General features: G+C 43.6%; 5 protein-coding genes across 6 annotated transcripts; 2 read left to right on the top strand and 3 right to left on the bottom strand.

The window, feature by feature from the left end:
- The first annotated feature begins 46559 nt into the window (after positions 1–46559).
- On the top strand, positions 46560–58506 carry NELFCD (negative elongation factor complex member C/D). 2 transcript variants are annotated; one of them, XM_012770428.2, is made up of 15 exons: positions 46560–46706; positions 50581–50699; positions 50939–51048; positions 51883–51992; positions 53099–53206; positions 53667–53819; positions 54034–54164; positions 54868–55033; positions 55284–55418; positions 55854–55993; positions 56698–56812; positions 57161–57256; positions 57331–57471; positions 57803–57932; positions 58026–58506. In XM_012770428.2, exons 1-15 carry the CDS (start codon positions 46593–46595, stop codon positions 58058–58060), a joined length of 1803 nt encoding a protein of 600 aa, XP_012625882.1. In that variant the 5' UTR covers positions 46560–46592; the 3' UTR covers positions 58061–58506. The 2 variants fall into 2 exon arrangements, with proteins under 2 accessions (XP_012625882.1, XP_012625883.1); XM_012770429.2 differs by having other exon boundaries at positions 46573–46706; positions 50584–50699.
- A 63-nt stretch (positions 58507–58569) lies between these two features.
- On the bottom strand, positions 58570–66960 carry CTSZ (cathepsin Z). The gene is made up of 6 exons (XM_012770432.2): positions 66684–66960; positions 66044–66207; positions 62496–62675; positions 60422–60572; positions 59842–60004; positions 58570–59125 (listed from the first exon to the last, which is right to left on the bottom strand). Exons 1-6 carry the CDS (start codon positions 66821–66823, stop codon positions 59015–59017), a joined length of 909 nt encoding a protein of 302 aa, XP_012625886.1. The 5' UTR covers positions 66824–66960; the 3' UTR covers positions 58570–59014.
- A 10614-nt stretch (positions 66961–77574) lies between these two features.
- TUBB1 (tubulin beta 1 class VI) lies at positions 77575–84236 on the top strand. Its single transcript, XM_012770423.3, has 4 exons — positions 77575–77755; positions 80031–80139; positions 80666–80776; positions 80878–84236. Exons 1-4 carry the CDS (start codon positions 77699–77701, stop codon positions 81954–81956), a joined length of 1356 nt encoding a protein of 451 aa, XP_012625877.1. The 5' UTR covers positions 77575–77698; the 3' UTR covers positions 81957–84236.
- Positions 84237–85707: 1471 nt separating this feature from the next.
- On the bottom strand, positions 85708–89396 carry ATP5F1E (ATP synthase F1 subunit epsilon). The gene is made up of 3 exons (XM_020282070.2): positions 89277–89396; positions 87335–87461; positions 85708–85855 (listed from the first exon to the last, which is right to left on the bottom strand). The coding sequence occupies exons 1-2, from the start codon at positions 89306–89308 to the stop codon at positions 87338–87340; spliced, it is 156 nt and encodes a 51-aa protein (XP_020137659.1). The 5' UTR covers positions 89309–89396; the 3' UTR covers positions 85708–85855; positions 87335–87337.
- Positions 89397–90089: 693 nt separating this feature from the next.
- Positions 90090–99977, bottom strand: PRELID3B (PRELI domain containing 3B). The gene is made up of 6 exons (XM_012770422.3): positions 99791–99977; positions 95342–95510; positions 94075–94164; positions 93645–93715; positions 93421–93523; positions 90090–92101 (listed from the first exon to the last, which is right to left on the bottom strand). The coding sequence occupies exons 1-6, from the start codon at positions 99820–99822 to the stop codon at positions 91982–91984; spliced, it is 585 nt and encodes a 194-aa protein (XP_012625876.1). The 5' UTR covers positions 99823–99977; the 3' UTR covers positions 90090–91981.
- Positions 99978–142939: the final 42962 nt, after the last annotated feature.

Below are 142939 nucleotides of genomic sequence, written 5' to 3'. Positions count from 1 at the left end.
AATCATATACCTGGCTTCTCTTAAACCGAGGAAGCCTGGCAGCACTGAGCCCACATTTCTACACGATGACCATCTATATACTGCTATGATTGTCTGCTACAGGCCCCGCCATTCTCTGATTTCTGGCCCACCAGCCTCACAAAAAAGAGTGGGAAACCAATACATGGCATCTGGCGGATGAAACGAGCTGTTTTATTACTTGAGGTCGCCTGTATCCAACTAGAAAGCAGCCCTGACCACGTAGCTGCTGCTATACATGAAGTGCTGGTAAATATTTTTAAAAATTGAGGTAGCATTCACATACTATACAACTCATGCTTTAAAAATATTCAGTCCAGTAATTTTTAGTAAATGCACACATTTGTGTGATGTCCATTGCTATCTAATGCCAGAACGTTGTTCTCGCCCTCCAAAAGAAATCTACGCCCATTGGCAGTCACTCCCTATTCCTTCCCCCCGCCCAGTCATCAGTAGTCACTGTTGATTTTGTCTGTACAAATTGGCCTATTCCAGCCAGGCACACGCCTGGTCCCAGCTACCTGGGAGGACCGTTGTGCCCAGGAGCTCGAGACCAGCCTGGGCAAGATAGCAAGACCCTGTCTCTACAAAATAAATACATGAATAAAAATAATTTGCCTGTTCTGGACATTTCATATAAATGGACTCATACAACTTGTGATGTTTTGTCACTGGCTTCTTTCACTTTGCATAATATTTTCAAAGTTCGTTACATGTGTGGCATTTGTCAGGACCTCACTCCTTTTTTTTTCTTAGCTGAATAATATTCTATTATATGGATATTTCCCACTTTATCCACATATTAGTTGTTAAACATTTGAGTTGTTTCCACTATGTGGCTATTATAAATACGGCTGGTATGAACATTTAGTTCAAGCTTTTGTGTGGATGTGTATTTTCATTTCCTCTGAATATATACTTAGGAATGGATTTGCTGGGTCATATGGTAACTTTGTATTTAACTTTTTGAGGAACTGTCAAACTATTTTCCAAACTGACTGCCCCAAATTACGTTCCCACTAGCAATGTGTGAAGGTCCCAACTTCTCTACAACCTGGTAACACTTTTTTTTTTTTTTTAATTTACAGCCATCTTCACTGGGGTGAAGTGGTATCTCACTGTGGTTTTTATTTGCATTTCTCTAATGACAAATGATGTTGAACACCTTTTCATGTGCCATTGCCCATTTATTTGGCTTTCAAGAAATGTCTTTCCAAGGCCTTTACCCATTTTTAAATTGGATTATGTGTCTTTTTATTGTTCAGTTGTAAGGGTAGTTACATAATCTAGATAATAAACCCTTGTAAGATGTATGATTTGTAGATGTTTTGTCCCTTTCTATAGGTCGTATTTTCACGTTCTTGATACTATCTTTTGAAGTGCTATTTTTGATTTTTTTATTCTACTTTTCATATCATTTATTCCAGGAAGTGAGACATTTCCCCATATCAGGGGTAGCTACGTCAGAAGGCTTGCCCCATCAACCACACTGGGCTTAGAGTACTGTTCTCAAGACAACATAGCGTTTGGTTTTCAGTCCAAAATGTCTGTCCAGGTCTATGAGTCCATAAAGGTAAGTTTTCCCTCAACAGCCCATATATCCATTCCTCACATTTCAGCCATTATTTTTTTCTAATGTTTTTTTCTGTTCCTTTCTGCCTCTTTTGTTCATTATTTTTACTTAAATGTATGCTGGTGTGCTTAATAGTGCCTCACATTTCTCTGAGACTCTGTTAAGTTTTTGTTTTTTTTTTTCATTATTTTTATCTGTGTTCTTCAGATTACATAACTTCTATGATCTATGTTCAAGTTAGCTGATTCTTTCCTCTGCCATCAACCACCAAGCCACTCTAATGAAGTTTTCATTTCTGTTATCGTACTAATCCACTTTAAAATTTCCATTTTTTTTTTTTAAAGTTCTCTTTATTGATATTCTCTGTTCGATGAGACATGGTCACCATATCTTCCTTTACATGTCTAAGTATGGCTTCCCTTAGTTCTTTGACCCTTTTTATAATGGCTACTTTGAAGTGTTTGTCTGTAAACTCCAATATCTGAGCCTTCTCACAGGCAGTTTCTGTTATTTGCCTTTTTTCCTGTGTATGGGCATTTTAGGTAGTATAGTATAGCAGATCTGGGTACTGATTCCCCCAGACTTCTTATTGCTGTTGTTTGCTAATTTATTTGTTTATTAATGTGACTATGCTATTTCAGTGAAGTTTATTTCCCCCACAACATGAAGCCCCATACGTTGGTCCACAGAGGGCCCTGCCCTGGGCATGGCGCAGTCGTCCTGGGATGGCAGTGTCTTTGGCTGGGCTCCTTTTGACTATCTTTCCCTCTGATCTCTTCGTTAGGCTGTCTGCCTCGATGGGTATCATGTCCATTGGTTACGCTCCACTATTTGCTGACTGACCTCTCTGTTGTTTAGAATACGTGATAGGGAATAAGTTTCTCTATTGTCTGATCCAATTAAGTCAAGCCCCTTTGTAAACGTAGTTACTGAGGCCAGTCTTTGAGGTTTGTTCTCACCTCAGGAGAGTTCTTCTTATTTGTTTTTTTTTTTTTTTCTCCAGTCCTTTCTGATAAAGTAGCTAGCCTACAGTTTATTTTGTTGCTCTCATGGAGCTACCAGGATCCTCTTAATTGCTTACCGCCAAAATTTTCCCTGTTTTCAAAAGTGCCCGTAGACTTGAACTTCTTCATATTCAGTTATAAATAAATCAGTTCCTTTTGGGATATTGTCAGTGCTCCTTTGTCTTTTCTTTTTTTATTTAATTTAATTAATTAATTTATTTTTTATTTTTATTTTTATTTTTTTTATTTCGGCATATTATGGGGGAACAGATTTTAAGGTTTCAATAAATGCCCATTTTCCCCCCTCCCCCCACAAGTCTGAGTCTCCAGCATGACCATCCCCCAGATGGTGCACATCTCATTCATTATATATGTATATACCCGCCCCCTCCCCCTCCCACCTGCCCAATACCCTATTACTGTAGTACCTATGTGACCACTTAGGTGCTGTTCAGTTAATACAAATTTGCTGGTGAGTATATGTGGTGCTTGCTTTTCCATTCTTGGGAAACTTCACTTAATAGTATGGGTTCCAGCTATAACCAGGAAAATATAAGATGTGCTATGTCACCATTGTTTTTTAGAGCTGAATAGTACTCCATGGTATACATATACCACATTTTATTAATCCATTCTTGGATTGATGGGCACTTGGGCTGTTTCCACAGCCTTGCAATTATGAATTGTGCTGCTATAAACATTCAAGTGCAGGTGTCTTTTTTGTAGAGTGTCATTGGATCATTTGGGTAGATGCCCAGCAATGGGATTGCTGGATCAAATGGTAGATTGACTTGTATCACTTTAAGGTATCTACATATTGCTTTCCACAGAGGTTGAACTAGTTTGCAGTCCCACCAGCAGTGTAGGAGTGTTCCTCTCTCTCTGCATCCACGCCAGCATTTATTGTTTGGAGACTTTTTGATAAAGGCCATTCTCACTGGAGTTAAGTGATATCTCATTGTGGTTTTGATTTGCATTTCCCTGATGATTAGAGATGTTGAGCATTTTTTCATATGTTTGTTGGCCATTCTTCTGTCTTCTTTAGAAAAGTTTCTGTTCAAGTCCTTTGCCAACTTTTTAATAGGGTTATTTGATTTTTTCTTCCCGATTTTCGTGAGTTCTAAGTATATTCTAGTTATCAGTCCCTTCTCGGATGCATAGGATGCAAAAATTTTCTCCCATTCTGTAGGTTGTCTGTTTACTTTCATGACTATTTCTTTGGCTGTGCAGAAGCTTTGTAGTTTGATCATGTCCCATTTATTTACTTTTGTTGCTGCTGTGATTGCCTTTGGGGACTTCTTCATAAACTCTTTGCCCAGGCCGATGTCTAGGAGAGTGTTTCCAACTTTTTCCTCTAGAGTTCTAATAGTTTCATACCTTAGGTTTAAGTCTGTTATTCAGCGTGAGTTGATTTTTGTGAGAGGTGAAAGGTGTGGGTCCTGCTTTAGCCTTCTACAAGTGGCTATCCAGTTTTCCCAGCACCATTTATTGAAAAGGGATTCTTTTCCCCAGCGTATGTTTTTGTCTGCTTTGTCAAAGATTAGATGGCTATATGAGGATGGTTTTATATCAGGATTCTCACATCTGTTCCACTGGTCAATATTCCTATTTTTGTGCAAATACCATATTGATTTAATTACTACAGCTTTGTAGTATAGTTTGATATCTGGCATATTAATGCTTCCCATTTTGTTTTTGTTGCCTAGAATTGCTTTTGATATTTGGGGTCTTCTTTGGTTCCATACGAAGCGTAAAATTATTTTTTCTATATCTGTGAAGAATGCTGATGGGATTTTAATAGGTATTGCATTGAATCTGTAGATCAGTTTGGGTAGTATAGACATTTTGATGATGTTGAGTCTGCCGATCCACGAGCATGGTATGGATTTCCATCTGTTTACATCCTCTGCTATTTCTTTCCTCAGTGTTTCATAGTTCTCCCTGTAGAGGTCTTTTACCTCCTTGGTTAAGTATATTCCTAGGTACTTTAATTTCTTTGTTGCTATTGTGAAGGGAATTGAGTCTTTGATTTGGTTCTCAATTAGATTGTTGTTGGCATATATGAATGCCTCTGATTTCTGTGTATTGATTTTGTATCCTGAGACTTTACTAAATTCATTGATCAGTTCCAGGAGTTTCTTGGTAGAATCTTTGGGGTTTTCTAGATATAATATCATATCATCAGCAAACAGTTAAAGTTTGATCTCTTCTGCCCCTATTTGGATACCTTTAATTCCATTTTCCTGTCTGATTACTATAGCCAGGATTTCCAGCACTATGTTGAACAGAAGTGGAGATAGTGGGCAGCCTTGTCTGGTTCCAGTTCTAAGTGGGAATGATTTCAATTTTTCCCCATTCAGTATGATGTTGGCTATGGGTCTGTCATATATGGCTTGTATCATTTTTAGGTATGTCCCTTCTATGCCTATTTTCTTAAGTGTTTGTATCATGAAAGGGTGTTGAATTTTGTCAAAAGCTTTTTCTGCATCTATTGAAAGAATCATGTGGTCTTTGTTTTTGCTTCTGTTTATGTGGTGAATTGCATTTATAGATTTACATATGTTGAACCATCCCTGCATCCCTGGGATGAAGCCCACTTGGTCGTGATGGATTATTTTTTTGATAAGTGTCTGGATTCGGCTAGCTAAGATTTTGTTGAAAATTTTTACATCTATATTCATTAGGGATATTGGTCTGTAGTTTTCTTTTTTTGTTGCATCCTTTCTTGGTTTTGGTATCAGAGTAATATTCGTTTCATAAAAGGTGTCAGGGAGGTTTCCGTTCTTCTCGATGTTGTGGAATAGTTTTGCAAGATAGGTACTAGTTCTTCTTTGTAAGTGTGGTAAAATTCGGGTGTGAAACCATCTGGACCGGGACTTTTCTTTTTAGGGAGATTTTTAATTGCTGTTTCTATTTCAGCTCTTGAGATTGGTCTGTTCAGGGAATCTATTTCTTCCTGGTTGAGCCTAGGGAGGCTGTGTGTTTCTAGAAATTTGTCCATTTCCTCCACATTTTCCAGTTTGTGTGCATAAAGATTTTTGTAGTATTCATAAATTATATCTTGTATCTTTTTGGGATCAGTTGTGATATCTCCTTTTTTGTTCCTGATGGAGCTTATTAGAGATTTCTCTTTTCTGCTTTTTGCTAGCTTAGCCAATGGCATGTCAATTTTGTTTATTTTTTCAAAGAACCAACTTTTTGTTTTATTAATCTCCTGAATAGCTTCTCTGTTTTCAATTTCGTTTAGTTCTGATTTGATCTTGTTGATTTCACTTCTTCTGCTGGGTTTGGGGTTGGTCTGTTCTTCTTTTTCCAGCTCTTTGAGTTGTTTCATTAGGTTGTCTATTTGTGATCTTTTTGTCTTTTGGTTATAGACATTTATGGAGATAAACTTTCCTCTCAGAACTGCTTTAGCTGTGGCCCAGAGGATTTGATAACTTGTCTCTCCATTGTCGTTTTCTTCATAGAATATTTTTATTTCCATCTTGATTTCTTCATTTATGAAGTAATCATTTAGTAGGAGGTTGTTTAATTTCCACGTTTTTGTGTAGAAATGTGAGTTTCTGTTAGGGTTGATTTCTAGTTTTATTCCACTGTGATCTGAGAAGGTACATGGTATGATTTCTATTTTTTTTAATTTCTTGAGATTTACTTTGTGTCCTAGGATATGGTCAATCTTAGGGAAAGTCCCATGAGCTGATGAGAAGAACGTATATTCAGTGGATTTTGGGTAGAATGTCCTGTCAGTCAGACCCAATTGTTCCAGGGTTTTGTTTAAGTCCATTATTTCTTTATTAATTTTCTGTTTGGAGGATCTGTCTTGTGCCATTAGTGGGGTGTTGAAATCTCCAGTGATTATGGAGTTGCTATTAATCCATTTGCTTAGATCCAGTAAGGTTTGCTTTATGAATCTGGGTGCACCTAAGTTGGGTGCATATATATTGAAAATTGTTATCTCTTCTTGTTGAAGTGTGCCCTTCACCATTTTATAATGACCCTCTTTGTCTTTCACTACCTTTGTTGGTTTAAAAACTAAATCGTCTGAAATTAGAACTGCCATGCTAGCCTTCTTTTGGCTTTCACTTGCCTGGAATACTGATCTCCACCCTTTTACTTTTAGTCTATATGCATCTTTGCAGGTTAGATGTGTTTCCTGAAGACAGCATATACTTGGCCTGTATTTTCTTATCCATTCAGCCAGCCTATGTCTCTTGAGTGGAGAGTTTAAGCCATTCACATTTATTGAGAGAACTGATAGGTAAGGTAGATTACTGTTCATTCTGTTGGGTTGGATGTTGTTGCTTTGATTTCTCTCTTGAGCCATTGTATTATCTGGTCTTTAATCTTTGGGTTTGGGTTGTTTTTATATTTGTGAGTTTTTATTATGGTGTTCCGTGCGTAACACTGTTTTGAGTACTTCTTGTAGGGCGGGTCTTGTCTTGGTGAATTCTCTGAGCCTTTGCTTGTCTGAGAATGTCTTTATTTCTCCTTCATATATGAAGCTTAGTTTTGCAGGGAATAAGATTCTAGGCTGGGCATTGTTTTGTTTCAGAAGAGTGAGAATGGGGCCCCAGTCTCTCCTTGCTTGTAAGGTCTCATTAGAGAAGTCTGGTGTTATTCGAATTGGCTTTCCCTTGTATGTCACTTGCTTCTTTCGTCTTACAGCTCTTAGAAGGGCCTCTTTAGTTGATATTTTTGTCAGTCTGATGATTGCATGTTGTGACATCTTCCTGTTTGCATTGAATCTCCCAGGGGTCCTCTGAGCTTCTTGAACTTGTATATCGAGATTTTGAGCAAGGCCTGGGAAATTTTCCTCTATTATATCTTCAAATAGCTTGTCCAACCCTTGAGTGTTTTCTTCTTCCCCTTCTGGCAACCCTATGACCCTCACATTAGGATTCTTCACATAATCCCACATCTCTTGTAGGCTTTGCTCTTTTCTCTTGTTTCTCTGTTCTATTTCTGTGACGGTTTCATTTAGTTGGAGGATGTTATCTTCAATCTCTGAGATTCTTTCTTTTGTTTGATCTACCCTGTTCTTGAGACTTTCCACTGTATTTTATAGTTCCCTGAATTGATTCTTCATTTCCAGCAGTTCAGTTAAACTTTTCTTCATTATGTCTATTTCTTTAGTGAACTTTTGTTCTAGGTCCTGGAGGCTTTTTGTGGTTTCTTTATGGTGGTTATTGAGTTGTTGTTTCAGCTCGGTGAGTGTTCTTATGATCCACATACGAAATTCCTCTTCTGTCATATTGGTTTCCTGATTTGGGTTGGTGTCCGTTTCTAGGGGGCTGGTGCTCCTCTTTGGGGGTGTGTTTTCCGTTTGGTTCTTCATATTTCCTGAGTTCTTTCGCTGATTTCTTCCCATGTCAATTAGTTGTTGTTTCTTTCCTTTAGGTTGTTGTTTGGGTATTCACACACCTTGTTTAGTTTCTGAGCCGTTAGGTGGTGTCTATGGGTGAGATTCGACCACTCCCTGTATAATGAGTCAGTGGGTGCCCTGAAAAGGCTGTGCAGGATGCCGTCCCTGTCAGTAGGTGGCACTTGCTTAGAGGAATAGGCTATGCTATTGTTTTTGTGTCCTGTTATCAGCTCTTGTTCTGGGCGGAGCTGGGTTGGGTTAGGGTCTCTGCCAGCAGGCCAGACTACACGCCACCAGGCCTCCCCGGACTGTGATGCCAGTGGGGAGGTTCCCTTTGAAGGAACGCCACCTGGGCTGGGCGTAAGGCCTCCTTTTGGGAGAAGGGTTGCCCTCTAGGATGCTGATCTGCCCCTGAAGGCACACACACCTCAGTAGGCTGTTCATGTATATCCCTTCTGTGCCCCGGGCAATGCAAGACCTTGATGCACGGGATCTGGTCTGCAGGTCTGACCTCTGGGTCCCAGAGTTCAAACTGTATCCCCACCAGGGAGAGGAGTTCCGGTCCCAATTCACCCACAGGGAGCCCAAGCTGGCACCGTTCTCCTGGGAACACCGTGCCAGCAGCACCTGGGAGGGCTGGCAGGTAGGGAGCTCACAGTCTGAGTTCTCCTTAGTCAGCTGTAGGGTCCCAAAAGGGAAGGTCCCGTTCTCTGGAGGTGCCTCTGGCTGGTGGCTGTATTGTCTCTCTGGGCAGCCGTGGTAGGTTCGGTGGAGGGGAGAAGGAGGCAATATGGTGCCTGCCGCGCGGCTCGGGTCTGTGCACACGGAGGTGCCGGGAGGGAGTTGGGAGCCTGAAGCTGCGTCCGCTACAGGCTCACCGCTAGCTGGCGGCGGCCGTCTCTGGGCTGGTGTCCGTAGGTCTCTCCACCCGCTGGGGAGCCCACCAGCAGTCCCAAATGCAGGGGAGGGGAAACGGCAAATCCACCTACCCTTCCCGCTGGTCTCCAGGCTGCTCCAGCGGTCTCAGCTTCCAGTTCTCCTCCGTAGCCTCCTCCTGTGGAGTCTCCCGGGGTCTCAGGTACCCCTCCTTCCAGCCCTCATCTGCTGTATGCTTGTCTTCTTGCTTCTTTTTTCTAATTTCTGCTAGAATCTGTCTTTTCTGCAGAGACACTCTGTCTGGCGGTGTTTCTCGTCCGCCATCTTAGTGCCTCTTTTCTTTTTTTATTTCAGCATATTACGTGGGTACAAATGTTAAGGTTACGTATATTGCCCTTGCTTCCCCTCCCCCCTCGAGTCAGAGCTTCAAGCATGTCCATCCCCCAGATGGTGTGCATCACACTCATTATGTTTGTATGTACCCATCCCCTCCCCCCCACCTGTGTGACACCTGATAATTTTTTTTTTTAACATTTTGGTTACATTTTATATCTTTGCCTCTCCCTAGCAAGGGTTAGAGATATGCCCTTCCCCTCCACAATGCTCACCACATCCCTCAAATAAAGTTCTACCCCCCAACCCCTGAGTCCCTGGTGAACACCACCACCATTTGAGCACCATAGTGTTAATCAGTCAGCATCAATTTGATGGCGAATACATGTGGAGCCCATTTTTCTGATCTTGTGTCACCTCACTTTGGATAATGGGCTTAAGCTTAATCTAGGATAATATAAGTGGTAATCTAGGATAATATAAGCTCACTGTCATTTCTCACAATTGAGTAATATTCCATCGTAAACATATACCAACTTTTAATAATCCACTCATGAATTGATCGGCACTTGGGTTGTTTCTGCATCCTTGCCATAGTGAATTGTACTGTCATAAACATTCAGGTGCAGATGTCTTTACAATAGAATGTCTTATGCTCTTTTGGGTAGATGCCTAATAATGCTATTGCTGGGTCAAATGGTATTTCTATTTTTAGCTCTTTGAGGTATCTCCAAATTCTTTTCCAAAAAAGGTTGCACTAATTTGCAGTCCCACCAGCAGTGTAAGAGTGTTCCTGTCTCTCCACATCCTCACCAGCATTTGTTGTTTTGGGATTTCTTGATACAGGCCAATCTCACTGGGGTTAGGTGATATCTCATTGTGGTTTTGATTTGCATTTCTCTAATGATTAGAGACATTGAGCATTTTTTAATATGTTTGCAGGCCATTATTCTATCTTCTTTGGAAAAGTTTCTGTTCATTTCCATTGCCCATTACTTGATGCGGTTCTTTGACTTTTTCTTGCTAATTCTTTTGAGTTCTAGATACATTCTTGTTATCAGACCTTTATCGGAAGTGTAGAGAGCAAATATTTTCTCCCATTCTGTAGGTTATCTATTTGCTCTAATGATAGTTTCCTTGGCTGTGCAGAAGCTTTTTAATTTGATGAGATCCAATTTGTTTATTTTTGTTGCTGCAGTGATTGCTTTGGGGGTCTTCTTCAAGAATTCTTTCCCTAGGCCAATATCTGAAAGAATTTTCTCAACATCTTCTTTTAGGATTCTTAAGGTTTCATGCCTTAGGTTTAAGTCTGTTATCCATTTTGAGTAGATTTTTGTGAGAGGTGAGAGGTAGGGATCCTGATTCATTCTTCTGCATGTAGCTATCCAGTTTTCCCAGCACCATGTATTGAAGAGAGATTCTTTTCCCCAATGTATATTTTTGTCTCCTTTATCAAAGATTAGGTTACCATATGCAGATGGTTTCATCTCTGGCATCTCAGTCCTATTCCAAAGATTGATGCTTCTGTTCTTGTGCCTATACCAGGCTGATTTAATTATTATTGCTTTATAGTAGAGCTTGAAGTCAGGAAAACTGATGCCTCCCAGTTTGTTCTTTTTACTTAAGATTGTTTTGGCTATACGAGGTTTTTTCTGGTTCCATACAAAGTGAAGAATTATTTTTTCTAGATCTATAAAGAATGATGGTGGTACTTTGATGGGGATTGCACTTATTCTGTAGATCACTTTAGGTAATATTGACATTTTAACGATATTGATTCTACCAATCCATGAACAAGGTAGATTTTTCCATCTGTTTACATCTTCTACAGTTTCTTTTTATAGTGTTTTGTAGTTCTCCTTGTATAAGTCTTTTGTATCTTTCATTAAATATATTCCTAGATATTTAATTTCCTTTGAGGCTATAGTAAAAGTTATTGTGTTTTTGATTTGAGTTTTGGCTTGACGGTTCTTGGCATGTATGAATGCCTCTGATTTGTGTATATTGATTTTGTAACCTGAGACTTTACTGAATTCATTTATCAAATCTAGAAGTCTGTTGGACGAATCCATGAGGTTTTCTAGGCATAACATCATATCATTGGCGAAGAGCGAGAGTTTGATCTCATCTGCCGACACTTGGATGCCCTTAATACCCCTCTCATGCCTGATTGCTATAGGTAGGACTTTGAGTACTATGTTGAATAGAAGAGGAGATAGTGGGCATCCTTGTCTAGTTCCGGTTCGAAGTGGGAATGGTTTCAATTTTTCCCCATTCAGTTTGATATTGGCCGTGGGTTTGTCATAAATGGATTTGATGATTTTAAGGTATGAGCCACCTATGCCTATTTTGTTAAGAGTTTTTATCATAAAGGTGTGTTGGACTTTGTCAAATGCTTTTTCTGCATCTATTGAATCATATGGTCTTTGTTCTTGTTTTTATTTATGAGGTGAAATGCATTTTTAGACTTGCATATGTGGAACCACTCTTGCATCCCTGGAGTAAAGCCCACCTGGTCATGGTGAATTATTTTTTGATGTGTTGCTGAATTCTATTTGCTAAAATTTTGTTGAGGAATTTTGCATCTATATTCATGAGGGATATTGGTCTGTAATTTTCCTTTTTTGTTGCATCCTTTCTTGGCTTTGGTATCAAGGTGATATTGGCTTTGTAGAATGAGTTAGGAAGGATACCATCCTTCTGAATGTTGTGGAATAATTTCTGTAGTATAGGTATAAGTTCATCTTTGAATATCTGATAAAACTCTGAATTGTAGCCATCTGGTCTAGTACTTTTCCGTTTGGGGAGGTTATTAATTTCTGCTCCAATTTCTGAGCTTGAGATTGGTCTATTCAGGAATTCTGTTACCTCCTGGGTGAACTTAGGGAGGTTGTATAAATCCAGGAATTTGTCCATTTCCTCCTCATTATGTAGTTTATGGGCATATAGTTTTTTTTTCATAGTAGTCAAACATAATGTTTTGTATTTCTGTGATGTCTGTTGTGACCTCTCCTTTTTCATTTCTTATTGAATTTATTAAAGTTCTTTCCCTTTGAGTTCTTGTCAATCTAGCAAGAGGGATATCAATTTTGTTTATCTTTTTGAAAAACCAGCTTCTGGTTTTCTTGGATCTTCCATATATTTCTCTTGTTCTCCATTTCATTTAGTTTTGCTTTGATCTTGGTTATTTCTTTTCTTCTATTAGTATTGGAATTGGTTTGCTCTTCTTTTTCCAATTCCTGGAGTCTATTCATTAGGTTGTCAGTATCTAAGCTTTCTGATTTATGGATGTGAGTGTTTGCTATTAGTTTTCCTCTCAGGTATGCTTTTGCTGTATCCCACAGGTTTTGGTAACATGTGTCTCAATTATCATTTCATTCAAAGAAACTCTTGATTTCTCTCTGAATTTTCTCCTTGACCCAATAATTCTTCAATAATGGATTTTTTAGTTTCCATGACTTTGTGAAGCGTTGAGTGTTTCTATAGGAATTGAACTCTAATTTTACACCACTATGGTCAGAGAAGACACATGGTATAATTTCTATTTTCTTGAATTTTTTGAGATCCAATTTGCAGCCTAGTATGTTATCAATTTTGGAGAAGGATCCATGGCTGCTGAGAAGAATGTAAATTCAACTTTATTTGGGTGGAATGTTCTGTAGAGATCTGTCAGAACTTTTTGATCAAGAGCTCTGTTTAAGCCCATTATTTCTTGCTTATTTTCTGTTTGGAGGATCTATCCAGATCATTCAGTGGAGTGTTGAAGTCCTCTGCTACCATGGCAGTGTTGTGTAACATGGTGTTCAGATTAGACACTGTCTGCTTTATGTAATTGGGTGCTCCTGCATTGGGTGCATAAATATTAAGAATTGTTAAGTCTTCTTGTTGGATCTTCCCTTTCACCACTATAAAGTGGCCATCTTTATCCTTTTTAACTTTTGCTATTTTAAAGCTTATGTTATCTGCAAATAGTATAGCTACCCCGCTTTCTTTTGACTTCCATTTGTCTGGATGATAGTTTTCCTTCCCTTGAGCTTCGACGGGAAGGCATCTTTGTGAGTTAGAGTGTTTCCTATAGACAGCAGATACTAGGCTTATGGATTTTTATCCACTCTGCCAGTCTATGCCTCTTCAGAGGATAGTCTAAGCCATTTACATTTATTGAGAGGATTGAAATTGGAGGAAGATTTCCGTTCATATTGTTGGGTGAAGTCCTATTGCTTTGTCTTACTCCTTGAACCATCATGCAGTTCAAGTTCTAGCCTTTAATTCTTTGAAGATTTTACTTTGAGGAGTGTCTATTGCCCTGTTCAGTGTGAAAGGTAAGTCTAAGAACTGCCTATAGGGCTGGTCTGGTTTTTGAAAATTCCTTCAGTGATTGTTTGTCTGAGAAGGACTTTATTTCTCCCTCATAGATGAAACTTAATTTTGCCAGATAAAGAATTCTAGGTTGGGCTTTATTCTGTTTTAGAAGATTAAGGATAGGCACCCAATACCTCCTGGCTTGTAAAGTTTCAGATGAGAAGTCTGCTGTTAGTCTGATAGGCTTTCCTTTATAGGTTATTTGTTGTTTTTGTCTCGCTGCACGGAGAATTGCTTCTTTCACATTTACTTTGGTCAGCCTAATAACCACGTGACGAGGTGATTGCCTTTTCATGTTGAGTCTCCCAGGAGTTCTGTGTGCTTCTTGTATCTGGATATCAAGATTTCTGGGCAGGTCTGGCATATTTTCCTCCAGTATTCCGTGAAATAAGTTTTCCAGCCCTTGTGAATGTTACTCTTCCCTTTCCAGACTCCTGATCAATCTGAGATTCACCTTTTATACATAATTCCACACTTCTTGTAAGTTTTGGTCTTGTCTTTTGTTTCTGTGTTCCCTTTCTTCCTCTGATTTGTTTAGCACATAGGCATAATCTTCAAGCTCTAAAATTCTTTCCTCTGCATGATCCATCCTGTTCTTGAGGTTTTCCACTGTATTATGGAGTTCCTTGAATGTTTCCTTCATTGCCAGGATTTCTGTTTGGTTTTTATGTATCATTTCAATTTCTTTGGAGAATTTTTCATTCATTTCCTGAATTGTTCTTGTGGATTCTCTATGTTGGATTCTATTTTTTCTTCAATTCCATTGAGTTTTCTAACTATCCATATTTAGAATTCTTCTTCCGTCCGTTTAATCATATCATGTCAGTTGGTGTCAGTTGATGGAGATCGAGTATTTTTTTTTTTGGAGGTGACTTTTCTCTTTGCTCCTTCATGTTTCCTGTGATCTTTCACTGGTTCTTTCTCATCTGGGTGCTTTGTCAAGGACTGAAGGTGCTGGGACTGGATTATGAGCTAAATACTGGTATTCCAAAGGAATGATCTTTGGAAGAGCTGGGGATATGTGCTCTGGTCCTGTATCATCTTAGAGGAGCTTGAGCCTGTTGGGTTTTCTCTGACCTGATGTCTTCACCTTCTGTCGACAGAGTTTAGTGGGTTTGGGTCCCTTGGATCCCTTTAACCCTTTAGAGACCCAGGGGTTAGATCAATCTTGTGAGAATGAGTCCACTATCAACCACTAGCTTGAAGTGGGAGGCACTATGTTAGGCTCTGTGTTTATTCCTTCTTTTGTTACCTATGGCTTGTGAGAAGTAGTCAATTATCAAGGTATTCCAAGTCCTTTGTATTGTGCTGTAAGCTTCCAAATAGTATATACAGGTATCTCAGTCTTTAGGGAATGTTCTGCTACTCCCAAGGGTTCCTAGAGTCCTGGTACTACTTTAGGAGGGGTGAGAGAAGCTTCAGGTATCAGTGAGCCTAAGAGAGAATATCTCAGAGGTTGCTTGATCTTTAAATAGTGGGGAGCTGTTAATATGTTATTCAGAGATTTTCATCACACTTTCGGAGGAGCTCCTCGTGGGGAAGTCAATTGGTGCAAATGCTAAGTCCTATGGTCAAGATTTTCCTTCCTGAACCACAGGCCTGTAAGTTGACAATAATCTGGGTGCCAAAGGCAAGCCCTTGTGTTCTGAACTTATTAGATGATCAAAACCAATCAGCTGTATGTAGACATCACTCTGCCCCCTTTTGCTTAATTCCAATGACCCACATATTCCAGCTAGTCATACAGGGAAAGCGACTTTTCCCCTTTTCCCGACCTTCTAGGGCTGAGTCTGATTTGGTGGACTGAGCAGGGAGGGAGGCAATGGATGAGACTGCTGCAAGTCACAGACTGGAAAACTTCTTTTCTCATTTTTCCCCTCCCCTAAGGGCAGAGTCTGCCCTGTCAGAGGGGAAGATGATTCTACAGCCTAAGGAAAAGGCACTTCCCAGGGCTACCTAACCAAGACATGGATACTCTTGTTCCCCTACCCCTCCAAGGGTGGGGTTTATCAAGTTGGTATGTGGCCTAAATCTCAGGGCTGTTGGAGAAGTCCTGCCCAAGGCCACTGAGAGTCCCAGACCAGAAAGAGACCCACCACGCCGCTCAGCCCAAGCCAGGGTGAGGTCAGTCCCTTCCCCATAAAACCCCAGTGGCCTGGTTGTTGCCAAGGGTTTTCTTCAACCATGGCAGATCTCAGCCAAGACAGCAGATTCCCTCACCCCTCTGCAATTCCTGGGAATGGGGCTTCCCCTTTGGCTGGAGGCACCAGCTATCAGGCCACAGGAAACAAGTAAAGATGGGAATCAGTTTGATAGGGTGTCCTGACAAGCTGCTAGAACCACCTTTCAGTCACCAGCAGGGAGGTGGAAGCGAAGCAGAGGTAACAGTCTTGCAACACGAGTTTCAGGTTGAACACCCTGTTTTTAATTTTTTTTTTTTTTTTTTGAGACAGAGTCTCACTTTGTTGCCTAGGCTAGAGTGAGTGCCATGGCGTCAGTGTAGCTCACAGCAACCTCAAACTCCTGGCTCAACTGATCCTCCTGCCTTAGCCTCCCGAGTAGCTGGGACTACAGGCATGCACCACCATGCCCGGCTAATTTTTTCTATGTATATTAGTTGGCAAATTAATTTCTTTTTTATTTTTATAGTAGAGACGAGGTCTCGCTCTTGCTCAGGCTGGTTTCCAACTCCTGACCTTGAGCAATCCGTCTGCCTCGGCCTCCCAGAGTGCTAGGATTATAGGCGTGAGCCACCACGCCTGGCCAGTTTTTAATTTTTATGAAGTGAAATTTAACTATTTTTCTTTTCTTGTACTTTGTGTCATATCTAAAAAATTATCGTCTAATCTAAGGCCACAAGGATTTACACCTATGTTTTCTTCTAAGAGTTTTAGAGTTTTAGCTGTTTCATTACGGTCTTTGATCAATTTTTAGTTAATTCTTATATATGGTGTGAGGTAGGGATCCAACTACATTGTTCTAGGTATGGATATTCAGTTGTCCCATCACCATTTTTTGAAGAGACTATTCTTTTCCCACTGAATTGTCTTAGCATTCTTGTCAAGAATCAATTGACCATATATGTCTGGGTTTAGTTCTACTCCACTGATGTATCTACATGCCAGCACCACAGTCTTCATTAGTGCAATTTTGCAGTAAATTTTGAAATTAGAAAGTATGAGTCTCCCAACTTCCTTGTTCTTTTTCAAGAGTTCTTTCACTACTACCTTACATTTCCATATGAATTTTTGTATCAGCCTGTCAATTTCTGCCAAAAAAGTCTACTGGACATCCATAGGGAGTGTGTCAAGATGGATAGGGACTGTATGGGCTTCCTCAGGGCAGTTTCTATTGATTCCTTCCTTTTCCTGCGTATGGGCTGTATTTCTTGTTTCCTTGTATGTCTCATAATTTTTTTTTTTGACAACTAGCCATTTAGTATATTACACTGTGGCAACGCTGGAAATCAGATTCTCTCCCTTCCCCGGGATTTGTTGATGTTGCTGTTTGTAGTTGTTTGTGACTTTTTTGAAGTAATTCTGTGAAGTCTGCATTTCTTTTTGTTTCTTTTTATTTTTTTGGCTGTAACAACTTCTTGGTTTAAAGTCTACATTTCTTGTCATGATTGTGGCCACTGAAGTCTCTGCTCAGTTAGCTTAGTGGCCAGCTAATTATTAGAAAGAGACTTTCTTAAATTCTTGTAATCAATAAATCTCCCAGTCTTTGCTATCGGGTCTTGTGTGTTTGTTCGGGTATGCTTTCAGCACTTAACAAGCCAGTTGACAACTCTGCATTAGCTTTCACTTCCTTCTTGCACAGGGTCTCAAGGTGAGCCAGAGATAAGAATGTAGAACCTCATTGAGCATGTGCACAGCCCTGGGCATGTGCTTTTCAAAGCTCCTGTGGCTCTTCATGACACTTCATTCCTCAACTTTTCCTATTAAGCTTTTTGCTTAGCCTACTGTTTGCCCTAACTTGTCCACTGCCTCAAGCAGTCATAAAATTAAACAATTACCTTTGTTTTAACAAAATGCCTCCAAGGAAAAGGATTTTCATACTAGGCAAGTGTCCAGTCATGGCAAACAAAGTCAGTCTTACAAGTAAGTTCTCAAGATAAGTAAAATAATAATAATTCTCTGGGAATGAAGCTTTGAAGGAGTTTCAACCTCATTTTGTTCTCTCTGGTAACTGCTGGGCTTCTTATTTTCACTTTGATTGCAAGCTATTCATTTTCAAAGGTGTTACAAAGATGGAGAAAAGAAGAAGGAATAGGGCAAATTAAAATACCACAAAGTTCACAGTTCTTATCTAGATTCAGCTATTTTTCTTAAATAAATGCATTCCTGATTGCTGCAAGCTTTTGGTTAATTTCCAGGGTTCTAAAAATGTTTATTTTCACCATTTTTGCCAGTTTTCTCATTGCTTTTCTGGAGGAGAGAACTTTCAGTCTGTCATTTTCATTAACATTACTTCTATAAGCTTTTAAACAAAATGCCAAATAGTAAATGTTTCAGGCTTCGTGGGCATACTTAAGGATGTTATGTAGGTACTTATGTAACAAGAGGGAAAAAGCAAATTTCACAAAATTTTAATTGATGACATTCAAAATACAATAACAACTACTTTTTGTTCTATAGCTCCACAAATGAGAAGAATGGAATTTTGAGAGAGAGAAAACATTTTATTTAATTGGGGATCAAAGTTATCATCATAATCAGTTGCAAATTCCATCTATTAATGAATAGATTTGTAATGAAATTTTATGTATTTCATCTTTGAAAATGTCTTTTCACAAAGATAGTTACAGCCAGTCCTGATATCAGTCCACAGGCATGTTATTTTACTTGAACATATTCTTCACATACAAGTCATTCAGAGAATTCTATTTGATTCTTCTCTTGGTATTTGCCTTTTAGCATGCCATTTCATTATACATTCATCACTTCGAATGGAAGTCTATGTGGAAGTCTATGTGTCTATGTGTCTCCTCTATTGCAGTTAAATAAATCTTGAAGTATGTAGATTTTCTGTCAGCATGTATCCAGTCTTAAGAAACACTGCTTGAACTGTCATTTGAGCTCCAAAAACAACTCCACTGGAAATGTGTATGAGGATGGAGATCTTTTCTGTTTCAACTTTTGACAGGAGAAGAAGTGTGTAAAACAGCTCAACATTACATGTGACTCAAACAATATTAAAGACAAAATGAATCTACCACAACATAAGTTTTGCATATAAGCACTGTTTTGCCTTTTAATATTAGCTTGAACTCATTAAGAAACACTTTCAAGTCTATGGCAAATTCTAAATTCTAAAGCTATTCACTATTTTATAGTAGTGGTCAACAGAGGTTCTTCTTGTTTAAAAAAATTTAAATCCTGGCCCTGAGTTCAAAATAAAACTTCACTACCATTAAGCCTTCAAATCTCTGTGTTACAGGATAAGTCAGGGTATTTATTACCTATTTCTCACAAAAATTTCTGGAACTGATGATTAAGTCCCCAGGAGCAAATAAAGTTCACTGATAACTGATTCAATAACACATGACAGATTCGAATATTTTCCTCAAAATATCCTCTAATAATACAATAAATTATCATAGGCTTTAAATTCCTTGTATTTTTCACAAGCTTTATATATTTGTCCAGCTCTGTCTCTTGCTGCTCCACAAAAATTTTTACCATCGTTAGTTGTAACACATCTTAGTAGATTCCACTTCTGATTGTACTGATGTTTTTTTGACCTTCTTTGAAAATATTCCCACCTGCAGTTAGTACATGCTGACTATTCATAGAGGCTAATTCTTCAGCCACTTCAAATTCAGCATCAACTTCTCACACAAACAAAAATGCCTTGTTTTTCAATGGACTATTAATGTTGCTTGCAGTGTCCTAGACCTTTTTCAAGCAACTATTCTCAATGCAAGGCTAATATACTGAAACAAGTTTATTTTTTTCTGGAAACATTTGTTCAGCTGTTGCAATCAAACATCATTTCATTAACTCACCATGTATAAACAGATTTCTTTCTTGGCTAACAAACGAACTGCTTAATAACTTACTTTGGTAATGGATTCTTTGTCATTTTTAATTTCTGTGAAGAAATTCTGCCATGATATAATCTGCAATGTGGATGAATATTATGCTCTTTTGGTAAATCTATTGTATCATTGCACAATAAGCGCAATGTTTTGGAATGTAATTTGATAACAAAACAATTCACACTCTGTTATGCCTCACAAACATGACAATCAAAGTCCACTTTTGTTCTCTTTCCTTGTTTTGACATGAAGGATATGCACTTGTAATTTTTTTTTTTTTAAGTTATAGCATGGCAACATATGTGGCACTCAAAATGCTGTTGAGTTTTAAATGTGTGACTGCAGTTTTCATTGTGCCAAGTAGCAGTCTAAAGCAATGAGAATGCTACATTCAGCCCTGCCGTAATTATCACCTTTGCCAGTACAGCACAAAAGCATCCACAGAAAGTAAGTAAACAAACGAGTGTGGCTGTGTTCCCATCCAAGCCTATTTATGGATATTAAAATTTGAATTTCATATCATTTCCATGTGCTACAGAATATTCTCCTTTTGATTTTTTTTAACCACTTGGGAAATAAAAACCACTCCTGTCTCGCAGGCCACACGGAAACAGGCGGCAAGGCAGATTTGGTACACAGGCCGTGGTTAGCAGACAACTGCTACAAATCAACAACTGTAATTTTTATTTTAAGTTAAAATGAATTTGCATAGGTAATATTTTGTACATGGTCTATAATTTAATCACTTAGAGAAGGGTGGGCTGTATAAAACTTCCTTTCTACCTCGGCCACCAGCTAGCAATTCCTCTCCTTGGATGGAGGCAACCAGCATCGCCAGTTTCCCATACAGTCTTTCAGAGCAACTCTGCGTCCATGTAAGCAATCACATTCAGATACACTTCTCTTTCCTCTTCGCGTTTACATGCAAGGTCACACACTCTACTTCACACTCACTAACACGGCTATAATCAAAGACAGGCAATTAACAGGTGTCAGCAAGGACACGGAGAAACTGGAAACTCCACACATTGCTGGAGGGAGTGTGCCTAGAACACGATGGTGCAGACGCTGGGCGTGCCGGCTAGCGCCTCACTCCCAGGTGCATACTCAAGGGAAAGGAAAGCACATGTTCACCCAAAACGTGTACGCTAATGTCTCTATCATTCACAATAGCCCCAAAGTGGAAACAACCCAAATATCCATGAACTGGTCAACGGATAGACACAATGTGGCGTATACATGCAATAGAATACTGTTCAGTCACAAAAAAGGAAGTGCTGACACATGCCACGGGGCTGAACCTTGAGAACTCTATGCTAAGTGAAAGAAGCTAGACACAAAAGTTAACATATTGTATGATTTCACTTATGTGAAATACCCAGCACAGGCAAATCCATAGAAACAGAAAACATGTCAGCAGGGGGCAGGGGACAGTGAGAAGTGGCTGCCAATGGGAACAAGATTTCTTTTTGGAGTGTTGAGAACATTCTGCACCTAGATAAGGGTGGTGGTTGTACAACTTGTAAAAATACTAAAACCACTGAACTTTATGCTTTAAAAAATGGATTATCCCCATCTCTACAAAAATTAGAAAAAAATTAGTCAGGTGCAGTGGCGAGCGCCTGTAGTCCCACCTACTCAGGAGGCTCAGGCAGGAGGATCGCTTCAGCCCACGAGTTTGAGGCTGCAGTGAGCTATGATGAGGCTTCCGCACTCCAGCCCAGGCTTTTTTGAACTCTGTCTCAAAAAAGAAGAAAAAAATTATTATACAATATGTGAATTATGTCTCGATATAAAAGTAGCATACTATACATACACCTTGCCTTTTTTCCCTTAACATTATCCAGAGGCTTATTACATACAATCCAGCAATCTCATTACTGGGTATCTCCCCAAAGGAAAAGAAATCAATATATTAAAAAGTAACTGCATTGCTATGTTTATTGCAGCACTATTCACAGGAGTGAAGATATGGAATCAACCTAAGTGTCCATCGGCAAAGGATTGGATAAAGAAAATGTGGTGTATATACACAATGGAATGCTATTCATCTATAAAAATAATGAAATCATGTCCTGCAGCATCATGGATGGGACTGAGGGCCACTGTCTTAAGGGAAGCAAGTCAGACACAGGAAAACAAACCCCACGTTCTCGATTATGAGTGGGAGCTAAACAACGTGCACACATGGGAATAGAGCATGGGACGATGGACCATGGAGACTCAGAAGGGTGGCGGGGGCAGGAGGGGGTGGACGATGGCATGTTGCTTGGTGGGCACGATGGGCTGCTCCAACGGCATATGCCCTCTGGGCTCTGACTTCATCACAACGCAGTGTGTCAGTGTAGCAAAACTGCACTTGCACCCCATGAATATATACAAATAATAATAAACGCATGAAAAATAAATAAAAGGGTATGAAGAGTGCAGAAACAAGGAAATGGAGCGAGCTAGCATTAGCTAACTTCCAACTAAAGTACCAGTAGTACAAATCTCAAAATACTTGCTTCAAGGAAAGCACTAAAATCTCAAAGCCTTCCTGTAACTACATTAAAAAACAAACAAACAAATAAACAGACAAACTCTGTAACTGGCTATAAGTAAGCTTAAGATGACTGAAAAACAAACTCATCTGAGAATGACCCTACCGCTTGTGGATTAATCCAGCTGGATTCACTGTCTACGGTACTTTTAACTGAAAGGGCAAGGGTTGAGAAAGCAAGCCTGACAAGGTGAAACTGGAATAAAAACCCGGCCCCCACCACTCTGGAGCACTCCTCATTGTGCCTCTCCCTCCTAAAGGGGGCCCTTTTCCTTCAAGGAAAGATAACCATCCTTTCATGCCCTCCTCCTGCAAACTCTTGCTTGGCTGGTAACCGGGAATCCAAACTCAAAAAGGCCTGGGAGTGAAATGCATTATTATGGTAGGAAAATGAAGAATTACATCTTGAAGAAAGAACAGGAATTCATTAATGTGTACAGTCATCTATCTCGGGTATATTTGTGAGAATGGACGAAGGGTTCTTGGGCATAGTGGGTGGGGTTTGTTTCTCAGTTGGGCTGAAGTTATTGATTTGGGCTCATTCTTTCAGGAGGCGTGGGCAGCTGCTTTAGCAGTTTGCTGTTTTGGCTAATGTTCTGAATGTTCCTCTGTGCAAAATGACATGGCAAAGCCAGAAACACTTTGGCATAAGACAGAGGAAAGAATTCAAAGACTTCAGGAGACAGGAATGCCACATCGGAACTGCCCTGTGCTTCCCACTTACCCAACTCATCACTCTGGTGCGTCCCATCAGGCCCGGAAGGCTCCACCCACCTTTGCCGGGAGGAACGGATAGGGCAGGAAGATGGCAGCCTGTTAAATGGGCTCCTACTGGCTGTTCTCCCAGCCTGGGGATGCTGGTGGTGGAGGCTGGGGCTACCTCTCTGATCTCAGTAGGAATGAGGGGAGTTGAGTTGGCTTGGTCCAGGTGGCCACCATTACCTGCCAGAAGCCAAGTGGACCTAATTATTACAATAGGCAACAAAGCAGGTTTTAGGTTATTAGGTTTCACAAAATGATGTAATGTCCAGAGATCTTTAGCTGTGGCTGACCAATTAGAGGGTTCCCAGGAATTAAAGTGACTGGTAACCCATCCTTTTGTATATGACCATACAATAAAATAAAACAAGTCCAGATCTAATGAAAATAGGCCTAGCTTAAGAAAACCAAGACACAAGGAAGTCAAGGCCCGATATCTAATTCCCTGAGCTGAGTCATCTCATTGCTCCAGAGTCTCTGGTCTAGAATAAAATAGATGCCAAGTAGCCTTGAGCCCCACATAAGTACCAAGGCAGCGGGGAGGTCTTCTTCCTCACATTCCCCAAAGAGATGCCCTGGGATAAAGAACACCCCCAGACCTCTGGTCCACTGGGTACTAGATGCAAGTCAATGCTAATTACTGGGATCCTAAGAACCTTGAATGTCACCATGGTCTGCCATTTGAAGTGAGGTCTGTGTGGGTCCAGAGATGAGCAGAGTTGGGATCAAGTCCACCAATGGCAAGCCATCCTGAAGCTGTTTTCTGTTCAGGTTCAAACAGCTGGGATGGATCTTCTCAGTGTCTGGCATAATCCTCTCCCTGGATTAGCAGGCATGGAGTAAGTGCCACCATGGTGGTATTTGGCCAAAGTGGTGCCCTCTTGGTCACCATGGCCCAAGAGGAAGACACTAGAACAACTCCTTCCCTCCAAAATAGCAATCAGAAACAGTATTACCTCGCAGAGGAAAAGAGACTGTTGCGAACATCAAACGCTTGGAAGGGGTACGCTTGGTGACTCCAGGGACATCCCTGCAGCACAGCTCAGGACCCCCATGATTAGCACCAGCTCCATCAGGGGTTCCTCCAGTGTGATCCCACACCAACTCCCATTTTCTCCTTACTAGAGGAAACGAATACAATGCCTGGAAACTGGCATGCACTTTTGATTGAGCAAAAAAAGCGTTTTTCTCTACCAAAAAAGAGAAATTACCAGATGTTTTCTTTCATGCCTCTAAAGTTCTTCCTCAAAGTCTTCTCTCACTCTGGAACATAAATTAGCCCCAATGGACATGGAACACCTCATGTCATAGCTAATTGGTCTGCAACATGGAAAGCATCGTGTTGGTAGACCAGGAAGGCAAGAAGTAACAGCTGTTTTGAAGACTTTTTTAGATGACTTTCTGCACCAAAGTATCTTTGGATGGGCAGGAGTGTATTCATTCATCCCCTAGCACCTGGGTTATCGAAGCAGGAGGAGCAATGTTCAAATATAATCCAAAGGGGTATGTATCTCACCCAGAGAGCCTGGGCTTCATTAAATGTGGCTTAACGTTAATAACATTATCTGCATTTGTAAAAAGAGGGAGGTTTTTGAGTTATTTAGGAGATGCATATGGGGAAAGTTGCAACTTTGTATGCACTGGGGTTGTATGCCTCTGTGCATATGCATGTGTGTGCACAGACACTTGGAAGTCAGAGAGTGACGCAGTGAGCATTTATTGATCCCGCTGGGCCAGCAGTCCTGAGGCCTTTGGAGAAGAGTCATCCTCAGCTCCAGCCATATGACACGGCAGGGGGTGACAGTCAGCTCACCTTGTACTTGTGGCCACCTTGCACTGTGGCCACAGGATTGGGCAAATGACTGAGGTGATATAGTTCCTTATTGGTAGAAACATTTTAAATGGCAAGACATAGAAAATCTAACAAAAATGCCTTATGCATGAAGGAAACATAAGTGATATATCTAAAACACTCTACACACTGAGAACAGAAAACACATTTTTTTTTCAAGTGCATGTGGAACATATACCAAGTCAGATCACATTCTAGGAAATAAAGAAAACCTCAACAAACTTAAAAGAATTGCAGGCCCGGCACAGTGGCTCATGCCTGTAATCCTAGCACTCTGGGAGGCCAGGCAGGCGGATCGCTCAAGGTCAGGAGTTTGAAACCAGCCTGAGCAAGAGTGAGACCCCATCTCTACTAAAAATAGAAAGAAATTGATTGGCCAACTAAAAAATATATAGAAAGAATTAGCCAGGCATGGTGGCGCATGCCTGTAGTCCCAGCTACTCGGGGGGCTGAGGCAGGAGGATCATTTGAGCCCAGGAGTTTGAGGTTGCTGTGAGCGAGGCTGACACCACAGCACTCTAGCCCGGGCAACAGAGCGAGACTCTGTCTCAAAAAAATAAATAAATAAAAGAACTGGGATCGTATGAAGTATGCTCTCTGATCACAAAGGAGTTAAACTGGAATCTAGTAACAAAAATATATCTAGAATATCCTGAAATATTTGGAAATGGACATACTTCTAAATAACCCATGGGCCTAAGAAAAGTCACAAGGGCAACTATAAATATTTTTCATTAAATTAAAATGAACACACAATTTATCAAAAGTTGTAGGATGTAATTAAAGCGGTGCTTAGAGGAAAACTGATAGCATTAAATACATATGTTGGAAAGGTACCAAATCAATAATTTAATCTACCACCTTAAGAAACTATAAAAAGAGTAAACTGAACCCAAAGCAAGCAGAAAGAAGCAAATACTAAAGAGTAGAAATTAATGAAATTGAAAACAGCAAAATAATAAAGAAAACCAAACAAAAAACTGGCTCTTTGAAAAGATTAATAAAATTTATAAGCCCCTCACCTGATTGATCAAGAAAAAAGAGAAAACATGGATTATCAATACTAAGAATAAAAAATATTACAATGTAGATCTTAGACATTAAAAAGAGAAGGGAATATTCTAAACAACATTATGCCTATATATTTGAAAAATTAAAGGAAATGGACAAATTCCTTGGAAGATACAAACTTCCTAGGCTCACTGAAGAGAAAATAGATACTCTAAGCATTCCTACACAAATCGAAGAAATCAAATTTGTCATTTAAAACCTTGCAACAACAACAAAAACCAAAATAAAACTCCAGGCCTAGATGGCTTCAGTGATGAATTCCACCAAACATTTAGGGAAGAATTAATACGATTTCTAACAAATTCTTCCAGAAAATTGAAGAGAATTAAACACTTCCTAAGTCATTTTGTGAGTCCATTACACAGAATCCCAAACCAGAAGTAAACATTACAAGAAAAAAGAAAAATCCTTCAGGCTATTATCTCTCACAAATGTCAATACAAAAATCCTGAACAAAATATTAGCAAGCCATATTCGGCAATGTACAAAGGACAATGCATTCCAGCAAAGTGCGGGAGTTATCCTGGAACATTCAAGAATCAATTAAAGCAATTCAATGGACCAAAAATGAAAAATTATATGAACATTTCAATAGAAGACAAAAAGATAATTTAACAACATTCAACATCTATTCATTGTAAAAACTCTCCAAAACTAGGAACAGAAAGAAACATCCTCCACCCCACAAAGGGCAATTACAAAAAACCTACAACTAACATCATACTTTATGATGAAAGTCTGAAACTTTCTCCTAAAATCAAGAACAGTGCAAGGACATTCACTCTCACTTGTATTCAGCATCATACAGAAGGCCCTACCCACTGGAATAAAGCAAGTATGAGAAGTAAAAGTTATGCAGATTGGCGACAAAGAAATAAAACTCTTGATCATGGATGATATGATTGTCTGTGTAGAAAACACAAAAGATTCTATATATTAGAAAAGCTTCTAGAACTAGCAGATGCATTCAGCAAGGTCACAGTATGCGAAGTCAATTCATTGAATTGCTATACACCAGCAACGGAATAATTACAAAGTGAAAAATGTTTAAAGTACCATTTATAAGAACACTTAAAATAATGAAATAGGTAGGCTAAAATATGAAAAAAACATGTGCAAGGTCAGCATGTTGAGAACTATCAAACACTGATGAAAGAAATAAGATCTAAATAAATGAAGAGATACTCTGTATTTGTGAATCGGAAGATTCAATATTATTATGATGTAAATAGACCTGTTAAGTTCATTGCAACCCCAGTCAAAACCCAAAATCCTAGAATTTTGTAGAAATAGACAATTTGATGTTAAAGTTTATATGTAAAGGCAAGAGAACTACAAGTGCCAAAATAATTTTAAAATAGAAAAAAATTGGAGAACTCAAGCTACCTGATTTCAAGAGTCACTTTAAAGCCACAATAACCAACACAGTGTGCTACTGATGAAAGGGTCGACACAAAGGTCAATGAACCAGCAGAGAGAGTCCCAAGAAAGACCCTCACAGATATGGCAAATTGATTTTTGATAAAGACTCAAAGGCAATTCAGTGGAGAAATGATTGTCTTTTTGACAAATGATGCTGGAATAACTGGATGTCCAAATGAAGAAATATGAAACTTGACCCAGACTTTATACCATAATCAAAAATCAACTCAAAATGGATCATAGATGTAAGCAAAAGACCCAAAACTACAAAACTTCTGGAAGAAAATGTAGGAGAAAACGCGTGTAACCATGGATTAGGCAAAGACTTCTAAGATAACAACTCTAACAAACAATCCACAAAAGAAAATGTGATAAATTGGGCTTTGTCCAAATTTTAAACCTCTCTTTGAAAGTTACAGTTAAGGAAAATGAAAAATGAGGCCACAGATTTAGAGGAAATATTTACAAAGCATGTCTATGGTAAAAGACTTGCATCCAGAATATATAAAGAACTCTCAACATTCAATAATAAGAAAACAAACACTCCAATATAAAAATGGGCAAAATATTTGAACATTTTATGAAAAAAATATAAACAGCAAATATGCACATAAAGAGAAACTCAACAGCATTAGTCATTAGGGAATTGCAAATTAAAGCCACAATGTGATATGGCTATTATAAAAACAAAACAAAAAAACCCAAAATAACAAAAAAACTGACAATACAGAACAGCTGGAACTCTCCCACGCTGCTGTGGGAATGCAAAATGACACATCCACTTTACAAAGCAGTTTGGCAGTTCCTATAAAGTTAACATATATTTCCCATACAACCCAAGAAACCCAACCCTACTTATCCAAGCGGAATAGAAGCTCATGCTCACACATCAGTGTTTATGGTGGCTTTGTGCATAATCACAAAAACTAGAAACAACCTAAATGTCCTTCAACTTGTGAATGAATAAACAAACTGTGATACATCCATGCGAAGGAATTACACTCAACGATGACCAGAAATGAACTTCGGATGTGCTCAACGTCGTGGCTGAGTCTTAAATGAATTACACAGAGTAAAAGAAACCAGACTAAGAATTCTACATATTCTATAATTTCATTCATGTGGCTGGAAAAGGCAAAGTTAAAGGGACTGAGATAGAAGCTCTCACACATGGACCAATGTCTAACTGAAGCCGGAGTACTGAGGGATCAGTTGAGTACAGGGGGCTCTGAAGGAATTTTTTGGGTGATGAAAATGTTCTATATTTTGATTATGGTTGATGGCTACATGACTGTATACATTTGTCAAAACTCATAGAACTCACCCTAAAGAGGTTGAATTTTTTTTTTTTTTTTTTTTTTTTTTTTTTTTTGAGACAGAGTCTCACTCTGTTGCCCTGAGTAGAGTGCTGTGGCATCAGCCTTGCTCACAGCAACCTCAAACTCCTGGGCTCAAGCAATTTTTCTGTCTCAGCCTCCTGAGTAGCTGGGACTACAGGCATGCTCCACCATGCTTGGCTAATTTTTTCTATATATTTTTAGTTGTCCAGCTAATTTCTTTCTATTTTTAGTAGAGATGGAGGTCTCACTCTTGCTCGGGCTGGTCTTGAACTCCTGAGCTCAAACGATCTACCTGCCTCAGCCTCCCAGAGTGCTAGGATTACACTCTGAGCCACCGCGCCCGGCAGAGAGGTTGAATTTTACTGTATATCAATTATACCTCTATTTTTAAAAATACACAAAATAAAGGAAACTCAGGGTAACCAAATAGCTGATGAAGGTAACATGCCTTTATAGAATTATTCCAGTTAAAAAATGAAGAAAAAATTATACAGTTAGAACATCACCTTTTAGAAACCAAGGTCTGGTTACATACTGCTGTGTAACTAACTAGCACCCTCCCCCAAACTTAGTGGCTCAAAGCAACAAGTGTTTTGTTACATCTCACAATTTTGTGGGTCCTGAATTAGGGCCGCGGTCAGCTGGGCAATTCTTCTGCCCCACTGGCCATGACCGAGGTCACCCAGTGCTGTCTGGCTGACCGTGGGCTGGTCCATGGAGTGTAAGAAGCTCCACTCACACCTGGAATCCTGGCGGGGACCAGTGGCTGGGCTCCAGCGGGCCCCTCTGCCTCTCCAGGTAATACTAGGTCTTTCTACTCTTGTGGTCTCCTCAGCCTACTGTGTTTCCCTGAAAATAAGACCTACCTGTAAAATAAGCCCTAGCCGGATTCCTAAGCATTTGCGCAATAGAAGCCCTACCCCGAAAATAAGACCTAGTGACGGGCGTGGCCACACAGCGCATCTGCACAACCCATGCATGTCGTTGAGGAGCGGTAGAGAAGACGAGCAGCCCTTCTCATCTGCCCCATCGTGACAGCTGCTCTCCCAGAGGTGACCGGAAAGGTGCGGCAGCCCCACCAACAAGGTCGGCCCCCCTGTGGGGTCCCGGCCAGCCTGTGGGTGCCGCAAGCTGGGGCTGTGATGGGAAAGCCTCCTCAGTGAAGTGGGGGGGTCGCTCCGCTCTAGGTGTTGTGTGTCCCCAGGGGAGGAAGGAAAGCTGTGGCTGCCATTTTACTACGATGATGTTCCAGAAGAACACGACTTAACTCTATTTGACTAAATGTAGATGGTTGTACCGTACTTAAAAAAAATAACACATCCCCTGAACATAAGCCCAAGATTGTCTTCTTGAGGAAAAATAAATGTAAGACCCTGTCTTATTTTCGAGGAAACGCGGTAGTAGATTCACAGACAAGGGCCTGAGGCTCCAAGAGTGAGTGTTCCAAGAGGAAGCAGAGGAAGCCACTGGTATCTTAAAGCCTGGGCCCAGAAACCGACACAGTGTCGCTTCTAGCACATTCTACTGGCCAAAGCAGTCACAGAGTCGCCCGAGTTGAGAGAGGAGGACACAGTCCTCACCTCCAGGCGGGAAAGGTGTCAGAGTGTTTGTGGCCAGCTTTAATCTGCCAGGAGCCCCTAATGAATAAATGGACCGAAACAGTAATTATCAATGGCTGCTTACATCCGAAAAGGAGAAAAGAGGAAATTAGATGTCCCATAACTCCTGCTGGAACCATATGACACTACAAAGGAAATGATTCAGCTTAGGAAAATTGAATCTGAATCTGATCAAGTTCCTAGATTAACATACAAGGGACAAAGGAACATGTTAAAATATACCATGGGAGATAACATACACATACACATGTTCGTATGCCTGGAAATACACATATGTACACATTGTTTTGTGTAGTCACGCATCACTTGATGGGGATGTGGTCTGAGAAATGCATCAGGCAATTCTGTCACTGTGCAAACACCTTATATCAACATAGATGGTGCAGCTGCCTACACGCCTAGGCTGTCTGATATAACCTTTTGCTCCTAGGCTACAAACCTGTCCAGCATGTTGCTTTACTGAATACTGCAGGCAACCGTAACACAGTGGTAACTATTTGTGTACCTAAACATAGAAAGGGTGCAGTAAAAATACGGTATAAAAAATGGCACACCTGTGTAGGGGCCTTACCATGAATGGAGCTACATGGTCCTTACCATGCAGGACCGGAAGTTGCTCTGCATGAGTGAGTGAGTGGTGAGTGAGTGTGAAGGTCTAGGACACTACCATACACTACTGTAGGCTTTATAAACACTGTACTCTTAGGCTATACTATATTTATTGAAAATATTTTTCTTTTTTTCACTAACAAATTAACTTTAGCATAGGATACTGTAACTTTTTTAGACATAACCTTTTAAATTCTTAAAAACTTTTTTACCCTTTCATAATAACACTTAGCTGAAAACACAGATCATATAGCTATACAAAAATACTTTTTCTCAAATCTTTATTCTATAAGCCTTTTTTTTTTCTAGTTTTAAAATGTTTCCATTTTTATTTCCCTACTTTTTTTGGTTACAAACCAAGACCCAAACGCACTCGTTAGCTGGGCCTACATAAGGTCAGGATCTTCAATATCACTGTCTTCCAACCTCCACATCTGGTCCCACTGGGAAATCTTCAGGGGCGATAACTGGCATGGAGCTGTCACCTCCTGTGATAACGACGCCTTTGTCTGGAATTACCTTTTAAAGGGCCTGCCCGAGGCAGCTTCACAGTTAACCTTTTCTTGTGATTAGAAGGAGTATTCTATAAAATAACAACAAAAGTATACTATGGTAAACACATGAACCAGCAGCGCAGCTTGCCATCAAGCACTGCATGCCGTATGAGCTGCACTTTTACATGGCTGGCAGCGCAGTGGCTTTGCTCACGCCATCATCACCACAAACACGTGAGTCGTGCATTGTGCGAGGACTCTACGGTGTCACTAGGTGACGGGAATTTTTAGCTGCGTTATAATCTCATGGAACCACCATCCTGTATGTGGTCCATCATTGACCAACAGGCCATTATGCAGCACATGACTGTATTCCACATGCATGATTATTTTGTAATTACATGTGTGTGTATGTTCAGAGGCAGAATAGAGCCCAGCATCCATGAGCAAACCTAGAGATCATATCTTTGTATCCAAATGCTATTCACCTCCCAAAAGGAATCAGGACTCCTTGGAAAAAACGATACTGGGGCTGGTGCATGGAGCCTGGAGCACTTCATTGTACCAGAAAGGAAGGAAGTGTTCAAAGAAGATGGAAATTTATTTAAAAGATACAAAAACCAGCTTGAAAGATTCCCACTTGGGATAATATTAATATAAAAATTGAGAATAATCATCATAATGACTTCTCACTGGTATAAACAAATAAGGGGCCTGGGGGATCTTCCCGACAGTGGAGAGCCACTGAATACATATGACAGGTATGAAAAAATTAGGAAACTACCTTCTGGCCCCCCCGATAATCGCTGGAGGGACGAAGCAGCAATGCGTGCCACAACTAGGGAGCGTGTTGGGGCAGAGGAGCAGAGTGCAAAGGCAAACCCTCCCCTGTGTAGCAAATGTAAAAGCTGGATAAAATGGGGGGGGGAAAACCCCACTATTTAAAGACACTGACAGTGTCCAAAACCAGGCAGAAACTGGAGGAGAGTTTAATAGAAAGCACAACTGGAAACAGCAGAAATTGTGCATTTGTAGCTTTCTGGCATGGGCTTATGCCCCGACCCATCGCGGCCCGCTGTGGAGATCTGGGGCGAAACCACAGCCTGCCGTTTCGAGGTATTATTATCAATCAGAGTTCAAGCAGGGAAGAGCGGTTGGAAATTTTAACAGGAAATACTGCAGTGAGAGTTTCACAGAGGGAGCAAGACTTAAATTCTGGATATAAACTCTACCTGATTCCCCGGCTGACAAGTCACTCACGTATGTGCAGGGGAAACCTCAGGTGCTGGTGAAAAAAGAGACAGACCCAAGGAGAAATCTTCTCTTGAAAGGTTGAGCTATACAGGAGGTGAGGTCTGTGAATTTGCCTTTTCTTTCTTCTTCCTTCTGAGTGCATTTCCCAACCGCACACAGGTTGGGCAACAAAACGATGAAGACTCAGAGGCATGAAACACATCACAGGACAGACCCTAATGCCCACAAAGTAGCTGGAAATTTGGTAGAAACCCACAGAAACCAGAAGCCACGGGAGAGCTGATCACCATATTAAGCAGGCACAAGGAAGACCCCCAGGAGCCAGGCTTAAAAATGCAGCACTAAGAAACCTTAAGAACAAAACAGAGATGTTCTTAAGGGGCTGCATGCCACAGGGGGGAAGTCTTTATAGCTAGAATCCAGGCAGGTTACTTGCCTGGTTAGAACAACAGCAAGGCCGTGGTCCTCAGAAAAACGTACCAGGATTCCAGAGTCCACACTGCATCATCTACAATGTCCAATTTTCAACCAAAAATTATCAGACATGCCCCTGAAAGACGCCAAACCAAAACCAGAAAACAAGACGGTCGATAACAATTGAATATGATGGAACCCAGATGTTGGATTTAGCAGAAAAAGACTTCCAAGAAGATGTTATAAAGATGTTCAAAGAATTAAAGGAAAAACGTAATATAAATGAATAAACATATATGGAATCACAATAGAGAAATGAAAACTTTTGGGGGACATTCTAGAGCTCTAAAGTACAATAACTGAAGTGGAGATTTTATTAGATGGGTTCAATCACATATTTGAGATGGCAAAAGAAAGATCAATAGTAATTGCCAATCCAAAGAACACAGAGAAAAACATTGAAGAAAAATGTGAGAAATGTTAACACCAATTAGATATTTGCTATTAAGAAATTTTTTTAGGTATCATATTATGTTATTACATATTATGTATCATGGTTGATATTATGTAACATGTACCATGGTTGGTGTTTTAAAATATTTATTTGACATATTTTAAGATGAAAAGATTTGGTGATAGAAATTTGCTTCAAAATAATTATGTGAGGGGAGTTAGTAAATACTAAACAGAATATAGATGACATAAGGTTGGCTGAATTGATAAGTATTGAAGCTTTTTAAATTTTTTTTTTAGGCAGAGTCTCTCTCTGTTGCCCAGGCTAGAGTGCCATGGCCTCAGCCTCACAGCAACCTCAAACTCCTGGGCTCAAGCAATCCTCCTGCCTCAGCCCCGCTAGTAGCTGGGACTACAGGCAACACACCACAATGCCCAGATAATTTTTTGTTTCTATTTTTTAGATGCCCGGCTAATTATTTCTATTTTTAGTAGAGACTGGGGTCTTGCTCTTGCTCAGGCTGGTCTCGAACTCCTAAGCTCAAGCGATTCTCTTGCCTTGGCCTCCCAGAGTGTTAGGATGAAGGAAAAGAGTCACTGCACCTGGCCTTATTAAAACTTTATTGTTACTAGTTTTCTGTATGTTTAAAATACCCCACAATCAAAAAATTAAACAAAATTAGCTGAAAAGCAAAAATGCCCAGAAATGGACTTTAGTCAAGTTTGATACAACAGCTTAGTAACAGAACCAAGAACATGTCTACTTCACTCACCTCCTCCCCTCCCCCCTCTCTCTCCTGCTCTCCCCTCTGCCTTCCACAGTATTGATAACACCTTCATATAACATGCCCCCTACTGTTCACCAGAATCCCCTTTCAGTTTGGGAAAACGCCTATTCTAATTTACCAAGATAACAAACTTTACGTCACTCTGCCCTGGGGAAGACAGAATCTCTCTATTGGCTCTAACAAAAAGAAAAGAAAACTTCCTTTTCTCAGTAGGCCCCCCGCATAATTCTTCTCCTGTCAGGCCCCGATTTGGCTTCATACGCACTCTTGAACCAGTCACTCCATCCAGGTGGACGGAATACACCGATTGCCTTAATTCCACCCAATAACCCATGGCTGGAAATACCAGGGGCTGTATACCATAGGGGAGAGTGATTTTCTAAAGGAAATGTGAGGCTACGGGGTGGGGGATGTATTTTGGACAGCAAACCACAAATAACCCTAACAATTCCGCATTCCCATACCTGACAGATTGGTCCAGAAGAGGACATTCGACCTATGCTGCCACAATCAAATTCCTGCCTTACCAAGAAGGTGGGGTTGGACGGGAATCAGCCTCACCTTCGTGTCCGGACACAGGAGCATGTGAACTGCTCGAAGCTTTCTTCCCTGACGCACAGAGAAAGCTTGCTTGGAAGCATTGAAAAATGAGGCCAATGTAGCACAAGAAGCCAAGGTAATACATACAGGATGAGGCAGATTCCTAATTTCTCACTTGAGTTTCTGGCCCTAGTCATGCATGAAGTTGGATCAGCTCACAGATGTCCCAAATATATTAGCTAGCATTTCATTTTCTGCTTCTTATAGCTAAAAGAGCCCGAACCAATACACAGTGCCGTGAAGTGCGAGAGTGGCTATCGTGGTCGGGTTCTCTCTAAAGCAGACCCTGCGGTGGCAGTTCATGCGCCAATAATTAGGTATTTGCTCCCAGGAGAAACTAATAAGTGAAGCAAGGTGTAGCTTCTTGCAAAATCCCATTTCGTCATGACCTCTGGGTATCACTAGAGCATGAAATAAACGTCAGAACTGGTCTCACAGTGAGGCTGGCTTTCATGCTCCTGCACTCATCGGCCACCAGCTACGAACTGCCCCAAGGAGACATACACTTTCCAACATTTCTGCTCTAGGGGAGTCCCTAGGAGGGGCTCCAAGGAACCCAAGAGAGTCAAACGGAAGGTATCATGGGTGCAAGCAAGGACCTCAGAAGCAAGGACCTCAGATTCTGGGAGATGAATGTGCCAAGCTGGTCTATGGTTCTAAGAGAATCTGGCCGGAGCACCACAGTGTCACCATGTCCACCACAGAAAGAAAGGCAAGGAAAAGAGGCCACATAGAAGTACACCAGGGTATCTTATTCTGTTTCACAAGGTCTGCCCACAGGAGAAACTGTTTAACCAGAGCCCAACCTGATGGGCTTCTATCAGAGCGAACTGACCTGGGGAACGAGAAATGCTCAAGTCCAGCCAGCGGTAGCCTTGCACCTGGGCCAAGGGAAGTCCCCGACTCCAGCCTGCACAGCTGTTCCGTCCCACCCCAGTGAGGAGGGGCCCAAGGAACACCTACCTGTGAAGCTCCCAGGCCAGGGACACAGTCCTCCCCCCACCCAAAGACAGACCTAATCATGGGACTACGGAAGGCTTTCCCCTCCCACCCCTGCCTACTGCAGTACCACACGCCTGTTTACAGCGGGTCCTTTTACCGCATAAATCATGTCCAACTATCAAGAAAAAAAATCACCAGGCAAAAAATGCAGGGCGAGGAGACAGAGGAAACATCGAAATCAGACTCACCTACTGTGGGGATGCTGGATTATCAGACTTCGAATCTACTACTACCACAAGGATGATGGATATGCGAAAGGCCCTAGGCGTAGGCATGTAAAGACAGGCTGGCCATGAAAACAGAGAGTTGGGAATTCTAAGAAAGAACCAAAAACAAATGCTAGAGATAAAAACCACTGGCATAGAAAGGAAGAATGTTTTCGATGGGTGTATTTGCAGATTGGACTGAAGAAAGACTGAGCTTAAGGATATCTCAATAGAAACATCCCAAAATGAAAAGCAAATAGAAAAAAAAAAGGGAAGGGGGGAGAAAAAACAAAGCAGAACATTCAGGAAATGTGAGACAATTGCAAAATGTGTAAATAGGCATAGTGGGAATACCAGAAGAAGAAGAAACAGAGAAAGGAACAGAAGAAATATTTGAAGCAATAATGATTGAGAATTTCTCCAAATTAATGACCCAAACCACAGATCCAGGAAGCTCAGAGAACACCAAGCATGATAACACCAAAAGAAAGAAAAAAAAACCCAACAAGCTACAACTAGACATACATTTTCCAAACTACAGAAAACCAAAGATAAAGAAAAAAATCTGAAAGAAGCCAAAGGAAATAAAAATCTTACTCTGTAATTCTTACAAAGATAAGAATTATATCCGACTTCTCAGAAATCATGCGACTAAGAAGAGAGTGGAGTTAAGTACTTGCAGTGTGAAGAGAAAAAAGTCTCCAATCTAGAGATCTGTACCCTGTGAAATTATCCTTCAAAGTGAAGGAGGAATGAAGAGTTTCTCAGATAAACAAAAGTGGAGAGGGTTTGTGGCCAGTATGCCTGCCCCGCAGCAAATGTTAAAAGGTGTTCTTTAGAGAGAAGGAAATTGATATCGATCAAAATCTGCAGTGCCTTTTCACAGGTTCCTCTGTCTGATCCTGTCAACTGGCAGATTTAAGACCTAATCGTACCTGGCCAGGTATGTGGGCGAGCTTACCTGCCGCCGGGGCTCCCCACAGCAGCAAACCAGGGGCCAGGCTGCCCCACTCCCCTCTGTGAGGGTGGTGACCATCATTCTATGGTTTCCCATCAGGTTTCTGCCTAATGGCGTTTGCAGTCATTGATAGCCATCGCTGGGGTTCACGACTTCTTTAGGGGCTGCGAAGGAGCGATATGATAACCCACTTATCATACCGTCTTCATCTGTTAGTGAGAATTCCTTCTAAAGCAGGGGTTGGCTACATTTTTCTGAAAAGGGCCAGATAGTAAATATCTTAGGCTTGACGGGGCCACGTACAGACTGTTGAGAATTCTTTTCTGTTTTTTTTTTTTAACAGCCCCTTACAAACGTAAAAATCTTTGCAGAAAGTAAGCGGCACAGAAACAGGCTGCAAGCCGGATCTGGTCCATGGCCTTCATTTGCCAGGCCCTGTGCTAAAAAGAAAGGAACGTTTCCTCGTCCGCTATCTGGCTGCCCTGAAGTGCAGGATAACCTGGACAAAGGAAGTGGGATTCTTTCCGCTTCGTTCCCTGTGTTGAGAGTAACCGGTTGGTGCCCTCCTGTCCTCCGAAGGTGACGAGAATCCGACTCCTGGTGCCACCGCCTGCCTCTCGGCTCACCTTCCACTCCAGGAGTCCTGCAGCAGCCAGCTTTGCACAGGGCACGGCGGGGCTCCCGCTGCAGCCGCACCTCCGCCTTTCCGTTTTCTGTCCCAGAGCTCCAGGGACATGCGACAATGGCAGAAATCTGCAAGGTACACACACCTAGGCAACCTGGAAGTGTGGGAAAATAAAGCCCCAGGGGCAGCCCTTGACCAACGCAGAGCAAGCCAGGGGTGGGTCAATGCTTGCCCTTGTGTCCTAAGGGAGGCACCTTCTAGATGGTTCCTTCAACGGCCCCTGAGTATATTGCCAACAGTACCCATCTCAGTACGGCAGGCTTGTCTGCCCCCCCCCCTTTGCTGTTATTCCCTCCTGCTCCACGCTCCTGCCCGCTGGGATAGCGTCAATGTGGAGCCACCTGAAGTGCCGCCCAGCCTCGATGCCCCCAGCTAGCTGTGAAGTGTGAGCTTGGGTCCCCACCCTAGTCACGGCTTCACGGTCGAGGGACAGCTTCATTCAAATGTTCCCCAGGCTGTGCTGCAAATTTGTCTCCAAATAGGCTACGCTGCTCAAAATTGTGGTGCTTTTAGCTGGACACAGTGGCACATGCTCGAAGTCCCAGGAGGCCGCAGTGGGAGGATCGCAGTGGGAGGATCGCTTGAGCCCAGGAGTCAGAGGCTGCAGTGAGCTACGATCACACCTGTGAATAGCCACTGTGGCCCAGCCCGGGCAACATAGAGAGGCCCCATCTCTAAATAAATAGATAGGTAATTTTTTTTTTTTTTAATGTAGGGCTTTTCCACAGAAGGGCAGAAATACCAGGGGCCAGATTGCCTCCCCTTGATTGAGACGGGATTTTACTGATTCATGACGTGACTCTTGCACCACCTGGCAGCATGTCTCCAGGACCAGGCAACACAGGACTCCATGGCCATCAGCCGACCTGCCATGGCCCAGAGGCTGCGGCTGAACCCCCAGGTTGGCCAGGACCCCACCCGCCACAAGGCGTTTACAGAACTGTGTGAACATTCAGGCCAGTGCAGTGGGACACAGCCCCCAACTTCTTCACATCACGACACACATAGACAATGACAATACTGTGTGACCTGTGACGGGTTCAGGGGTCAGCGATTAGGAACCGCTGCAGTGGAGGGCTGGCGGCCCCGCCCCTGGCCCATCCTCCTCCTCAAGTTCTGGCGGGAGGCCTCGGTTCCTTTCCGGGGCCTCTGCAGGTTTTGCCCAGAGCCACATGATCCCAGAGAGCAAGGGGGAAGCCACCGTACCTTTCACGACCTCGTCTTCAAAGACACGTATTGTTATTTCTGCTTCGTTCTGTTCATTAGGATCCAGTTGCCAAGCCCAGTCCACACTCCACGGATTCCGCTTTCTCTCTGTAATTTCACCTTTTCAACGTCTGCCCGTTGCGTGTAAGCTGTGTAACAAAGGGATCGTGTACAGAGGTGTGTCTTCTACTTTATCAATCTATTGTATTCCATTAGTTTATTTTTGGATGTTAAACCAACTTGGCATTCCTGGGATAAATTCTACCTGCTCATGGTCTACAGTCTTTTCCATATGTTACTGGATTTGGGTAACTTTGGTCTTTTTCAAATTTCTCTAAGTGGAAGCCCAGGTGATCGATTTCAGACCTTTCTTCTTTTCTGTGATAGCATTTCCGGTCCTATCCTCCCTGTAAGCACTGATTCAGTTATGTCCCGTACGTTTTCTTATGTTGTATTTTTGCTTTAATTTTGTTCAAAATATTTTTTTACTTATGATTTTGTCTTTGACTTATAAGCTATTTGTAAGTATGTTGTTTAATTTTAAAATACTTTGGGTTTGCTCAGGTTTTTCCTGTTGTGAATCTCCATTTTAATTCTGTTGTGACCAGAGAATGAATATACTTTGTATGATTTCGGTCTGAAAATTTCTTGAGTCTTGTTTTGTGGTCCAGCTTATGATCTCTCCTGAAGAATGTTCCATGTGCTCTTGAAAAGAATCTACATACTTTAGCTTTGGGGTGGACTTTTCTATAAATGTCAGGTCTAGTTGGTAGATAGTGTTATTCAAGTCTTCTATATCTTTATTGATTTTTTTATTGTGATAAAAAACACATTATGTAAAATGTACCACTTCTAAGTGTTTAGTGATGTTTTGTATTAATATATTCACCTTGTTGTGATACAGAACTTTTTCATCTTGCAAAACTGAAGTTCTGTACCTATTAAACAACAACTCCTTCTCCCCCACGCCCCCCAGCCCCTGGTAACCACCATTCTATTTTCTGTTTCTATGAATTCAATTATTTTAGATACCTAATCTAGGTAGAATCATATGGTATTTGTCTTTTTGTGACTGGTTTATTTCATTTAGAATAATGTCCTCACGGTTCATCATGTTGTAGCATAGGTCAAAACTCCTTTTTAAGGCTGAGGAATATCCACTGCATGTATATTCCGGTTTTTATTTATCCATGCTTCTGTCAATGGACACTGGGTTGTTTTTACCTGTTGGCTATTGTGAATAGTGGGGCTATGAACATGAGCAGGTAAATATCTCTTACAGACCCTGCCTTAAATTCTTGTGGATATATACTCAGAAATGGATCATATGATAGTTCTCCTTTTAATGTTTTAAAGAACTGCCATACTATTTTCCATAGCTGTCGCACCATTTTACAAGCCCACCCTTGCTGATGTTTTGTCCAGCTGCTTATCAATTACTGAGAGTGAGGTTTTAAGAATCTCCAACTGTTATTATTGAATCGTCTATTTTTTTTCTTTCAATTCAGTCCATTTTTGTTTCATGTACTCTGGGTTAATCGACAGAGGTTGATAGATACATATACATTCATAACTATTATGTCTACCTCATGTATTGACCCGTTTATCATTATGATTTTTCTCTAAAGCCTTAAAATCTGTTTTGTCTGATGCTGACATAGAAACTCCAGCTCTCCCATGGTCACTGTTTGCATGGTATGTCTTTTTCCCATCCTTCTGCTTTCCGCCTATTTCTGTCTTAGAATGTCAGAATTTCCTCCTTAGACAGCACATTGTTAGGTCTTGCTTCTTCACCCAGCATGGCTCTCTCTGCCTTTTGAGGTGTTTAATCTGAATTAAATTAACATCCAATAAAATTCCTGATATGGTTGTGTTTCCACTGCCATTTTGCCCTTTGTTTTTTATTTGTCTCATGTCTCCATTGTTCTCTTATACCGCCTTATGTTAAAGGTGTTTTCATGAGCAACTTTACCTGTTGATTTTCATAGTTCACTCTTTTTAAAGTTTTTTCATGAATGATTGCTCTAGGGATTACAATGCACATCTTAGTTTAGCACAGTCTGCTTCAGAATAGTACCAACTCGATTTTAGTAAAATACAGAAACTTTGCTCCAATATATCTCATTTCTCCCCCATTCTTTTGCAACAAAACAGCATTACAATTATTGCTTTACCCAATGTTATATATCTTTAAAGGCAAGAGAAGAACTAGAGTCTATTTATGAACTTTTATATTTGCCATTTCTGGTATTATTCATTTTTTCTTGTGAATTGAACTTAATGTCTAGTGTTACTTTTAGCTTGAGGAATTGCCTTTATTAATTTTTGTAAGGCAGTTCTTCTAGCAACAAATTCTTTCAGTCTTTATCTGGAAATGTATTTATTTGACTTTTATTTTTGATATTTGGTACATATAAAATTCTTGGTTGGCGGTTGGCTTTATCCCAGCGTTTTGCATATGTCATTCCTCTACCTTGGGCCTCCATTTTTCTGATGAGAAGTCAGTCATCAGTCATATTTCCTTTGTTGCTCTCAAGAATAGGACCACACATAGGCAAACATGCCACAGATTCATACTGTTCTTACTTGATATTTAGTAATTTCCATTAATAAATGCTTCTCAGCTTGCTGTATGCATTTGGTCTATTTCCAGAGGCCTGCAATGGCTATTTTTGACAGTTTTGTCCTGCATCATTGCTGCTTTTGGGGGGCAGGATTTGCTGACCTCACTCTGTTGTCCTGCAAAGATAGGAGAAAATGATCCGTTATTTGCAGATGAAATGGGAAACCACTGAGATGCGTTTAGCAGAGGAGGGACATGATCAGATTTGCGTTTTAAAAGAGCACTTGGGATACCCATATTAAGTATTGTAGCATAAGAAATTATAACACATTTATTTGCTTAAAACAACACACATGTATCATGTTGTAGAAAATGTGGAAGCAGCTTAGCCGGGTGGTTCTGACTGGGGGTTTCTCGTGTCGTTGCAGACAAGATGTCAGCCGGGACTTGACTGGCAGTGGAGACTCTCCCCGAGGGCTCACTCACTTAGCTGTCGTGGGAGGCCTCGGTCCCCCACCGTGTGTTTCTCTGTAGGGGTGCTCACAACCTGGCACCTGGCTCCCTCTGGAGCGCGTGATCTGAGGGTGTGCGGCCAAGATGGAAGTCCCAGTGTCTTTTGTGACCTGGCCCATGAAGTCTCCCGCTGTCATTGCTTTATTCTATTCATTAGGAGTGAATCACTAAGTTCAGCCCACACTCAAGAGGAGGGAAATTAAGCTCTACATCTTGAAAAGAAGAGTATAAAAAAGCTTTGTAGATATATTTTGCAACCCATCCTGCTGCTGTTTGGAGCATGGATCATAATAGAGCAAGGACAGATGAGTCAGATCAATTTGAGGCTATTGTCACTGCCCAGTTGAGAGCTGGCAGACACCTGGACTAAAATGACAGCTTGAAGAGGGAGACGAGCAGATAGATTTGAAGTTAACTTTTCCAGTGGGTCTGATGCAGGGTTTGCCTTTGGACTGGATAGGAGTGGAGGGGAAGAGAAGTTAGGAGGACTCCCAGGTGTCTGGCGTTGGTATCTGTGGAGCTGGGAGCCCCGTGGCCTGAGAGGGGAAGACGGCTCAAAGATGGCATTCGGGGTGCTTGTGGAGATGCTGAGATCTCAGGGGAAATCTGGCGATGAGGCCAAGAGGCAGTTAGGTCCCTCAGATACACAAGCCTGCAGATGAGAGAAGACAGGAGGGCTGGAGACGCAAATCTGAGAGTTATCCCGCGACGGTCTCAAAGATGCGGGTGGATGGGATCCCCTAGGGCGAGAGTGGAAGTAGAGCAAGAGATAGAGAGCGAGTCCTGCGGAACTACGATGTCTGCAGAACAAGCAGAAGGACAAAAAGGAAAGGCATCTGAGAGGAAACAGCTGATGGGGTAGGAGGACAGCCAGGAGAGTGTGGTGCTTTGGATACAGAGGAAGGACAGCAGTGTATTTCAAGATGTTCGGAGCTATCATCTTTGTCAATAACTGTTGAGAGATTGAATAGAATTAGAGAAGGTTTTTTTTTTTTTTTTTTTGAAATGGAAAAAATGGTGGCAGTGACATGAAGGAGACAGAAGACAGATAGGAGTGGGTTGAGGCCGGGAGTGGCGGCTCACGCCTGTAATCCTAGCTCTCAGGGAGGCCGAGGCGGAAGGATCGCTCAAGGTCAGGAGTTTGAAACCAGCCTGAGCAAGAGTGAGACCCTGTCTCTACTAAAAATAGAAAGAAATTAATTGGCCAACTAATATATCTAGAAAAAATTAGCCGGGCATGGTGGCGCATGCCTGTAGTCCCAGCTACTTGGGAGGCGGAGGCAGGAGGATCGCTTGAGCCCAGGAGTTTGAGGTTGCTGTGAGCTAGGATGCCCCGGCACTCTAGCCCAGGCAACAGAGTGAGACCCTGTCCCAAAAAAAAAAAAAAGAAGAAGAAGAAGAAGAAAGAAAGAAAAGAAAAAAAAGAGTGGGTTGAAATATGATTAGAAGATGCAAATTTTAAGAATTGGGGTATTTATTATATACTCACTGGGTAAGACCTTTCAAATCGCAATCTATCTGGCCTCCTAAGTGCTCCCAATGGTGTTCACTTCACCCTCATGCCTGCCTTCATCTGGGTTACCGTCACCTGGATGTTCCATCAATGGCATCCTAACTGGTCTCCTAGCCTCTGTTTGCTCCTCTCAGAGTCTTTCTCCAAAGGGCAGCCAGAACAAGCCAAAAATATGTATCTGATCATATCACTCTTGTTGTTTAAAAGCCTTCCATGGCTACCCATTACCCAGGACATAAAGTCCCAACCCCTGGCAAGTTTCTAGGGCATCTGGCTCTTCCCTTCTTCTCAGGCATCTCTCTCTGGTCTCTCTCTCTTTCTTTCCTTTTTTTGTCTACACTCCAGTCATTTTCTTTTACGTCTTTTATTTTCTCTATGGTGCTTTATTCTCTTTGTCCTCCAGATTCAAGTCTTAAGTCTCGGCCAGGCATGGTGGCTCATGCCTGTAATCCTAGCACTCTGGGAGGCCGAGGCAGGAGGTTAGCTTGAGCTCAGAAGTTCAATACCAGCCTGAGCAAGAGTGAGACACCCGCATCTCTTAGCCAGCCTTCATGACGCATGCCGGTAGTCCTAGCTCTTCCAGATGATGGCTTGAACCCAAGAGTTTGAGGTTGCAGTGAGCTGTGATGACGCCACTACACTCTACCTGGGACAACAGAGTGAGACTCTGTCTCAAAAAAAAAAAAAAAAAAATGCGTAAGTCTCAGCTTAAACATCATTTCTCTGGAAAGACTTTCCTTGACCTCTCTTTGAGGTCCCTGCACTTCTCTTATCATCAAAGACAGCCTTTCTTTTCTTTATTTCTGCCATTGGCACTAGATAGATTGTGTCCTTGGTTCAGCTTTGTCTCAGTAATGACACCTAGTAGGCACTAGGTCACAATAGAAGGCACTGAGTAAATATTTCTTGACTGGATTAAGTGAAACCAATTTCTCATTTCCGTGGAAATTCTCCACCAGAATTTTTCTTAAACAGGAAAATACCTTAAACGACTTTAGGAGTATTTATTTTAAGTAATGCAAGCTAATTTGCACAATCAAGACATGGCTTTTCAAAATCAACAGGTCAACAATATCTCAGGAGGCAAGATACATAGACTCAATTATTCTAATCATTTCTACTTATAGACTGAAGGTAATACCTTCATTACTGGTTGTTTGTTAATCCATTTAATAATAAATGGATTAACCAACCTTTTGGTTGAGTGAGAGGTGAGTTAAATAATCCTTGATTCTATAGGCGCAATTAGTTATACATATATTAATTTGTCTGCTTTCAATTCAGGCACCATTAAAAAAAAATCCAAGAGGAGAGGTAGTAGGAGTTTAACAGCCATCTATTCTTTGCAACATTTGGAGAAAGCAAATGAAAATGAATCCTGAAACAAGCCAACAGCAGGGGCGTTCATTAACTTAATACACTTTAATCTTGGGACTAGAAGCTGGAGCTAGATCCATTGAACTGGAGCTGCAGACTTCCACCTCCAACCACCTGCAAGACATCGCCACATGGGTATTCTGTTGGCACCTCTAATTCAGCACGTCCCAGTCTGAACTCCTTATCCTTCCTTGCAGAAACCTGCCCCCTTCCTGGGTTCTGTCTCGCAGTGGGCCATCCCTTGGCACATGGACTGGAAGTCTCAGCAGCATTCTCCCTGCCCCTGCTCCTTGTCCCCTTGCCCCCTCCCCACAAGGCTGCTGGGTCCTCTGGACTCTACCCAATCTTATAGCAGCTGCCTGACCCATACTCAACCCTGTTAACTCTCACCTAAACCTCTTACCTTGCATCCTCACCTCCCTTCTGTAAGGCCTCCTCAGCTATGGGAAATGGCTTTGAAAACCCAGATATGTCCCGCCACTCCCTCAAAGCAAGCAAACCAAAAAAATCCAAATGTTTCATCTTCCTCACAATTACTAATACTTACTGAGCACCTAGCGTGTGCAAGCTCTGTGCTCAGTCAGTGCTTTGCATACATTATTGCATTAAATCCTTGAAAATAACCCTCTGTTAATAAAGACCTAACCCCCTACCAAGATCTGACCCAGCCTACCTTGCCCACCTCACCTCTTTCTCTTTGGCCTGCCAGGTGTCAGTCTCAGTGGCCTTTCTGACCCAAGGACACATGTCAAGCCTTTGCCTTGGTAGTTCCCGTTCTCTGAAAATGGTTCCCTCCTGGGTCTTAGCTTGCTCGACCTTTTCATCACATGACTCTCAGCTCAAACGTAAGTTTCTCAGGCCTCCTCTGATGACCCTAAGGTCTCAGCTATGATCACAGAATACTAGCCCTGGTCACTGTCATTTCATTTGCTTCCTCTTCAGTCCCTCAGTAGAATGCAGGCTCCATTGGGGCAAGGACCATGTCCAATTCCTTAACCACTGAGCTCTGGGGAGTGGCACAGTGCCAGGCACTTAGGGGACACTCCATAAACATCTGTTGAACGAATGAAAGGGGTGCATGAAAGTGCCCTCCATAAATGGTTGCTGTTATCAATTTCTAGAGCTTTGTTCTCTAATGCTCTTCTCTTACTGACATGGGCACTACCTTTCGAAGAACCCAGAGCTGACTGTGTTAACCGCCCTGCTCAAAACGTTTTGTGATTGTCACCAGGCTGTCATTTTCTATCCCCCTACTCCACCCCAGAAAGCATCGTCCGTTACCCTTAGCAACCACTTCAGGTAGGTCCCCTTTTTCAGTGTCGCATCATGATTTCCGTGGCTCTAGGCACTTTTGCTTTCGTGGGCCCTTCCTGCATTTAAAAAATTAAAAATTCTACTTTCCACTGCGTGTAGTACTTTTTACCGATAATAAAAGAAATTTAAACATTGTGGTGGGTCCCAGACACTGTGATGGGGCTGTTCTCAGTTGTCAGATGGGGAAACTGGCACCCGCAGGACCAGAGAAGTAGGGACGGAGTTGTGTGCCAGTTCAAAACTTCCATCCAGAGCTAGAGTCCCCGAGACCCACCCGGGCGGAGCTCCTGGATCCCCCGGGGGCGTTCCCTCCGCGCGGTCCCCTTTGTCCAAGGCCCGCCCTCAGGCCCGCCCCTTCTCCAGGCCCCGCCCCTCCCCAGACCCCGCCCCCCGGCAGGCCGAAGCGCGAGGCTACAGGGGGCGGGGCCACGGGCCGCGCGTGCGCCCGTCCTCCCTGCCACACCGCGCGCATGCGCCTTGCTCGCTCGCGGGAGAGAATGGCGGTTCCCGCGCCGGCCGCCATCATGGAGGAGGACTACTTCGGGAGCGCTGCCGAGTGGGGCGACGAGGCGGACGGCGGCCAGGTGAGGGAGGGCACCGGGCGCCCCCCGACGAGGGTCGTTCGTTTCCGCCGCCGGGGTGTGAGCGCGCGCCCGGCCCCGCGCGGCCACCGTATGGTTCAAGCACAGCCCGCCCCGCCTGGCCACCGGCTGGACCCCGCGACCCCCCCTGGGCCCGGCAGCGCGGCCCCCTGGGCCTCCGCCGTCTCACCTGTAGGATAACTGGGGCGGGGGCGAAGAGGAGGAAGTTCCCGTAGCCCTGAGGCCCCTGTTGGCCACCCACCCTGGGACAGCCTCAGTGCTCTGCACGGGTACTTCCTACCAAGTTTGTGTCCCAAGGCGGGTGGGACACAAACTCTTAAGGTGGAGGATGGGGCCAGGAGCCACACAGTGTTAAACAAAAAGTACAATTCAAAACCCCAGGCAGCATCATGGTGAGAAAGTAGAACTTTGGGCACACTCCTACATGTGTTTTACTCTATTCTAAACCACACTCTTTTCAGCACTTTGGGCTGATTTAATCTGCCTTTAGGCCAAATGACAGGATTTTCTGGCTTGACCTTCTAGGGTTTGGAGCGAGAGCCCAGGAGGGATCATTTTGTTCTCCCCTGAAGACAGGGGTTGGAAAGCCTCAGCAAGGAGCCCTAGTTTGGCCCCTGTATCCCAACCTTATTCTAATCTTAAAACCCACCTGAGGAGCATGATTGAAATACAGCTTCTCAGGTCCCTCCCCTGAGGTCTGGAGGGAAGCCTAGGAACTTACCCTTTTAACTTTATCAAAGTTAGAGTTGTTTGGTAAATCCTGAACTGATATTTTGAAGGAATAAAGAGGGGTTTAGTTCATTGAACAGGGGCGGTGATGCAGCAAAGGCATTGGAGCCCAAGTATAAAGATGCAAAGACAGGTGGTGTGTTTCAGGAACTGAAAGTTTCATGGCCCTGTGTGGTTAGTTGTCTGGTGGAAGCAGTGTCAGGAAGTCAGTAGGGAGCAGGTTCTTGAAGGGCCTTGGAAAGCTGCTAAATAGGATGGCCTGTTGAAGAGTTTGGGGCCAGGAGTGACATGTGCATGTTGGATTTGCATGTTGGATCATTCCACACTGTTGAAGGCTTACAGTGGAGTGGATAAAGAGTCAGATTTAGCTAATTGAGAGGGTAGGCCAGGTGCTTCATATATTATCACTTCACATACTCAAGATTTTGTGTTGGGTGTTACTTTGCTCAATTTTTGTAAATGAAGAAAGTGAGACAGAAGACTTAGCGACCTGCCCAAGGTTATGAAACTAACAAAGGAAGTAATAAGGATCCAAACCCACATCTTTTGTGTCCATTGCCACTTCACCAAACTGTTGACCATCTGAAGTGGTCCAGATGAGAGGGTCTGAATTAGCTTAGTTGTGGGCTGGTGTTTGGGCCATCTTGCACAAAATGTCATAGTGCTTCTCACATTGAGCCCTTGAGTCATAAAATGTTAGAACTCGGGCATCTCTAAGGGGGTCATCTAGTCCAGTGCCTTCATTTTAAAGACTGAGTACTCAAGTTACTCTCCTCAGCTCATGCAGTCAGGCCTAGACTCCACTGATGGGTTAGGGAGTCTCATGTTTGGAGAATTTTAATAATGATCCTAATATTGTCCATTGACCCAAGTGGGCTGTTATTGGTGAAAGGGGTAGACCAGATGTTTGTATCATGTTCATTCTGTGACTCTCCTTGGAAGAGGAATGGAAAATTAGGAAAGGTGATGGAAGGGTGGCATGAGCTGGATTTTTTTTTTTTTAATATATAAATTTTTTTTTACTTTAATTTCCTAATTTTTTTTTTTCAATTTTCCCAAAGACCTAGCTCCAATGAGCTGGATTTTGAAAGGTAGTTGGTGACCCTGATTTTGTTCTCTTGATGCCATGTTACATGGATTAGGGGAGGTGTGAAGATGTGAAAGGAAGCTTCTGTGACTTTAAGTCTGCATAGAAACTGAGAGCTCCTGAAATGCAAATCGATTAGTCTGGCTGCAGGTTGTAAATGGGGAGTGGTGGGAGGTGAGACCGGACAGGTGAGCATGTAGGAAGAGCAAAGTCAGCACAAGCTAAAGCTTAGATGCTTTTTCCTGAGTGAGACGGGAAACTTTAAGCAGAAGGATGCCAGATTTGTGGCTTAGGAAGATCACTGTAGCATCTGTGAAAGAAGACTGAAAGGAAGGAATGAGATCAAGACATTAGGGAATACTGCTACTGCAAACATGCAAAAAATAAGGAGGGGTAGAGATAAATATGGAAAGAAGGGCCACGTTGGACAGCTAGGTGGGAGTTAGAAGTGATGTGTCTTCGTGATAGGACGTGGGGGTAGGGTGAGGGAACAGAAAGTGAGGATGACTCCCAGGTTTCTCGGTAACAGGTGGATGATTGAATTCTTTCCTAAAATGTGGGTTGTAGGAAGAAAATCTGTTTTCAGGGAGATGAGGTCAGTTTTGGACCTACAGAGCTTGGAGTACTTGTGAGATGTCTGAGTGGAAATGAGAATAGACTGTTGAATAATTAAGTGTGGCATGTAAGGGTGGCTGGCAGGGGGAAATCGATCCAGGCTAAATACTAGATTTATGATCAGGTAGATGGCATGACCCAAATGACCCAAGATGTGTTGGTAGAAGAGGTGAGAGCCCAGGGTAGAATACATATAAAAATGAGTCTCAGGGTGAAGTCCAGCCTTCCTTCACACCTGTGCTCAAGGTTTTCCACACAAATATGGTCTGAGAGAAGACTCCCTCATCTTCACTATGAAGTCATAGGGCTCAATCTGTTCCCAAAGCACTGCTTTCAGAATGTTAGTCCAGATCAGGAGGGCAGACTTTTCTGAGGGCCAGATAGTAAGTTTTTAGGCTGTGCATATCTCTGTCACACTACGCAACTCTGCCCTTATAGGTGGAAATTTAGTCATAGACAGTACTTAAAAGAATGGACATGGCTGTGTTCCAATAAAACTTTATTTATAAAAACAGGAGAGGCCTGGATTTAGCCTTGGGCCAAATCCCAACTGATTTAACTCTTTGCTGATCTAACTTTTACTCTGTTATGTTAGGGTCAGTTGCATAAAGGTTGGTCTTTCCTACTAGCTTGTGAAATTCTTTGGTGGAAAAAGCCATGTCTTATATTTTCTCAGGTTCCCTAGGTGATGAGCACAGTGCTCAGTACAGAATAAGTGTTCAGAAAGTCTCTGCTCATGAGTTAGGATGACAGTGTTGCAGCTGGACAGACCTTGGGATAGTCCAGTCCATCGTGTAGATGTCAGCAGGTGAGGAAGCCTTCTTCACCATTAGGTCCAGAGACTCACCTGAGGTTGCTCCCACACAGAACTGAGACTAGGATCCAGGCAGGAGTGCGGATTTGAGGCAAATTAGTGATCTTTACTTTGTAATGGTAAATTGATGGCTCATGCCTTCGTGAATCACTTTGTTAGTCTTTGTTGGAAAGCACTAAATGGCACATATGAAATAATAGAACAATAATAATAGTTAACAGCTACTGAACTTTTACTAAATGCCAGGCATTATGCTAGGCTCTTCCCAAAATTGGCTCGTAGGATCCTCACAACAGCCACAGGGCATAGGCACTATTATTATCTTTGTTTAGCGGAGGAGGAAATGGACACCCAGAGAGGTTAGGTAACTCGTGTGACCACAGTCCACGGCTGCCAGGGTGGTGTTGCCATACAAGCCCACTCAGTGCCACTCTGGGTCCTATTTCCTCAGCTGCTCACTACTTGCCCATCCATGTCATAAGAGTGTCATGAAAGTCAAATGAAATAATGTGTGTAGAATATTTTTGAAATGGACAGCATCATACAGATTTAGGGTGAGATGACAGGATATTTATATTAATGAAAAAGTCATGGCTCTTGGCATTTACCAGCAGCAAGAGGATGATTCAGGAGAAGGCGAGGATGACGCCGAGGTCCAGCAAGAATGCCTGCATAAATTTTCTACCCGGGATTACATCATGGAACCCTCCATCTTTAACACTCTGAAGAGGTATGTGAGGAAGGCATTTGTACTGGCAGGCGAGTAGGGACTAATTCGGAGAAAGTTTTGTGGTGGACCCAGAAGGTGACATTGAAGTAAGAATAACATGATACAGGAACAAAAGGGTTCGAGGGTCCTACCTCTGCCACTTTACACATCTTAAAGCCTAATTATCTTCCTCCTTGTTGTCCATCCCAGGCTCACCTACGTTCCCTCTGGTGTAATTGCTGCTTTGTTACTTTTCCTAGGTATTTTCAGGCAGGAGGGTCTCCAGAGAATGTTATCCAGCTCTTATCCGAGAACTACACTGCTGTGGCCCAGACTGTGAACCTGCTGGCCGAGTGGCTCATTCAGACAGGTGCTCTGTTGGTAGCCCCTGTCCTGGCTAGTCACCACCCCCTCCTTTAAATAGGCCTTTGGACCATTGTAGTGTTGATGAATTGGAAATGCCTTCTTTATTGTCCTGGTTTTTAAGACTTTTATTAGTAAGAACTGAACTTCTTACCCAGTTTTATCTGCTTAACTCTTATCTTTGATTCAGTAATTGAGGTTTTCAGTTAGCCTGCAAACATGATTCTCATTGAGCTGTTTTCTCTACCATGCTGTAGAATTATAGGATTATACAGTGTATGTTCAGTGTGTTATTTTCAAGATGTCTGTTGTAGCAAGTAGTAAATGACGGATAATTTAGGATTGGTGATGATTATGGCTTTTAGCTAATATGATCAAAGTAGAACCTTGCTGCAGATCTGCTGAACTGGGTGCAGATGACATCACTGAAGTAAGTGCTGTCTAGAACGAGCCCATTCGGTGCTGTCAGGGTGATCAGGTGCAAGTGTGCCTCTCCTGGCTGGCATCTGCTCGCTCCTCCTGGGCGGGGCTGTGTTTCTCCACCTGCACCTGTCTGTCCTGGCCGCTTGTCTTATCCTCAGTGAGGTCTTCAGGGTGTTGCTCCGCTTTCCATGTGGACAGGCAGACCATCCTGTGTGTTCTGCTCTGTGCTCCTTTTTGGGTCTTACCATTAAATATAATTAACTGTTTTTAAGAGTTTCAAAATTTTTTATAAGTGGTCAAAAACAATTCTGTGACATTTGATTCACATAGAGACTTTTGACTTTTCTGTAAAGCATTGATAATGCAGTGAATTGCGAGATTGCCATTGTTTGTCTAGTTGCTTTCATTTTTCTTTCAGGTGTTGAGCCAGTGCAGGTTCAGGAAACTGTGGAAAATCACTTGAAGAGTTTATTGATCAAACATTTTGACCCTCGCAAGGCAGATTCTATTTTTACTGAAGAGGGAGAGGTGAGAAATTATTTTCCTTTTTGTAGTGTCAGTTCTTGGGATTTTTCTCTGATTCCATGTGTACAGTGAAGTGTGGCATATCACATAAGTAATGTAAGAGTTGGGTACTAAACCAGGGCCTGATGCCGAAGTTGCCTACAGTCAGAGCTGCCATTTGGATTCTGTCCTCGCTGAAGTGAGATGCCTTCACACAAGAGGCACCCAGATGCTAGCATGGAGAGAAGGGATAGCAGGCTCTCACCATCTCCCATTTCAAGCTGACTCTGAGGCATAGCTCTTGGAGCGGTTTGCTGTATTCATTTGAGTCCTCCAAGAAGCGCGTGTGAAGACAGGGCTAGATGTGTAAGAGGTTATGGAGGAAACAGCTGTGAGGGAAGATGGGCAAGGGCTGGGGGAGCCAGAATATAGGTCTGAACCTTGAGAGCAAGAGGGAAGGAAGGAAGGTTGATAGAAAGAGTCTCAGGCCATGGTGCAGTTTCCAGAAAATCTCAGCCACATCAGTGGGGAGTCTTCAAGCCATAGGTGCCCATTCCGGGAGCCCATGTCTCCTGGACAGGCCTGTTTTAGAGGCCCTGCTGCCCAGAGTCAGTGGCTGGAAGCAGCCCTGGGGAGCCTGGCCTTGGCACAAGTGGGATGGCAGGTTCAGAGTGCAGCACCCGATGCCGTCAGTCCCGCAGGAGAGCTAAGTGACACATTTTCAAAGCCACTACAGGTGGTAATGGGCCAAATCACCTGTACCATTTAAATGGGCTTTTTCTCCTTTGCCAAGGCCCAAGGGCATACAGCTGATGTAGCACGAGCTCATTGTGAGTCCAAGGCAGCCCCGCTGTACATACGCTTCCACTGGACTCTCGAGTGTCTCCTAGGAAGTGCCTTTTAGTACCCTCTTGGGCCGAGTTGGATCTTCTGAAAGCTGTGAGTGGGCATCAGGGGCTCTCCTGGGCCATTCAGCCAGTTGTGTGGCCATGGCCAGCTGTGGGTCTGCTTCCTCTGAAGCTAGACTCATGGGGGCTCTTCCAGCAGGGATATTCTGTGATTGTTTACACAACTTAATCTTCACTTAAGCTAGAGCTAGGCCTCTTATCTTACTGTTTGTTTGTTGGCAGACCCCAGCTTGGCTTGAACAGATGATTGCACACACCACATGGAGAGATCTTTTTTACAAACTGGCTGAGGCCCATCCGGACTGTTTGATGCTTAACTTTACTGTTAAGGTAGGAAGAGTTCTAGAATTAGAGAAGAGATAAAAGTGTATGAACGAGGGTTATTTTTGGTTGTTTGGTGATCTGTTTCCTTTGAAAATTCACATTTGCTTTTTTGGTAAAGGTCTTCATCATTTCACTTTAGTAAGGCTTACATTGAGAAAGAAAAGCATAAAATTTGTATCTTTGTTTTTGGATCAACGTTGACTGTGCTTTAGGATTTAGTAGGGACATTCATAGAATTTGTTGTGTTCTGAGTGGAGCCTTCACACATGCCTCTTACCTGTGAACAGCCCAGTGAGAAGTGGGGAGGCTGGGTCACAAACCCAGGTGGGAGCAAAGTGGGCATGAGTGAAGGTTTAGACCTGAGGGCAGTGCTTGCGTGTCCACTCTCCATGAACACTGAGAAGCCAGCTTTCTGTGGAAGGTGTGGTCACGACACGCTGACTGTTGACTTGTCTTTGTGTGGTAGCTGATTTCTGATGCAGGGTACCAAGGGGAGATAACCAGCGTGTCCACGGCGTGCCAGCAGCTAGAAGTATTCTCTAGAGTACTTCGTACTTCTCTAGCCACGATTTTAGATGGAGGAGAAGAAAACCTGGAAAAAAATCTCCCTGAGTTTGCTGTAAGTGCTTTACTTTTTGAATCTCAGATTAGACAGAGGCTGTGTAGGTCTTGCATTTTCAAGCATGAAGTGCTCCTTCCCTTTAGAGACTCTGCATTGCAGAGGGTACCTTCCAGGATAACTCCCATGCCTGAGAACTATTGAAGTTTGGCTCTTGTCTGCTTGTCAGTGCTGCAGTAGTGAACACCAGTCCTCTTTCCCTGCGATCTTGCAGAAGATGGTGTGTCATGGGGAGCACACGTACCTGTTTGCCCAGGCCATGATGTCCGTGCTGGCCCAGGAGGAGCAAGGGGGCTCTGCTGTGCGCAGGATCGCTCAGGAAGTGCAGCGCTTTGCCCAGGAGAAGTGAGAGGCCATGTTTTTGCTCACCCTGTCCTCCTTAGTGCTCCCATCAAAACCCTTCCTATGGCCCTTGTTCCACAGCCAAAGCTTCTAGCTCCTTCTGTTTTGACTCATACGTAAACTTCCTTTCATCCAATAAAGTAAGAATGGTTTTAAGAACACGTGGAGAGCTTGCTTTCTACAGCATTGCTTTGATGCCTGTTTTGTGAAGTACTTGATTACTCTCCAGCCCACTGGATTATGGACCTGTACTTTCTCAGATTGGGTTCCTCAGTGGCAAATGATAGTCATCCTGAAATAGCTGTTCAGTGATCTAATTATTACATTGTAGTCCATATCTTACAGAAAAAAATGAGCTGCTAATAGCTTTATTTTCTACTAATAGAGTCTTTTTTTAAAATTATTTTATTCTACTTTTCTTTTTTGTTTGTTTTTTTAACATTCTGAGACATTTCTTTGCTTCCATACTAATAGAGTCTTGATGAAGTATTAAAAAGTATGTGATTCCTTCTATAGATTCAGCAAGCTGTATTTGAATCATTCTTTCCCAGTTTGCTCTAGATGTTTTCATGGGTCAGTCAGTATACCAGTGAAATATGGAAAAACAGAGAGATCTCAACAATCCAAAACAGTAAATGTAACTAAGAAAAAGGAAGAAGAAAAAGCTGCCTTGTTAATGACGGGATTTGTGGTTTTTCCCATCAAGAGGCCACGATGCCAGTCAGATCACACTAGCCTTGGGCACAGCTGCTTCCTACCCCCGGGCCTGCCAGGCCCTTGGGGCCATGTTGTCCAAAGGAGCCCTGAACCCTGCCGACATCACCGTCTTGTTCAAGATGTTCACAAGCATGGACCCTCCTCCTGTGGAACTGGTAAGTTTTTCTCATCTTAATAAGATGGGATGCCTTCAGTGCTGACTGGCCGGGTTGCTTTGGAAAGTCTGTGTTTACGCAGTTCTCTTAAGTCAGTGAATGCAAATTCCTATTGAAATGTTTCCATTCCTTTTCCTGGTCCTTCCTCACTACACTGGGCCTTGGAACGTGTTAGGGAGCCCTGCAGGGGTGGGCATGAGTAAGCATGCGCAGCTCCTGCCATCCTGCTCCTGGCCGTGTGTCTCTGCAGATCCGGGTGCCGGCCTTCCTAGACCTGTTCATGCAGTCACTCTTTAAGCCAGGGGCCAGGATCAACCAGGACCACAAGCACAAATATATCCACATCTTGGCTTATGCGGCAAGTGTGGTTGAGACCTGGAAGAAGGTAAGGTACTATCAGTTCTGAGAATTTGTGGACTTTTAGGAGACAGGTATCCTTGTCTGCTTTGGTATTATTTGGGAGTTTTAGCTATAAGAAATCTTGAGCCTGTCTAGTGTCAGAAATGTCTGTTCTACTGTTTGTGCATAAAGTAGAGAAAGTGCTAAACATCTCAAGAAAATGTGCTTTGCGTCTATAATATTCTGCAAACTGTAATTTGAAGTGTGACTAAAAAAATGAAACTAATTTCCATGAGCCACAAACACCAGTCTCATTAGTTTTCAGTTTCTATACGCTGTGTGACTGTAAAGTTTGACAATTAAATTAACTCCCAACTTCAGAAAAGGGGAAAGTGATTTGCAGAGAGAAGCGGCAGATACCAGAATACCCCGGCAGCAGGGTATGTGCTCCGCCAGGATTCAGCAACTTGTGTCTTTTCAGAACAAGCGAGTGAGCATCAATAAAGATGAACTGAAGTCAACATCAAAAGCTGTTGAAACTGTTCACAATTTGTGTTGCAATGAGAACAAAGGGGCCTCTGAACTGGTGGCAGAACTGAGCACACTTTACCAGTGTATTAGGTAAGCAGAATGAAACGTTTCTAAACTCAGTCCTTTGGGGAGGAGGTGGTTTGAGTTTTCATAGTAGAAGCTCAAATAACAAAAGCTGAGATCCTTATTTATTTTTTCTTTTTTAAATGTATGTAGAGAATTTTAAACAGTTTTAGCAGCATGAGTAATTTTCAGGTGTTTACTTGCCAGAAGTCTGTTCAGTAAATCCTCACAAATAAGACTAAGTAAAGGAAGACCAGCCAGAATGACACAAATTATTTTTAAGAAAAGGGTCTATTTATAATAAAAGTTATCCCAACAAAGTATTGCTTAGATAGCAATGATTTGTGATTATGCCAATTACATAGACATGTCCTAGGAAGTGTGTCCTCTTAGGCATTTAAGTCGCTCCCCTATTAGTTTGTACTAGGCATGAAGAGAGGGTTTGCTAAGTAAAGGTAAACTTCAACCCAGTCCACCAAACTCACTTAGTGTTTCACATTAATGATCTTTTTCCAAGAAAGTGGTTTAAAGTGAACTGAGCATTGAATTCCACTCCTCTCCCTGCAAGTCTCATCAGACTGTGTTCATGAACCAGCCCCCCCGGCAGAGCACTGTGCAGGGTGGATTGATGGGGGAGTTTGAGTTTGTTTTTAGCTTCCCAACCCTTTAATACTTTTCTAGTATGTTTTGGCATTTTCTTAAGGGAAGCATTCTGCCTTGTTTACCTGTAGGTTTCCCGTGGTAGCAATGGGCGTGCTGAAATGGGTGGATTGGACCGTATCAGAACCAAGGTACTTTCAGCTCCAGACAGACCACACGCCGGTACACCTGGCACTGCTGGATGAGGTGAGAGGGCGGAAGGGTCTGTCTCCTGCTGTTTATTTTGGCACGCACTTCTCTTGCATCTGTTCAGGGAGTTTGGAGGATACTGTTTTCAAAAATAGTTATTTCTATCCTAAATGAGGATTTTCCTTTTAAGGATCATGTTTCATTGACTGCATAGATTTCTCAGTTTTTACCAAGTGTTACTGGAAGGACGGGGTGTGGCATAGAAGCTGGCTGGCCCTGGTCAAGTGTCCAGGACCATCCTCACCAGCTGCTGTACGCTGTCTTTGGCGGCTGTGACAGTGACTGTGGTGCCCTGTACCCCGAGTGACCACACTGCTCAGTGAGGCTCCCTTTGGCATGTTGTAGATCAGCACCTGCCACCAGCTCCTGCACCCCCAGGTCCTGCAGCTGCTTGTTAAACTTTTTGAGACTGAGCACTCCCAGCTGGACGTGATGGAGCAGGTGAGCGGGCGCCCCGTGGGGTTCGTCAGGGCCGGGGAGGACCCCATTCTAACCAGTTCCTCTGTCTTCCGCAGCTTGAGTTGAAGAAGACCCTGCTGGACAGGATGGTTCACCTTCTGAGTCGAGGTTATGTACTTCCTGTTGTCAGTTACATCCGAAAGTGTCTGGAGAAGCTGGACACTGACATTTCACTCATTCGCTATTTTGTCACTGAGGTCAGCAATGCACCGTTGGTTTCAAGTTTCACATGTTTACGCTAGCACCCTGCCCTTTTTGGCTTAATTTAGTTCATTTTGTACCTAACTCTGAGAACTGTGCTTTCTGATAATCTTGGTGATGACAATGACAGATACCAATTTACCAACTATCTGCAGGACTGTATTATGTGTTTTACCTGCAGTCCCACCCTGAGTGTCTTATGTTGGAGGCAGGTGGTGTCTCCAAGGAAGCTGGGGGGCAGGGGGTGGTATTTTCTCCGAACTGATTGCCCTTTCTCCTGCACGTCGGGCTGTGTGGGAGGAGTAACCCGCTGCCTTCCCCGCACAGGTGCTGGACGTCATCGCCCCTCCGTACACCTCTGACTTTGTGCAGCTTTTCCTCCCCATCCTGGAAAATGACAGCATCGCAGGCACCATTAAAACAGAAGGTGAACATGACCCTGTGACAGAATTTATAGGTAAGGCCGATGTAAATATCCCTTTGTTGCAGTAGTAAATGTCACTTTTTACCTCCTGTTTCTAACCCGGTGACTGTTTTCCTTCTGTTAAAGCTCACTGCAAATCTAACTTCATCATGGTGAACTAATTTGGAGCATCCTGCAGAGCTGAAGCAGAACATTCCAGGAGACCAGTGGTGGAAAAACCCTTTCAAGAAGCTGTTGTTTTAAGAGAATCAGCATCTTAGAAATGAGCTTTGCTGGGAGGCAGCGGGTAACTGTTTTAAAAAGGAAAATTTAGCAGTGTAAGGGGAAAACTGCTGATATGAACAGCCCCTTCTCTTTGTTGTACACCCAGTTCTGCCCCCAAGTCCTGTGTACAGTGTAGGAATGAGGCTCCCGTTACCTCCCAGGGTGAACCCACCCGGCAGGCAGCCCAAGGGTGGTGGGAATTCAGAAACTGAGATTTCCAGTGAACCACTTTCAAAGCTGACCTGAGTTTTCTCCCAAGAATGCGAGAAGTTAGTTGATGTTTTATTATAATTATTTTAATTTGCTAAGAATAATAAATTTTTAAAAAGCCTTTCTGCTGGGATGGAGGGTGTGGGTCCTGATGCTTTGTCGCTGTCGTGTGTAAATGAGGCTCGCTCAGGCACGGTCCAGTGTGAAGTCTTTATTCATCACATGGGCAGCCCTCCCCCCACACACACTTTTCCAGAGAGACTTAAGAACTGGTGATGAGTCTGAACTATTTTTCCTTTTAAATGCTGTGTTAGTGGCCAGAGTTGCCAGATACAAACACCAGGCCCTCCACTGAGGAAGACCGAGGCCCATGATTTCCTGTCTTGTCACTTCCTCGCCAGGCAGCCGACTGTGGTTAAGTCATCCCATTTCAGCTCTTAGGAATGCTCTTACAGCCAGTACCAGCCTGTCTTTATGTTGGCAGGTGCCCCTTCCAGGTGTCCAGAGCCATCCCAGCCATCCAGTGTTAACATTCAGTCACCCAGTTCTGCCAGCCAGTCTAGTGCCTGTAACCCTTGGGCCCCTCTGGTCATGGTTCATGATACTACTACTTAAAACACTGCTGTTCCAGGGACATCACCTTAAACAATGGGGTCCCCAAATGTACAGGACTCCTCAATAGCGAGGTTGTAACTGGCGCCCTTCCCATCCTTGTAGGTGCTGGTCACAATCTTCATCCATCCTCTCTCACCCTGTGGGTAGAAGTGAGATGGTCATTGACACGCAGTGTCCTGCCATCTGCCTGCATCCCTCAGCCCAGCCTCGAGGACGTGCAGGGTCCAGACAGTCTACTCAGCCACCCCTGTACCCTTCCCACGACCCCTACTTGGAAATCTCCAACAAAAGATGTTGACGCTTTAGACCTAATGACTCATCTACTTAGTAACAGCCCCATTTGTAGTCATTTAATAAAGAGAATTGACATTTCATCACTTCCATGTTAACCATTGTCTCCCATTTTGTAATAGTGAATTTCTATGTCTAAAACTATTAATGGCTAATACTAGTTCTTAAAAATTAAAGCACTGGAAGTGAAATTTTAACCCAACTCAAAAGTGTTTTTGAAAAACAGTTTTACCTAGCGAGTTCAAAACTGTGGCAGGAGAAAGAACGCAATGGCTGTAAGGGAAGAAGGCAGTGAGACCACACCCTCCGGCAGTCACCTAGGGGTGGAGGCCAGGATTGCTGCTGACCACCCTACAGTGCACAGAGCAGCGACAGCTCCCACACAACAAAGAAGGAACTAGCCCCCAAAGCCACTCGTGCTGTGGCTGAGACTCTGGGCTGGACCAAGAAAACCCTCTGCTGAAGGCCACCTTTTTTAAGCTAAAAGTCAGCAGAACCATTCAAGTGAGAGGAATATCAATTCTTTTCCTAGGTATGACTTGAGAAAGTGAAAACATCTTACCCATGGTTCACCCCATGAATTCCGGACAATCCAGTACTCAGTCCCGTCACCGACACCCCACCCGACCACGGAGATGATGTGGTTTATGTAGGCGTCGTCGTGGTATTCGGCGTAGATGCCCCCGGTGTAGTTAGCCATCTTTTCTGTTGCCATTATACCGCAGCTGCAGGCAGGCAGTTAGAGAACCAATTACTGCTCTAAACTGGAAGAATCTACCGTCATTACAAATAGTATGATATTAACGTGTAACTCCAACTGAGATAATACATATCAGACGATTCTGAACAAATTGTTATTCACATAGCGTCTTCCCTGCTGAAATGGCCCATCACGACACTCACTCCAGCTTGGGGAGCTTTCCATCCGCATTTCACCCGATAACCCCAGGAAGAGCCAGATTAGTTATTAGTTACTAGTTTTGCTTCTGAGAAAAATGAATTTCTTAGAGGTGAAATCGTGGCAGCTGTGTCTCAAGCCCAGTGGATAAAACTGGCCAGAAGGAAAGGGGTGAAGACACACACGCCTGCACACACACACACACACACACACTGGCAAGGTCCCGACTGGTGCGACTTCTCACCTGATGGGGCCGTTTGCATAGATTTCCGCCATCATCTTCTCCCTCCCAGACAGGGAGCCATAGTCACCCACTCTCCAGAGGGTGTAGTTCCCGATGGCGTGGCACTCTTTGAATTCAGTGCATGTCCCACATTGGTTAAACTTGTCACACTCTAGGGGAGACCACGGAAAGTCAGCATGAAACTGTCCCCTCATTAACCCACTAACAAAGAAGCTGCCAGATCCACTCTCCACTTTTCTAATGTAGCCTACCATTCATTAGCTAACAAGTCATCTCGCTCTCAGGTGCTGTTTAATTATGCTCTTCTTTCAGCTGCAAAGGATTTATAAAGAGCCCTCCCCCAGGAGGGCAGAAAAGAAACACGACAAACACTAGCACATAGTAGGCACTCAAAGGTTAGCCTTTTTTTCTCTTCTTTTAAAAGCTGGGACAGGACCTTTTCATAATACTTTACAGCTGAAAATTGAGTAATCAAATTATTATTAAGCGCAATCAAGATGATTCTATTGCTCGTTAGTGAATAAACAACCCAATACATCTAGTTAGAAAAAAAAGCATTTTCTTGTTTTTGGTTTGAGAGGTATCCAGATGTAGGCTTAAAGAAAAGAAAGAAAAGGAAAACAAAAAAGAAAAAGTGCAGCTCTTAGTTCTGCAAGACTCACAATCCCTGTGCTCTCACTTTATATACACTCCATCCGCCCAGCCCACCCTCGGCCTTTCTACTGCTTTGGTGTCACCTGTGTTTGTCATAGTTACACGGCCATCCAGATTCTTCCCCCAGGACAGTAAAGTCCTTGAAGATTAAGTCGTTGGCTTCCTTGGCTCCTGGGACACAAGGCCCAGTGCCCAGCACAACAGGAAAACGGGGGCTCTGTGGCCACCTCTGCTCATACTACAGAGGCAAGACCACTGCAAACAACCAGGTTCCTGAGGGGCTGCACCGGCCCGCAGGCGCAGGTGGACTCACAGGTGTGGCCGTGGCTGGACGAGACCAGTCTGGGGTGGAGGAGAGGTGAGGCCCCAGGGACCCACTGATCCCTGATTTGTGATTCCAGAGCACACTGGCTTTCCCTCCTCCTGTCATCTGTCCCCATTCTGGGTCTCTGACACCTGCTGGGTTTGCCACTTCAACTAAGGACTCACCTCCAGTCCAGGAAAATTCTTTCTGGCGGGACAGTAAGGCCCCGGGGGCAAGGCAAGGGCCCGCTGTCTGCATGAGGTGGTGGCTAGAGTACCCCGCGCTGCGTCAGGCACACAGGCACCGAGTCCGCCCTTCTAGACTGGGGGAGGGGTGGGCGGCAAAGCACCGGGACCCCTCCCACTCTCACCCCCCACCGTCTCCAATGGCTTTTTGAGTTTTCCTAGCTCTCTGCTCTGGCGGAGGGAGATCTGAGAGTCAGGTGGCTCAAAACTGCCAATTGTGGGTTTGGGGTCTCGACTTTTCCTTCCTTTGGTTTCCAAGGGAACAGCCTAAAAGCAATGTGCCAACCACAGGGCCCCCAGGCCAGCTGGAGTCTGCTGGTCCAGGGAGCACCCTCTCGGCTCCAGCCACACTGGAACTCCCAGGGCCCCAGTCCCGGGTCGCCGGGGAGGGAAGCAGGCCCAGGCTGCCTTCCAGCTGGGCCTGCTGGCTTCTAGCTTGGGGTGGCGGCCTCCCCGACCTGCTCTCCCCACCAGCAGTCCTGGAAAACCGACTCTTCCCTCCCCAAGGCCCACCTGCACCTCTCCCCTACAAAGGCTCATAAAACCCCCAAAATGCCAACATATCAGAACCCAAATACCACATCTGGGCCTCTCTGTAGGGCCCTTCCCACAAGGCTGCACACAGGAGCGGGCGGCCCGTCAGAGCCCTGACACGCCAGGCCGTTTTGACAGCCTTCGTGACACGGAGGGGCTCCGGCTCCGCCCCAGCCCCACGGGGTCAGGGTGGCAGAGGGGGCTTCTGCAGGGAGGCCGGCCTGGGGACACATCCCCTAACGCTCAGGGGCCCAGCCCTCCCTGGGGGCCCCAGCCTGGGCTCACGGCCACACTTTCTATAGGAAGAGGGGGCGGAGGGCAGGGGGCCGGGGCCTACCCTGGTCCTTGGCCTGGTAGTTGTTGCAGGTCTCGTCCGGGATGCCGTGCCGGTGGGCGTACTCCCACACCGGCAGGTCGTTGCCGCCCTCACAGGAGCCGGCCTGTCCGCAGTCGAGGACGTGCTGCACCGACAGCAGGGTGGAGGGCCATGCACCCTTCCTCTTGATGTTGATCCGATCTGCAACAGCCAGCACTGCCGTCAGTGCCCGCCCAGCCCGGCGGCGCCCACTCCCACCGGCTTCCCCGAACAGAGCTCCCCCCTCACAGCGCTGCCTTTTTTTTTTGTTTTTTTTTTGAGACAGGGTCTCACTCTGTCGCCCGGGCTGGAGTGCAGTGGGCTGACCACAGCTCACCGCAGCCCCAAACCCCTGGTCCCACGTGATCCTCCTGCTTCAGCCTCCCAAGTAGCTGGGACTACAGGTGTGCGCCACCACAACTGCCTAATTATTAAAATTGTTCTGTAGACACAGGGTCTTGCGATGTTGCCCAGGCTGGTCTCGAACTCCTGGCCTCAAGTGATCCTCCCACCTCAGCCTCCCAAAGTGCTGAGATTACCGGCGTGAGCCACCGTGCCCAACCAGACTTGCTTTTCTTAAAACAGCCGTAGTCTCTGCCCCATTCGACTACCCTTTGAGACAACCCCTGCGCCCGCTGCCCCTTCAGCCCACACTCTCCTAGCAGGCTTTCGTCTTTTCCTCTCCCCTAACGACCAACCCTCCATCCAACCTCTCATGCCCTGCTCACTCCCGGTGGGGTGCTTTTAAAGCCACAAGAATTGGGTAGAAACCGTACTTGGGGTACCCACACAACCATTCTGTTTTTCACTTTCAGTGGAGCATTTGGTAAATTGTCAGATATACAACACTTAATCATAAAATAGGCTTCATGTTAGATAACTTTGCCAAGCTGTAGGCTACCCTGTGTTCTGAGCACGTTTAAGGCAGGCTAGGCTAAGCTCAGGTGTATGAAATACATTTTCAGCTTGCGATATTTTCAACTATGGTGGGTTTGTCCGACGTAGCCCTATTTGAAAGTCAAGGAGCATCTGTAAGCGTGCGATGCACACGGTGCAATGAAGAAAAATCAAATGGGGAAGGAATTCGGGGTCTCTTTACAAGGGGGGCCGAGGGGGCCCCATGGCGGTGGGCGGTGATGCCTGCAGGAGGGAGGAGAGACGGGTACCCCCGGGGGGAACGGGAGCATGAGGTGTACAGGGCCAGATCGTGTGGGCTCCAGAGGCCATAGAAACATTGGCCTTTCGCGCAGGTGAAACCATCAGGGTTCCACCGTGAAGAGCAGCGTGATCTGACTCCGCTTTAACAGGCTCATTCTAGCAAAGTGAGGCCAGGCGGTCAGAAGGCTGGGCAGCGAGGCCAGGTGAGAGGTGGCGGGAGCAGGTGACTTCTGCAGGTATCTTGAAGGTAGAACCAACAAGACCTGTGGGTGAGTTGTATGAGGACGGGCAGGAGGAGCCAGGAGCACCTCTGGGCCTCTGAGTAACCCCAACGGGCCTGCGGTGCCAGCCAGGAGGGAGGAGCTGTTCGGACCTGCAGGCCCGAGGCTGGGCGGCGTCAGGTGTCTGGGTCAGGTGTCTGGGCGAGCAGGTGAGTGGGCAGGAGGGTGTGAGGGTGAGTTCAGGGGAACGGAGGAGAGGACAGGAAGGAACCGCCAGGCGTGCGGGCGGGGAGGGCGGCATTTCAAGCACAGTCAAAGATGGTGGGGCCTAGGGATGGCCCCTGCCCTGCCTCGTGGTGGCCCCCAGAGATGGAGGGCGGTGGGGTTGAGGCTGGGGGTGCAAAGTCTGAGAAGAGGGGCCTCAGCTACCTCCCTCGGAGCTGAGAAGTGGGGCGGGGCGGGGGCTTTCCCCCACTTGTTCAGGTCAGAGGGCGCTTCCCTGAGTGGGGGAAGGGCGGCCTCGGAGAAGGGCTGGGACACTGGGCCCCGGGACAGGAGGGAAGGCACGCTATGGCCCAGCTGCATTAGCTGGCAGAGGGGCAAGGCCCCCATGGAAGTCCCCTTCTGGTGGCTTCTATTTTCTCAGCGCAACAGGAAGCAGGGCCTTGGCTGTTGCCAGAGATGCTGGAGTCTCACGGAGCAGGAGGAGGGAGCAGCCCTCTGGCCCGGGGGACAGTCTGCTCTCGAACTGCGGGAGGACCCCTGGCTAGTGCCCAGCACTCATCAGACAGCTGACAAGCCACCTTTGGCCACTTCCTCCCTACCCTGAAGTCCTTCGCAGATGCAAATCTTGTCACCTGACTCCCTCTCAAAGATAATTCAAGGCTTCCCTTTCCAGTGCTCTGCTCACCCTCACCCCACCCAAGGCTGGGCCTCAAAGGCTTTCACTTCCTCAGTGGGCGCCATCCTGCGCTCCCCCGACCTTGCCCAGCCTCTGCCTCGGCCCGCCCACGCCGCCCGCCTTGCCAAGGGCTCCCGGAACTTCCCTCGGGGGAGGCCCTGGCTCCATGGCCGCCCCAGTCGGAAGTACGCTCGGCCCCCAACCAGGCCCCCAAGAGAGAGACAGGGCCAGGCCACAGCTACAGCCGGCCAGCTCCGGGGTCCAGACCCCTCCCTGAGCAGGAGCCCCTCACCCAGAGCACAGAGCCCAGCAGAGGCCTGGCCCAAAGCCCAGGCTTCTGGGCTCGAATCCCAGCTGTCGCACCAGGGCCAAGTCTCCAGCCTCCCTACAAAGAGCCTCGGTTTCCTCATCTACAAGTTGAAAGCACTCATGGCATCGAGGAGGCCTAAATGAGATGATGACACAAGTGCGTGCCACTGCAGCGGCCACACTGTGTTAACCCTCTCAACACGGACCCTACACAGCAGGCCTGGCCCCTGAGGTACCAAGGCCAGGGCAGGAGGCAACAGCCCCCAGTACTTCCGGTCCAAACTCCAGCCAGCATGAGTCCCTTCTCCAGTGGCGTTCCGGGCTCCTGGAGAGGGGGCTGTTACTGAGGAGGGCAGAGTCCTTCCCAAATGCCTGGGGCCCCAGGCAGCCTCCCTTCCCAAGGCAGGGCACAGCCTCCTCCATGGGAGCCCCTCCCCCCTTCCCGTGAGCCTTCCTGGCCAACTGCAGCCAAAGGCTAAGGTCCAGATGAGAAAGAGCCAGGTTGGGGCAGTGACAGGGTGGGGCCATGGCTGCGGCCGGCCAGCCTCACTCCATACTCCAGGCCCAGGACAGGCTTTCATCTCAAATACTGCTGCTGAGAAGCAGTTTCACTTCCCTGTCCCAAGGACCGGCTGGGGGCCCAGTGATTTTCATTTCTGGTTCTGCCCAAGTGGCTGAGGTCACAAGCTTTGGGGGGAGAGGGGACCTGGGAAACACTGGCTTCAGTCACCCAAAGGCCCTAGGCGGCCCACCAGAGAGCCCCAGAATGACCCAGCTTGGGTGTCTTCTGCAGAGGGCAAAGGCCAGCTCCCCTGGGCCACAGAGGCGCAGGGACCAGCCAGCCCAGGCTGACCACTGGCATAGAGTCACAGGCTCCTGGACCCCTGGGCTGTGGCTGCCTGCGCGGGCGCAGGGTCCAGGGTCCAGGGGCAGCCACCGACCTGCCATGGCGCTGGTGCTGCCGTGGGCCCAGCAGGAGCCGCAGTACCGAGGGATGTGCTGGTTCCTGGTGATGCTGGCATAGTTGACGCCATTCACGTTGCGCCAGTCCCAGCTCTCGGGCAGGTCCGACGGGGACAGGTACTCGTAAGGCCGCGGGTATGTCCTGGGAAGAGACCAACACCACCGACATCAGCACTGGGGCACCCAGAACCCCCTCACAGGGGCCAGGGCACCGCAGCCCTCTTGAGCCCCTCCTCCCTCTCCCAAAAGGTGAGGGGGTGGGCGAGGGCCCCCGCAGCCACCAGGTGTGAGATGTGAGACGGGTGGGAGTCCCAGCACTCTGGGCATGGAAGGAGGGAAGCTGAGTGCTCCTCGAGCGAGCCGCGCTGGGGACAAGCCCCAAAGGCCACAGGCTGAGGCGGGCCTGGCTTTCTGGACAGGCAGGGCTTGTCCAACCCCACAAACACCAGGGCTCCCCCTGGATGTGCAATTGGAGGGACCCTCAAAACGATGGGGCTGGATCTGGCGTTCCAAGGCCCAGGGAGGCAGGGTCCCCGAAAGGCAGGCCAGCGCGTCCAGCCCCAAGGATGCGGCCATACCTCCCCTCCCCCCACTGACCCCTGCCCCGCGGGCGCCCACCTGCGCCCCAGCTGCGCCAGCTGGTCCCCGCGCAGGGGCCGGTAGCAGGTCTGGCCCGGGCGGAAGTAGAGGCCGGCCCGCGCGGCGCCCGCCAGCAGCACGAGCAGCAGCAGCGGCCCCGCAGGCCTGGACGACGCCATGGCTCCCGCGCCCGGCCCGCTCCGGATCCCGCTCCGGATCCCGCCCCGGATCCCGCTCCGGATCCGAGACAGGGCGCCAGAGGCCGCTCCGGATGCCGCTCCGGATCCCAGATCCCGCGCCAGGCCGAGCCCACTCCGGCCTCGCCCCGCACCGCGGCCCTTAAGGCGCAGCCGGCCGGGACACTCCCCTGGGGCGGGGCCGACCCCCTCCCACGCCGCCCCGCCCGGGTGACCCCGGCCCGCCCCGCCCGGCCCGCGGGCAGCGCCTCCTCCCTGGCCCCCGGCGACTGAGCTCGCCGAGGTCCGAAGAGCCCGACCTGCAGCTGGGCCCCCAGGCCGACCCCACCGCCAGCCACCAGCCACCTGTGCCAGCCACCTGTGCGGGACTGTCCCGCCTGGCTCACCGGGATGGGAGCTGCAGGCGCTCTGGCTGCCGCCCAGCCCTGGATCCCCGGGAGCCTCGCGCCTCCCCTCTGGGCCTGGGAATGGGTGGGCGTCTGGAGTCCTGGGAGGGGGCCCGGCCGCCCGGAATTATGTCCTGGCTTGGCTTTCTGAACCCCGTTGCCCAAAGGCCCAGGCCCTTTCTGGGGAGATGTTTACCTTTCACAGAAAAAGAAGGTGGGATCGTCTAGCAGATGCCCCTAAAGGAAGATTGCACTTGGCACGCGAATCCTGAGTTCTACACTCCGACTGCCAAAGAGCTTGGAAACGTTTTCTGCTGACAAAACTCTTCTGAGTCAAATGAGGAACCCAAAGCAGAAGTGGGACCCTCAGGACTTGCTTTCGTAACTAAGGGCCCCTCGTGAGCAGTTGTCACAGGGAGTGGCCGCACAGTGGCCTCCTGGTCTCGTCAGAAAACGGTCCTGCCGTTCTGTTCTGGGGTCTCCACAGGCCTGTGCTGGGGGTCCCCTGTGTGGGGTCCTCAGGTGACTCTCACGTCCCTTCTCCCTCCTCGGCGGGCACCTGCCCCATCCCAGACCCCTCCCTTCCGCCTGTGCCAGGTGGGCACCAGAAACCATGGTGGCTGGCTCTTTGGCTTCCAGCACTTTCGGAGGCCCCCTGGAATCCCCGCGGGGCCGGGAAGGCTACCTGGCAGCTCCTGTCAGAGCAGAGGGACACCTCAGAGGCAAAGGCCAGGTGCTGCTTCATCTGGCAGACGTTCCCAAAGAGTGGTCGCCCAGGCGAAGTGTGGGCACGGGCTGATGCATCTTTTGCGTTTTGGGCAGTCGCTCATGCTAACAGACACGAGGAGGTGGGTGGCTCCCTGGGCATCCCGAGAGGGACCCCAGGTGGAGCTGGGGGTGGCACGGGGCCTGGGCCTGCGGCTCTGGCCAAGAAAGGAGCACAAAGGGACCTGCCAGCCGGGGCTTTCCTCCTCCCGCACGAGCTCTCTGGCCGCCCAGGCCGTCCTGTGATGGTGTCGGGCGGCGTCTGCCAAAGTGGCAGGTTTTTGGTATCCTCTAAAGAAAAAGCTACAATTTCACAATGTTCCCCCAGGTACCCATTGACAGTCATGATCGGGTTGGCACGAAGTCCACGCACACGCTCTACGACAGGAGTGAAGACTAAACTCTGATTTTTTTTTTTTTTTTTGCTAAAAACTCCTTCCTAAGGAGGCCAGCTGGGTCAGGCTGACAAATGGTAAATTCTCACTAAGCGGCTTTTGTTAACCAAATAAAGCGGTAATTTACTTTCCAACCTGATTCTGGTATGGCATTAGCATCACCTAAAAGATAAGAAGCCCCTGTCTTAACTCAAGCATCCTAGCAGATGCCTATTCTTAAATTTAAAGCATCTTAAAACATCCTAGCAGGCGCCTATTGTAAATATAAAATGTCCTCCTGTCTGGACCTCCCAGAGTGCTCACAACCTTATCTTAAAATAAGCATATCCTTTCTGGTCTTCTAGATAAAGTCTAACTCTCTCAGCCAATTGCCAGCCAAAGAATCTTTAAACCCACCTATAACCTATAAGCCCCCCGCTTCGAGATGTCCCACCTTTTTGGGCCAAACCAATGTATGCCTCTCATGTATTAATTTGTGATTTTGCCTGTAACCCCTGTCTCTCTGAAAATGTATAAAACTGAACTGTCACCCAGCCACAGCAAGCCCACTTGCTCAAGGCTTCTTGAGAGTGGCTCCAGGTCATGGTCCTCAAATTTGGCTCAGAATAAACTTCTTTCAAATATTTCAGGGCTTAGATTTTTTCCGTCCACAGGGGGCACAAACGCCGAGAGGGGAGGACATGCCCTGGGCTCGTCCTTGGCAGCCTGGGCCTCGGTGGCAGAGCTGTCATCCCTGGTAGCAGGAGAAACCCGCCCAGGTTACAACCCCGTCCGCTCACGTGGTGCCGGGAGGCACGGGATGCTCCGGAGACGCCCCGAGGTTCTCAGAGCAGCTCCACGCGTGTGGGCGGTGTCGGGCAGGTGGTGTCGGGCAGGTGACAGGCAGGGCCGGCAGTGCAGGCGGCTGACCCTACAGGCCCTCGGGGCCAGCTCAGAAGCACCAAACACGATGGAGGGCAGGGCTGAGTGAGGGCCCTGCGTGTCTACTGTGCTCTGGGCCCTGCAAATGAAGTGACCGATCTGCTGATAGCAGCCCTACCTGCCTGGTCACGAGTCTGTCCTGTCACCTCCTTCCAGCCCAGAGCCTCTGGGAGGTAGGATTTACAAACAAGGGTCAGGCCAAGGTCAGGAAGGTTGTGGACAGGAAGTTCTCCAGTAGGCAAAGGCACCAGGCTGTCCCTGGCGGGTTACCTGGCGGAGGCTGGTGGCAGGCAGGGGTGTTTGGATGCTGGTAAGGAATAGCACATGCTGTTGACAAGTCAAGGCACACTGGGGTTTCCCTAATAGGAGCAGCTCAATCTCAGAAAATCCAGGCAGGAAGTGGGGTGGCAAGTGCCTACATCTGAAACTAAAACACTCAAGCCAAGAAGGAAGTGAGAGCTGGAGAGACTCCCTCTGTATCCACCTCTTCGGCCCCTGCGAGCAGGCAAACACAGCCAGGCCAAGCGGACCGAGGGCTCTTCACCTGCGAACTTGGCTCTGGTCGGGTGGAGGCTTGTCCACCTGGCAGACGACTCCAGGAAGCCAGCAGCGGCAGCACTTCGGGGTTCCTGAGCTGTGCGGGGCTGGGGGCCCTTCCAGCCTCGGCGAAGCATGTCCTGTTGAGGGGGGCGGCCACACGCCCAAGCCGCTCAAACGAGGGGCCAGGACTGCTGTTCATGAAGGGAGTCTGGCCTGAGGAGTCTCCAAGGGCACACGGGTAAAGTGAGGAGTGGCTGGGGCCACAGAAGAGGAGGGGCACACTGGGAACCTGCCGGACCGGCCCGGCCACCCCGCTGTCCCTGGCCGGAGGTTGCCGGCTGGCTGCAGGTTGAGTTTATCCCCAGGAATGTTTCTTCAAAGCAGACTCACCTGCGGCAGCCTGGGGGCTGGCTTGGCAACCTGAAGGGTGTGTTTCATAGGCAGCTGTGGCGTGCCTCCCAGCTTGGGGCTTGGGGCAGAATCTAGTCGGGGCTTGAGAGCCAGGGGTCTTCTCTGAAACCACTGTAAGGTTCTGCCTGGGAAGCTGGCCATGTGCCCCAAGTCTCCCTTCCTGGAGGTCACCAACCCGTCCTTCCGGCTCGGCTCCGGTGGTGCTCAAGGGCAGAGGGCTGAGCTGGTGACTTTCTAAAGAACTCTGTAGTAGTCCTTGTTTGATCCTATGCACAACCCTGTGAACGGCAGGGTGCAGACGCTATCACCCCATTTTACAGGTGAAAAGACTGAGCCTCCAGAGATGTCAAGAGACATGTACTCAGCACGAGGTGCCCCAGTGGCAGGTTTGACTGTAGTTTCCTTTTATTTTTTTTTTTTTTAACTCCAGAAAGTCTCTTGGCAAACACATGATCCAAGGCCACAGACACAAAAGCCTATTCATTTCTAAAAATAAGTTTGATATTTTTTTCCCCCTTGTCCTGATAAAAAACAACACACACATTTTAAAGTTAGGCCAGAGCCGGCCCACCTTCCCAACCTGGACGGAGAGGAAGAATGCAGATGGGTTTCGTTGACTGTGGAATCGCCTCAAAGTCCTTTCTTCCCTTCTTTCTTCGTGTGCATTGTCTGGCTCCCGCTCTGGCAGCTGCAGACATTTCCTATTATTCCACATTCCTGAGTTTAGCCACATCCTGGATACTGGCCTTTGTTTTGATGGATACTGACAGCGCTCGGTAGGCGAGTCTGGCTCTGCAGGGCGCGATGGCTCCCTGGCCAGCTTCAGGGTCCCCTCTAGAGCTGGCCATGCGGTCGTCACCAGTCGGAAGCTCACGCCGACTCCTGGATGCCTTCTCAGACCTTCTAATCGGGTGGGTCAGGTCTGCGGTCCACCTTGCCGGTCCCCAGGCACCTCCGTGCATCGCAGCCTGGCCTGGCTGCACGTGGCCTGCTGCACACACCTGCCGGGGGCTGGACGTGGCTCTCTGGGCCCACATGCGTGAGGCGGCCTCGCCGGCATCACCCTGGGGAAGACGCCAGCTTTCCAGAGGGCCGTTTGGTCATTCGCCCCATCCAACTTGCCCTGTAAAGTCAGGCCGTCAGCAGACGTTTGTGGAGCACCTAGTATGCGCAGACTACGGGGGGGACATAGCAGTGGCGGAGTCCCTGCCTGCGAGGAGCTTAGGCTCTGGCCAGGGATGGAAGCAAACTGCCTGGGGAGTAGAAAGCGCTTGGAGACAGATAAAATGGGGGGCGCTGGAGACTGGGCCTCTGGGGAAGTCTGGTCTGGGACTGTTCTCTCTGGTGTCCAGTGAGTTCGGATTGAATGACGAGGATGCAGCCATGGAAAGTGCTGGAAGGAAGAATATATGCACAGGCCGTGGGGTGTGAACACACTGGGGAGGGAGGAGTCCCCGGGAGGAGGCAGAGGGGCTAGTTTGGTCGTGGAGGTGAGGGCTGGCGGCGATGGCTGAGAGATGCTGTCGGGGACGGGGAGAGAAGACATGCTGGGCCACCCACCTGGGGCAGGGGTGGCAGGGTGCCGTCTTGGACCAGAGGTGACGAGGAGGTGCTGGGAGCACTCCAGGCTCCTAGGATGTCTGGCTGGAGGCCATCTGGCCAGCCTGCCTCTGGACACCTCAAACTGTATCCCTGGACGTAGGGGTCTGAAGACCGGCTCCTCTGCATCCCCAGACCTGGGCATGCCACTTCCCTCTCTGAGCCTCAGGGTCTTCTACGTAGGGGAGAACCATCACCCAGCTCAGAGATGGTGGCCTCACGCAGGCCAAGTGAGGGGCCGTGGCCGATGGTGGTGGAGACACTGGTCAAGGCCAGAGAGTGGGAAGCTGCCGTCACCGCCCTGAGTCCCTGGAGGGCAGGGCCCGTACACTCCACTTTTCTGAGATCCCTCGAGCCTCCAAACAGCCAGTATGTGTTGGGGCAAATTAATGGATTTCTCTGACTCGTGCAGCAGAGTGCTTTGCCAGGCACTGGGCTGGGAGAAATGCACGTTCTTGCCCAACTTCAGTTCCAGTTGGTGCCCCCTGTTCTGCTTGTCTCTTAGCTTCCTGGGGAGGGAGGAAGGCGCAAGTGGCAGGCAGGGGCGTGTGTCTGACCCCTGGGGAACCACAGCACTTCAGGGGAGGGGTGGGCATGCGTGCATGAGTGTGTGTGTGTGTGTGTGTGTGTGTGTGTGTGTGTGTGTGTGTTTACTCCTGTAACTCAGATATGCCACAGCCCAGGATGCTGCTTTGGGTCCCAGAGTCCACAGAGAAATGGCCAGGCCTGTCCATCATCTGGAACTGGAGGTGGACGGAGCTGGCGAGCAGCACGCCCCGCGTGGGGTGGCCGCTGCGAGCGTGTCAGCTGTGGGGGAGGAAGGTCTAACACTCCCGGCTTAATGAAAAACAGCAGTGCCCTCCGAGTCCCTCTGCTCTGCAGTTACTTATTCATCCTCCTAGAACTTTCTTTTCCAGTAAGAGAACACACACCGAAGCAAAGTACAAGAAAGTGGAGCTCAGCTCATCTGACGGTCTGCCCACACCCGCTGAGTCACTCATAATGGCCCCTCAGATGTCATTTTCTTGCTAAGACATTTGGAAAAGTTTCTGCTTCTGAATCACAAGCAAACACTATAATTCAACAATCCTCCGTGAGTTATTCAAGGAACTTCAATGCACTTAGAAGCAGAAGATCGGGGCGGATGAAATCAATGAATCTCTGAGCGCTCTGTTTTTCTCCTAATTATGTTGCATCTGTCAAACGGAGGGTGGGGGCAGCTCCTGGGGGAAGTCTGCAAGGGCCGATCTGGGCTCTCTGGGTGACACTGGGCTTTTCTTATCTTCATAGTTCTATTCCCATAATAGACCCAATTGTCGTCCAGGAAAAGGTTTGCTACCACTGAGTCTCCTTGTGGACTGCGAACTGTCACAGCCCGCTGGAGGAGAAGGGTTTCAGGCAAGGGCCGGCTGGTCCCGCTTAGTAACCCCGGAATCTTTGGCAGGGCCATCCTGGTGGTGCGGGAATGCCCCCCGCGCACGCTGAGAGGGAGCTTGTGCACCTGCCTTCTGCCCTCGGCCCTCTGGAGCCATCTTGCTGAAAGCTCTGCACTTAAACGCAGTCCTTGCTAACCCGCCTTTGCTGCAGCCCTCCTCGGGGGCGGGGGGCAGAAAATGGCTTTGCCATTCATCATACGTGGCCACTTTTAATCACTTACCACACTTCAGGACTGGGGGGTCACCTTCAGCCTGGTGGAACAGACCTTGGGACGATGCCAGGCTCTGTGGGGGCGCTGTTCAACTGTGCCCTGGAAAGGGACCCCTCTACAGGCCTGCGTGCAAGGCGCTGTGCGTCCACCACTTCACTGGCTCGTAGGAGATTTTAGCAATTGGAGGAAGGCTCTTTCCTTGGGGGGACAGCCACCTTCATAAACAAGGATGCAGGAGCGGAGACAGGACAGATTGCCTTACAGAAGTACTCTTTCCCCACCACTCTGTTCTGCCCAGACATTTCAAATTCAGACGGCCCTGCGTGCCCGCCACTGTCTCCGGCCCGACGCCCGGTAGGCGCTGCCTCCACAGGTGTGGGCAGACGGGCCTGTCCACGCAGACAGCCACGGCGCCTCCCGCTCGGCGAAGCCGACGTGAACACCACGCTGGGGTCGGCCGCCGCGTGCCCGGCCCTCACAGCAGATTTGCGGGGTGGGAGCCCTTGTTCTGTTTTACAGATGAAGAAATTCAAGTTTAGGGAGGAGATGGGCCCCCTCGGCCCCCACCCCTCACCCGCTCGCTGAGTAAACACTGCCGGCGATACAGGAATCAAAGCAAACAGGGCTTCTCTTTTCCCCTCCTTTTGCCAACTGCCCCATTAACAGAAAAACCTTTTAAGCACCCATCTGGAAACCTGGCTCTTTCCCCTCCCTAAGCAAACTGAGATGACCAAGAGGAATGTGCTCCAGGGTGGAGGTTGGGGGGTGAGGGAGACCCCAACACACTGGACCTTGCTCACATAGCAAAGAATGAACACAGGAAAACCCCAAACGCCCCCCTGGCCCAGCCCAGCGGGCCCTGCAGCGAGGCAGCTTGCGGCCAACAGGGCCCCTTTCAGGAGTTCCGCCTGGCAGGGCCGAGCTGCCCACCCGCCACGGCTTCCCGGAATAGCTCCCTGCGGTGATTCCGGCCACGACCTGTTCCCGACGTCCAGGTTTCTTGGAACAGTTTATACTTTCAGCCTGGACCACCTCTTAGGGAATGGAGGAAAAAGGCCTGGGGCACCGTGTGCCCACCCCACCAGGAGAGGACACACTCGTGAGCAAATACATTATGGGCTCGAGGGAAACTTGCCGTCCTGAGCATCGCGGCTCAAAAGGGCCCAGCTGTTGGCGTGCACTGAGCAAACATTTACTGAGGCCCTGTTATGTATCAGGCACTTTGGGGACTCAAACGTGAAATGACACTGGCAGCTCCTGGGCTGGCAGGGGAGATAAGGCATGTGTATGAGTAATTAGCAAACAGGACCGCAGGTGACAACTGCAGGCTTAAGTGCTCTGGTCCGGGGAGGCGGGAGGTGTCTCTGGCGAGGAACCTGCCGGAGGGAAGACCATGGATCTATCTGCCTTTGAGCTTTGCAGGAGTCTGTTAAGCAAGGAGGGCTGGGGGGTGGGGGGAAGATAGAGGGAAGAGGAAAGGAGGCCAGGGCGAGCTGTGAGGGAGGCGGGGTGCCAGGGAAGACGGGCTGACTTCTATGCAAGCCGAAGGGTCTGTTCTATTTGCATTTTTTCATTTGTGAAAAATACTGCCGAGCACATATGAATATCTCCCTCTTCAATTTACACGTTCTCCTCTTTACTTTTGGGCAGGTAGAGGAGGTGGCTGGACCAGAAGTATCTATGACTCATGTGTCATTCAGATTTGCGTAGGAGAACAATTCCAAACTTAGAGAAACATCTCAAGAGTACTGATCTCACACTAACTTTGAAAAGATTCACCAATTGCTAACATTTGGTCACTTACCTGTTCTCTCTACATTTATCACATTATCCTGGTTGTAGAGCTGTTTGGGAGCTGTCGTCATCACAACTTGACCCTGTCGTATAGCACTTCATAGAATCTCCTGACAACAAGGACTTCCACTTAACGAGCCACTGTGCCATGATCAAAGTCAGGAAATAGAAGATGAAGACAGTCTTAGCATCCCATATACATAGTCCTTATTTGAATCTTGACAATTGTCCTAATAACATCCTTTATCCCAAGCCTTTACCCTGGCCCTGGGACCAGCCAGGATCATGGGGTGCACTTAGCACTTGAGGTCAGTCTGGGGAACTACATGCTTAACAGCTACATGCTTAACTACATGCTTAACTACATGCTTAACAGGACAAAGTTCTTCTTCCTCATTCTGGGTTTCTCTTTGGTTTCTGCTCAGCCCCTTTGACTCTGCTCTTGAACTCCTTTGGGAGTAAGCAGAGGCTATTTCCCCCAGATATCCCACTGTTGGCAACTTCCCTGCTTGAGTTCCTGACCTCACATCTTGGACCCCACCAGGCCTGCAGAAAGAACGCAGGGTTTAGGAGTCAGGACTGGGTTCAGGGCACAGGAAGGACAGACCCTCATGGACCAATGGGGAACTCGAGCCCACAGGTTTGGCTCCAGGGTCTCAGCCAAGGTCACCGGTCTGGTGAAGAGGCAGCGGAGAAGAGGACCTCCAGGACTTCTGGCTCTGAGTTCACATCAGTCCTGTGGGATGGTGTCCCTGAACTGTTCCGGAGTTCAGGGAGCTAGAGGAGCTCTCTTTCTAAATAAGTCAGCTCAAGAGAGAGCTTCAAGAGTGCGGGGCCTGCCCGTGTCTGTCTCCTTCATCCCTGTATCCCCAGCTCCCAAGACAAGCCCAGCATGTGATCGGTGCCTACTGATTTAATTGGCTAATGCCAAGAAAACAGGTGCCTGAACCCGCACTCTCTGATCCCGATTTAAAGATGACCTTATGTACTTAGTGAAATCTAACTTGTTCTTTCTGCTATTTTGAAATTACTTTTACTAGTTCAGTGAAGGGGGCCATCCCTGGGGCTCCTGGCAGATGCTGAAGAGGCCTCCAGGAGCAGGTGCTCACTGGGTGGTGGCTGCCCACATGCCAGGGCTTTAGGAGTGAGACCTCACCCTGCACCGCCCACCTGTACCTCTAGGGCTCACCAGGCACCAGGAAGCTCTCGCCAGCTCTTCCTCTTCCCAGCCAGTGTTCTCGTCCCTTCTCGGGGGCTCCATGTCCCTTTGCCGTGAAAGATGGAGAGCTGGCATTCCACTGTCATCTCCAGGCAGTGGGGAGCTAACCTCAAACCCACCCGCCCACTGGCAGGGATGTGGAGCCGGTGTCTGCTGGCAGCTAGGCTCTCTGCTGCTGGTCAAGGTGGGCCTGCGTGGTCAGAAGTGACAAAGACTGGGGCTTTGGACTTGTTTGCTGGAAGCTCAAGGGGCATGCTGAGGACTGGGAGGCAGAAGTGCCAATTTCAAATGGCTGAGCACTTATTGGGCAGCCACCCTCGGCATGATGGGTTCTTGGAGAATTCAAGAGCAAAAAGAACGTATGGCAGGTGAGAGGGGGTGACAGAGCAGGCGTCAGGAGAGGCCCCAGGGCAGCCAGGCCCTGATGGGGGCAGGGTGAGGGGAGAGCAGACGCAGTGCCTGGCATAAGTGCAGCCCAGGGCTGTCCAGCACGCAGCTGTCCCGTTCCGTCCGAGCACAGGACTTCTGAGGACCAAAGTGTGGAAAAGGGGCTGGGAAGGTCATTTGGGGCCAGGTTGGGAAAGCCTGCATGTGAAGCCACGGGGTTTGGATTTTCTCTTTTAATGGCGGTTTCCCAAACGCCTAAGAATCACATGTCACCTTCACAACTCTGGCCAGGTTCAAAACGGGAACTTTCTACTGGGCCATGTGCTGGGTTTAGACAAAATGATTACCTGGACAGGGAAAGCCCTGGCAGGTAGTCAGGCCACCGGGGTGAGCCGGGAGCTGCAGTCAGTCATGGGCGTCAGAACCAGAGCTGCAAACTTCGCTGGCCCTGCAGGCCCCATGCATGGACGTGGCTTTTGGGCTTGCACTCGCCCTCTAGGAAGTGACCAGGCAATATTCTGCGCTGGGAGAGGAAAAACACCCCCTTCCCAGAGCATGACAGGCAGAAAGCAGAGAAGGGCCTGGACTTGCTGAGGGTGGGGCGGAGGGGTAAGGGCTGTGGGGGCTGAGCCTCTGGGCTGGACACACCCTTGGGTCACACTGTGAGGGTGGCTTGGTCAGTGGGTCCCACCACTGCAATGACCAAAGCTGTCTTGTGCTCATACCAGTGAAGCAAGGCTCTCCCAGAGTCTGGGATTCCGAGAAGACCTTACACCTGGGCTCAAAGCAAGGATGCGCGAAATTGTGCACATTCAGATCGGCCAGTGTGGCAACCAGATTGGAGCCAAGGTAAGTCACGTCTGATTACTAGTCCTCGCTTTGCCACGGTCTAGATGTAGCCAACTGAGAACACACCCTGAGTGCCCTGGGCAGACAGTAGTAGCCCAGCAGATTTTATGCACTTGTTGAATATTTGACTTACTAAACAATGTCTTTAGTTAAAGAGGTACAGGACACATTAAATAAAGGCTTAGAGGGTTAATTTAGTTAATATTCATTTTGTCCATAGTTACATGTGTATAATACACATCAACCATTTTACTTTTATCATCTTAGCCATTGACTTTTCATATCTAAAAACAGTAATTTCTCTCAAAACAATTTTCTTAAGTTTGTTGGGAAACTTTTTATACCGTATCACTAAGGTGTCTTTTCCCTCCCCTCCAATGTTTATAAAGTTAAAAAAAGCAGGAGAAATAATTAAAAGATACCCTTTGGAATATAAATGAGTTTTTCTCTCTCCTACTCTCTTCCCCCACCCACTTTTTTTTTTTTTTTTTTTTTTTTTTTTTGAGACAGAGTCTCACTTTGTTGCACAGGCTAGAGTGAGTGCCGTGGCGTCAGCCTAGCTCACAGCAACCTCAAACTCCTGGGCTCAAGCAATCCTTCTGCCTCAGCCTCCCGAGTAGCTGGGACTACAGGCATGCGCCACCATGCCCGGCTAATTTTATATATATATATATTAGTTGGCCAATTAATTTCTTTCTATTTATAATAGAGACGGGGTCTTGCTCTTGCTCAGGCTGGTTTCGAACTCCTGACCTTGAGCAATCCGCCCGCCTCGGCCTCCCAGAGTGCTAGGATTACAGGCTTGAGCCACCGCGCCCGGCCTCCCCACCCACTTTTTGTTTTAAATTTTTCTACAAAGTACTTGATTCAATTGGCTAACACCAAGAAAACAGGTGACCAAGCCCACACTCTCTGATCCTAATTTTAAGATGACCAATTGTACTTAGTAAAATCTAATTTGTTCTCTTTGCTGTTTTGAAGTTACTTTTAATAGCATGAATTGCATTAAATGTAAGATTTTTAAAACGCCTACATTCACCACCCTTTGATGACACGTGGGTTGTTTCTACCTTTTGGCTATTCTGAGTAATGCTGCTATGAAAAAACAAAGGTCTTTTAATGCAGGTGTTTTAAACCTGGGGCAAAGAACTTTGCTGCTTGAAAAGAAGTCATCATTCCTCCATGCCACAGTGATAAGATGCTCAAAACCAATACAGAGAGATGTGGCAGAGCCCCTGTCACTCCGAAATTGGGAGGATAATATGAAGAGAGGCCCTGGAGAGGGAGTGTGGGGTCCAGATAGCATCTTAGCTCTCACCCCAGAATTGTATCGGCTAGTGGCTAGAGCCCCGGTGACAACTTATATTTGGGGCCATAAGAACTGTAAGGCACATTTAATTTGGGGTATCACAGAACTTGAATTTATTTATTCTTCCACTCCCAGAACAGTGCTGGTGGTTCACTATGAAATAGAACCTTGTTATTAAGACCATGGCAGAGCACAGCCGTCATTTACAAGATATGGTTGGGAAAACACCCTTGGGGACTTTAACATAATCGGATGTATTTTCATTGCATTTTAATGTGTGCTTTTCCAGGGTGATCAAAAGGACCCATCCCAGTAACTACTTCCATATTAAGAGCTTGGCACGTATCTGTATTAATACCGTATATGTGAGTGCAAGTGCAGAATGCTTCAGACAGTTCCAGTTGAACAGCTATGTGTAATTTTGAATTGTGTATATACTTGATTATTAAAAATGCACATTACTTACAATTGTGTGTAGAGGCCTTAGATATGGGCTTTTTGGAAAACTTCATAAAAAGAAATCCCTAAAGTGAAATGAGATATTATTGTGAAATCAGATAAGAATTCAGTTTATTTTCATTTAATGGAATCTACATTTTACTAGCCTGGAGCATAATAAGGTGAAATTAGAAGTACATTGTCTGATGTGAAATTCTAAAACAATAGCTTTAATGTAAACAGCAGCCTGAATTTAATAGGAGACAAATCTAATTTAATATTTTATGTGTTTGGCATTTTACTTGAGCAGTCCAGGTGGATGCAGAATGCAGTGCTCATGTTCATGCTTAGCAGGGAAACGGGAATGAGGTCGTGAGGTGGCCACTCATGAAACGGTCCAAAAGGCACCTCTGGGGGAGGGGACAGGAGGCCCAAGGGAAACGGGCTGGGAGCACTCACTCTCTCTCTGGCGTCCATGCAGACTTTTTCCGGGGCTGTCTACACTGGCTTCCCTTCTTCTGCTTTCAGTTCTGGGAGGTGATTGGCGAGGAACACGGGATCGATGCGGCCGGGAGTGACCGGGGGGCCTCGCCCCTGCAGCTGGAGAGAATCAGCGTGTACTACAACGAGGCCTACGGTAGGCTGGCCGCAGGGACCCAACAGCCAGGGACACGGGCAGAGACAGAGCAAAGGCCCTGGAGACCGAAATGCCAAGAGTGACAGCTAGGCTCTGGGCAGGTGGCAGGCCCCGAGTGGCAGGTCCTCAACCCTGGTCAAGAGGCAGGACTGGGGAAGAAGTCAATGAATGGAGCGCACATCTTAACATAAGCAGTTTAAGCACCTGCCTTCCTTTTTTGTTTTTAAATGAAAACCAGGATCATTTCCAAACAGGAAGGAACAGGATCTCTGTCATTGACAATACAACAAACAGAGCAGACAATGATGGGAAAAGTGTTTTTTAGGTATTTTGTAGATTTGTGTGATTGTTGTTGGGGTCAAACACAGGATGGGCAGTTTTCAAATCTCTACCAAAGACTCCTCTCTAAGAATGCCCATGGTTTAGGGTGGTTTTTTTCGACCAGTATCACAGGGCTCTATTTTGATGAAACATTAACTTTCACAAAACCAACAGCTCGCTGACGTCCCCCTATTTTTCTACACAGGTAAGAAATATGTGCCCCGAGCAGTCTTGGTGGACCTGGAACCTGGGACGATGGACAGCATTCGATCGAGCAGATTAGGAGCCCTCTTTCAACCGGACAGTTTTGTCCACGGTAGGTTTTCCAGAAGGTTCCCACAGGAAGAGAGAAGGATGCCTCCTAGTGGTGCCCATCTCTTGTCACCTTTCTGTCCTCCTGCTTGCTTTTTGCCACAGGGAACTCTGGGGCCGGCAACAACTGGGCGAAGGGCCACTACACCGAGGGCGCCGAGCTGTTGGAGAACGTGCTGGAGGTGGTGCGGCGGGAGAGCGAGAGCTGCGACTGCCTGCAGGGCTTCCAGATCGTCCACTCCCTGGGCGGGGGCACGGGCTCCGGGATGGGCACCCTGCTCATGAACAAGATCAGGGAGGAGTACCCGGACCGGATCATAAACTCCTTCAGTGTCATGCCGTCCCCCAAGGTGTCGGACACGGTGGTGGAGCCCTACAACGCCATGCTGTCCATCCACCAGCTGGTGGAGAACGCAGACGCCTGCTTCTGCATCGACAACGAGGCCCTCTACGACATCTGCTTCCGCACCCTGAAGCTGACCACGCCCACCTACGGGGACCTCAACCACCTCGTGTCCCTCACCATGAGCGGGGTCACCACCTCACTGCGGTTCCCTGGCCAGCTCAACGCGGATCTGCGCAAGCTGGCGGTGAACATGGTCCCCTTCCCCCGCCTGCACTTCTTCATGCCCAGCTTTGCCCCGCTCACAGCCCAGGGCAGCCAGCAGTACCGCGCCCTCTCGGTGGCCGAGCTCACCCAGCAGATGTTTGATGCCCGCAACATCATGGCTGCCTGTGACCCCCGCCGTGGCCGCTACCTGACCGTGGCCTGCATCTTCCGGGGCAAGATGTCCACCAAGGAAGTGGACCAAGAGCTGCTCTCTGTGCAGACGAGGCACAGCAGCTGCTTCGTGGAGTGGATTCCAAACAACGTCAAAGTGGCCGTCTGCGACATTCCCCCTCGGGGGCTGAGCATGGCGGCCACCTTCATTGGCAACAACACTGCCATCCAGGAGCTCTTCAACAGGGTCTCTGGGCATTTCTCAGCCATGTTCAAAAGGAGAGCTTTTGTGCACTGGTACACCAGCGAAGGGATGGACATAAACGAATTTGGGGAAGCTGAAAGTAATATCCATGATTTGATCTCCGAGTACCAGCAATTTCAAGATGCCAAAGCAATTCTAGAGGAGAATGAAGAAGTTGTGGAAGAGGCAGAAATGGGACCAGAAGATGAGAAACACTGACCACAAGAAGCTGGGTGGTGGGGTTGCTCACAGAACAGTTTCCCGAGGTGTTTTTCCTGCAGCACTCCAAAGCCTATCTGCACGGTAGTGCAGTGAATAATACGCACTTAGCATCAGCTTGACATGGGCACAGTGGGGGGGGGAAGTAGCTGATTGGCATTAGGGTCTTCGGCTGACACTAACCTTGAAGAGTTTGAATTCAACACACACTCATTACCTTTTCCTTTTTCGTAGCAAAGTGAATTTATTGTCAAGCACTCCCTTTGTTTTAAAGTGTTTACTGGGCATTTACTGTGTGCAGAACCCTGTTCCAGACAGGCAGACCATACATGTGGATTTGCATGGGGCCACCACCGTTGACATTAATTTTTGAACTTTAGCAGCACTGACAAGTGCCCTAGAATCCTTACTTGGCATCCTGGGGCTGTCAGGACTCTTACCTGAGATTCTCTTGTCTTAACAAACACTGCCTGGCATCCTGCTGCCTTCCTGCGCTTGCAGGCCTCTGGGCAAGCGACTAACTAGTGAGTGGGGGTGAGGGAGCCACAGTAAACGTGTGCCAACATCCACTAGGAAACCGTGCAGCCCTTGTGTACAAGTCAACACACTAACCAGAAAGGGAAAGAGGGAGAAAAAGAAAAGTTAGTCCTCTCCACAGAAATACCTGGCTAAAAAATAAAAAAACAAAAAGACAGGCAAAACTAAAGAACTCCAGTCCTCTTACCTTCATTTCTGAATAGCTAGCTTTAAAATATCTATTTACATATTTTAAGTTCATATTAGTGTAGATTCCAGGAATTCATTAATAATCATCTTTGGTTTTCCTTTTAAAGGCTATTTTGAAATGCCCTTTCACTTTGGTTCAGTAATCACCCCTGAAAATGCTCTGCAGCCTCTTTGCTCTTTGAGAAAGGGCACAGCGTAGGCTCGGCAACCATTCAAACGCAGGAATTAACAGCCAACGGCTGCAGTGTCCTTCTTGGTTACGGAGGACATCATCTCATTAGGGAACTTTTACAGTTCAAATTAATTTGCAGAAGTTGCCGTAAATGTTTGCATGATGACACAGCTTTAACCATTACATGATTTTAATCTGTTCACGTTACAACAGGACCAGATACACAGGAGCGTAATCAAATCATCCATAACTTCTTAATCATAGTTTGCGTATTTCTGACACGTAGCACTGCCACCCATCCCAGCACCGTAAGAGTCTTAATGGCCTTCCAGGATCACCACTGAGCCATACTATTTGATCCGTGGATATCTGGTAATGGGAAATGCTCCGACCCTCACTACAGGAAATTATTTACTTGCAGGCAACTAGGTTGTCATCTCCTGATTTGGTTTTGTAATCGGCAATAATAAAATAGCAGGTGGATGGATGACAGTTGCTTATTCTGAGAAATTTCACTCTTTTCATGTATGCATCACAAGGAATTAACTAAAATATATACTAAGAGAAAATTAGGCCTTGCTGTTTGTATCACTGACAAACCTTCTATTTACAAAATTAAAAAAACACAAAGCAAAAAAGTGTTTTAAATACTTCCTGCTTGTGGTTCAAGAAGCACTGGATTTTCCTCCTTCACACACTAAAGTAGAAAAAAAAAGAAAAAAAAAAAGAAGCACTGGATTTAGTAAAAACTGCACCTATACACTTAGTTTGCTAAGTTAATAACTTCCTAAAATGCTAAAGACTTACAGCCTGTGCTTATATAAGGACTTACAGACATGCTTCCTATGGCACTTCCCTTCTGAAACCTAAAAAGGCAATTAAATAGATATAAGGAAAGATATAGATTTAAATCCTTAAAAAAACTTCTGCTGATTTGTTACTGTGAAGATTTTTGTTTGTTTAATAGTAACTATTAAAGTACAAAAAAATTTCAATTTTAAATGGCTAAATTGCTTTATTTCAGACTAAATAAATTCCTTTTCTTGGAGCCTAACAACCCAGACTGATTAATTTGAGTAGTTAAAAATATTTCCCCACCCATATCACCATCCTGCTCTTTTGTATGGTAGGAATAGATTAAAACAACAACAATAACAAACTAGAACCCAAGAAAAATTTGTCCCTTCTGATTTTGAAGAGCTTATTCCTTTAGCGGTATGGTTGCTACGGCGACATTGGTCTCTCGGAGACCGAGACAGCAGAATTACAGAATTTTACAACGTGTCTGATTCCTTCACTTCGCACACAAGCACTATATGGATGAAAAGATTAACTGACTCCCTCGAACAGCCCCAACTAGTTAGCAAAACACCCTCAAGTTGGTCTGATGAGGGTCCCCTCATCATTGGGCACAGCTGTCCTGCCAGCCACACAGCATGAGGTTTATTTCATGAGAGTACTAGTTCAGGATTTTTTTTAATCACAGAAAAAAAGGCTCAAAGAATCTTTGCTGGACATTAAATTTGTCTTTTACTGTTACTTTTATCCTTTCCGTATCACAAGCTTTGTCCCTAAGTCTCACTTCTAATTATCTTATCTACCTACCAAATAAATGACTTATTTCTAATTACTTTGCTAGAAATAATTTAGCCCTTTGCTTGTTACTTTATTTGTCTGGTATCAAAAAGGCCCTGCTGCCTTGTGATTCATTTATTCCTGTCCCCTGTAATGGAAGATGCTTCCTAGTACCTTATCTTGGGGACCATAACACTGAACTGAGGTGCCCTAACTTCTGAGCAGCAGGAGGACAGCCCTGAGGCAAAGGGCTCCAGGGGCTCCCAACCTGCTGCAGTCGGTACGGGCTCTCCCACTCAATCTGCTGCTCCTCCTTCCAAGTCCTGTGCTGAGAATTCAATGAAACCCACAGGTCAAGTGTCGGGGCAGTAAGTCATCCCCAGAGGCCGAGAACAAAGACATTTTCTTCAGCCTGTCCTCTGCACTGCTGAGAGTGGCCCTGATAAATTACTGTGAGTTTAAGTACCATGGGGAGAACTGGTCCTAGAACAGTGTTTCAAAATCTCCTGTTCAAAGGTATTACTCCCTTCTCCAAAAACAGTTAAAATCAAGCAGTTAAATTTGCAATGTTGTTTATTTGGCCAAGTGCTTCCAAGTTCCAAAGAAAAATAAAAACAAAAACTTGCAACAACTCTTCATCCCTAAATATTTAATGAATGAATGAATCACCACACAAACACCATGGAACTGCTGTAATCATCATGCCCCAGACCTGCGTCAAGAATCTTAGATTTTAATTTCAGCTTGGCCATCGACTCAATAAGCAAGTCACTGAATAGCTTTGCCTCATTTCCTATGAGAAATGCTACCCAATATAGATTCATTTATAGAATAATGTGAAAAGCATTTTGTGCTTAAATTCTAGCATTAATAGCTCTTCTCTATAGGTTTTAAGTGCATAATAAAAATGAGCACTACAATTTGTTCTAATCTATGCTTTTAGTAATTATTTTCATTTAGGATACTGGCTAAGCAGCACTGCTGCCTAGACAAAAGGATGAGCCGGTGGATAATGACCAATTCACTACTCTGACATGACTCTGCAATTCAAAGATAAGGGATGACAGAGCCTCAATGACAGTGCCTAATTTTGATCACCAATTAATGTCATGAAAAACACTTTCCATTTTGAGACATTTTCAAAATGTTTTCTGTCTTTCTTTGGTCTCTAAATATTAAATCTGCCCTCCCCCCTTTTAAGAAACCCTGGTCATAATCATGCAGTTGTGCAGATAGTTCCTTTAAAGAAAAAGCCTGATGGAAACTAAAAAACAATAGTAAGAGTGAACCATACTTCAATTTATTGGCATTGTCAATTTATGAACAAGATAGTATTTTTTTTTTCCATGAAGTGAGATCATTTTCAATCTGCCATAACATGTGCCCACACATCTTCACCTTGGAACTCTGGCATTTCAAGCAGGGTCTAGGAGGAAAAAAGAAAATGCAACAGTTGCTAGCTAGTTCTTTGTGTTTTTTAAAAAAGCCAACATAAATGTGACAAACAACTTCCATATAGTTAACTGCGTAAGATAATTGTGGCTTTAATTCACACGGCCGGTGTCAGCCCCGATGTAAAAAAGTGCTGGTTCAATTGCACAGCCTTAGCCGAACAGGCACTTCCCTAAGTAAAATTAAATACTCTCCTAGCAATAAAGAAGCTACTTTGCCTTTAAAAGACAATGAAATCTCCCCGTGCTAATGGGGTAGGGTCTCTATCCCTGCAGGACATAACAGAGAGGGGCCAAAGCTTTGCTTACAGGGGTTGAACACTACTTCCTGACCCCAAGGACACAGCAAAGTCACAGAGTTAGATGCAGAGTCTGGCTCAGCTGCACTGCAGAGGCTAAGTGATTTTCTCAGCTCATTGTAAAAACAAAACAACCCAACACAAAACCAGGTCTCATTACTCAGAATTATGAGATTAGACAGAGAGCCCCTAGAAAAAGGGCTAAATTCAAAATACCACGTTTCTAGACTTATAATAAAATATTTACTAATTCAAAATGAAAATGAAAAGTGCTTAGGGGAGACAGTTCCAATAAGTAAAATTGCTCATAACCACAAGCTGCCAAAGGATTAATATTTATCACATTTCTGTGCTACTGCAGGTCTGAATCTTTTTAAAAGCAAAACAAGAAAATTAAATCTGAAAAACATCTCTCAGATAATTTGCTTTGCTTATCTTTGAAATAACAATGTCAAGAAAAGTAGTTTAGGGATCAAATCACTTTTGTAGTTTGTAGCACCAAAGTCTGAAATTATCAACTGTATAAAACTGTTTTTTTCATTACATGAGAATGCAACTTTATATCACTAACATCTTTGGAGAAGTAAAATGAACCAAACCCTCTATAAGCATAATAAATTTAGCAAAACAGTATTCACCCCAGGATCTTGCAAGATTTTATTGCTTGATAAAATAGCAGGACCCTTGCCTGTACTTGTAGCCCTTATGTTCAGGAAGCAGTGATTTGTGAGAACATTAGCAGATGTGGGTGAAATAAAAACGAAAGGGACTGTAATTTTTCATGCTCCTGAACTGTTATGTAACTCCAATAGCAATTACAAAAGTGGGGAGTTTATCCTCCAAGTTATTTGATTCTGTGTAGACAAATGAAACAAGTTTAATTAAAAAAAGATGGTTCTCTACCTAAGCATTGCTAAATGAACTGAAAATCAATGTGCCAATTACTTGTGCTTGTCAGGGCCGAAAGGACATTCTTTTATTATGCCATGGGACTTCTATAACCTGTATGCTTTAAATTATTATCCCACTAACTTACTTCTAAATGCACTGATTGAATGAAAAATGGACAGAACTCAAAACTAAAATGACTTTAACCTTTATGGTACTCTAAACATTTAAGATACAACTCTTCCTCTGAATAAATCAGTAACTTACAGATCATTCCTTTTTCACTTTCACAATTTTTATGTTGCTGCCAGAAGTCTTCTCGGCACGTGCTTTGAATTCTGCCTTCAGTGCATCTCTCACTGCTTTTGCACAGATCTGGGAGTATCGGATGTAGCTGGGAGAAAATGAAAGGAGATGAAGTTAATTATCAGTATCCAGCCAGACGGTTGTGTCACTGTGCTTTTATTTTTCTTCCTATATTTTAAATTTTGGTTTGGTTGTAAAGTATTGTAGAGCTGGATTTAAAAATGACTAATGCCAAAAGGAATGTATACAAAGAAAAAGAACACTAGAAGGAAATGTACCAAAGTATTAATTAGTGTTTGGATAAGTGATCTTTTATTTCTCTTCTTTTTACTGTGTTTTCTCTTTAGTGTATATTAATTTAAAATAAAAGATGCATAAATGTTTACAAAAATCCCACAGCACAGGAAAGAAAATAGACTAAAATTTTACAGAGGCTATAATAGGAATGATTTTCTTCCCATTTCCATACTTAAAACTTTCCTTTAATTTTATTTTTCTCGCAAGGTAAAGTATACATAATCAAAAGAGAAAAAAACTACCATGAATTAAAAGTTTCTCTAATAAATTATTTACAGGTTTTCCTGAGAATACTGGATTCTGTCTCACAAGTCTGCCATTGAAAATACCTCCTAATCAAGGTTTCTAAATTAAACTGAAAAGTCCTTAGAGAACATCATCAATTCTAGCAAAATTTAAAACCTGCTTCCTGTTTGGTAGACGGACTCCCATCAACATCTTATTTTCCAAAAGATGTCAGAACACTTTTCACACTTTTGGAAAACAGGAAGGGAGGGGGTGCCGTCTATTTTCTCATGTTTTAGAATTTATTTTTGGGAGTCAGAGGTAAGAGCTCCAATGCCTGCTTCCACTCTTACTAGGTGAGTGACCTTCAGGCTGTTCAATCTTTTCAGCTTGTTTATTCACCTGTAGAAAAAAATAGAATACAAGAATAATAATACTTGCCTTGCTGGTGTTTGGGAGGAGGAAAGACAAAGTGTGAAAACGCATGGACCACAAAATAGGTTACTTAATAAATGCTTTCTACTCCTGGGACTACTATCCTCCCAATTCTACAAAACTTTGCTTGACCTCTGCAAGTCAGGAAACTCTTGAGTTACTCAGTTGTGGTAAGGCAGTCATATATATATATATGTATATATATGACTGCCTTACCCATAAAATGATATCACCAGAAGGTGTTACTCCATGTAGTCAACTTTTGCTCAATTCAGGTGTGAAGGCAAAGTAATTAGGTGTGATACCCAGACTACTACACTAGACACCGGTCCTCAAACGGGTTCCATACTTGCTCCCCAAGAGCCACCACTCACCTCTGTGCATAGTTCTCTACAGTTTACCAGGGGCTTTCATCCCTTCGCCCTTTTTACTGAGAAGGAAACTTGAGGTCAACATGCGCAACTTAAAATAAAAAAAATACCCATAACATTATAAACGACTCCACCTCGATGCTGGAAAGAAAGGCCAAAAATGGTAACAGGGGTTACGTCAAGAGAAATCTCTCCGCCCCTTCTATTTCCCAAGCTTTGGGTAACTACACTACCTTGAGGACATAAATCACTCATACTTCTCAAAGAAGAAGGGCTTCCTCAACTAAGAACTGCTCTTCCTTGGGCATTCCCACGTCCACCCGAGGTGTTCAGGCACATGCTGTGGGAGGCTCGGCCGCCCACTTCACACCCTGCCTCGTGCCCCGCTGCCTCGGGAACCTGGCGCCTGCCCGCGTGTTGGCCACAGCGACGCCATCTTGGGGCGGCTATGCCCGAGGCCCGGCCCACCCGGTGGACCCCGGAGGCCCTGGTCACGCGTGGGCCGCTGCCCCCTGCCGTGCCCGGCCTGACCTCCCGACACCGGGCTGCGCCTCCCTCCGGAGGCTTGGGCCTACCTAAGTCCGGCCTGTCGCCAGTACGCCACCATGATGTCGCGAGAGTGCAGCGGGTCGGGCCGAATCGCGAGGACACCGTCAATGCCGGCTCGGCTCAGCAGGGTGGCCCAACACAGGAAGGTCAGGCCCAAGAAACGGAAGGGGCGGGGCGCACAGGCCTGCCAATCACCGTCTCTTACCCCGCCCCGCCCTCCCGCACGGCCCCTGCTACCCTGCCGTGGAAGCCCCCCGGCGCTGGGAACCAATGGGTGCGCGCGGCCTGGGCCGCGGGTGCCAATCGCCAGGCAGGACGGCCGGCCGCGCCTGCCAATTGGCTCCGCGACCGCCGGGCGTGTGACCCCCACCCCAGGCTTCCGTAGTTACCCTGGCGGGGGCGGTGGGGCAAGAGGGCTTCGGGGCCCCCCCGGTCCCGCTGCCGGGGCGCTGAGCGCGTGTTTCGGGAGGGCGAGGACGCGGCGCGCGCACAGCCGCCGCGGAGGGCTTGTTTGCGCCCGCTGCAGGGAAACGGCGCCGGCTTTTTTTTGGTGGACAACCGAGTCCCAGAGTTGCGGTTCGAAAAGCACTGAGCACCGCACTTTTCCTCGAGTTCCAGCAGAAACCAAAGCAGAACCCCAGCCCGCAAGCATGCCCGTCCCCGACCTGTTCTGTAGTTTTAGGGCAGGGCCTATGTTCCCCAAGACGGAGGGGAAGAGAACAAAGCGCCTCTGATTTAGAACCCGACTGACCTTGGTAGCAGCTAAAGTGTTTGCTCATAAGGAAGAAAAAGTTTTTGCTCTTCACCTTTATTAAAAGAAATTATAATCAGGAAGAACATTATAGTTAAAAGAAAGTTTTTATTAAGGTTTTTCTTAATTCATATAAGTTCATTTTTAATATTAAATAGGGTTAGGTGCTCAGTAGTCCAAGTTTCATTTATGAATACTTTATTCCAGTTTAGTACTCTTAAATGCATTTGCTTACTGTGTATTTATATTTTAACAGGTAAAAGCTATGAATTACCAGCTATTTAGAAAGAGGTAATTAACTGTATTGGAAAATAAAAATTTATACAATTTTCTCATTAGATCAGAGTTTAAAAAAATCAAATGAAGGATTAAGATTTGCTTAAAAATCTTTTATCATTATGGCATTATACTTTTCCAGAACAAGTATAATTTACAGAAATTATACAAGGCAACCTTTTATCAAATCTCAATGTTCAGAATGTTTTGTTTTGCTGAGATGTTATTTGTTGTAAAAACCATTTCTGGTTACAAAAAAAATGTCAAACTTTATAGATTTAACCTGTTTTTACAAATGTCCTAGGAAACCTTAAGCCAAATATTTTAAGTAGAAAAACAATAATTTTAGAATAGTTTGTTATACTACTTCTGTGGTTTATGCACATGTTTAACTGGTCTCTTTTATAGGAAATCTTACTAGTTTATCCCATTAAGCACTGTAAAATAAAGGCCAGAGCTAATCATCTTTTAACAACAATACTCTCAGCAACAAATGCACATATCAAAGATATTACTTAGTGGTTGATCACTGCCTCCTACAAAATATGAAACAAAGTACATTTGCTGGATTGTTTTTCAGCTTGCAGCTACCCTTTGGCATCCAAAATAAGGATTTCCCATAAATAAAAGCTGCAGTGCAATTCACTTAATGGTTAGTTTAGGCCAATCCTTCCCCCCATCCCAATTATTCTTTGTTCTGCCTCACTGCCCCCACACTGTATTATTAAAAACATTAAGTACCTGGGGTTTATGCTTCAGATCAAGACATCACTTGAGTAATTTCAAAATGATGTACAGCTATTCATGTAAAAAAGATGTTTTGTGGTCACAAGTATTTCAAAAAGTAATTATATTCAAATAACCTGACATATCATGCCTTAGCAATTACAAAACCATGATTTTGACACATGGCAATTTATAAGTTAGGCAAATGTGAATTGCTAAAAGATGTGAACAGCTGTTCTTCTGTTTAAGTTTAGAGTGCTGCAAAATTCAGGTAATGACTTTATTTTTTCAGTTAACATAACCAGCCCACGGCACAGCATACTAAATCACAAAGTACAAATCCAAGGAAGGTAATACCTTTACCAAGTCACAAAAATTTGGCAAATCAATACAGTAAGTACTCTTTAATACAATAAAATTTTATTTTTGTTGGAGTCATATATTACTTTAGAGGTAATTTTCACTCCAAAAATATTTAAGTACAAAACCAAAACACTGGTTTTTAAAGGTGGTTTATAGCAGAGCAAGTTATACAAATTAATATCTTTTAAAAGTATATAATTTCTCCTTTTAAAGTGAGTTCTCTCATGCAAGCTGTTGAAGTTACAGCAGCAGGGCAATCTCTGCTTTGTTTTGGGGTTGGTCCAAAGCCAGGTAGAGTTCCAATGCATGAAAAGCTTTAAAATTCTACCTTAAGGAGAGTCAATGTCAATACCAATTTCCAAGTACTTTTAAGAAAACTTAAATTTTCATATAAATACTGGAAACCTTAAAATTAGCCATTTCAAACAACACTAATTTCAGATGATCCCTTTATTTAGAAGCCCTGTATCTCTGTTTTGATCAAGTCACATAGCCTAAATCAGCTTATTAAAAAAAAATTCTACCTAAAATATAGTTGTATTTTTTAAATAACAAATAAATATTGCCAGCTTGGAGAGACCTGGGGCACCCAACGTTATCTACCAACTGGTATTATCATTTTTCTACAAACGCTGCTGCTGCCATCGGAGTCCTTATGCTTCCTCTTGCTGAAGCCGTCAGTTCTTCAATCTCGGCATTTAATTTATGTATTACCCATTCCATTGCTTCTCGGCCCTTAAAAAAATACAATACATTTACTGTTACTGAGTGAGAGCAAAGGCATGTATCAAATAAATGGCACGCTAGTAAGTAACAAGGAGTGTTACAAGTATAACTAAACCTTACAATGACAGATCATTTTTGTTCTTGCTTTTTCTTTTCTAATGTTATTTAGCAAACATCAAATATCTTAAGCAACTGGCTTGATCCATAAACTGATTTTTATTTTGTATGCAAAAGATGTTCTCAAAAGAATCTACAATTGAATGACAGGATGTCTTCTTTCATGATTAGAATGGTCTCCTTTTTGGGCGTGAGAAGGTCAAATCTCTGTTATGACTACAATTTAAACCAAAATCCAGTACTAGGCCCAGCAGGATCTAATCACCGACTCCACTTTTGCCTCTTCTCCCTTGGTGCTCTATGCAGTTCCTTGAGAACAGAAGGAAGAACCTTTCGTACTTCCTGTCTCAGGGTCTTTGCATATGCAGCTCTTCTATTCAAAATGCCCTTACTGCCATACCCCTCACAACCAACCCAACCCCTATCTGGAACTCAGCAGAAACACCCCTCACTAAATGCTAGTTAGGCACTCTCATACCTTTCTGTACCTTTCTTTTCCTAATGACATGCTGTGTGATTGTCACCTTTCTTTAATTTCCACAAGGGCAGGGACTACATTTGTTTTGCTCCTCACTGCATCCCTAATCTAGCCTACCACTCTGCCTGGCACAGAGAAGGCATCTATGAGTATCTTTGACTGATGAACGACAATAAACCTATGTTATAAAACAGTGCATAAGGCATCTCTTTTTCTAAACTTACTTTGTTTTAAATCATGCATTCTCAATGGGGCTGATTCTCAATGAGGCAAAAATTAGTTCTTAGGGGGATAGAAAAAAACTCACTCATATGTGGTATTAGATAATTTCATGGAGGTAGTGATTGGGAAACAAATATCTAAAATGGACTTGGGAGGAGATAATAATGAAAAAAGGTTGAAAAACAGTGCTTTAAACAATGACACCCAGCTACACAGTGAACATCCTACATGCTATATTTTCCATGTTTGCTCATTTATTTCAAGCCATGATGGGTATTCTCCACTTCACAGTTGGGAAACTGAGGCTTAGGAGGTTAACTTAATTGCCCAACATTGAAAGGCTGGTAAAGTTAGAGCTTAGATGTGAACTGAGCTGCCTGATGCTGTACGGTGTCTCACTGCAGATTGGCTGAGAGTCAGCTTACAAGGACAAACACACATTCACAGAACCAAGCTCTTCCAGGAAATGAACCCAGGGAATAATAAACAATGAAGCAGCAGCCTTACTTACTTTATTAGCATTTGAAGATATGGTACTTGCCATCAGTCCTTCAAGGTAACTGCTAAGGCTGACTCCTTTCACAGTGATTATGGCTTCTTGAGTCAAAATAGTTCTGGAACAAAACACATTAACACTGTTCGGACGACCCAATTTTCATTAGAAAAAAAAAATTAGATAAAAAAATTTAAAGCACCCTGTAAAGTAAGTCTGCTAAAAAAATTTTTTTTACTCACTTTTCTGGGTCCTGGGGATGTGGTTTGTATATAAGTCTTTCATCTACTGAAACCATATTTGTAAATGAAATCTACAGAATGGAAAAAAAAATGTCACATCATTTTGGAAAAGACGATTCAAACATTTCCAAAATTAACATACAACTGAAAATCTTACTAAACGAAACACAACAACAAAAAAACAACAAAGAAGCCACTGATACTTCTGCATAAATGTAACAAATTTCACCATCCATTGCCTACTTTTTATTTAAAAAAAACCTTGAGTATAGCAAGGCTAAGGAGGCTACCAACAGGGCAAAGACACACAGCACATGCAGTAAGGACATTCAAAACCACGTTGAGAACACAGATTCACTTCTGTATCAACTAGAAGAGAGACAAAAAACTAAGCCAGACAGTAAAATTTAAAAAGGGAGCCAAAACTTACATTAGTAGATTTAAGTTCCATTGTTTTCTCTACAGGATCAACTACAGAATGTTCTTGCACATATGTTTTGGTTCTTGCTGCACCAATAAGCTAAGTAAAACATTCAGAATTAGTAATCAGAGGAGGAAGAATTTCTTACCAAGTATATCAATATTTTATTTGAAGGTAAAAATGTGTTACAATATCTTGAACCAAAAATCTGTTTCATGAAAAACAGGAAGAAACAGACAAAGGTCAAAAAGGAGGCCTATTTAACATATCATGAATGAGCTGAGACACAAAAACATTTCCCAAAGGCAGTGAGGAACCAGCCCACTGAGAATGTGTGCAACATAAGGCACCACATCGAAATTTCCAAAGTGCAACAATGGAACACTGAGGCTGAAATATGGAAATCAGAAGATTTAGGGGGAATGTGGCATCTAGGAAAGGAGAGCTCAGGGTATCTGTTAATATCTTCCTACAGCAGTCCACGGGAGAGGGCACCAGGGCTTCCTTCTCCAGACAGAAAAAAGCCTTCTCACCATAGAGGCTCCTCTGTCAGCATCCAGTGTCACTCCTTGTGCTATGACCCCAAGCCCATGACCAATCATGCTCACTTCTTCGTCCCCATTATCTAATGTCACAGTTTGTAGAAAGGAAGCAATAAATACATTCCTGTTGAAAATTGTGCACTTTAATTTTTAGAGTGGACCTACGTTCTATAAAAAGACCCTCTATAAAAACCTGGATCCACTTATATACTAGAGTTTTCTGACATTACGACACACTGGCATTCTGGTTTCTTGTTGCTTGGATCAGCTCACTAAAGCCTGCTCATTTACAACTGAATAGAATTGTTTCTAAATGTACAGCTAGGAGTACCAGACCCTGGAACAAATGTGGCAATACCAAGTCTGAGAATATACCCTGTACCTAATGTGGTCAACCCACCACTGACCACAGCAACTGCATGATGGGACCATTACTTCTAAATCTTATTATTGGTCTCAAGTTGCTGGCAAAAGCAGGAAAAGCAGAATATAACTCCTTTTAGATTACAGAGCATTAGCTGGCTTCCTTCAGGTTTTATCGGGTGCCTTCATGAAGACTGTAATAATATTTCCAATTCATTATACACTCATAACTCAAGTTTATTATAATACAATTTGAACTGATGCAGAAGTGACATTCAGAATCGGCTCCCACAACCTATTTGAAATTATAATGTGGTTTAGAAAACTTCTCTACAGCAGTCACATTTCTCTCGGAATCAAGACACACTTACAGACTTCACAATGGAAGGCAGTCCCCACTCTGTGCTCAGAAGTCTATGGCTGTGCAACTTTCCGGAGGGATCTACATGTCTGTCCAACACATCAACTCCCACCACACTCGGGTTCATAGGGTTTGGGTATTTCTGCATTGCAGCTGTGGTAACAGTTTCCCACGGGTGGCTGCCAAAATGAACCAAAAATCGAACATTAAAAAATATGCATAAGAATTAAACAATTTTATAACCCATCAAATCATTCTTTACAATGGAAGTTTAATTAATTTACCTAGGGGAAAATTACTTTCTGAAACACTGATGCTAACGAGAGACTGATCTACATTTTTCATGTGTATAGACTTTGGTATTGTTTCAGAACAGGCTGAAACACAACCAATGTCTATAAAGACCAAAGTAGCTTATAGAGCATTACAGGATAGTTTTCTAAACAATCTTTACTATTTATCATTATCCACTTTCACATGTAAATTTTGTCTAGGAAGAACCACTGATTCATAAAAATGTATTTAAAAATTATGTTCTACTGCAACAAGTAGCAAAAACTGTCAAACCTTTTACTCTTTTTTCTGACTCCAATTCTAAGAAGTAACAAAAATAACTTATAGGCACTGTAAATTCTCATGGGTATTACTGAAAGAGCCAAAGCATTATTGACTTAATTACTGAAATTTTTCTCTATATTAATATAGTAAGTAACAGTGGCCCCCTCCAGTCAGTCTTTATCCACTGTTTTTCTCAAAGGAATGATTCCGATTTCTGTTTTGAAAAGGTCATTCAATACAATAAAATGTTCTTAAGGCACTCCTAATATGCTATTTTCTAATATTCTCTTTTAATATAATAAGCATTTGCTTATCACCTAAGATTGAAGTGGTAATAATATCGCATCATTTGCAAACTTGCAGCATCTTTATTTTCTTGAAAAAGCACATGTGCTTGAGTGATTCAAAATGTGACGTACATTTGTTCACTTCACAACTCCTATGAATAAGCTGCCTGTACAAAAGCTATCCTTTTCAAAAGAACCCTTATTAAGTACAATCAATATTAAAGGTGATTTAGTCACCTGCAGTCTGAGTCTAAACCCTTTTATACTATTTATCTGTGCTCTCGTCTTCATTTAAAGGAAAAAAACAAGATCTAGAGATGATGTTTCATGCTACATTGATAAACCAAACAGCATTACTTTTTATTTTTCTAAAAGCAAAAACAGGTAGACATTCATCTTTTTCAACTTTTCAGAGAACTCAGACTGACAACCACATCTTGTCAACAGAAGGAAAATCTCAACTCCATTAACTTCCCAGAACCCTGGACAACCAGTAACATCATTTTTAATGTTTTCACTTTCTTTATAATATTGTATAAAGGAACTTCATTTTGTTTTTAATCTCAAACCTTATTCAGCAATCGAAGCAGGTATATAAACAGAGCTATTTCATAAATCTAAACAGTCAACACAAATAGAAGTGATACAGGCCAAGCACCCTGATTGTTACTAAGGCAACTATCTAAAATGAAAATCAGATGAACCCCTTCCCTGTCTCCATCTAGTCATATACCATGGTTAGCTGGCTTCTATGCGCTTATCTCTTCCCCTTACCCTCTCTAAAAAATTAATAATTGCATGGCTTCAGGGTGGTTATGCACTATTTGCAATTTAGTCCATCTCTCCTCTTTGAGCCAATCTGAAAACACTGATGTTGACTTAGTTGGCCTAAGATTGCTTTATGAAACAACAAGCTCAGAGAATACATATTACAATTGAGTCTTCCAGCAATTAATTTGAACTGTATTAACATAATTATATTGGGCATCCTTATACATTGAAAGAAACAATAAATGATTTCAACTGGATGCCAAGGATATGGTAGGCCTCACAAGGAAGTGTTGGAAAAGTCAAAGATGGGTAAGATGTAGAATGATGGATTGGCTACTGTTGTTAGATGGGAAACCAAAAATAGTAAGATTTCTGAGGGGGAAATTATGACTTCAATTTCACATAGGCTGAGTTGGAAGAGCCTCTCAGTGGACAGAGATATCCAGTAGGCAACTGAAAATAAGAATTGAAGTTCAAGAGAGGAGAGAGGTCAAGGTAGCACTTGGGTGCCATAACTGTATCTGTATCACTTGAGACCTCAATCGAATAGCTCAGATTATCTGGGTAGAAAGCAAAGATCAGGGCTGCTTCCCTTAGGACATGTACAACATTTATTTGATATGTCTATCTTCTAGGAAGAAGGTCCCAGAGCTTTCATCAAATCTCAAAGAAGTCTGTGACAAAAAGAGAAAAAAAGAGATTAAGATCACAGATAGAATCTAACATAGGAAGATCAACAACAGCATCTCATCAAACATTTACACTGAAAGGGAAAAGGGGGAATGCTGAAGAGAAAGAAAGAAAGTGGAGAGGGGAGTAGGTGACAAGCCAGGGAGAAGACTGTTAGGGAAGGCAAGGCAGAAGAGAGTTCTAAGGAGACTCAGTGCCAAGAAGTTTTGAAGCATTCAAACCTGCAAGAGGACTGCAATTAAGCATTCCAGGTGCTGAAATGGTCTATTTAGAATGTACTAAGTTAAAGAACATCAGAAAGAGTACAGATTTAGGGTCTTCACCCCCACCCTAAAGACTGTAAACAGTAGGGAGAAAAGAAAATTTCCTTCTAATATTCTATATTATATAGGGTATAGTGGCCCCATGGATGTGTCACATGTACAAATGTCGACAACTTCTTTTAAAACTGTCCTCAGGCCGGGCGCGGTGGCTCACGCCTGTAATCCTAGCACTTTGGGAGGCTGAGGCAGGCAGATTGCTCAAGGTCAGGAGTTCGAAACCAGCCTGAGCGACACCCCGTCTCTACCAAAAATAGAAATAAATCAATTGACCAACTAAAAATATATATACAAAAAATTAGCCGGGCATGGTGGCACATGCCTATAGTCCCAGCTACTCAGGAGGCTGAGGCAGTAGGATCGCTGAGCCCCGGAGATTGAGGTTGCTGTGAGCCAGGCTGACGCGGCGGCACTCACTCTAGCCTGGGCAACAAGTGAGACTCTGTCTCAAAAAAAAAACAACAAAAAAAAAACACAACTGTCCTCAGAAATACCTTTTTTTATTTTTTGTTTTGTTTTTTTTCTGAGACAGAGTCTCATTCTGTTGCCTGGCCCAGAGTGCCGTGGCATCAACCTAGCTCACAGCAACCTCAACTCCTGGGCTCAAGCAATCCTCCTGCCTCAGCCTCCCGACTAGCTGGGACTACAGGCATGCGCCACCATGCCCAGCTAACTTTTTCTATATATATTTTTAGTTGGCCAATTAATTTCTTTCTATTTTTAGTAGAGACAGGGTCTTGCTCTTGCTCAGGCTGGTTTCAAACTCCTGACCTTGAGCGATCCTCCGGCCTTGGCCTCCCAGAGTGCTAGGATTATAGGCGTGAGCCACCGCGTCTGGCCCAGAAGCACCCTTTAAACCTCAAATGGCTAAATCATTTATCACAAAGCTATGATAATTAAAACAGTGTGGCAAAAACAGCACAGACAGTGGAATACTGGAGATAACTTAGAAATCGATTCAAATATACATACAGCAGTGTTTGGCAAAGGTGGCATTTCAGATCAGTGAGAAGACAGATTAATAACTACTTAGTTAGACAACAAAGGATATAGCTGCTTATATTCGTGGGTTTTTTTTTTTGTATTATATACTGAATCACAGAACTGGAAGAGAATTCCCAACATCCGCGTGGTAAGGCCTATTTTCGTTACTAGAAAATTCACACCAACCAAAAAGATTCAGCGACCGTGGCCGCAAAGACATCTCACCCTGGCAGGCCCTGACAAGACCAGCACCTTCCATGTATCAGACAAGAGCGGGTAACCCAGGGTCACAAGCTTGGTTGCAGGCAGAGCTAGACCTTGGACTTCAAATCCAAGGCTCTCTGTTCCTCAGGTCAGCGAGTGGTCGGAAAGGTTTCGCACCCTGGTGGCCAGAGTCCACCCGAAATTCACATTCACAGGGAAGAACTGCACCCGACGACGGCCAGGACACCGAGGTTCTAGAGAAAACCCAGGCCTCTCTCGGCATTCTGGCGTCCGCGTCTCACAGGGTTTAGCAAGGCTGGTTGTAGCAGCCCCGAGTGCTGTCAAAGACCACGTGCACCGCGACGCCCCCACGACCCGGGGGACACGCCGGAAGTGGCCCTGGCTCTAGCCACCCTCCCGGCCGGACGGCGGCCTGGAGGTCCCGCGCCGCCTTCCCGGCTCGGGCGCCCCGGGGTCGTGACCTTGAGTCCCACCGCCATCCCGCAGGGGCCTGGAGGCCTCAGGCTTCGCTCTCCCCACTAGGCCCGACGCCTCGAAGCTTGCTGAGGGTCGCCCCCGCCTCGCCACGACGCCAGGCCCAAGTCGCCCGCCCGGCCCGGAGTTGTCCCTGCACCCCAAACTTACTCAAAGACATGCTCCGAAGTCCAGATCTTCATGGTGCGGGCGGCCCGCGCGGTGCCCGGGCGGCGCTAAGGGACAATGAGGCAAAGAGGCTACACCTGCCCCCGCCCCACACCCAGCACCCCGGCGCCCCGGCCGGCCGCGCTGCGCGCAGGCGCCGTCGGGCCCTACGCGAGGGACGTCCCGACGCGCGGCCCCACGCCCTATCCCGGCCCGGGTTTTGCCCCAGCCTTGCGCGGCGCAGCGCGACCCCGCCTCTTAGCGCCGGGCGCACCGCGCCGGCGCAGTGCAGGGGCAGCGCCAGGCGGCCGGCGCGGGCGCAGAGCTGCGCAGGCGCAGGCCCGCGGGCGCCCAGACCCCTGGGTGGCGGGGCAGGTGGGGGCTGGGCGCACCCCGGGACCCCGGCCCGGCCAGTCTCTTCGTCCTGGAGTTGCGAGGCCTGTGGACGGGCCCCGTCAGCCCCCTACCACGGGCCAGGCCGTGCGGTGTTCACTGGAGCAGACTTGCCTGTTGTCCCCTTACAAAGTTCCGCGTGCCCCCGGCCCGTCCCAGGCTGGGGCAGGTCCACAGGCAGCCACGCAACTGGGCAGTGGGCTCTGTGCTCCTGCCACCCGCCCTCCAAGAGCTGGTGACCCCCGGGGATGAGTCGTGGCCTGGGAGAAGCCAACGGCGGACAGGATAGCGTGGCTAATGGCTAGGGGCCTGGGTGCGAGGCCGCCCTGAGTTCAGAGGACGGATCTCAACTCAAATGCCACCCTTCCTCAGCAGGTCCTCCATCCTTGGTTGCTCCGTCACAACATCCTGTTGCATCTTTCTTAGCACTTGTCACTCTGAGATCATCTTGTTTGTTTATTCATTATCACTTCCACTGGAATTGAGCCATTGAAGGCAAGGATCTTGCCTGTCCTGCTCAATGATGGTTCTCAATGTCTCCTATATAGTAACGGCTCAATGATTCCTTACTGGCAAATGAAATAATTGATAGTTATTTGTGGAATGAATGAAATCATCTGGTTCATCCATTTAACTTCCTCCGGACTGAGAGCCTCTGAGGGCGAGGCTCTTCTTTCCATACTTGTTCAAGGATCCCTCTGAACCCACATACCTATCTGTTGCATAAATGAGTGAATGACTAAGAAGTGAGGGCAGGAGGGGATGGTATGCGGTGTCCTTCAGAGATGAGTCTTGTCCAGAGGACAACCTGCCTGACTTAGGTTTCAGGGTAAGGCTTCCCATCCTGGTCCCCTGCACTCTCCACAACCTTGTACCTCCTGGCAGAACTATTGAATATATTTTGCCATTTTGAGTGATGCTTATGGAGGAAAATCTTTACATCTAGTTACTCAGAAACTAGTTAGAAGTACTGCCTCATTCTTGCTTTTAGGTTGTTTGATTGTTAAAAACAAATAAAAGCCTAGTTAATTTAGGAAGGAGGATAATTTTTTAAAATAGCCAGTATTTTATGTAAAAAACCAGAAAAATTACATTAGACAAGATGGAAATAATATGGTTGGGTAGTTGCTAAGTGCAATTTGTGGTACCTAGGTGGTTGTGTTTTTTTTCAAACCTGCAGTACTTAGAGTGATTTCTTGGGGAGGTAATGCTTTAAGGGCTGCTGAGAGTGCCTCAGCCTTGATTAAGATGCGAAGTTAAAGTCGCTGGGTGTTAAAAACATTGGTTCAGGAACCATCAGCACAGAACAGCCTGTCCCTGCTATTCCTGGAGCTCTGTGAGGCTGTTCACCATCCAGCATTACTCTTCTACTTATTTTTGAGAATATTATTCTGCCCCCTAGTTCAAAATTCCTGTTTTTTAAAGTCATGAAGATTAAATGACACCTGTTCCCATCCCCACTGCCTCACTGTGTTAGTCTATTGATTTTCCTTACTACATCTGCAGTGATGGGGATGGCGGAATGGGAAGATGGAGATCTGGACCCAAGTGCCTTTTCTGTGTATCTCTCCATGGTGGAAATAATAACACCTCCTACTTGGATTTAGAGAGCAAGCACTTTACACATATTATCTCCTATGTGAGACTCACTAGAGACATACAGAGGAAGCAAATTAATGTTTTTTTAGATACCTAAGTATTGTACTACTGACAGTGCCTCTCACAGAAACAGAAGTCATTAGCTGGTCATTAAGATATGAAATTAGGTGACTCACTCTTATGGCTCTTGCCCTAGGGATGACACATCCCCACACCCTTGGGGTTGGGATCTACTGTTGGGATCCTGCTCAGCCCTGCACCTGGGAGGAAGAATGCAAATGTGATTCTTACCTAAGAGGAACTTCATGACTGGCTGGGGAGCCCAAACACAAGTCAAGAAATAACTAAAGGACATTTAAAGGGAGAGTTGTGTGTTCATAGTCAAGAGACCCAGGAATGTGAAGTGCAGTTCTTATGGAAGATGGTGATCAGGGCATCTTCCTGGACCACACAGGAGGATTTGGCTGAGGGGCTGGGATCTGGAGTTAGTATGTGAAGAGGCAGATGGCAGCACCCATGCTCATGGGTCCCATCTTAGCGGGTCCCAGAGACAGGCTTGGCAGGAGCAGCAGGTGGAGCCATGTGCTCTGACCCACCCTGGGCCTCAGTTCCTTTTATTTCCAAACTTCCCTCATATATCGTCTTCACATTGGTGGCACTATCTCCATTCCACCTGTTCCATTATTACTTGATTTTTTAATATCTGTGTGGTCTAATAAGAAATGCAGTTGGTCTTTGTCCTTGGTTCTTGTCCCAGAGCTCCTAAAACCCTTGGGATTTCCTGAGGGATGGGGATACTTTTGGTTATTCAAAATGAGCCCCTTTTGATACTATTTCCAGGTAGATAGTGTCAGAATTGAAATGTCTGCTGGAGAATTGCTTGGCTTGTGAGGAAACTTCCCCCACGCCCTACCTGGTATCAGAAATACATCTGTGTTGTCAGAGTTTAGTAGGAGAAACTGTGTTTTTGTCAAAATCATCTTCTTTACAAATACACGTTAAATGAAACTTTAAATAACTACTGTCAATAGAAAACCAGTATTTTTTCCCCAATAAATGCTGAATACATGACTGTTAAAGCAGTAAGCATTGTGGGCTCCCTTAACACCTTTTTACTAGACTCTGGGGGTGGGCGTGTCCCACTTACAGGCCTATTTCCAAACCTCCAAGCTGCTCTTTCGACCCTTACCCATTCTCTTCAAACCCCAAATCACCTTTTCCTCTGAACCTCTCAGCAATGAACTTTTTCTCTGAATTCACAGACCTCCTTCAACTTCCCCATCCTCCTCTTCAAAATGACTTGTATTCTCATTAATCCTTCCTGTGTTTCTTCTTGACTCTGAGAATGTGTCCCTTCTCTTTTCCAGTTGTTTTGCCTGTGCTCCCTTCATTTATTCACTGATCATCTGTTCTGGGCCATCCCTATGCCCAGGGAGTTTACACTGGTACTACTGGCATCTAATGGGTAGAGGCTAAGGATACCGCTGAATGTCCTACAATGCCCAGGACAGTGACAGTCTCCCACAACAAAGAAGGATCTGGACCCACATGTCACAGAGTAGAAACCCTGGTTTACAACCAACAGGCTCCTATAATCTGTCCCAGCCTATCTGTCTGGCTTCCATCTTTTGTCCTTCCACCCCCCACCTCAGGTGAACCCTATAGCTACATCAGTCACTTGCTGTCCCTCCACAGGCTAACACGCTTCCACACCCTTGAACTTTGTACATGGTGTTCTCTTGGCCCAGATGCACTTTCCTCATATTGGTCCTTAAGAGCCTTACTCACGTCTTGAGATCCTGTGCAAATACTCCACTCCCTGAGTGCCTCACTGATATGCCTCTTCTCTCGCTCAATACAGTGCCTGCCTTCTGCTTCTGTGCTCCTGGTGGCCTTTTTATAGCCCTCATTTTGACACATCATAGTATAAGTACTGTGTGTGCCTGGCCATGCTGCAATTTAAAGTACAAAATGATAGCTTCTGTGTTAGAGGAATGGGGGTCTTCATTATCTAACTCTTCGTTTTTTGAGTCCTTGCTGTAAATTTGAAAACAGCAGCATAGAACCTCATCTCTTGAGCCTATACGTTTGCTGGTTAGTCTCTCACTGGTTGTCCAAGGCTAAAAATGTACCACAAATGGAAATGGTAGGAAAATGAAACCAAAACTCTTGGAAAAGATGGAGCATTTCATGAAGCTGATGAGAATGATGTTCAAGAATTCCTCTTGGCCAGGAGCAGTGGCTCATGTCTATAATCCTAACCCTCTGGGAGGCCGAGGCAAGTGGATTGCTCAAGGTCAGGAGTTCGAAACCAGCCTGAGCAAGAGTGAGATCCCATCTCTACTAAAAAATAGAAAGAAATTGGCCGGGTGTGGTGGCTCACATCTGTAATCCTAGCACTCTCGGAGGCCAAGGCGGGAGGATTGCTTTAGCTCAGGAATTTGAGATGAGCCTGAGCAAAAGCGAGACCCTGTTTCTACTAAAAATGGAAAGAAATTAATTGGCCAACTAAAAATATATAGAAAAAATTAGCCGGGCATGGTGGCGCATGCCTGTAGTCCCAGCTACTCGGGAGGCTGAGGCAGAAGGCTCGCTTGAGCCCAAGAGTCTGAGGTTGCTGTGAGCTAGGCTGACGCCATTGCACTCTAGCCGGGGCAACAGAGTGAGACTCTGTCTCAAAAAGAAAAAAGAAAAAAATTCCTCTGTTATACACTAAACCACCAATAGAAGACTTTGTGTAGAACTAAGACAGTTAATGCTTGAGTTGTGAAAATTGACAAGGGATGGTTCACAGAGAAAAAGCATGTCAAAAGGCAAGATTTAAATAGCTAAAATCTGAGAGAAACCCTTGGGAAAACTAGTCAAGTCCCTGAATAATTCTGCAAAGATGTCCATCGCTTCAATTGAGTTGTGAAATTCAAACATATTGTTTAGTGCTATTTTCCAGTTTGAAGGGGAAAACCATGGCAAAAGCTGGCACTTGAGTCATTCTATGTAATAATTTCATCGAGTTACAATTTTAATCTGAGCCATGTGCATATGTATAATCTCATATACATATATGTCATGATATATGTATATACATCACTACATCTATGCATATGTAATATATGTGTATATATAAACTTACTGTTATCATTTTATATTTTATTTTTCAGGGTAATATCTCAGCTACACTCTTTGCTTTTCATTATTTACTATGAAATTTTGGTGTTGGTTTTACGTGGATTCACTTTAAGTGGGCTGATTGGGTAGCAATTACACACCAAAAATGGGGGCTTTATTAAACTCCACAGCTAGGATTATGTAGAAAGATCAGGTAGAAGAAAATTGCAATAAGTGCTTAGGGTAGGAAACAGCAAGGGCAGAAGTGTGAGGAGGAAGGGGAAGTTTGAGCTGTTTTGAGGAAGCCCCGCTGGCAAAGCCGTTGGCACTCTTACCTTTTCACTTTGTGGCCCAGGTGGCCCTTAGCGAGTGGAGAGCCAGGGTCCGTGTGGTCGTGGAATGAGCCAGAGAGAAGTGACTGGCACAGCTCAAGTCTGGTCTCTCCCATCTGGGGAACTTACCTGGCCAGGAAGGAGAGACCAGAAAGCAGGAGGAGCTCAGAGCCCCGCTGAGCCTCAGGCTAGGATTCACGCTTGTCTCTGCTGCCGAGGGTCCTCCCTAGTAATAATGAAAAGCAAAAAGGGGATCTGAGATGTTACCCTGAAGAATAAAATATAAAATGATGGTAGTAAGTGTATACACACACATATTTTACATATGCATAGATGTAGTGATATATAATATATATTATGATATATATTTATATGAGGTATATGATATATATTTATATATAATATATATTATGATATATATTTATGAGGTATATACACATGTACATAACTGAGATTAAAATTATAACTCTATGAAATTATTACATAGAATGAATCAAGTGCCAGTTTTTGCCATGTTTTCCCCCACCAAACTGGAAAATAGCACTATGCACTATGTTTGAATTTCACAACTCAATTGAAGGGATGGACATATTACTTCTAATTTAACAAAAAACTAGAGTCAAGTTTAATTTTGTTCCCATTAGTAACTGAAGATTTCAGGTAACTGTCTACAACTTCCTATATATATGATATTTTCCCCTCTGTTTTCTGTTTACCCAAATATTTAACCAAGTTATTCCTAAATCGCTGTCATAAGAAATGAATCTCTTTTCCTGAGAGGGCTCTGACTATTCCAGTAATTCCTCATTCTGAGAAATTAAGGGTAATTACTTAAAGCTAAGCCAATTTGTCTCATTAGCAGTTTTCTCATAACCAGGTCCATATTGAAATTAGCTTTACTCTCTTCTATGCTAAAAGCTTTTACCACGAAAAGACTCTCAGGCACTCCTACGCAGAGTGGCAGAAAGCCTGGCCAGAAGTCCTTTCTGCGTTAATAAAAATGTCATCATCGCACGTGTGCCCCAAGATGAACGGTTCTTGCAATCCTTTCTTTCACATTTGTCTAATTGATATTGTTTGGGCCCCATTATGACATTAGGAGATGGAAAGGTGGAAAGAGGTCCACTGGCCACCAGCCAAACCCCCGAAGGCCTTTTTTTTTGAAGTCACCCTGACAGTGGCCTGCTGTTTGGTGACCATGGCCAGCACAGTGTGTCCACCTTATGTCTTTCATGTCACCAGGGGGAGAAGGTGACAGTCCCTGCACCAAGACTCATTCTCTTTGTGAGAAGCATAATTAGGTTTACAGAAAGGGACAGAGCTTGGCTCTTTCCTCCATTTTGCTGGAGGCAAATTAGCTTTCTGTCTTTGCTGGAGGCAAGTGGGGCAGTCCAGATACAGACTTCGGCCTTGTAGGGGGCCCTCCTTCCACATACCCTGAGCCGCAGGGGCCTTGAGACAGAGAACTACATGTGCGGCTGCATACTGGCCTGGGACGGATTCAGAAAGCTGCTTTTTGTGTGGCCTGTTCCTGCTTGACTTTATCTTGGTGACCTTTTGGATCCAACATTTCAGTGGCCAACAGTGTGCACACGGAGGGGGGCGATAATTACAGCCACAGTCCCCTTCCTGAACGCAGTTCAGCTGCCTACAGTTTCAAAGGATCAAACTGGCACCTCTTTCAAGCTCCTGGGGCCAGACCCACTCAATAATGAGTGCCTGGGCAGTGTTCTGGGATTAGTAAACATCTCGTCTCTCTCCAAAGCAGCCCAGAGCTGGCCACATGTATTCTCTCATTCGCCAGTGTGACATCTTGTAAAGAAAGCAAGTGGTGGTGGTGGGGGGCTGTTATTCCTGTTTTATAACTAGAAAATGGAGGCAGAGAAATGTTGGTTCCTTCCCTGTGCAATTCCTAGCTTTATGCTCTTGTCACTAGATCATGGTGCGGGGAGCAATGATGACACCATGACACACAGCTTGGGTGATGTGCTTCCCTTGTCTCCGGGGCTCAGAGTGCAAGGCCGGAGACAGCAGAGCACGGTTGTTTAAAATCCAAGTGTGACCTGCTGGGTTACTGCTATTCATGCCCTAAGAAGGTGAGTGCGTTACAATGTTCCGAACTAAAGTGGATGTGCAATAAATATTTGCTGAATTCTATTTGCAGAATTTTGGGTAAAGTCAGCATTTTGCTTTATCATAGTCTTCCTGAGAGACCTGTTGTGCAGAAGTGTGACATTTATGTATGTTTTAAAAAATTGCATCAAAAACAAGAGTAGAAGGAAAGTCAATTTGCTATGAATCATTTTGTAAGGACTGACCCGGCCCTTTTAGGAAAATACATCATTTCATCATCAAGACTCTGGGCCCCCAGCCCAGAAGGATGGCACGAGGCTGTGGAGCAGAGGGAGAAGTAGCCCGTAGGTAGAAGGTTTTTGAATATGGTCCCAAGAGGAATATTTGGCGGTTCTTTTCCAAGGCCCCAGGAGTCAATAAGTACTGGACAGCAGGTACCTGCAGGAAGACAGGCAGCCTCTTCTCTACTCACCTGGGAGTCCATGGCCTGTCCTGTTGCCATATGTCCAAACTAGTTGATTCAGTCATTTCAGAGCAAAAGACTAAACTGGAGCATTGGCATCCAAGATGGAAACAGGACATCGATGGCCACCTCTCTGGCAATGCGAAGGTGCAGCCTTTGCACACCTGAGTGTCTTGCGGGGAATGGACAGGACAGAGATCTCAGCTTCCATCTCGTACCCTCCTCCTAAACAAAACAAAACAAAACAGAAGTGTGTCCTTTCTGGCTTTTTTTTTTTTTTTTTTTTTTTTTGAGACAGAGTCTTGCTTTGTTGCCTAGGCTAGAGTGAGTGCCGTGGCGTCAGACGAGCTCACAGCAACCTCAAACTCCTGGACTCAAGCGATCCTTCTGTCTCAGCCTCCCAAGTAGCTGGGACTACAGGCATGAGCCACCATGCCCGGCTAATTTTTTCTATATATATTAGTTGGCCAATTAGTTTCTTTCTATTTATAGTAGAGACGGGGTCTCGCTCTTGCTCAGGCTGGTTTCGAACTCCCGACCTCGAGCGACCCGCCCGCCTCGGCCTCCCAGAGAGCTAGGATTACAGGCGTGAGCCACCGCGCCCGGCCTTCTGGCTTTACGTGTGCTTCTCCACCTACAGAAAGAAAGGAAGGCCTGTTCACATTGAGATGCTCCAATGTGATGTCGGAAATTTTCCAAAAGGGTTTTTTTCTATGAAGAATAAACTGCTAACATTCTAGACTATGAAGCAAACCAAACTTGGGACCGGAGGGATCCGGGGGCCTGCAAGAATGCAGGGTTTTGATTTCCTCAGTTTTGGTGAGAACAGCACTTGGACAAAAAGAACAGCAGGCTGCCATCTCTGGAGAAGTAAGCCTGTGCTGAGTATGTAAAGGAACCAAGAGGAAGCAAGCCACGCCCTGGCATCAGCTGACACCATGCCTTATCCATCAATGGGGCCAACAAGAGTGTATTCAGTTTACAAACTTGGACAATTACTAGGATTTGGAACTTGCAAGGCATAACACGAAGGTCCCCAATCCAGAAAGAACATGAGTGCACAGAGAGAGAACCACCAGGTGCCCAAGTCCGAGCAGTGACCCCACCAGCTTATAGGTCCTAAAGGCACATCCAGGGAGACCAGAGCACAGAGAGGCAGGGGCTGCTCCCCAGCTGGCAGCTCAGAGCAGGTCTGGAGAGAGGCATGTGCTCACAGCCCAAAGAGCCTCCATTTGAGAGAACAGCTGTTTGCTTGGGCCTTAGGCCGAGAAAAAAAATTGCTGAGCCATATGTCCTTAGTAAATCAGTGCGTGGCCCTATTAGAAAAAGTGCCCGAATGATTGATTAGAAAATAAGCAGCCAGCCCTTGCATACTGCTTTACTTGTGTGCTGGAAGTTTGTTTAATTTCAAAATGTACCGAAATCTACCCTGCTCCCTCCACTTCCATTTTTCATCAAAGAAACATTTGACAAATGCATGTAATGTAACCACTGGGAAGAGAGGAAAGTAAGACATTTTCTTAAGAGCTGGGACTGCAAAGTGAAGCACAGCTTGAACAGAAAACATCCCCTCTTGTGAATTGTGAGTTACCTTACACAAGGATGGAAATGGTTATGAGTACTTGCAGGCTGATTCATCATAATAGAATCCTAAATTCACATGGACCTTCCTTCCAAACACTTCAGACACCTAGTGGCTGGGGAAACAGAGGCAGCAGAACCTGTAAGTTGAGAATCTTTGGAATGCAGTGAAGTAAGACCATAATCTACAGCTCTAGTCTTTTTCCTTTTCTGACTTGTCTGTTCATTCCAAGTAATAATGCGGAAAAAGCCTGACTTGAGAATAATTTCAGCGGTTTCTCATTTCTTCAAGTGGCACTGAATATAATTCTGAATAAGATGAGACCCTCAAATAGTTTTAGATATTTACATCAGTCAACTGGCGCCTTCAGCAAAAACACATTCAGGTGTTTACCTTCTTAACAAGATTAATCAACACATAGCATTGGTTGTATGTCTATTAAAATCATACGTTGAGTGGTTATGATTTGAAAAGTTAACATAAAAATTTAAAATTTTATTCAAGCCTAATTGAAAAGCACAAAAATCAATAGCTTTCCTTCATGCCAGCAATGACCATCGATAAACAATAAAGGAAAAATTCTATCCAAAATAACTCAAAATATGAAATATCTATGAAGAAACCTTAAAAAGAGATATATGACTCTCAGTAAAGAGAATCACAACATTTTTCAGAAGAACATAACGGGAAATTTGGATGAAAGGAGACACACTGTGCTCCTGGGCAGGAAGATTGAGTGTTTCAATGTTGTCAATTCTCCCTAAATTAGTTTAATGAAATTCCAATCAAAATCCCAATAGGACACTTTGGAACCTGCCAGAGTGATTCTAATGCTCATTTGGAAAAATAAAAAGGTAAGAATAGCCAAGAAAGTTTTGAAAAGGCAAAGTGGAGAATTTAATCTTCCAAATATTGCAACAAATTATGCCCCTATAGTAGCTAAAACTGTGTGATACTGGGCAAAAATGAGGAGAAAGAAATGGGTTAAAACCAACCTTAATGTGTATGACACTTTAGAATTTGCTTTAAGTTGGTGTTTCGAACCCAAGGGGAAAGGATAGATTAGTAAATAAACGGTGCTGGGACAGTCAGATAAGTATCTGGAAAAGACAGAAAGTTCTGTCATCTCAGGCTATTATCTGAATCAGTCCTAGATTATCTAAAGAGATAAATGCTAAGTATCTAATTATTCATACATATTCAACTGCTTAAGTAGGATAGAGTCACAAATACAGGAAACATCAAAAACAACATTAAAAGGAAAATACACTGTGGAGATATTTACCACAAATCTTATTTGATGAAATAAGAGTTAATTTTCTTAAATTAGTCTCATGCTCCTCCAAGGCTAGCCATAGAAACCAGAACTCCTTTTCCCCAAAGCCAGCCATAAAACCTAAAAATATTACTCTAACTTTCCCTTTGCTTTTCTGAGTAAAAACTGGCCGTAAGGAAATCATCGGACCCACCTTGTTTGACTGTAGGTCGTAAAACCGCCATTCCCATTCCAGAGAGGGCTCTGCTCCACACCCAGGAGGAAGGATGCTGCTCAGAGAGGCCAAGAAGAATCTAGACAGACAGGCCTTGCTGGGTTTCCCCACTCAGTCTATCAGCATCAGAACATACTCTTTTGTCCAATCGTTTCTACAGGGCCGTCCGTACTTTGTTGAGCTTAAGCATTAAAAACGGACAACTTCCCCTATATCTTTGAGTCTTCATTCTGAAGGCTCCTGTGTATGCAGTAAATAAATGTGTGTGCCTTTTCTCTAATTCGTCTGCCTTTCACGAGTTGATTTTTCAGTGAACCTTCAGAAGGCCAAGGAGAACTTTTAAGACCAGTGCTCTAACCCCTTAGCTATAGGGCCACGCGGCCAAGGAGAACTTTCCTTTTGGCCCCCACAATGTCCTCCCAAGTCCCCATTAGGTGCGTAATAAATGTCTGCCAGATAATAAAGAAAGAGATTTCATTCCTTTCAGATGTTGCGTGGCTTTGAGTACCACGTTGTTGAGTTGTGGCGTTACTCTACAGCTAAGGGACAGCAACGTTTCTTATGAAGAAAATTAATAATGACCCTAAGTAACTCTGGTTTATTTTTATGACACGCATTAAATGACATTTTAAAGCAGACTTTTTTGGACTTCAGTCAGTAGGGGGTGCACCGACGCTGGAGATTCTAATATTAATAAAAACTAGCGCTTATTTATTAATCCTTAAGGTCCTTCATCCTGGTTATTGGGTTATTTCCTATCTCCTCTGCACCCCTCTCCCCGTGCTCTGCCCTCTGCCTTTTTCGTTTCTCACCATTACACACACCACCAGTCATAAAACTGGATTTTAATAAGAGTTAATTTGATATTTCAATTTATTAAGTTGTTACAGGTAAGTGTGACATTTTTGAGAAATTGGCGCTGTATGGAGAAGAGTTAAAATTGTGCTTATCATTTACTCAGGGCAAATTTTCCATCAGAATAGGTGAGAAAGTACTAGCAAGAAATGGAGGTGATATTTCAACAGCCCATGTGGGCAATAATGTTAATACTATAATTGGAACAAGCATAACAGTGACCTTTAGAGAAAGGATATTTCATAAAGTGTTCATTAAAGTGTCTTTGGAACATTATTTTCTCAAAGTTCTTTATGAAACAAAATTAATAGAATGCTATGGTTACTGAAACTTTTAAGGAGGATAGAAAACTGTGGTGTTCTATAGAGGAATTGGGGGGAAATAAAATGAGGTTTGTGTATAGTATTTTGGGAACAAAAGGGAACTTGACTGGCATATTTAAAATTTAAAGAAGATAGCTAAAAATACGGTACCAGAATAACAGGCCTTGGGATCAAAACATATGAAATGGGAATCAGCATTTCATATGAGAAAATGAACAACTACAGAATTCAAGAAAACACCATCCATGTAGGAAAAGATTAGTAAATAATGGTGCTTGGACAGTCAGTTATTTGTGGTAGGGGAGAGTTTGGAAACTTGGGAGGTGCCTACACTTCATTAGACAATGTCATGCTGAAATGTCATTTTGAAATGACGATATAGTATGTACTGGCGATTTTCTCCCCTCCAATTCCTTTAAAATGTTTACAAGATGGCTTAAAACAAAGGAAAATATCAGCTATAAAAATAATTATTCTGGTGAATCAAATTCAATCAAAAGTTTAAAAAGTTTTGTAGAAGAAAAAAGAATGAAGCTAAAATAAAAAGAAAAATACCACGTGGAACACTCATTAGAAAACAAAGATGTTTTCTATAAAACAAAGGGTTTCTATATTTCAACATTGTGCTTTTTATGAATAATATACTAACAAAACGTCACATATGCAACCCAAAATTAAAAGTTCTGTAGATATAACAACAATAAATAAGGAGAGCAAAAGTGGCAATCATAATACCAAATAATTCAAGATAAAATATGTTAAGGGAAATAAATGGGTGGTTATACAAAAATAAATACAGTACATATTTAATATATAATAATTGTGAATTTATGTGCCCCAAATAACATAGCAACAAAATACACAAAGTGAGGATTATATGAACTTCAGGTAGAAACTAACAAAAATTCAGTTAGAGAGCAGCATTATATTCCTTATAATCAAAACCACAACAGGTACAGTAAAAATTCTGTAGTGTACTAAGTAAGCTATACTTTCTATAGAATTATTCAAAGAAGGTTAGTTGCCAGGAGCGGTGGGTCAGGCCTGTAATCCTAGCACTCTGGGAGGCTGAGGCAGGCGGATTGTTTGAGGTCAGGAGTTCAAAACCAGCCTGAGCAAGAGCGAGACCCCATCTCTACTATAAATAGAAAGAAATTAATTGGCCAACTGATATATATAGAAAAAATGAGCTGGGCATGGTGGCGCATGCCTGTAGTCCCAGTTACTCATGAGGCTGAGGCAGGAGGATCGCTTGAGCCCAGGAGATTGAGGTTGCTGTGAGCTAGGCTGACACCACGGCACTCACTCTAGCTTGGGCAACAAAGCGAGACTCTGTCTCAAAAACAAACAAACAAACAAACAAAAACAAAAAAACAAAACAAAGAAGGTTACTAAGCTTATCACTTGATAGTTTCCATAAAATCAAGTGAATAAATATCACCAGAGGTTTTATAGGCTATATCCTGAGCAAAATACAACTAAAAATTGAAATTAAAAGCCTTAAGAATAAACAAATAAAATTACAAATTACTGTGATATTTAAAAATATCCTCCTAAAGAACAAGTGGGAAAATTAACTCAATAAAAGATGATTTAGAAAATAATAATAAACTACACATCCAAATCAATCAAAATCGATGTTTAGAGAAAAAGTCAAAGATAGCTTTGTTTTTTATTGTTAAAATGAAGAAGAGAAGATAAATTTATTATTTAACATAACATTTCAGTGAAGAAAAGACAAAATGAAAAACTAAAAAGATAAAGTCATAAATTGGAACCCTATAAAATATACAGTAAACAAATGCAAGAACTGATTCCTTGAAACTTTAAAATGGAGTTGTGATAAATCTAATCTAGAAAAAAAACCCACAAAAAACCCACATAAAAAGTAGAAATTAGAAAAGAAATAGAAATTTTATAGAAATAAAAATTATAAGAAATAAGTATTTATAAGTATGCTACTGTATTTGTACTTCTCAAGGAAATGTGTAATTTCATACAAAATAAAAGTTAAAATCTTTACAGATTGAACTATTAAGATAAGAACTACTAAGATTCCCAGAAATAAACTCTGAATCTGATAGTGAATTTTTTTTTTTTTTTAAGAGGGCCTAGCTCTGCTGCCTGGGATAGAGTGCAGTGATGTCATCATAGCTCACTGCAACCTCAAACTCTTGGGCAAACAATCTTCCTACCTGAGCCCCTGAGAGCTAGGACAATAAGCATGTGCCACCATGCCCAGCTAATTTTTATTTTTTGTAGAGATGGAGTCTTGCTATTGCCTAGGCTGTTCTTGAATTCCTGGCCTCAAGCAATCCTCCTACCTTAGCCTCCCAAAGTGCTAGGATTACAGATGTGAGCCACTGTACCCAGCCTGATAGTAGATTTTTAAATAAATAGGTAAAACTATGACACAGAAACACTTAATATATTACTAAGGAGAAGCATCCCAAACCACTAGCCAATGTAGATCGGTAAATCCTAAATAAAATCCAGTAAAAGGGCATTGAGTTACAAACTAAAATGTATCCCTGAAATGCAAGGATGGTTCAATTACACAATCTAATATAAGACACCAATGAATTACATGAAAATCCATATACGGCCACTTTCATAGACATTGAAAAGTAATTTAACAAAATTCAACAAACATTCCAACCACATACTTTTTTTAAAAAAAGGAATAGAAGCATATTTTCTTAATATAGTGTTTTACAATCAAGAGACATTATAGTCTCTTGTCCATTATTAATGGACAACTCCAGAAACATTTTTTAAAAAGCAGAATAATTAAGGTCCTGCCTTAATTTAATATTATTTTGAGATGTCTGTTAAATAAAACCACAAAGTAAGACAAAAGAATAAAATATATTTGGGCCCATAATGATAAAATATCCATTTTCAGGTGATAAAAAGTATAGTTAAACTTGCTAAAAGTTACTGGATACAGAAGAAATCTCTAAAATCAATAATATCTCTATGCACCAGCATTAACATCTTATTAAAAATAACAAGAAGGAGTAGAAAAATCTTTAGAAATAACCTTAACAGGAAATAGATATATGAAAAACAATGAAAAATATACCAGGAAGTACTAAGGAAGACTTGATAGAATGTAGAGCCATGCTATGTTCTAGAAGGGAACACATTTTCTAAGGGTGTTAATTCTACCCAAGTGCAATCCCTAGAAGACGTTAAACGGGACAGACAAAAATAACTAAGGTAAATAACTACAAAATTCATTAGAAGAGAATGGTCATAAGAAAACATAAACAAATAAGTGGAAACCAGCCCAGCTGGCAGAAGTGGATTTACCATGAAGCTAAGGAAGCTTATAAACTACTAAATGCTCCCTGTGCAGACTCTCCCAGTGGTGCCCTGGGAGGAGCTCTAGCAATGTGTTCTCATGGTCATGTGCATTGTTAATTTTACAGAAGTAAATGTATTTTCTTATGACATCCCCCCACAATTTTATGAGCGTCAGGTATCACAATACTCGAGTCTATCATGCCAGATATAGCATTATATTATAAATCCATAATAATTAAAGATGATTCAGGTGGTATAGAAAAATCAATCAGTAGACTAGAAAAGCCAGAAGTAAATCAAACAATATGTAAAATTTAGATATATGAGAAAGAGGCCAGTCTAGGTGGCTCACGCCTGTAATCCTAGCACTCTGGGAGGCCGAGGCAGGTGGATCGCTCAAGGTCAGGAGTTTGAAACCAGCCTGAGCAACAGTGAGACCCCGTCTCTACTAAAAATAGAAAGAAATTAATTGCCCAACTAAAAATATAGAGAAAAAATTAGCTTGGCATAGTGGCACGTCCCTGTAGTCCCAGCTACTCGGGAGGCTGAGGCAGTAGGATCGCTTGAGCCCAGGAGTTTGAGGTTGCTGTGAGCTAGGCTGATGCCACGGCACTCTAGCCCAGGAAACAGAGTGAGACTCTGACTCAAAAAAAAAAATAAAAATAAAAATAAATAAATAAATTAGAGTCACAAAAATGTGATGAAAGAACAGATTATTTAGTATATGGTATTGGTGATGTTAAAAATATTAACATAGCCAGGGGTATGGCATGTGCATCATGCACTGAGAGGTAAGAACAGGTGCTAGCCATTCCCAGCATGTGCTGCTGTACCGGTGTGTGTGGACTTAATATCATCCCTAGCTTAAGTTAGGAAATTGGGGAATACACTTTAGATCTATTCCCTATCCTATATTGAACTCCAGATAGATTAATACATTTAATCTAAGATAATTTAATCTAAGATATTTGACTCTAGACTTTCTAAGGATTGAAGCGATAAAAAAAACCAAACCTTCAACTAATTAGACTGTAGAGCATTTTTAACAAATTAACAAAATCAAAAAGGAAACAAGTATTTGGGAAAGAGGGTGGGAATCAAATATGGTAAAGGTTTAATATTTAAGGAATCCACTTTAATATATACCAATAATATGGAGAGTCCAATGAACAAAGAGACAAAGGATATCAGTGGACAATTTGCACAAGAGCAAGGAGTAAACAAACATATGAAAAGGTTTTAGGCTTCCATATTAATTAAAGACATGGTAAGTAAAATAGCAATGGGTACTATTTAAACTGTTCACATTAGCAAAACTGTCTTTAAAAAGATACCTATTGCTGCTAAGGCTGTAGTTTCACTGGTACTACAGTGTATGGTACAGTTCAAATTATTTTATTTATTATTCTGTTTGCATAATTTTCTTTTGAACAGAAATAAGAGAGATACATATTGGCAACATCGAAGTAGAATAATAAACATGTTTCTGCCTTTTTGCCACCATAACTGTGTATCTGAGAAAAAGTGTGGCACATAGAAGAGAACCTGAAATTTTGAGTTGGAAATTCTAGGTTTGAATGCTGATTCTGATACTTAGAAGTTAGGGGATCCAGGGAAAGTTGTTTAATTGCTTTCTGATCCCTGTTTTTCTCATCTTCGAAACTGGGTTTATCGTATGTCCCTCGGAGGGTTCGAGTGAGGGTGTAACCCACAAAGCTCTGTGTTTCTCTGGCCCTTAGTGCTTTTGTCCATGAGTTTCAGCTTCTTCATCTGCAACGTGGGATGATAATACCTATCTCACAATCTTGTTGCGATAATTAAATGAGATAATGTGTTCATTCGTGCATGCATTCATTCATTCAACCACTAGGGTCCTGCAGTGCAGGGTGCTGACCCAGGTGCTGGCCACACTGTGGCAACCCAGGCAAACCCAGTCAGGTGTTTCTTTTCCAGGTGGGGCTCAGAGTCCAGGGATGGGCTTGTCATAGGGCTATAGGGCTGCAGCCTCAACAAACACAAATGTATGGTAATTAGTGTGACTCAGCTGTCCAGAGCACACTCAGTGCTCCTCAAAGGACAGGCCACATTTGTATTCCTTTTTTGTGTCGTCTGTATAGCACAGAGGCTCAGATGAACATCCCACGGTTGGATGGATGGATAAATGCATGCAAAAATGTTTACAGGAGGGTAATTTGTTTTAATGAATAATCCAAAGTCACCTAAATGTCCAATATAAGGGAAGTGGCTGAGCAAATGGTATTATAATCATGCAGCTGAAGAGTTTGCAGCCATTAAAATGGAAAATTATGGGGCTTATGAAAGACACAGAAAAATATTTGATATAATAGTACACAGGGAACAAAAGCAGAATACAAAATGGCACATACATCACAATTATATGACCAGAGTCAGAGGGAATATTGAAAAACAAACATTTTTATTACAGTAGAGGGATTATGGGTGAATTTAAAAAATTCCTTTAATAATTTGACAATATTGTGTTAGCAGTATAATAACAACACCAGAAAGAAAATGGCTGCTATGCAGAGAGAAAAACAGGCGATTTTATTAATATTCTTTTTTGAAGTATAACTTACAAACAGTAAATGTACACTCAATGCATTTTTACATATGCATACATCTGCTAACCTCCACCCAGATCAATTTCTATAGAACATTAAAAATGGGTGATTTTAAGTGGGGGAATAGTTTTGGTGTATATTGTGAAGGTGCACATAAAACTAACAGACAACATCATTTTGCAAAAGATATTGTTGTGTTACTAATGGGAAGAGAAAATGCTAGAATGCATTAAAACAGCAGAGAATCAAGACCCATTTTTACATGGAGTTCAGAAGTTGACAGATTTTCCGAGGCAAACAAAGTGAGCAGTCTTTTTTTCCTTTTATACTAAATGGCCCAAATGGAGGAAAATCACTTTAGAATGATTACATATAATATGCATAACTACAAATGTGACATTGCCAAAATCATATGCATAACCTCAGTTTTCCTGCCAGCAAGATAAACAAAGCAACATGACAAATCCGAGTGGAAATGTGGCCCTGCACTACTGCACCCCAGTTTGGGACTGGGAAAGGGGGAATTGTCCCAAGAAACCCTTTGAAACCAGGAGTGCTGTGCCTGGCCTTGTCTCTCCCTTTGTTTTAGCTTCAATTTGCTCCAAAATGCGAATACATATTTATATATTCCTCTCACAGCTCTCCTAATTCCCAGACCACAAACACTGAAGCCTTATGTAATGTCACTGTGTTTTCTTTTCGGTTGGTGATTTGTCTGGAGTGTTGCTTGACTGTTTTATCTTTCTTTCTCTACACAAGCCTCTTAAATTGCTTCAGCAGATCCTAACCTCTCTAGAGACAGGAGACAGGCACGAAGCTTTATGCCGGACCTAGCAAGGCCCCATGTCCCTGTGGGCGTTGAATGGATGCTACATGATGGCAGAGTGAGTCACCAAGATTTAGGGGGAGCGTGCGGAGGAGGGTGCAAATGAAAAGTGCTGTGGCACTGCGGGAGATAGTGGCAGGTCAGGAATCATGACGTCAGCCCAAAGCCAGTCTTTAAAAATAGTGAAACTTCTCTATGAATCAAAATGATTCTATGGGGAGGAAAACTAAATTGACGGATGGAAGGTGATATTACTTTGTAAAAGAGAAAAGTAATTTAGACTCGACCTTGAGAAAAGCAAAAGTTACAAATCAAAACAGACTCAGAAGTGCTTTAAGTATTCAGAAACTCATCGAAACAGTTGGAGTGCACTTACCATGTTCTGGACAATAACTAAAGAAAATGCCAGAGGTTAGGGAACAGCAGAGAGAGCTGGCTCCCTTCCCCACTGCAGTCCCCCGTGTAGGTGGGATTACTGGCTTCCGCTTTAGGGCAGCTTCCGCTGTCTCTGATAGACACTTACTCAAAACAATTCAGGATTGTGCATCAGAGGGTAGGGATGATCGAGCATTCATTGCTGAAGCTGTCAGAGTTAACCCCAAACAAAAATAGGTCTGAGTATGTTTTACGTTTATATAATATGCCCAGACCTGACCAGCCCAGGCTGCTCATTGGTATGTGCCCAGCATGCCAGAGTGGACCTGACTTAAGCAGTACCTGCTTTGATTAATTTAATTGGTTTTCTGTTCTTGATGGAAAACAGAAAGGTAATAGTTAACCACTTTAAAATATCCCCCCTTCACTGAGAAAGTCTTTGTAAATTGCGTATGATAAGGGGCTACATCCTTTAGTGAATGACTCTGCAGGAGTATATGATCACAAAAGTAATATTTAAACAATACCAAAATCTGGACACGCTGCTGACATTTAATAAATTCTAAATAACTAGTCAGACCACATCTGTAGCTCTAAAGGCAAAATCAATTGCATGACATAAAAACAATCATCTGTGGGAATTGGGGTTTTTGCTTTCTTTTGGTGATTCACAAGCTTGTGGTAATAAGTCCCAAAATAGGACTTACCTACTGAATAAAAATTTTTCCATTTGTAAAAACCAAGCAAAGCCAATAATTAAATACTGTAGTTCTTTAAAGTATGGTTTTTAACTTTAGTTTTTAAATAAAATTATCTATATTTTTTAAATGAATAAATAGTACAGGAGTCTAGAGATCCTATTTATTTCCCTTAAATAACCTGGAGCAACTTAATAATAAGAACAAGCAAGTTAATTTCAGTTTCTGTTGTTAGCTTTTATGTATTACCAAGCTGTTGCCATGAAGGTAGAAATGGTTGTTTTAATGAGGCACACTTGATTTTTCCTGGTTCATTTCATGTACATTTTATCCATATGATAAAACATCAATGTAGAATTAAATATTATACAATGAAGGGACATAGAAAGCAAACATATTTTATTTTAGCTTTTGTTTTTCTCCCTTGCACTTGATACTATCAATGAGCTGCAAATGAGGGACAGCAAAGTCATTAAATTGTACTGTATGGTACAGTTCTAATAATTTACATCAATAAAGCATGGTAACAAACTGTTGCATGGAAAATCCAGCCCCATCTACACAGATAGTGGCTCAAATATATAGAGGAAACCTGAGTTGGGATTACATAATGATAAGAGTATGAAACATGAAGTACTTTAGGTTGTATTGTTTTTTTTTTTTTTTGAGACAGAGTCTCACTTTGTTGCCCAGGCTAGAGTGAGTGCCGTGGCGTCAGCCTGGCTCACAGCAACCTCAATCTCCGGGGCTCAGCGATCCTACTGCCTCAGCCTCCCGAGTAGCTGGGACTATAGGCATGCGCCACCATGCCCGGCTAATTTTTTGTATATATATTTTTAGTTGGTCAATTAATTTATTTCTATTTTTTTTGGTAGAGACGGGGTCTCGCTCAGGCTGGTTTCGAACTCCTGACCTTGAGCAATCCGCTCGCCTCGGCCTCCCAAAGTGCTAGGATTACAGGCGTGAGCCACCACGCCCGGCCTGTATTAAGTTTTTTTTTAAAAGAAAATTATGTGGATATCAAAAAAAGTAAAGAATCTTGGTCAATGATTTTATCTATGGAGATCTATTGGGTGCCATGTTGGGATTCTTGTTTTTCCCAATTAATGTTGTAAAAACTAGCATACAGTCTGAGATTGATGGGGAATTTCAGTCTTTCTCCCTGGTATTCAAGAAAAAAAATCTGGCTAGAACAGGATAGGAAACCGACAAATCTTTTCTGGGGGTGCCCATCTGAATTACCACTGGTCCCTCATCTCTTGGGCATAATCAATGCGATTTACCAGTTCTTGTTAAAGATTATATGAAAAAAAATAATCAGTTAAGTGCCATCTATCAACTGAATAGACCTAAGAAGAAGGCAGTTTGGCCTCATTCTTAATTGGCCAAATACAAGTTGGTGTCATAAGTCCAGGCCATGGTGAGTTATAGGTAAAGCTGTTTTCCTTAGGCATCAACAAAAACAGAACAAAAGATTTCAAAAAAGAAAGAAAAAAGAAAAGTACAGAATCTTACTGCATAACTGTAAGTTATGACTCTAATTCTCTAATTATCACCAAGCTAATTCATAATGGAATAGCAAGATGAGAAAGATAATTGTATCTTCAAATGAAGTCTCATGATTTCTCAGGGGTAAGCCACGTTCTGTGTCACACCGTAGAAGAGACAGGCCTTGCCCCCTTATTCTAAAAGGATTCAGAAGCATAGAACACATTTGTGATAAATAGGTAGCTATTTATTTAGGATTGAAGCAATTTGGGGTATGCAATGATTTGGAACGGTCTAAAAATGAAATAGTCTTAAGAACAACCTTGCATTCTTTTCAAGCTATTCTGAACAATTGATTCTGTATATTAGATGAAAATTTTCAATGTTTTATGTTGCTAAAGATGTCCATTTAGCTCAGGATAAATAACAAGCATTTTGCCTGTATGACATGCAAATACCTTAACCTTCATGATTATAAAAGATTAAACAGAAATATTTTAAAAGACATGTTTTAGAAGAAGATAATATAATCCAGAAATTCTGCAATGTATTATCCACTGTTTCTGGCATAAAATAAAAAATTACCTGCCATAAGAATGAAAAAGAAGCAGCCCTGACAATCCTGATCAAAGAGCCAATAGAAACCGACTAAGAGATTATCCAGATATTGGAGTTTGCAAACAAGTACTTGAAAATACCTATGATTAATAATGCTAAAGGAAATAGAGACAAACACGGACAGAACTGATGAAAGGATGAAGTATTTAAAATGGATTAGAATGTATCACAGAGCTTACAGTACTGGTTATGATCTCCAAAACAGTGTTGACTCCAAGTGGTAATAATGGCATCCATATCTTGCCCCTGAGCTTGGGAATGATGTTAGCTAGAAGGTTTTTGTAGCTGTACCCTTAAGACCTAGGCATTATACTATCTGTAACTTATACTTCAATAAAAAAGAGACAAAAAAAAAAAGACCTTAGGAAATATTTGTCATTTTTAAGTTAAACTGTTCTAAAGGGGTATAACCTCTGTCTTTTACTTAAAAAAATACTAAAATGCTCAATGTATTCTGTTTTCAGTTATTGAGAAATGCAATTTCAGTTTCCTGATGGTCTCCCTAAATTATTACTGATATCAGCTACAAATAAAACAGGAAGACAATTACTTAGACTCCTCAAAACTGACATAAAACTATATTTTTATTAAAATGTTATTGTTTTAAAATTTAACAGTTGATTTCTGTTCTCAACATAATGCCAAATGTGGATCAAAGTAAGAGTATCTATCAGTGGGCTGTCCAGAGGGACCAAATAACATGGGTTTGTTAGAAATCCCTACTATGTGTCCCTACTATGTGAGTTTGTCAGCACCCAGATTAATAATTGTGATTTAAAAAGGGGAGAGTGGCTGGGGTGAGGTGTGGATTGCCATCATGTGATTCGATCTCCCCCTTGCAGCCTAGGCTGGAACATGAAGGAGCCAAACACCTTCAAACGCAGGCAGGAAAGCATCTTCTCTCCTGTAACCAAGAAAGCAATCAAACTTTTCATTGATTGCTTTCATCAGAGGCTCAAACCTAGGATATCAAGCATACAAAATTTTTTTTTTTTTTTTTACATAAAAGATTTCTGATGGCCATTTCACTTGTTTCAATTTCCTGTTCATTCCAGATACTACTGTCTGGGAGCAGTATTCAAATGGAGATATCATGCATTTTCCCCAAAACATTTTCAGCTACCTGACATGAAACATGATGGGCCATTCTTTTAACTTGAACGGGATGTTTATTTCCTTCATTTTTTTCCCTTTTTTTTTTTTTTAACACTATCACCAGCATTTCAATTTTATGAGCAGTCAGAGGCTTCTACTGCTGATTGTCCCTTCTGGGAAAAGGCTGTCAGGGCTGTGCAACCCAGGACGCAGGCTCTCTGCAAATTGTTTCGCACAATAGACATGGATTAGATTCTTGCTTCCTGATTTGCTGCAGGCATATTTTGGAGCCAGTAGACTTCTATGTACAGAAGTCTTGTGGGAAGAATGTGTACTGATGCGCTTAAGTGGGGTGGACAAATTATGGCCCAGGGGCCAAATCCGGCCAGCTGTCTGTTTTTGTATAGCCCATGAGCTAAGAATCGTTGTTATATTTTTAAATGGTAGGAAAAAACCAAAAGGAGAATAATGCTTTGTAACACATGAAAATTCTATGAAATTTGAACTTCATTGTCCATAAATAATTGGAACAGAGTTGTGCAGACTGGTACATATTGTCTGTGGTGGCTTTTGCATTATAAAGGCAAAGTTGAGTAGTTTTGTCAGAGACCTTTGGCCTGCAAAGCCTAAAATATGTATTATCTGGCTCTTTACAGGAGAAGTTTGCCTCTTATTGTGGATTTATACTATGTTCTCCCCAAAGATGTTGAAGTGCTCACCCCCAGTACTTACAGGAATGTGACCTTATTTGGAAATAGGGTCTTTGCAGATAGATGATCCTTAGGTCCTTAGAGTGAGCCCTAAACAAATATGTCCTTATAAAACCAGAAAGCTTAGACACACACACACACACACACACACACACACACACACACACACACACACCCCACCGCACGCACACGTGGAGAACCCCAAGTGAAGATGAAGGCAGAGATTGGAGTGATGCTTCTACAAGCCAAGGGATGCCGAATAGTGCCAGCAACGCATTAGAAGCTAGGGGAGAGGCCTGGAACAGATTCTCCCTCACAGCTCTCAGAAGACACCAACCCTGCTGATGCCTTGATCTTGGACTTCCAACCTGCAGAACTATGAGACGATCAACTTCGGCCCCCAATCTGTGGTGCTTTGCTATGGAAGTCGGAGCAGAATGTACCAGCTCCTGATCTAAACACACACTATACCCACTGAAAGATGCTAATGCCCTTTTCACTTCACTGGGATGATAAGAATGTCTGATTTCAACAAATGCTGCAGATATTTCTTCCGATTCTCCCCACTGCCACATGTGGAAAGGCCACAGGGAATGAGCTGGGCTCTATCTTGGTGACAAGGCTCCCTCAGAGATGCAGTCTCCCCCTCTCTGCACTCCAAAACTCACCACATGTGACATGCACTTTATTTTTCTCAATAACAAATGAATCAAGAGCTGTCAGTTAAACTCCCACCTGAACCAACTTCTCATAGCCTCCTGTTAAAAAATGATAATTTTTAAAAAGAGGCTTTCTTTTGAAAGAGAAAACAAGGATGGGTGCATGTGATTTTCTTTCTACCAATATTTGCAAGAACAGACACCAGTGAAAGTGCCCAGTAGAATCCCAGAGTTTAGGAAAACTTTCAGTTTTTCATTTTAATACTCCAAATAATAAAACAAGGAAACTAATGTTTTGGCTCCTTTTAAGAACATGTTAAGGAACCAAATATGATTTCAAAGGAGAACTCAGTTAAAATATTTGATGAAAGTGAATTGCAACTGAGAATAAACAATAAGTTCTCCCGATCTGCATTTGGCGATTATTGATTTACAGTTGTAAAAACATGCCTAAATCACTTGTAGCCGTCACTTCAAGACAGAGAGAAGCTGCGAATGTTTGCAGTATGAAGGGGGCACTTGTTCACTTTGGGATTCTTTTGTAAATGATCCATTTCATAAACATTTAGACATTGTATATTGTTCTGGAACACATCTATTGCAAAAAAACAAAGCTCCCATTCCCAATCAAACAAAAGATTTACTGAGAAACTTTGAGATGCCCAGTTCTAATTCTGGTGCTATGAGAACAAAAATACACCGAGACATGAACTTTGACCTCAGTGAATTTATGGAATTCATTTTTAGCCTGCTGGCAAAGGTTAGAAAATTATATAGTCCAAGGCTAAGCGGATGGAAAGACTTGTTTGTGCAGTTGATGTTCCGGCAGACCAAAGTCCTTGCAACTGCCATGAAACCACAGGGGAGGAGATAGACAGAGCCAGCCGCTGTTCACAGGAGGAGGACAACCGGTGCCGGGGCCCCCTGTACGGGGAATGTTGACGGCACAGTTCCTTTCTAGGCGGTCAGCTTCCTGAGGGCAGGAGGTATATTTTGTCCACGTTTTTTGTCACTAGTGCCTGACAGTGGGCTTCACGCAGAGTTGGGCTCAATACTGCTGCCCGACTGAATTAATGACCACGAGAAGCCTGGCAAAATAGAAATCAATGAAGCAGCTGGACTATATAGGAAGTCCCCATATGTAAAGAGGCTTTATCCCCAAAGGTTACTTCTCAGGGTTTTTAGACTCAGAATTCATTTCTTACAAAAACTCTTGTAAACAACTGCCAGCTTCCTGCAACAGCCAATCCATAGAATTTATTTAAACTTACAATGGAAAGTGTTATATATTTATAATTACAAAGGAGGCAGTAGAAGCAATGTCGTTACAACTAAACATTTGATGACGTCATGACTCCCAAAGAATTGTTGTGGGCCGTTCTCAGGGTCTCTAGGCTATGTACATTGGGAAGCACACCTCACTCTTTCAGGAAGAGAGAATGAAGGAGAAAAATCGATGATGCTGAGAAGAGCTTGGAAAAGTCGAAGCAATTAAAAGGGATATCTGGCCTGCGGACATAGCAAGGGCAAGTCAGAGTAGGATCGGTTTTCCATTTGGCAATCCCTAGCTCTTTGAATCGAGAGCATCAAAATCCAATTCAAACTGGTTTAAGCCAAAAAGGAGAGACTGGGCATCACTGTGACTCATGTCTATAATCCCAGCACTTTGGGAGGCTGAGGCAGAGGATCGCTTGAGCTCAGGAACTCGAAACCAGGCTGGACAACATAGCAAGACTCTGTCTATATAAAAATAAAAGCGATAAAAGGGCAATGAGGCTCCTATCACTAAAAGTCCTGCAGAACTTACTTTCAGGCATAGGTAGATTCAAGGGTTCAAACATGACATCATAACGTACTTTCTCTTTGCATCTTGGTCCTGCTTCCATCTCTGTGGTTTCATTCTCAATCTGAGCTCTCCACATTGGGGTAAAAGTGGCCACTGGCAATGCTGGCCTTACCTTGGCAGCTTCAGCCGCTTGGTGACAGTGAGGGGCCGTATTTTGTCCTCAAGCAGCAAGGTGAGTCAGTAACACTGATCTGTCTTTATCTAAAATGGTGATGTTTTGTTCTTCATAGGCTTTTGTGGCATTGATTTTTATTTTAAAATATATGTTGCATTAAAATATTATTTACTCTGATTACTGAGGTTTTTGGCACCCCTTTAAATTTTGTGCCTAGGCAAATGCATTGCTCTCTTTCCAGCCAGTCCTGGCTAGATCATGACATTATTCTGACCCTCTGCAGTCTCCAGATCCTAAATCATGTACTTTCCCCACGGCACCTGCCATGGCTGAATTATAACTCCTCACCCTCTGAAAAAAGATTATGTTGAGGTCCTTGCAGCCTGTACCTAGGAATGTGACCTTATTTGCAAATAAGGTCTTTGTAGATATAATCAAGTTAAGGTAAAGTCATTGGAGTGGGTCTTCATCCAATGTGACTGGTGTCCTTGTAAGAAGAGGAAGACACCATGCAAAGGCAGAGATACACAGGGGGAATGCGTACACAGAGATGGCCAGGTGACAATGGAAGCAGAGGTTGGAGTGATGCATCTGCAAGCCAGGAAGCACCAAGGATTCCTAGCAAACACCAGAAGCTAGAAGAGGCAAGGAAAGAGTCTCCCCTAAAGGTTTCAGAAGGAATATGGTCCTGCCAACACCTTGATTTCAGATTTCTAGCCTCCAGAACTGGGAAAGAATACATTTCTATTGTTTTCAGCCAGCACCTCTGTGGTGCTACGTTACAGCAGCCCTAGAGAACAGATGCAGTCCTCATCCTGGGCCCTTCTCCTCAGCTTTCCTCCTGGGAGCCAGGCTAGAACCATGTGCTGGTTTCTCTATATCTTCTTCAAAATTTTCTCTCCCTCTGCCCACTGCTTAAATGTTGGTGTACCCTTGGGTTCCACTGTACAGTCTTACGGGGCTCTTCTAGACAATTTTCCTCTCTACTATGTAAGGAAGAAAACTCTTACTCCCATGTCCTGGCAGCTAGTGGGGCCACCACGAAGGAATCCACTGGTGGGAGTTTCAGAATAACCTGACTGCAGCTAACAGGCCATGGCGTGGATTGAAGAGTCCTGGAGGACAGGCATATGGTGACGGCCGCAGGGCAGCATGGGCTGGGAGATGCAGAGCATTAATTAATGAGATGTACAACTTGAAAGTCACCCTCTACCCTACCCTAGGTTTTCACCCAGGTGATAAATCCTGTTGTTCTTCCTTCAGACTATATCTTGCCACCAGTGACCCAGACTGGAAGCCTCAGCTTCTGTGACAGTCCCCCCCCACCTCCACCCACCTTTTTCCAATTGGTTGTCAAGCTCTAACTTTCAATTATCATCACTGCTGTGGCCACTGCTCAAGTTCAGAGACCTTAAACAAAAATGTGGCCAAGGTCACATGGCTAATAACTTGAAGGTCCACTGGTTCCAAGCCCTGCCCTTCTTCCCTGACAACACAAGGCCTCTGGGCCTGCCCATGCACAGCCAAGCCTAGCACAGGTCCTGGTACAGTGATGCTTTATAGATGATTCCTGATCTAATGAAGAATAATGTGTTTTTCTCTGATTGTATTTAGTAGCTTCTTCCAAACAGGATGTTTTTAGATTTTTTAGACTTTCTTATTATTTGGTCATGTAGGGCCTGATCTTCTACCTTGCCTTATATTGTTACCTTTAAGAGAAACAGGGCATACATTTGATTTCACAGCAATCTATTGAGCACATGGAATTGCTATTAGGGGTTCTTAAAACTCTTGTTTGGGAAGGTGAGTGAGAGAGGTAAGAGCAGGGCAAATACAGTTCCCAGGGCAGGAAGTAAGCACAGATGGGCAAAGGGGCAGAGAAGAGGGCCCAAAAGTTTGGCCCTTAGGTTATGGACAATAAAGAGAGTGGGAAGGAGCCCACCAATTAGTAATGGTGAGAATGAAAGATACAGACACTAAATACAAACAAGGCCAGGTAATGCAAACTAAATCAAAGTCACATATGTGTCTTTCTACCTCTCGGAAACAAAGGGAGAGCAACTAAGATCAGTTCAGAAATACCCTCCCGAAAAAGTGGAATTCTTTTCCTCATATACTTTGCCGAGAAGTTACTTGCATCTATTATTATTTACTCTGGCTTTGTTATTTGATCTTATGAATTAACGACAACAACAAAAGATTCAAAATCAAGCCAGTTTCCATGAAGTAAGTGCATCAGCGTATGTGTCAGGAAGCTTGGCATGCATTAAAATGAAGGGTCATGAAATGCGTATCACATCACAGACACATAGTAGCACCTCACACTCTATGCATCTTATCTAATGTGAGCCCCTTAAATATGTACGTTCATGCTTAACATTCAGTAGAAATTTATTACATATACTTTATTCGGAGCAACTCAGTAGTGCTTCTAAGATAGAAAAACTTCACAGCTTTTATACACCAAGAGGAAAAAAACCAGCTTTCAGAATTACCATGCTGAACTTTGATGCTGCTCTCAGAAAGTTACAGCTTAATTCTACATCTCTTATGCAAACTGGGTGGCACACGATTTCATTCCAACTTATTAAGTCAATTACCTGAAAAATAGACACCAAATTACAATGTATACTGTTTTTTTTCCCACTCTATAGAGAATGAAAATGTCACAGGTAGGTGGGATACAACAGAATTTAAAAAGTTTTCTGCTTATGAATGATACATAATTTCAAATGACTCACAGCACTTGTTGAAATGAAGTATCCAACCTGGCTGACTCATAATAACACTGACACGGGACTTTCAGAAAGAGTTTCTGCAATAACAAAAGTTGACCTAACCTATGCATTGCACAGAGTTACCTTGACCATAACAAATCAGTAATGACCAGGCAATCAGTCTTTTAAACAAGCAATACTAGCACAAGATAATGCACTCAATTACCTAACCTCATCTGCAAGTTCCATAGGAGCTACTTTCATAACTTCAGCAGAATGCTCTGGGATACATTTTAAAATCTTTTAAAATGCAGGTTCTATTGTCAAGCTCTGATAAAAAAGTACAGCTCTTTATTCACCTGTAATTTTGAAAATGGCTTCATTTCTTCTCCCAGTACATCCAAGACATTTTGGATAGTTTAAGAATACTGTTATTTCTTAAAAACACTGTTTGAGAAATGTGGATGTCTGGAAATGAAAAAAACACGATGGCTTTATTTATTTCATCTTCCTTTGCACCTACAGAGCCTGAAGAGATCATACAATGGATTTTTCACTTTGGTGTCCTTTCAAAAAGAGGGTATTAGAAGAGAAAAATAGAGCCCTAAATAATTAAGACTGATTCACCCTTAACCAGCTTGCAACAATGTTCTACTTACTAATTTATAACACCTTTATGAAAAGTCAGATCCCTACATTTCAGTTTCCTATTCTAGTTTGGAAGATGGACATTTTACTTTAGCAGTGAAACTTCAAAGGGGAAAACTTCAGAAACAGACTGAATGCACTTTGCATTCTGTCTTCATTTATAAAAGAGAGAGACACTAATGGATTTGTGCGAGGGAGGTGAGTGGGTTAGCTTTTATTCAAGTCCTATATTTGCATTATTCAGCGTTGCTGTCATCACAAACACCTTTTGTATGTGAAGAGGGCACTCGTCATTATTATTATTTTTTGCCCCAAAATAAAACTTCTATGGAGGAATTACAAAGTTCTGAGGAAGTAGTAAGAATCTCTCAAGAGTAAATTCTTTTAGAGTTTCCTAGTGTCCTAATATAATCACCTACTCTTTCAGCCAGTATTTCCTCAGTACTATGTGTCAACTAGAGATTGGACAAAGTAAAATGGCACTTGACCTCATGAAACTCTCCTCTAGTAGGAGAGAAGGATTCTTAATAGGCAAACCCTTTATCACTAACAAAGCATAATCGATCAGGAGAGACATGGGTGTGGTGGAGAAAGAGAAGGACAGGTGGGGCAGAGGTGCATCCCTACTCACACAGATTCTCTGACCACCTGAGGAGGTGACACCCAGTCTAAGATCTGAAGGGTGAAAAGGATTCGGTCTCCTGGAAAGCAGGAAGAACAGTTTTCAGGAAGGGAGATGGGGGCCTGGACGCTCTGAGGTCTGAGACCAGGGAGGAACAACAGCACTCACTTCTTCTTGGCCCATTTGCCCCTTCTCTCCCACCCCAAAGGAGGGAGCCAAGGCAGGTCCTGAGTCAGGTGAGGATGGAGGGAGCTGAGTGCAGCAGGGGCGAGAGCAGTCACCTGTGGGTTTCGGAAATTATGCATATGTCTGTTCCTTAGGGTGTGCATGGCTGTGTGTGCAAGTGTGGGCTAATCCAGGGGCCTCTCCCTCATTGTGCCAGGGCTCGTCTGGGAGACCAGAATCTCTGTGCCACCTGTGTGTTTTCATGCAAAATCGTCTATGATGTGAATGGTATCCCTTTAGATGTGGTGCAGTGCGAAGCCTGAACACCTGTATGAGGCTGCCCTGGGTGAAGGAAGTATCAAGAGTGATTGCATGCATCCTATCCCATGGCTGTAAAAAAAAAAAAAAAAAAAAAAAAGAGTGATTGCAGGGGCCTGGCTTGTGTTACTGGCAGTGCCGTTACTGAGCTAGAGAGGAATGGAGAACCAAGTTGGGGGATAAAGAGGATGACTACTCTCTCCTTTTCTCCCTAATTATGTGGCTAATTTTTTCCTAGTTATATCATGTAAAATGTCACAGGAGTAACATACAGTCTTGATTTGTCCCTTTACCTTTGAACCCCCAAATGAGGGTGCAAGATGAATGCAAACTCCAGAACCATTGTGGAGATGGGCGGGGTGAAGCCCCCAGGATCTGGGATTAGATGACTTTCATTTCCACTGGGCCCCTCCATCTGCCGAATAGTAGGTCTCTTAACCTGCCAAGTCTCAGCTTGGACATCTGCAAAGTGGAAGTTCATATGCAGAGGAGACACTTGCATTGGGACCCAGGTCTCATGACTCCAAGGTGCCAATTCTCTATTGTTTTCCCTTATCCACATCTCTGTATCTGGATTTGCATACTTAGGCTCTCAACTGAGACTGTGTTTCTTCAAAACAAACATTTAAATTTTACTTTCTTTTACTCATACAAAACAAATCAAAGGAGCTTTCCAGGCAAATAAATTTTAAATACAGAATATCAAATTTTAAAATATAGAATGTCAAATACCTCCTCTTGGTCCATGTAACATATGGTAACAATTTGCAAAGTATTTCAAAACCATTTCTATCCTTTGGCATAGGAAATCAGAGTCGAGAAATGGCTCTGTTTTTACTATCATTCTTGAATATAAAATGGGAGTGCAGGGTGGTCACAACCAAACTCAAGCTTCTCATGCTCTGCTTTTCTGAGTCTTTCATTTATGTCTGCATTTTTTTCTTTTTTTGAGCCAGTAAAGCATGACAAAAGGGTACTTTAGATTTTTGGGGATTCAGAGAACTTTGGAAATGTCAATGCTAGCACAAGTATTAATGGCACAAGAATGGTCTACTTAGGTCCATCCTGCCAAAGGTCCACTTCTACATTTCAACCGACTGAATGTTTTTAAATGGAAACACTGACATTTTCCTAACTTCACTTTATCCTCCAGTGCAAAGAAGGTTTCATTCTTCACATGACGACACTGGGCACCTGGCACGAGCCTTGGAACCTCTGCTCCCAGCTCGGGGAGGGCAGAGAACCAAGGCCTGGGGGTGCTCTGGGGAAGAAAAATAGTGATGCATGACGGTGGTGTCCACCATGTGGCTGTTGTTGTCCCGTCTCTAGGAACTTCCAAGTGAGACTGGGGGTGTCAGCTTCAGAATTCCCTGATTGACTACTCTATCAATTCAAGAAAGGTTTTCTTTTTCACACTCTCCATGAGCTGTCAGCACATCACTGTCTTAGACAAGAAAATGTGGTGATATTTTTTGACAAACCTGGAGTGCTGTGGCCCAACTCAAGCCTCATCTTGTCCACAGAGCCTTTCTGGATCAGTCAAGTGAGAACAAATTTCCTCTTTCTTATAGGCCCATAGTTTTTGGTCCTGTGTGCAGGACTGCATGTGATCTGCCTTGCAGGGTGATTATATGTTTATGTGTCTTCACCAGATTTTGAGTCCACGGAAGAAAAAATTTGTTATCTTTATCCTTTCTTTATTCTTCAGAATAATGCCTTAAACAGCAGTTCCTCAACACATATGCAACTGAATTTGAATTTCAAATTTATTCTCTATTAATAGATACAATCACTGACAAATCCAAGATTTGCGTTGCAAGTTTAAGCCAAGATATACACCATATCAATCAAGGGTTTTAATTATCAACAACAAAAATTGATTCAGATTAACTTGAGAGGATAGGAATTTACTGGAAGGATACCAACAGGTCACAGCACCAATGAAAAGGCCCCCAAAATTGTTTCAGAAAGTGAGCAAGCCCCGCAGAAGCAGGAAGCCAGGCACACCAGCCATTTGGGGCTGGGCATCTACCATTAGTGCTTCTGCCCCAGGCTCCGAACTCTTCTGCCATCGTGTCCAATAACCTCTAGGGGCATCTGTTTCTAAGACTTCAAAACTGTGAACAGGAGCATTGAATTGACCAAGCTTAGGTGAATGCACATATATCCTGGCTGCTTGAAATGGTGAGATGATACATTTGCATCCTGTCCAAGGTAGGAACTGCATAATGGAGAATTTCCCCATTTCAGAGAGTATTTTCAGAATAAAGAGGAGACAGAGAGATAGAGAGAGAGGAGAGAGAAAGACAGGAGGAAGAGGAGGAGGAGGAAGAGCAATGACAATGTCCAATAGGGTGGGGAAGAAATTTTGATTTTTGTTAATTAAGATTTTTAAAAGCAGGTTGAACAGGCTTTTCTCAAAAAGAAATGAACCTTTCTGAATGAATTTACTTAAAAATCTAAACGGTTTGTGTAAGTACAAACAGGTTAAGTAACTCTATAATCGGAGTGACAAACTCCATATTAATAATACAAAATACTGGAACATTTAATACAATCAAAAGTAAAGGATAAAATTTTTTTTTCAGGTCAATACTAATAAAGAGTTCTGTTTTAGACTAGAACTCACAAAAATTGGTTATTAACCAGAGAGTTATTAATTAGGTCCCAGTGGTTAAAATGAAGAACTGTATAATTCATATTCTCTCATTTCACTCTATATGGTATCTCTACCTGGTTCAGATTCTGAGATCAAGACTAGTTATGGCAATGTGAAGTAGATATGCTCCCAAAGCTTGTTAATATCTTAAGAATATAAATTATAAATTTTTTTGTTTTCCTGCACTAAATAAAAAATGTTCTTTCCAGGGCAAAAATTATTTGTTCATTATGAACATAATGATTGGCTGTACTATGTATCTAGGCTGGAAACTCCCTCTTGAAAACCTTCCACTTACTCCTAGTTTTCATGAATTAGTTATTTTAATGCCCCTAAATAGTCCAGGTGACTATATACCTTAGCATACTCCTTGAGCTACAATACCCTTCCTTTTAAAAATAGAGCCTTACATTACTTATCCTATATCAACTTTGTTAGGTCATGCTCTGAACAAATATTACTAAGTTTTTCTGGAAATAGGCACATCCAAATACCTGCTCTGTAATTTAGATGTACTGGAAATAACAAAAATATACTTAAAAACACTTAAAAAGCTAAAAATATACTTAATACTTGAAATTAAAATTGTTATTCATCTAACCCACAGAATATTAATTATATATATGACTTTCAAGGTGCAGAAAATAGCACTTCTTTGGTAATCAGTGACATAAGTCATCAACTCCTTAAACAATTTGACTTTAGGTTCCATGAAGGAAAATCTAGATTGTCACCAAAGAGGCGGTCTTTACTCCCTTAATGATGATAACTATGTAGATTATCATTTCCTTAACAGAAGATAAAAGAAGTCCAACATCATGATAATCACACAGCAAAGGGAAGAGCAGACATAGTCTTTAAAGACCAGTAATGACAATTTTTCAAAGGTGGCATCTGATTGTCAAGTGAACTACTTATTTTAGGATTTAATCAAACCGCTCAAACCCAAATTATTGAACTTGAACAACCCAATGGTTATATATGACTGTGAATTGAGCCGTCTGGATTAAAGGTCTCTTCATGTAAATTTAAGAAAGTGGCATATCTCTCAGATAATTTTAAAGCACAGTATGGGTTGTGTGCTAAAATATAAGAGAAAATCCTCATGTGCAAATAAATGGCAAAAATTGTACAAGCTTAGCACTAGCAGGTTTTAATTTGGGTAGTGATTTTTTTTTAAAGAGCTTATTATATATTTTGGAAGGAATGAGTAACTTGCAAAAAAGAGATCAAATATGACAGGAAGTGTCAATTAGATTAATATTTCTTGAGGCAATTTGTCAATACATGTCCAAAGTCTTAGTTTTACTTTTGCTCCAACAAATCTACTTTTAGGGATTATATATTAAATATATGATAATGCATTTGTGTAAAGATTGTGCTAGGAGGAAGTTTACCACATCACTGCTTATAAAAACAGAAAACTATTGATTTTTTTTTTTTTTTTTTTTTTTGAGACAGAGTCTCACTTTGTTGCCCAGGCTAGAGTGAGTGCCGTGGCATTAGCCTGGCTCACAGCAACCTCAATCTCCGGGGCTCAGCGATCCTACTGCCTCAGCCTCCCGAGTAGCTGGGACTATAGGCATGCGCCACCATGCCCGGCTAATTTTTTGTATATATATTTTTAGTTGGTCAATTAATTTATTTCTATTTTTTTTGGTAGAGACGGGGTCTCGCTCAGGCTGGTTTCGAACTCCTGACCTTGAGCAATCCGCCCGCCTTGGCCTCCCAAGAGCTAGGATTACAGGCGTGAGCCACCACGCCCGGCCCAGAAAACTATTGATTTAAATGTCCACTATTATGGCACTAGGTAACTAAAGTGCACATCCACACAATGTCATGTGATACAGGCATTAAAAATGAGGCTGGAAGGGAAATGCAAATCAAAACTATGATAAAATACCATTTTACACACACTAGGTTGGCCATAATTAAAAAGTTGGAAAATAAGTTTTGCTGAGGATTAGAGAAAATGGAACCCTCATACATTGCTGTGAGAATGTAAAATAGTTCAGCAATTGTGGAAAACAGTTTGGCAGCTCTTCAAAAATTAAACATAGAATTATCCTACAACCCAACAATTCCACACCTACGTATATACCCAAAGAATAGAAAACAGAGAATCAAACAAATACAGGTACAGGAATGTTTATAGCAGCATTATTCACAATAGCCAAAAGGGGGAACCAACCCAGATGTCCATCAACAGAGGAACAGATAAACAAACGGTGGCGTATACATACAATAGAATATTATCCAGCTGAAAAGGAACGAAGTTCTGATGCATGCTATAATATAAATATGAACCTCAAAAAAACTGTGCTAAGTGAAAGATGCCAGACAGGCATCTAATGGTTGCCAGGGGATGGGAGGAGGAGGGGGAGTGACTGATTTTCCTTTTGGGGTAATGAAAATGTTTCGGAACTAGATAGAAGTGGTGGTCATACAACATCATGAATGTACTAAATGACACTGAATTGGTCCACTTTAAAATGGTTAATGGTCAATTTTATGTTTTGTGATTTTTTTCATCAATATAAAATAATGATGATGGAAAATAATATTTCATAAGGAAAAATGTTCACTACATATTTAGTGGGAAAAGGTATAAAAGGAGGCAAAAAAAGTGGATATAGGAATGCATTGTCATACTTGCTAAAAATAATTTCATAAATAAATAATTTATACTATATAGAGCATAAAAATATATATACAATGTATACGTAGATATAAAAATATATACAATATACACTAAAAGGACTGGAAGGACTCTTTTTTACACAAAAAAGTAATCAGTGCTGATTCCTGGGTAGGGGGATTATGTGGTAGGATTATGATTGACTTAATTCTCTTCTTATCTGTATTTCCAAATATCTCATAATGAGCATGTAATACTTTATATTAAGAAAAAAATTATGTAGGTAATATAATAAAAATAGGAATGAAAACTCAGGATTATGTCCCTTGACTCATAAAGTGCCTCCACAGACTCCAGCGATAGCATGGATGGCTTTTACATGCGCTCACTGGTATTATCAGGCAAATTATGTCCTCTGAAACATAATAACAGTGAAAAGCCGGATATATCACGCTGAACAAACAAGTCAGGCTCTCTAAAGTGGCTCCACTATGCTTCTGTTCAAAGACTCCAACCTCTTAGTTGAGATAATACTGAGGCAATTATAGCAACACAATTAAGTTGCGTGACATTTGAATGCACTCAAAAGAAATATACTTACAAGAAATACCATGTCAAGAAAATATACCCACATACTGCATTTAAATACTCTTTTAATAAACATAATTTGCTTAAAATCATTAAGAAGAGCTCATTATTTTATCATAGAGTATATCAAAATGTGATCAATTTAACCAGAATGAAATAAAATAGAACTTTTGTTTACCATTTTTCTACAACTATTTCAGACTGCTGTTAAAAGAAAGCTACCCAAATGAAAATACGTCTTTCATGCTTTAAGAAAACTTGATAAAAATGAAAATTTATAAAACAGGGAAATCATGTGACTAGCAATTGCATTATAGAAAAAAGACTGAATTATGCTATGAAACAATGAGCTCTTTCAATGCATTTCAAAGATTTTTCCACTTGTATAGAATGCATTTCAAAAAATTTCAGTTTTCCTACTTAAATAGAGTTACTTCAGTTCTTTCAGGTTCTGTCTGTATCTACAATTACTTGACTAGATGGTACTAATTGTTATCAAGAAGGTTCTCCTCCAATCCCAAATAATTTTCTTCTTCTTAACAGAGGCTGATATTCACTCATCCAACAAATATTTCAGGAGTGTCCACCATATTCCAGGCACCCTGGTCAGAGTTGGGGGATGGGGTATCACTGGCCCCACCCTCAGGCCATAAGTGGGGTATCCAGTGCCTGGAACAGCAAGGGCACACAGGTACTGGGTAAATACATGCTGAGTCGTGGCCTTAGGAGAAGGCGTCTGGGTGGAGCTGGAGATGCACATTGGAGCCTCTCCCAGGGTCACAGGGCGGCCATGTGGACTTGGGCATTGCAGAGTGGCTGGAAGATACAGGCTAACATCTACCGAGCATCCACTAAATTCCGGGCAGAATGCTGAACACTTATGATTCACATCCCATTGATCTAGGGGCTGTTATGACCCACACTTTACAGTTGAGAAAACTGAGGCCCAACGGAGTTAAATTGCCTGAGGTCCGACGTAGGGAAACCTGAAGATGGCATCTTTCTGCTCAGGGCAAGGAGAAAGAGGAAAGTGATGAAGACTAAGGTAGGTTCTTGAGGACTTCCTGTACTTTCAAGGGGTAGAGAGGGTTGGGCAGAAGGCTGGGAGGAGGAGCCCAGGAGGGACTTAAATGTCCAACAAACCAGGAAGATGCCTCCAGCAGGGCTGGCTCACAAGGCCCAGGTGTTATGGAGAGGTTTGGGGTGGACGGGAGGGAGGACCCAGAAGCACTTGGTGTTTGGTAAGCAGGGCCCTCAAGGGAGCCCCTTCATCTTCCTGGGGAGGGCGGGGCTATGGAGGTAATGTGCCCACCTCCTTGTAAGAGGCTAGGGGTGGAGGGTATGAATGAGCTTGGAAGGAGGTCCTATGGGGAAGGAGAATCCCGAGAAGAGCTATTTCAGGCCAGGGCAAGGGCAGCAGAGAGAGGCTGAAGGAGTGTGGGAGCAGGAGGCGTGGAGGAGCTTTAGGCCTGCGTGGGCAAAGGGACGCTGAGCCCAGCAGAGGGAGGAGGCGAGGGGCTTGTTCCCAAATGGGGTAAACGAAGAAGGCATCTGAGTGAGACATCAAGGCAACGTGGTTTGCGGCAAGACGGAAAAGAGCAGGAAAGGTTCAGGATGGAGGGGTTGGCAACCTGAGGGCGTGGACACCTACTAGTGACGTCACCATTTCACAGGGTGACTTTCTGTTCTAGGCTAGTGATACTGGCTTTTCCATTCATGGTAGTCTCATAAAATTCTCTTTTAAAATAAGCGTATTGGGCAAAATAAATCAGTCCATTAAGGGAAAAAGAAAGTAAATAATGCTACAGATGGTACAGGGACATGGCCAAATTTGCCAAGGTGGGGTATGAATATGGGAAGATTGGACAACGTTCACTAGGGAATAGATTTCCTAGTTAAAAATCATTTAAAATTGAATTTAAAAAATGTACAGTTAATTGCTTCACCTGCAATGCTGGAAACTGCTTAGGTCGGGCCGCATCTCAGCCAAAACCAACACCCGCCCTGAGAGAAGAGGGGGCTGAGTCCTGGCGGGGGTTCCAGGCTGGCCTTGGCAGAGACTGTGGCCTGAAGAGGTCGTCCAGCTGGCTGAAACATGTGGATTTGCAGCTGTACACTCAAACCAGGTCCCATGGTATTTTTTTTTTTAATGAAAGTTACCCTTATTTCAGTGCTCCATTAAAAGCTTTTTCATGCTCCTTTTCAGGCAATATTTCATTTCATCTCATTCCATATTTCAGTGGAAAGTCTTTGCTCCAATGGCTAAGAAGCAGCAGAAACAGACGGGCAGAGTTCTCTTACTGTGTCTCCTACCGCAGACAGTATGGAGTCTCTTTGGAGCATCTATGGTTTCTGCTGGTTATGAAATCGATTCTGGATACTGTGACATAAACAAGACCCAAATACAAATGCCAACGTCTCATTAGATCTTAGCCTTTCCTTTGGATTTCCCTTGGAATCTGAGTTGACTAATCAATTGTCCCATTTCACTCTAGAAATCCAAATAACACCTGCCATGTGGAGGCGCAAAGATGGTGGGTTCCAGAACACTTTCTGTTTTTTAAGACATTTATAGGGGCACAACGACCAGCTTTGTAAGTTATAGAGATATGCAGAAAATAAAATTTTAGCATAAAGAAAAAATATGGGAATGCCTCATAGTATTAATTTTTATTCAGGGATGGGGAGAATTACCATTTTTTCCCTATTCACTTCATTTTGAAATTTCTTCCAGTGAAATATAATTAGTTGTTGAAAAAAGATAACCCTAGCAACAAAGTGCCATGTACCTATGTCTTCTAGATTTCCTGTGGCTGCTGCCACACCACCCTCAACTGTCAGGTCAACAAGTACTTAGGATGGAACTTTTCTGGGGCAGAACGAATGCACAATTACATTTAAAAATGAATCTACTTGATATACAAGATTATTTCCCTGCTCCATCCATTAGATTCATAAAGAAATTGGGTCACTCAGTAGGACATGAGTTCAAAATTAAGACATTCCAATTTATCATGAGAAAAAGTAGAATTTCAAACAAAATCTTCTGTATAGATGAAAATTCAGCTAAAAATCCATTAACCTAAAAATTAAAAACGGAAAACCTCAAAGACACAAATACGGACTTTTTTTGAGGGGTCTTATCCTCTAGACAATTTTTAAGACATCACAATGCAGTCACACAAACTGCTTCAGAGATAAGACCCTTGATTACTGGTGCCTCGGAATGGATAAAAAACGAGTATCAAATGGCATAAAAACACTAAATTTGATTTTACAGCACTTCCTTCAAAACTCTAATTAAATTAAATGCAAATAATGTAAGCATGTATCAGACAGAAAGCTTATAAGCCTTCTAATAAAATTCACACAGTTCTTTAGGAGGCTTTATATAGAACAAGACAGTCATTGGAAAGAAAATATAAAAAATACGTATTTGTCTATAACTTTGAAATAACAACCAGACTATATGCCTGGGAGAGCATGAATTCCTGTGAGTAGAGAATGCTACTTTTATTCATTTTAATATCTGTTAGGAGGCTAGACAGATAATAATTTTTAAAAAATGGGTTGGTAAATTTTTGTTATTAATTTATAAAGGTGACTTAAATACCAGATGACAAGGTTTAAAATGGATATGACTTATTCAGATGCAACCACAATTTTATAATTTAATAAATTTCTTCATAAATATTCTTTAATAAACAATCAAGAAAACTCCAAATAAATACTAGTATAATGAGAATAGAATTGTGAACTTCATATTACTACTAGATGTTCTTAGTATGTATATTCCAGAAGTGTTTTTCAAAATGGAAGGAAATACTGTTCACTATTGTAGGAGTTAGTTAGCAAACTAGGGCCCTCAAGCCAAATCTGCTTTGCTGGTTGGTTTTGTAAATAAAGTTTTATTGGCACACAGCCATGCCTACTCATGTACATACTGGTGATGGCTGCTTGTGTGTTGCACTAGCAGTCAGTAGCTGCGGTAGAGACCTTCTGGCCTCTAAAATCTAAAATATTAATATTTCCTCTCTGGCCCCCTTTATAGACAAGTTTGCCAACCCCTAGCTTGTAGAATCATTCAGAATAGTGATGATTTCTATGTATTTTAATATTCACCGATGATAGTGAATTGGCAGAATAATTAATTTTGCTTCTCTTTGCTTTTCTACACTCAAAATAAATTACCTGTTTATTTTAGAACTTGTGGCTGATCAATGCTCAAAAACAAATAAGCTAAATCACTCATCAGAACTAAATACTCTGCAAGTCATTTCCATAAAAATAAATGAGGCAGAGAATAAATAGGACAAAAATGGATAATGTAAATAATAAGACACTTATTCAAAGCGGAAGACTACCCTCAGGCAGCCAAGCAATTTAGTTACTTATAAAACATGATCAACCTCACTTGGATGCAATCGCCCTCTTTTCTATGAAATTAACATTTCCTATCAAAGGCATCATGACAGTGGCAAAGTTCAGAAAATTCTCTACTGAATGGGAGATGGGCCTGTATTCCCTTGCCTTTTTTTTTTTTTTTAAGTAAGAAGACAGTAACTGGTGGTAGAGAGCTGAACTTTTCATTTCACAGGTGAATACTACCAGTTTCTGAACTTAAGATGTAACTGTAAATAAATACATACTAAATGTTCTCTGAAATACAATATATATGTCAGAAGGGTTAAGATGAAAATAATTTTAGTGGTCAAAACATAATTTAAACATAGAGATAAGATGAATTGCTTGGAGCATCTCATGTGAGTAGAATGCTCTGGAATGGGCCATCCTCCCTGGCCAGGAGGACCGCCAGGGGGCGCCTGGTTTCTAAAATTTCCCTAGGGGTTGTTCTCCTTGGTGAAGATTCCTGGATTGGTAAAGATTCCTCAAAATCTTTAGAAAGATCCTGAAGCTAATTAATCAACTCCAAGGCTCTCAGTTTCTTCCAAAGCTTGGACCTCAAATGGTCTACCAGATCCTTGAAGCACAGTGGGGTGTAACGTCCCCTAAATTTGGGAATCTGCATTTTAATCTATGTCATCTTCAACCTACAGTCTTTCAAAACCTGTAGTCTAGTGCAGCCCCGGGTCATTTTCACATGAACTGCGCTTAGGTTAAGACTTATTCCATGAAGAACTGTTCGTGGAAAACCGGAGAATGTCTTTTGAAGTTCTGGGGACCTGGTGTGGCTTCGCTTCGTACTTACAGCATGTGACCTTGAGCCAATGACTTGACCTTCTTTTGGCTTCAGTTTTCCTACTTGCTACTTTTGCAGGATTGTTGCAACGATGAGTTGAGATAATGCCTGTCAAATGTCTGACACACAGTAGGCATTTCATACTATTTACCAAATGGATGCTATCCTTTAATTGTATTTAAAAAGAAAGAAAAGAAAATCCAGGTCTTTACATTTACTTCTGTTAAATTTCTTCTTAATTTCAGTTCACCTTTCAACTCGTGAAAATGCTTCAAATCTTGACTTGTTCTGCCAGTCCAAGAATGAGCATTTCCTCCCAGCCTGGACTACTCCAATGTGAATAATCTTTCTTCTGAGTTTTCACCGAAGCCGAAGAGGGACAAGTGGAGACTAGAGGTATGAAACCAGACACTCTCCTTGCAGGTTGATGGCAATCTGTTGATGGACACTTCTTGGGGGAAACCTGTCTTGAGTGATTTCCTCAGGTCCCCCAGAACCGTGGAGAAGCCAAAGCCATGGGCAAAAGTGGCAATAACCCTTTCTTGGGGTTATGCAATAACCTCTTCTTGGGGTGCTCACCTTGCCCCTAGCCCTGAAGTCCACTCTTCCTGGTGCCTCTTGTTGGATGCCAGTCAGACCAGTCTTTTGGTGGCTGAGGGTGACTTCCCGCTTTTCTAGGCATTGGGTGGCTTGATTCTGGGATGCCACATGTGTCATTGTCACTGCCTCAAAGAGTGGAGAGCAGGGATCAGCGCTGTCTGTCTCTTGTCTGCCTCTGTTTTCACCACGTCTCTCTGTGAACCGTTTCTGGTGCTAAGGGTCCATTTTCTTTCTAGCAGTAAATAGGTTTCTCTCAGTCCACCTTGGACAATCTGGCTTTCTAGTGCTCACAGTGCTTGATCAAGTGCCTGACAGTAGCTGGAGTTTTTATTTTTAAAGTCTTTTACTTCCTTCCACCAAGTTACTGGCAACAAATTCCCAGGCGCTAGTTTAGAGAGTATTTGAAGGGTGCTGCCTAGGACCACAACACCTACAACTTAAGTCCCAACCTGGATGCCTGG

The sequence above is a fragment of the Microcebus murinus genome, chromosome 16 (genome assembly GCF_040939455.1).
Source record: "Microcebus murinus isolate Inina chromosome 16, M.murinus_Inina_mat1.0, whole genome shotgun sequence".
Lineage (NCBI taxonomy): Eukaryota > Metazoa > Chordata > Mammalia > Primates > Cheirogaleidae > Microcebus > Microcebus murinus.
The sequence above is the reverse complement of the archived record's forward strand: the minus strand, read 5'-3'. Positions and strand labels throughout refer to the sequence as shown.

What these genes read in the sequence shown, in the direction of transcription:
- NELFCD (XM_012770428.2), top strand. Translation starts at nt 46,593, where the DNA reads ATGCGCCTTGCTCGCTCGCGGGAGAGAATGGCGGTTCCCGCGCCGGCC. An exon ending in TTTTTACTGAAGAGGGAGAG is followed by an intron (nt 51,993 to 53,098) that starts GTGAGAAATTAT and finishes GTTTGTTGGCAG; the next exon opens with ACCCCAGCTTGGCTTGAACA. An exon ending in ACCTGGCACTGCTGGATGAG is followed by an intron (nt 56,813 to 57,160) that starts GTGAGAGGGCGG and finishes GGCATGTTGTAG; the next exon opens with ATCAGCACCTGCCACCAGCT.
- CTSZ (XM_012770432.2), bottom strand. Translation starts at nt 66,823, where the DNA reads ATGGCGTCGTCCAGGCCTGCGGGGCCGCTGCTGCTGCTCGTGCTGCTG. An exon ending in CTACCAGGCCAAGGACCAGG is followed by an intron (nt 60,573 to 62,495) that starts GTAGGCCCCGGC and finishes GGTCTCCCCTAG; the next exon opens with AGTGTGACAAGTTTAACCAA. An exon ending in ATTCATGGGGTGAACCATGG is followed by an intron (nt 59,126 to 59,841) that starts GTAAGATGTTTT and finishes TTCTACCCACAG; the next exon opens with GGTGAGAGAGGATGGATGAA.
- TUBB1 (XM_012770423.3), top strand. Translation starts at nt 77,699, where the DNA reads ATGCGCGAAATTGTGCACATTCAGATCGGCCAGTGTGGCAACCAGATT. An exon ending in GCAACCAGATTGGAGCCAAG is followed by an intron (nt 77,756 to 80,030) that starts GTAAGTCACGTC and finishes TTCTGCTTTCAG; the next exon opens with TTCTGGGAGGTGATTGGCGA. An exon ending in GTACTACAACGAGGCCTACG is followed by an intron (nt 80,140 to 80,665) that starts GTAGGCTGGCCG and finishes TTTTCTACACAG; the next exon opens with GTAAGAAATATGTGCCCCGA.
- ATP5F1E (XM_020282070.2), bottom strand. Translation starts at nt 89,308, where the DNA reads ATGGTGGCGTACTGGCGACAGGCCGGACTTAG. An exon ending in TGGCGACAGGCCGGACTTAG is followed by an intron (nt 87,462 to 89,276) that starts GTAGGCCCAAGC and finishes ATTTTCTCCCAG; the next exon opens with CTACATCCGATACTCCCAGA.
- PRELID3B (XM_012770422.3), bottom strand. Translation starts at nt 99,822, where the DNA reads ATGAAGATCTGGACTTCGGAGCATGTCTTTGA. An exon ending in TGGAACTTAAATCTACTAAT is followed by an intron (nt 93,716 to 94,074) that starts GTAAGTTTTGGC and finishes TCCATTCTGTAG; the next exon opens with ATTTCATTTACAAATATGGT. An exon ending in CATCCCCAGGACCCAGAAAA is followed by an intron (nt 93,524 to 93,644) that starts GTGAGTAAAAAA and finishes GTTTTGTTCCAG; the next exon opens with AACTATTTTGACTCAAGAAG.